This window comes from Mytilus galloprovincialis, chromosome 9 (assembly GCF_965363235.1).
Source record: "Mytilus galloprovincialis chromosome 9, xbMytGall1.hap1.1, whole genome shotgun sequence".
NCBI classification, from domain to species: domain Eukaryota; kingdom Metazoa; phylum Mollusca; class Bivalvia; order Mytilida; family Mytilidae; genus Mytilus; species Mytilus galloprovincialis.
This window is the reverse complement of record NC_134846.1, coordinates 29116706-29260884: the sequence shown is the minus strand read 5'-3', so window position 1 is coordinate 29260884 and position 144179 is coordinate 29116706. Positions and strand designations below refer to the sequence as shown.

The 144179-nt window shown below is 32.0% G+C and overlaps 2 protein-coding genes across 15 annotated transcripts; both read right to left on the bottom strand.

Annotated features, from left to right (window-relative positions):
• Positions 1-50086: 50086 nt before the first annotated feature.
• On the bottom strand, positions 50087-133628 carry LOC143044760 (rap guanine nucleotide exchange factor 6-like). 14 transcript variants are annotated; one of them, XM_076216901.1, is made up of 29 exons: positions 133570-133628; positions 126852-127127; positions 126282-126409; positions 122346-122429; positions 95824-95899; positions 84643-84777; positions 83553-83768; positions 81298-81396; positions 79972-80162; positions 78979-79204; positions 78346-78510; positions 77343-77450; positions 76344-76547; positions 75716-75824; positions 74715-74967; positions 74000-74222; positions 73113-73177; positions 72544-72651; positions 67601-67859; positions 66355-66582; positions 65624-65707; positions 64765-64911; positions 63805-64036; positions 63164-63262; positions 62728-62751; positions 60388-60558; positions 58275-58370; positions 55952-56140; positions 50087-54344 (listed from the first exon to the last, which is right to left on the bottom strand). In XM_076216901.1, exons 2-29 carry the CDS (start codon positions 126966-126968, stop codon positions 54310-54312), a joined length of 4071 nt encoding a protein of 1356 aa, XP_076073016.1. In that variant the 5' UTR covers positions 126969-127127; positions 133570-133628; the 3' UTR covers positions 50087-54309. The 14 variants fall into 14 exon arrangements, with proteins under 14 accessions (XP_076073016.1, XP_076073017.1, XP_076073012.1 ...); XM_076216902.1 differs by having other exon boundaries at positions 62728-62748; XM_076216897.1 differs by lacking the exon at positions 62728-62751 and adding an exon at positions 61850-62080 and having other exon boundaries at positions 133570-133620.
• A 7098-nt stretch (positions 133629-140726) lies between these two features.
• LOC143046524 (visual pigment-like receptor peropsin) lies at positions 140727-143934 on the bottom strand. Its single transcript, XM_076219680.1, has 4 exons — positions 143793-143934; positions 143078-143174; positions 142389-142599; positions 140727-141371 (listed from the first exon to the last, which is right to left on the bottom strand). Exons 1-4 carry the CDS (start codon positions 143932-143934, stop codon positions 141135-141137), a joined length of 687 nt encoding a protein of 228 aa, XP_076075795.1. The 3' UTR covers positions 140727-141134.
• Positions 143935-144179: the final 245 nt, after the last annotated feature.

The following is a 144179-nucleotide window of genomic DNA, read 5'->3' as shown; positions in this document are numbered from 1 at the left end:
TTGATTGGACTTCAATTTAATCAAAAACTATCTCGACCAAAATCTTTAACCTTGGAGCAGGACAGAAAGACGGACTGACAAACGAATGGACGAACAGACGAACGAACGAACGAACGAACGAACGAACGAACGTACGAACGGACGGACGGACGGACGGACAAACGAACGAACGGACAAATGGACGAACGAACAGACGAACGAACGGACGCACAGACCAGAAAACATTATGCCCATAAATGGGGCATATTTAAAAGAGCCAACTTATAAACAAGCTGTTGGGTATCACCGTAATATTTTAACTTTACTTAACTTTACTTAACTTTACTTAACTTACTTAACTTTACTTTACTTTACTTCTCTAACGCAAATTAAGTGTTTTCGCTCTTAACATATATTTTATTTTTGTGAAAGCATGCTGCTTGATATCGTGATAAGCTTGATCAATCCAGAACTATCCATTTGTGACAGCGTGTCCTTTTTTGTGATAGATACGAAAGCAGCAGTTAAAAGTATATCATAGTTTGGGGAAATATTTGAGTAGAGAACGTCCGAAATTGTAATTTTGAAAGCTAGACTTAATCGTTGTTTTTAAAAGAAGAACACAAAGGATAGATTTTAAAGTAATTTCGTTGTGATGATTTTTACTTTCAGTTTTTAAGTGAGAAAAATATTTGCTAAACGCGACCTTCAATAAGAAATATATTCAAATCCTGCTTTTATTCTTCATGCGTTTAAAATAAAAAAAAGATCTGCATTTCGTAACGTGAACTGCAGAAAAATAAATATGTTTTAAAATCTCCGTTTATTTTTCATCTTATTAAAAAGATCAAAAAGAAAAATTCTTTAAATAAAAACAACAATTCAGACTCTTTTTGAAATATATATGTGGCCCTTAAAAGAGCCCTTTTCACAGTCTGGCGACTGGTAATGGGAACTCTTCAGTGTTCCATGTGTTCTGCGTAATCGTCTTCGAAGGGTTCGTATTCTGCTTCTTCACCAAATAGCTTGTATCTCAGAGCTTCAACTTGCTTCTGTTTCTCTACTGTGTATTCGTAGTACATGTTTATAACGCCTTCTACTGTAACAATTTTCATGCGTAGTGGATATCGTAAGCACCTAAAGTTGGCATTGACGGCATTTTCATATCTGATCTTTAGGTCTTGAAGTTTATCATGGAGTAACAACATTTGCTGACAGGCTCTCTGAGTTCTACTCTCAGCTTCTTTCAGTTTGATGCAAAGATGTGGAGAATTCATTGTCTTTAGATTTTTTAGTCTTAGCTTATCGATTGTTTATTGAATGATTTCTGAATACAGAATGATGGCTCAATCGTTTTACACCTTCTTTTTATTTACATACATCGTGTGTCAAACGATGCTCATATTGATGTCAAGATGACACTTTAAAATCGTAAAGTTGTGATGCTCAAATGACACTTAGTGTGTTTTCTTTTCTCCACTTAACACTAATGTGTTAATTAATATATTAATTGATTAATGATGATATCACCCAAGCTCTAGAAGCTAGTGGACTGTCGTTTTATTTAGACCGTTCAACGACAGTTAATTAACTGCCTGATTTCAATGAAAGACTTCCGTATAGACTTTTATAGAGACAAAGAGTGTATAAAGTCAGCAAAGCCAATATACTTTATCAAACTTTAACTTGGCTTAACTTAACTTAACTTGAACTAAGTTGCATGGTTCATGTACCTAACACTACAGGGAGATAACTCTGTAAAATCAGCTAAACGTTTTAATTACGTTGTATTGTTTAAGGAAAAATTAAGCTTCTCAATATCAAAATTAGTGTTTCTATGTTCAGTGGACCGTGAAAATGGGGTAAAATATCTAATTTGGCATTAAAATTAGAAAGATCATATCATAGGGAACATATTCACTAAGTTTGAAGTTGATTGGACTTCAATTTAATCAAAAACTATCTCGACCAAAATCTTTAACCTTGGAGCAGGACAGAAAGACGGACTGACAAACGAATGGACGAACAGACGAACGAACGAACGAACGAACGAACGAACGAACGTACGAACGGACGGACGGACGGACGGACAAACGAACGAACGGACAAATGGACGAACGAACAGACGAACGAACGGACGCACAGACCAGAAAACATTATGCCCATAAATGGGGCATATTTAAAAGAGCCAACTTATAAACAAGCTGTTGGGTATCACCGTAATATTTTAACTTTACTTAACTTTACTTAACTTTACTTAACTTACTTAACTTTACTTTACTTTACTTCTCTAACGCAAATTAAGTGTTTTCGCTCTTAACATATATTTTATTTTTGTGAAAGCATGCTGCTTGATATCGTGATAAGCTTGATCAATCCAGAACTATCCATTTGTGACAGCGTGTCCTTTTTTGTGATAGATACGAAAGCAGCAGTTAAAAGTATATCATAGTTTGGGGAAATATTTGAGTAGAGAACGTCCGAAATTGTAATTTTGAAAGCTAGACTTAATCGTTGTTTTTAAAAGAAGAACACAAAGGATAGATTTTAAAGTAATTTCGTTGTGATGATTTTTACTTTCAGTTTTTAAGTGAGAAAAATATTTGCTAAACGCGACCTTCAATAAGAAATATATTCAAATCCTGCTTTTATTCTTCATGCGTTTAAAATAAAAAAAAGATCTGCATTTCGTAACGTGAACTGCAGAAAAATAAATATGTTTTAAAATCTCCGTTTATTTTTCATCTTATTAAAAAGATCAAAAAGAAAAATTCTTTAAATAAAAACAACAATTCAGACTCTTTTTGAAATATATATGTGGCCCTTAAAAGAGCCCTTTTCACAGTCTGGCGACTGGTAATGGGAACTCTTCAGTGTTCCATGTGTTCTGCGTAATCGTCTTCGAAGGGTTCGTATTCTGCTTCTTCACCAAATAGCTTGTATCTCAGAGCTTCAACTTGCTTCTGTTTCTCTACTGTGTATTCGTAGTACATGTTTATAACGCCTTCTACTGTAACAATTTTCATGCGTAGTGGATATCGTAAGCACCTAAAGTTGGCATTGACGGCATTTTCATATCTGATCTTTAGGTCTTGAAGTTTATCATGGAGTAACAACATTTGCTGACAGGCTCTCTGAGTTCTACTCTCAGCTTCTTTCAGTTTGATGCAAAGATGTGGAGAATTCATTGTCTTTAGATTTTTTAGTCTTAGCTTATCGATTGTTTATTGAATGATTTCTGAATACAGAATGATGGCTCAATCGTTTTACACCTTCTTTTTATTTACATACATCGTGTGTCAAACGATGCTCATATTGATGTCAAGATGACACTTTAAAATCGTAAAGTTGTGATGCTCAAATGACACTTAGTGTGTTTTCTTTTCTCCACTTAACACTAATGTGTTAATTAATATATTAATTGATTAATGATGATATCACCCAAGCTCTAGAAGCTAGTGGACTGTCGTTTTATTTAGACCGTTCAACGACAGTTAATTAACTGCCTGATTTCAATGAAAGACTTCCGTATAGACTTTTATAGAGACAAAGAGTGTATAAAGTCAGCAAAGCCAATATACTTTATCAAACTTTAACTTGGCTTAACTTAACTTAACTTGAACTAAGTTGCATGGTTCATGTACCTAACACTACAGGGAGATAACTCTGTAAAATCAGCTAAACGTTTTAATTACGTTGTATTGTTTAAGGAAAAATTAAGCTTCTCAATATCAAAATTAGTGTTTCTATGTTCAGTGGACCGTGAAAATGGGGTAAAATATCTAATTTGGCATTAAAATTAGAAAGATCATATCATAGGGAACATATTCACTAAGTTTGAAGTTGATTGGACTTCAATTTAATCAAAAACTATCTCGACCAAAATCTTTAACCTTGGAGCAGGACAGAAAGACGGACTGACAAACGAATGGACGAACAGACGAACGAACGAACGAACGAACGAACGAACGAACGTACGAACGGACGGACGGACGGACGGACAAACGAACGAACGGACAAATGGACGAACGAACAGACGAACGAACGGACGCACAGACCAGAAAACATTATGCCCATAAATGGGGCATATTTAAAAGAGCCAACTTATAAACAAGCTGTTGGGTATCACCGTAATATTTTAACTTTACTTAACTTTACTTAACTTTACTTAACTTACTTAACTTTACTTTACTTTACTTCTCTAACGCAAATTAAGTGTTTTCGCTCTTAACATATATTTTATTTTTGTGAAAGCATGCTGCTTGATATCGTGATAAGCTTGATCAATCCAGAACTATCCATTTGTGACAGCGTGTCCTTTTTTGTGATAGATACGAAAGCAGCAGTTAAAAGTATATCATAGTTTGGGGAAATATTTGAGTAGAGAACGTCCGAAATTGTAATTTTGAAAGCTAGACTTAATCGTTGTTTTTAAAAGAAGAACACAAAGGATAGATTTTAAAGTAATTTCGTTGTGATGATTTTTACTTTCAGTTTTTAAGTGAGAAAAATATTTGCTAAACGCGACCTTCAATAAGAAATATATTCAAATCCTGCTTTTATTCTTCATGCGTTTAAAATAAAAAAAAGATCTGCATTTCGTAACGTGAACTGCAGAAAAATAAATATGTTTTAAAATCTCCGTTTATTTTTCATCTTATTAAAAAGATCAAAAAGAAAAATTCTTTAAATAAAAACAACAATTCAGACTCTTTTTGAAATATATATGTGGCCCTTAAAAGAGCCCTTTTCACAGTCTGGCGACTGGTAATGGGAACTCTTCAGTGTTCCATGTGTTCTGCGTAATCGTCTTCGAAGGGTTCGTATTCTGCTTCTTCACCAAATAGCTTGTATCTCAGAGCTTCAACTTGCTTCTGTTTCTCTACTGTGTATTCGTAGTACATGTTTATAACGCCTTCTACTGTAACAATTTTCATGCGTAGTGGATATCGTAAGCACCTAAAGTTGGCATTGACGGCATTTTCATATCTGATCTTTAGGTCTTGAAGTTTATCATGGAGTAACAACATTTGCTGACAGGCTCTCTGAGTTCTACTCTCAGCTTCTTTCAGTTTGATGCAAAGATGTGGAGAATTCATTGTCTTTAGATTTTTTAGTCTTAGCTTATCGATTGTTTATTGAATGATTTCTGAATACAGAATGATGGCTCAATCGTTTTACACCTTCTTTTTATTTACATACATCGTGTGTCAAACGATGCTCATATTGATGTCAAGATGACACTTTAAAATCGTAAAGTTGTGATGCTCAAATGACACTTAGTGTGTTTTCTTTTCTCCACTTAACACTAATGTGTTAATTAATATATTAATTGATTAATGATGATATCACCCAAGCTCTAGAAGCTAGTGGACTGTCGTTTTATTTAGACCGTTCAACGACAGTTAATTAACTGCCTGATTTCAATGAAAGACTTCCGTATAGACTTTTATAGAGACAAAGAGTGTATAAAGTCAGCAAAGCCAATATACTTTATCAAACTTTAACTTGGCTTAACTTAACTTAACTTGAACTAAGTTGCATGGTTCATGTACCTAACACTACAGGGAGATAACTCTGTAAAATCAGCTAAACGTTTTAATTACGTTGTATTGTTTAAGGAAAAATTAAGCTTCTCAATATCAAAATTAGTGTTTCTATGTTCAGTGGACCGTGAAAATGGGGTAAAATATCTAATTTGGCATTAAAATTAGAAAGATCATATCATAGGGAACATATTCACTAAGTTTGAAGTTGATTGGACTTCAATTTAATCAAAAACTATCTCGACCAAAATCTTTAACCTTGGAGCAGGACAGAAAGACGGACTGACAAACGAATGGACGAACAGACGAACGAACGAACGAACGAACGAACGAACGAACGTACGAACGGACGGACGGACGGACGGACAAACGAACGAACGGACAAATGGACGAACGAACAGACGAACGAACGGACGCACAGACCAGAAAACATTATGCCCATAAATGGGGCATATTTAAAAGAGCCAACTTATAAACAAGCTGTTGGGTATCACCGTAATATTTTAACTTTACTTAACTTTACTTAACTTTACTTAACTTACTTAACTTTACTTTACTTTACTTCTCTAACGCAAATTAAGTGTTTTCGCTCTTAACATATATTTTATTTTTGTGAAAGCATGCTGCTTGATATCGTGATAAGCTTGATCAATCCAGAACTATCCATTTGTGACAGCGTGTCCTTTTTTGTGATAGATACGAAAGCAGCAGTTAAAAGTATATCATAGTTTGGGGAAATATTTGAGTAGAGAACGTCCGAAATTGTAATTTTGAAAGCTAGACTTAATCGTTGTTTTTAAAAGAAGAACACAAAGGATAGATTTTAAAGTAATTTCGTTGTGATGATTTTTACTTTCAGTTTTTAAGTGAGAAAAATATTTGCTAAACGCGACCTTCAATAAGAAATATATTCAAATCCTGCTTTTATTCTTCATGCGTTTAAAATAAAAAAAAGATCTGCATTTCGTAACGTGAACTGCAGAAAAATAAATATGTTTTAAAATCTCCGTTTATTTTTCATCTTATTAAAAAGATCAAAAAGAAAAATTCTTTAAATAAAAACAACAATTCAGACTCTTTTTGAAATATATATGTGGCCCTTAAAAGAGCCCTTTTCACAGTCTGGCGACTGGTAATGGGAACTCTTCAGTGTTCCATGTGTTCTGCGTAATCGTCTTCGAAGGGTTCGTATTCTGCTTCTTCACCAAATAGCTTGTATCTCAGAGCTTCAACTTGCTTCTGTTTCTCTACTGTGTATTCGTAGTACATGTTTATAACGCCTTCTACTGTAACAATTTTCATGCGTAGTGGATATCGTAAGCACCTAAAGTTGGCATTGACGGCATTTTCATATCTGATCTTTAGGTCTTGAAGTTTATCATGGAGTAACAACATTTGCTGACAGGCTCTCTGAGTTCTACTCTCAGCTTCTTTCAGTTTGATGCAAAGATGTGGAGAATTCATTGTCTTTAGATTTTTTAGTCTTAGCTTATCGATTGTTTATTGAATGATTTCTGAATACAGAATGATGGCTCAATCGTTTTACACCTTCTTTTTATTTACATACATCGTGTGTCAAACGATGCTCATATTGATGTCAAGATGACACTTTAAAATCGTAAAGTTGTGATGCTCAAATGACACTTAGTGTGTTTTCTTTTCTCCACTTAACACTAATGTGTTAATTAATATATTAATTGATTAATGATGATATCACCCAAGCTCTAGAAGCTAGTGGACTGTCGTTTTATTTAGACCGTTCAACGACAGTTAATTAACTGCCTGATTTCAATGAAAGACTTCCGTATAGACTTTTATAGAGACAAAGAGTGTATAAAGTCAGCAAAGCCAATATACTTTATCAAACTTTAACTTGGCTTAACTTAACTTAACTTGAACTAAGTTGCATGGTTCATGTACCTAACACTACAGGGAGATAACTCTGTAAAATCAGCTAAACGTTTTAATTACGTTGTATTGTTTAAGGAAAAATTAAGCTTCTCAATATCAAAATTAGTGTTTCTATGTTCAGTGGACCGTGAAAATGGGGTAAAATATCTAATTTGGCATTAAAATTAGAAAGATCATATCATAGGGAACATATTCACTAAGTTTGAAGTTGATTGGACTTCAATTTAATCAAAAACTATCTCGACCAAAATCTTTAACCTTGGAGCAGGACAGAAAGACGGACTGACAAACGAATGGACGAACAGACGAACGAACGAACGAACGAACGAACGAACGAACGTACGAACGGACGGACGGACGGACGGACAAACGAACGAACGGACAAATGGACGAACGAACAGACGAACGAACGGACGCACAGACCAGAAAACATTATGCCCATAAATGGGGCATATTTAAAAGAGCCAACTTATAAACAAGCTGTTGGGTATCACCGTAATATTTTAACTTTACTTAACTTTACTTAACTTTACTTAACTTACTTAACTTTACTTTACTTTACTTCTCTAACGCAAATTAAGTGTTTTCGCTCTTAACATATATTTTATTTTTGTGAAAGCATGCTGCTTGATATCGTGATAAGCTTGATCAATCCAGAACTATCCATTTGTGACAGCGTGTCCTTTTTTGTGATAGATACGAAAGCAGCAGTTAAAAGTATATCATAGTTTGGGGAAATATTTGAGTAGAGAACGTCCGAAATTGTAATTTTGAAAGCTAGACTTAATCGTTGTTTTTAAAAGAAGAACACAAAGGATAGATTTTAAAGTAATTTCGTTGTGATGATTTTTACTTTCAGTTTTTAAGTGAGAAAAATATTTGCTAAACGCGACCTTCAATAAGAAATATATTCAAATCCTGCTTTTATTCTTCATGCGTTTAAAATAAAAAAAAGATCTGCATTTCGTAACGTGAACTGCAGAAAAATAAATATGTTTTAAAATCTCCGTTTATTTTTCATCTTATTAAAAAGATCAAAAAGAAAAATTCTTTAAATAAAAACAACAATTCAGACTCTTTTTGAAATATATATGTGGCCCTTAAAAGAGCCCTTTTCACAGTCTGGCGACTGGTAATGGGAACTCTTCAGTGTTCCATGTGTTCTGCGTAATCGTCTTCGAAGGGTTCGTATTCTGCTTCTTCACCAAATAGCTTGTATCTCAGAGCTTCAACTTGCTTCTGTTTCTCTACTGTGTATTCGTAGTACATGTTTATAACGCCTTCTACTGTAACAATTTTCATGCGTAGTGGATATCGTAAGCACCTAAAGTTGGCATTGACGGCATTTTCATATCTGATCTTTAGGTCTTGAAGTTTATCATGGAGTAACAACATTTGCTGACAGGCTCTCTGAGTTCTACTCTCAGCTTCTTTCAGTTTGATGCAAAGATGTGGAGAATTCATTGTCTTTAGATTTTTTAGTCTTAGCTTATCGATTGTTTATTGAATGATTTCTGAATACAGAATGATGGCTCAATCGTTTTACACCTTCTTTTTATTTACATACATCGTGTGTCAAACGATGCTCATATTGATGTCAAGATGACACTTTAAAATCGTAAAGTTGTGATGCTCAAATGACACTTAGTGTGTTTTCTTTTCTCCACTTAACACTAATGTGTTAATTAATATATTAATTGATTAATGATGATATCACCCAAGCTCTAGAAGCTAGTGGACTGTCGTTTTATTTAGACCGTTCAACGACAGTTAATTAACTGCCTGATTTCAATGAAAGACTTCCGTATAGACTTTTATAGAGACAAAGAGTGTATAAAGTCAGCAAAGCCAATATACTTTATCAAACTTTAACTTGGCTTAACTTAACTTAACTTGAACTAAGTTGCATGGTTCATGTACCTAACACTACAGGGAGATAACTCTGTAAAATCAGCTAAACGTTTTAATTACGTTGTATTGTTTAAGGAAAAATTAAGCTTCTCAATATCAAAATTAGTGTTTCTATGTTCAGTGGACCGTGAAAATGGGGTAAAATATCTAATTTGGCATTAAAATTAGAAAGATCATATCATAGGGAACATATTCACTAAGTTTGAAGTTGATTGGACTTCAATTTAATCAAAAACTATCTCGACCAAAATCTTTAACCTTGGAGCAGGACAGAAAGACGGACTGACAAACGAATGGACGAACAGACGAACGAACGAACGAACGAACGAACGAACGAACGTACGAACGGACGGACGGACGGACGGACGGACGGACAAACGAACGAACGGACAAATGGACGAACGAACAGACGAACGAACGGACGCACAGACCAGAAAACATTATGCCCATAAATGGGGCATATTTAAAAGAGCCAACTTATAAACAAGCTGTTGGGTATCACCGTAATATTTTAACTTTACTTAACTTTACTTAACTTTACTTAACTTACTTAACTTTACTTTACTTTACTTCTCTAACGCAAATTAAGTGTTTTCGCTCTTAACATATATTTTATTTTTGTGAAAGCATGCTGCTTGATATCGTGATAAGCTTGATCAATCCAGAACTATCCATTTGTGACAGCGTGTCCTTTTTTGTGATAGATACGAAAGCAGCAGTTAAAAGTATATCATAGTTTGGGGAAATATTTGAGTAGAGAACGTCCGAAATTGTAATTTTGAAAGCTAGACTTAATCGTTGTTTTTAAAAGAAGAACACAAAGGATAGATTTTAAAGTAATTTCGTTGTGATGATTTTTACTTTCAGTTTTTAAGTGAGAAAAATATTTGCTAAACGCGACCTTCAATAAGAAATATATTCAAATCCTGCTTTTATTCTTCATGCGTTTAAAATAAAAAAAAGATCTGCATTTCGTAACGTGAACTGCAGAAAAATAAATATGTTTTAAAATCTCCGTTTATTTTTCATCTTATTAAAAAGATCAAAAAGAAAAATTCTTTAAATAAAAACAACAATTCAGACTCTTTTTGAAATATATATGTGGCCCTTAAAAGAGCCCTTTTCACAGTCTGGCGACTGGTAATGGGAACTCTTCAGTGTTCCATGTGTTCTGCGTAATCGTCTTCGAAGGGTTCGTATTCTGCTTCTTCACCAAATAGCTTGTATCTCAGAGCTTCAACTTGCTTCTGTTTCTCTACTGTGTATTCGTAGTACATGTTTATAACGCCTTCTACTGTAACAATTTTCATGCGTAGTGGATATCGTAAGCACCTAAAGTTGGCATTGACGGCATTTTCATATCTGATCTTTAGGTCTTGAAGTTTATCATGGAGTAACAACATTTGCTGACAGGCTCTCTGAGTTCTACTCTCAGCTTCTTTCAGTTTGATGCAAAGATGTGGAGAATTCATTGTCTTTAGATTTTTTAGTCTTAGCTTATCGATTGTTTATTGAATGATTTCTGAATACAGAATGATGGCTCAATCGTTTTACACCTTCTTTTTATTTACATACATCGTGTGTCAAACGATGCTCATATTGATGTCAAGATGACACTTTAAAATCGTAAAGTTGTGATGCTCAAATGACACTTAGTGTGTTTTCTTTTCTCCACTTAACACTAATGTGTTAATTAATATATTAATTGATTAATGATGATATCACCCAAGCTCTAGAAGCTAGTGGACTGTCGTTTTATTTAGACCGTTCAACGACAGTTAATTAACTGCCTGATTTCAATGAAAGACTTCCGTATAGACTTTTATAGAGACAAAGAGTGTATAAAGTCAGCAAAGCCAATATACTTTATCAAACTTTAACTTGGCTTAACTTAACTTAACTTGAACTAAGTTGCATGGTTCATGTACCTAACACTACAGGGAGATAACTCTGTAAAATCAGCTAAACGTTTTAATTACGTTGTATTGTTTAAGGAAAAATTAAGCTTCTCAATATCAAAATTAGTGTTTCTATGTTCAGTGGACCGTGAAAATGGGGTAAAATATCTAATTTGGCATTAAAATTAGAAAGATCATATCATAGGGAACATATTCACTAAGTTTGAAGTTGATTGGACTTCAATTTAATCAAAAACTATCTCGACCAAAATCTTTAACCTTGGAGCAGGACAGAAAGACGGACTGACAAACGAATGGACGAACAGACGAACGAACGAACGAACGAACGAACGAACGAACGAACGTACGAACGGACGGACGGACGGACGGACAAACGAACGAACGGACAAATGGACGAACGAACAGACGAACGAACGGACGCACAGACCAGAAAACATTATGCCCATAAATGGGGCATATTTAAAAGAGCCAACTTATAAACAAGCTGTTGGGTATCACCGTAATATTTTAACTTTACTTAACTTTACTTAACTTTACTTAACTTACTTAACTTTACTTTACTTTACTTCTCTAACGCAAATTAAGTGTTTTCGCTCTTAACATATATTTTATTTTTGTGAAAGCATGCTGCTTGATATCGTGATAAGCTTGATCAATCCAGAACTATCCATTTGTGACAGCGTGTCCTTTTTTGTGATAGATACGAAAGCAGCAGTTAAAAGTATATCATAGTTTGGGGAAATATTTGAGTAGAGAACGTCCGAAATTGTAATTTTGAAAGCTAGACTTAATCGTTGTTTTTAAAAGAAGAACACAAAGGATAGATTTTAAAGTAATTTCGTTGTGATGATTTTTACTTTCAGTTTTTAAGTGAGAAAAATATTTGCTAAACGCGACCTTCAATAAGAAATATATTCAAATCCTGCTTTTATTCTTCATGCGTTTAAAATAAAAAAAAGATCTGCATTTCGTAACGTGAACTGCAGAAAAATAAATATGTTTTAAAATCTCCGTTTATTTTTCATCTTATTAAAAAGATCAAAAAGAAAAATTCTTTAAATAAAAACAACAATTCAGACTCTTTTTGAAATATATATGTGGCCCTTAAAAGAGCCCTTTTCACAGTCTGGCGACTGGTAATGGGAACTCTTCAGTGTTCCATGTGTTCTGCGTAATCGTCTTCGAAGGGTTCGTATTCTGCTTCTTCACCAAATAGCTTGTATCTCAGAGCTTCAACTTGCTTCTGTTTCTCTACTGTGTATTCGTAGTACATGTTTATAACGCCTTCTACTGTAACAATTTTCATGCGTAGTGGATATCGTAAGCACCTAAAGTTGGCATTGACGGCATTTTCATATCTGATCTTTAGGTCTTGAAGTTTATCATGGAGTAACAACATTTGCTGACAGGCTCTCTGAGTTCTACTCTCAGCTTCTTTCAGTTTGATGCAAAGATGTGGAGAATTCATTGTCTTTAGATTTTTTAGTCTTAGCTTATCGATTGTTTATTGAATGATTTCTGAATACAGAATGATGGCTCAATCGTTTTACACCTTCTTTTTATTTACATACATCGTGTGTCAAACGATGCTCATATTGATGTCAAGATGACACTTTAAAATCGTAAAGTTGTGATGCTCAAATGACACTTAGTGTGTTTTCTTTTCTCCACTTAACACTAATGTGTTAATTAATATATTAATTGATTAATGATGATATCACCCAAGCTCTAGAAGCTAGTGGACTGTCGTTTTATTTAGACCGTTCAACGACAGTTAATTAACTGCCTGATTTCAATGAAAGACTTCCGTATAGACTTTTATAGAGACAAAGAGTGTATAAAGTCAGCAAAGCCAATATACTTTATCAAACTTTAACTTGGCTTAACTTAACTTAACTTGAACTAAGTTGCATGGTTCATGTACCTAACACTACAGGGAGATAACTCTGTAAAATCAGCTAAACGTTTTAATTACGTTGTATTGTTTAAGGAAAAATTAAGCTTCTCAATATCAAAATTAGTGTTTCTATGTTCAGTGGACCGTGAAAATGGGGTAAAATATCTAATTTGGCATTAAAATTAGAAAGATCATATCATAGGGAACATATTCACTAAGTTTGAAGTTGATTGGACTTCAATTTAATCAAAAACTATCTCGACCAAAATCTTTAACCTTGGAGCAGGACAGAAAGACGGACTGACAAACGAATGGACGAACAGACGAACGAACGAACGAACGAACGAACGAACGAACGTACGAACGGACGGACGGACGGACGGACAAACGAACGAACGGACAAATGGACGAACGAACAGACGAACGAACGGACGCACAGACCAGAAAACATTATGCCCATAAATGGGGCATATTTAAAAGAGCCAACTTATAAACAAGCTGTTGGGTATCACCGTAATATTTTAACTTTACTTAACTTTACTTAACTTTACTTAACTTACTTAACTTTACTTTACTTTACTTCTCTAACGCAAATTAAGTGTTTTCGCTCTTAACATATATTTTATTTTTGTGAAAGCATGCTGCTTGATATCGTGATAAGCTTGATCAATCCAGAACTATCCATTTGTGACAGCGTGTCCTTTTTTGTGATAGATACGAAAGCAGCAGTTAAAAGTATATCATAGTTTGGGGAAATATTTGAGTAGAGAACGTCCGAAATTGTAATTTTGAAAGCTAGACTTAATCGTTGTTTTTAAAAGAAGAACACAAAGGATAGATTTTAAAGTAATTTCGTTGTGATGATTTTTACTTTCAGTTTTTAAGTGAGAAAAATATTTGCTAAACGCGACCTTCAATAAGAAATATATTCAAATCCTGCTTTTATTCTTCATGCGTTTAAAATAAAAAAAAGATCTGCATTTCGTAACGTGAACTGCAGAAAAATAAATATGTTTTAAAATCTCCGTTTATTTTTCATCTTATTAAAAAGATCAAAAAGAAAAATTCTTTAAATAAAAACAACAATTCAGACTCTTTTTGAAATATATATGTGGCCCTTAAAAGAGCCCTTTTCACAGTCTGGCGACTGGTAATGGGAACTCTTCAGTGTTCCATGTGTTCTGCGTAATCGTCTTCGAAGGGTTCGTATTCTGCTTCTTCACCAAATAGCTTGTATCTCAGAGCTTCAACTTGCTTCTGTTTCTCTACTGTGTATTCGTAGTACATGTTTATAACGCCTTCTACTGTAACAATTTTCATGCGTAGTGGATATCGTAAGCACCTAAAGTTGGCATTGACGGAATTTTCATATCTGATCTTTAGGTCTTGAAGTTTATCATGGAGTAACAACATTTGCTGACAGGCTCTCTGAGTTCTACTCTCAGCTTCTTTCAGTTTGATGCAAAGATGTGGAGAATTCATTGTCTTTAGATTTTTTAGTCTTAGCTTATCGATTGTTTATTGAATGATTTCTGAATACAGAATGATGGCTCAATCGTTTTACACCTTCTTTTTATTTACATACATCGTGTGTCAAACGATGCTCATATTGATGTCAAGATGACACTTTAAAATCGTAAAGTTGTGATGCTCAAATGACACTTAGTGTGTTTTCTTTTCTCCACTTAACACTAATGTGTTAATTAATATATTAATTGATTAATGATGATATCACCCAAGCTCTAGAAGCTAGTGGACTGTCGTTTTATTTAGACCGTTCAACGACAGTTAATTAACTGCCTGATTTCAATGAAAGACTTCCGTATAGACTTTTATAGAGACAAAGAGTGTATAAAGTCAGCAAAGCCAATATACTTTATCAAACTTTAACTTGGCTTAACTTAACTTAACTTGAACTAAGTTGCATGGTTCATGTACCTAACACTACAGGGAGATAACTCTGTAAAATCAGCTAAACGTTTTAATTACGTTGTATTGTTTAAGGAAAAATTAAGCTTCTCAATATCAAAATTAGTGTTTCTATGTTCAGTGGACCGTGAAAATGGGGTAAAATATCTAATTTGGCATTAAAATTAGAAAGATCATATCATAGGGAACATATTCACTAAGTTTGAAGTTGATTGGACTTCAATTTAATCAAAAACTATCTCGACCAAAATCTTTAACCTTGGAGCAGGACAGAAAGACGGACTGACAAACGAATGGACGAACAGACGAACGAACGAACGAACGAACGAACGAACGAACGTACGAACGGACGGACGGACGGACGGACGGACAAACGAACGAACGGACAAATGGACGAACGAACAGACGAACGAACGGACGCACAGACCAGAAAACATTATGCCCATAAATGGGGCATATTTAAAAGAGCCAACTTATAAACAAGCTGTTGGGTATCACCGTAATATTTTAACTTTACTTAACTTTACTTAACTTTACTTAACTTACTTAACTTTACTTTACTTTACTTCTCTAACGCAAATTAAGTGTTTTCGCTCTTAACATATATTTTATTTTTGTGAAAGCATGCTGCTTGATATCGTGATAAGCTTGATCAATCCAGAACTATCCATTTGTGACAGCGTGTCCTTTTTTGTGATAGATACGAAAGCAGCAGTTAAAAGTATATCATAGTTTGGGGAAATATTTGAGTAGAGAACGTCCGAAATTGTAATTTTGAAAGCTAGACTTAATCGTTGTTTTTAAAAGAAGAACACAAAGGATAGATTTTAAAGTAATTTCGTTGTGATGATTTTTACTTTCAGTTTTTAAGTGAGAAAAATATTTGCTAAACGCGACCTTCAATAAGAAATATATTCAAATCCTGCTTTTATTCTTCATGCGTTTAAAATAAAAAAAAGATCTGCATTTCGTAACGTGAACTGCAGAAAAATAAATATGTTTTAAAATCTCCGTTTATTTTTCATCTTATTAAAAAGATCAAAAAGAAAAATTCTTTAAATAAAAACAACAATTCAGACTCTTTTTGAAATATATATGTGGCCCTTAAAAGAGCCCTTTTCACAGTCTGGCGACTGGTAATGGGAACTCTTCAGTGTTCCATGTGTTCTGCGTAATCGTCTTCGAAGGGTTCGTATTCTGCTTCTTCACCAAATAGCTTGTATCTCAGAGCTTCAACTTGCTTCTGTTTCTCTACTGTGTATTCGTAGTACATGTTTATAACGCCTTCTACTGTAACAATTTTCATGCGTAGTGGATATCGTAAGCACCTAAAGTTGGCATTGACGGCATTTTCATATCTGATCTTTAGGTCTTGAAGTTTATCATGGAGTAACAACATTTGCTGACAGGCTCTCTGAGTTCTACTCTCAGCTTCTTTCAGTTTGATGCAAAGATGTGGAGAATTCATTGTCTTTAGATTTTTTAGTCTTAGCTTATCGATTGTTTATTGAATGATTTCTGAATACAGAATGATGGCTCAATCGTTTTACACCTTCTTTTTATTTACATACATCGTGTGTCAAACGATGCTCATATTGATGTCAAGATGACACTTTAAAATCGTAAAGTTGTGATGCTCAAATGACACTTAGTGTGTTTTCTTTTCTCCACTTAACACTAATGTGTTAATTAATATATTAATTGATTAATGATGATATCACCCAAGCTCTAGAAGCTAGTGGACTGTCGTTTTATTTAGACCGTTCAACGACAGTTAATTAACTGCCTGATTTCAATGAAAGACTTCCGTATAGACTTTTATAGAGACAAAGAGTGTATAAAGTCAGCAAAGCCAATATACTTTATCAAACTTTAACTTGGCTTAACTTAACTTAACTTGAACTAAGTTGCATGGTTCATGTACCTAACACTACAGGGAGATAACTCTGTAAAATCAGCTAAACGTTTTAATTACGTTGTATTGTTTAAGGAAAAATTAAGCTTCTCAATATCAAAATTAGTGTTTCTATGTTCAGTGGACCGTGAAAATGGGGTAAAATATCTAATTTGGCATTAAAATTAGAAAGATCATATCATAGGGAACATATTCACTAAGTTTGAAGTTGATTGGACTTCAATTTAATCAAAAACTATCTCGACCAAAATCTTTAACCTTGGAGCAGGACAGAAAGACGGACTGACAAACGAATGGACGAACAGACGAACGAACGAACGAACGAACGAACGAACGAACGTACGAACGGACGGACGGACGGACGGACAAACGAACGAACGGACAAATGGACGAACGAACAGACGAACGAACGGACGCACAGACCAGAAAACATTATGCCCATAAATGGGGCATATTTAAAAGAGCCAACTTATAAACAAGCTGTTGGGTATCACCGTAATATTTTAACTTTACTTAACTTTACTTAACTTTACTTAACTTACTTAACTTTACTTTACTTTACTTCTCTAACGCAAATTAAGTGTTTTCGCTCTTAACATATATTTTATTTTTGTGAAAGCATGCTGCTTGATATCGTGATAAGCTTGATCAATCCAGAACTATCCATTTGTGACAGCGTGTCCTTTTTTGTGATAGATACGAAAGCAGCAGTTAAAAGTATATCATAGTTTGGGGAAATATTTGAGTAGAGAACGTCCGAAATTGTAATTTTGAAAGCTAGACTTAATCGTTGTTTTTAAAAGAAGAACACAAAGGATAGATTTTAAAGTAATTTCGTTGTGATGATTTTTACTTTCAGTTTTTAAGTGAGAAAAATATTTGCTAAACGCGACCTTCAATAAGAAATATATTCAAATCCTGCTTTTATTCTTCATGCGTTTAAAATAAAAAAAAGATCTGCATTTCGTAACGTGAACTGCAGAAAAATAAATATGTTTTAAAATCTCCGTTTATTTTTCATCTTATTAAAAAGATCAAAAAGAAAAATTCTTTAAATAAAAACAACAATTCAGACTCTTTTTGAAATATATATGTGGCCCTTAAAAGAGCCCTTTTCACAGTCTGGCGACTGGTAATGGGAACTCTTCAGTGTTCCATGTGTTCTGCGTAATCGTCTTCGAAGGGTTCGTATTCTGCTTCTTCACCAAATAGCTTGTATCTCAGAGCTTCAACTTGCTTCTGTTTCTCTACTGTGTATTCGTAGTACATGTTTATAACGCCTTCTACTGTAACAATTTTCATGCGTAGTGGATATCGTAAGCACCTAAAGTTGGCATTGACGGCATTTTCATATCTGATCTTTAGGTCTTGAAGTTTATCATGGAGTAACAACATTTGCTGACAGGCTCTCTGAGTTCTACTCTCAGCTTCTTTCAGTTTGATGCAAAGATGTGGAGAATTCATTGTCTTTAGATTTTTTAGTCTTAGCTTATCGATTGTTTATTGAATGATTTCTGAATACAGAATGATGGCTCAATCGTTTTACACCTTCTTTTTATTTACATACATCGTGTGTCAAACGATGCTCATATTGATGTCAAGATGACACTTTAAAATCGTAAAGTTGTGATGCTCAAATGACACTTAGTGTGTTTTCTTTTCTCCACTTAACACTAATGTGTTAATTAATATATTAATTGATTAATGATGATATCACCCAAGCTCTAGAAGCTAGTGGACTGTCGTTTTATTTAGACCGTTCAACGACAGTTAATTAACTGCCTGATTTCAATGAAAGACTTCCGTATAGACTTTTATAGAGACAAAGAGTGTATAAAGTCAGCAAAGCCAATATACTTTATCAAACTTTAACTTGGCTTAACTTAACTTAACTTGAACTAAGTTGCATGGTTCATGTACCTAACACTACAGGGAGATAACTCTGTAAAATCAGCTAAACGTTTTAATTACGTTGTATTGTTTAAGGAAAAATTAAGCTTCTCAATATCAAAATTAGTGTTTCTATGTTCAGTGGACCGTGAAAATGGGGTAAAATATCTAATTTGGCATTAAAATTAGAAAGATCATATCATAGGGAACATATTCACTAAGTTTGAAGTTGATTGGACTTCAATTTAATCAAAAACTATCTCGACCAAAATCTTTAACCTTGGAGCAGGACAGAAAGACGGACTGACAAACGAATGGACGAACAGACGAACGAACGAACGAACGAACGAACGAACGAACGTACGAACGGACGGACGGACGGACGGACAAACGAACGAACGGACAAATGGACGAACGAACAGACGAACGAACGGACGCACAGACCAGAAAACATTATGCCCATAAATGGGGCATATTTAAAAGAGCCAACTTATAAACAAGCTGTTGGGTATCACCGTAATATTTTAACTTTACTTAACTTTACTTAACTTTACTTAACTTACTTAACTTTACTTTACTTTACTTCTCTAACGCAAATTAAGTGTTTTCGCTCTTAACATATATTTTATTTTTGTGAAAGCATGCTGCTTGATATCGTGATAAGCTTGATCAATCCAGAACTATCCATTTGTGACAGCGTGTCCTTTTTTGTGATAGATACGAAAGCAGCAGTTAAAAGTATATCATAGTTTGGGGAAATATTTGAGTAGAGAACGTCCGAAATTGTAATTTTGAAAGCTAGACTTAATCGTTGTTTTTAAAAGAAGAACACAAAGGATAGATTTTAAAGTAATTTCGTTGTGATGATTTTTACTTTCAGTTTTTAAGTGAGAAAAATATTTGCTAAACGCGACCTTCAATAAGAAATATATTCAAATCCTGCTTTTATTCTTCATGCGTTTAAAATAAAAAAAAGATCTGCATTTCGTAACGTGAACTGCAGAAAAATAAATATGTTTTAAAATCTCCGTTTATTTTTCATCTTATTAAAAAGATCAAAAAGAAAAATTCTTTAAATAAAAACAACAATTCAGACTCTTTTTGAAATATATATGTGGCCCTTAAAAGAGCCCTTTTCACAGTCTGGCGACTGGTAATGGGAACTCTTCAGTGTTCCATGTGTTCTGCGTAATCGTCTTCGAAGGGTTCGTATTCTGCTTCTTCACCAAATAGCTTGTATCTCAGAGCTTCAACTTGCTTCTGTTTCTCTACTGTGTATTCGTAGTACATGTTTATAACGCCTTCTACTGTAACAATTTTCATGCGTAGTGGATATCGTAAGCACCTAAAGTTGGCATTGACGGCATTTTCATATCTGATCTTTAGGTCTTGAAGTTTATCATGGAGTAACAACATTTGCTGACAGGCTCTCTGAGTTCTACTCTCAGCTTCTTTCAGTTTGATGCAAAGATGTGGAGAATTCATTGTCTTTAGATTTTTTAGTCTTAGCTTATCGATTGTTTATTGAATGATTTCTGAATACAGAATGATGGCTCAATCGTTTTACACCTTCTTTTTATTTACATACATCGTGTGTCAAACGATGCTCATATTGATGTCAAGATGACACTTTAAAATCGTAAAGTTGTGATGCTCAAATGACACTTAGTGTGTTTTCTTTTCTCCACTTAACACTAATGTGTTAATTAATATATTAATTGATTAATGATGATATCACCCAAGCTCTAGAAGCTAGTGGACTGTCGTTTTATTTAGACCGTTCAACGACAGTTAATTAACTGCCTGATTTCAATGAAAGACTTCCGTATAGACTTTTATAGAGACAAAGAGTGTATAAAGTCAGCAAAGCCAATATACTTTATCAAACTTTAACTTGGCTTAACTTAACTTAACTTGAACTAAGTTGCATGGTTCATGTACCTAACACTACAGGGAGATAACTCTGTAAAATCAGCTAAACGTTTTAATTACGTTGTATTGTTTAAGGAAAAATTAAGCTTCTCAATATCAAAATTAGTGTTTCTATGTTCAGTGGACCGTGAAAATGGGGTAAAATATCTAATTTGGCATTAAAATTAGAAAGATCATATCATAGGGAACATATTCACTAAGTTTGAAGTTGATTGGACTTCAATTTAATCAAAAACTATCTCGACCAAAATCTTTAACCTTGGAGCAGGACAGAAAGACGGACTGACAAACGAATGGACGAACAGACGAACGAACGAACGAACGAACGAACGAACGAACGTACGAACGGACGGACGGACGGACGGACAAACGAACGAACGGACAAATGGACGAACGAACAGACGAACGAACGGACGCACAGACCAGAAAACATTATGCCCATAAATGGGGCATATTTAAAAGAGCCAACTTATAAACAAGCTGTTGGGTATCACCGTAATATTTTAACTTTACTTAACTTTACTTAACTTTACTTAACTTACTTAACTTTACTTTACTTTACTTCTCTAACGCAAATTAAGTGTTTTCGCTCTTAACATATATTTTATTTTTGTGAAAGCATGCTGCTTGATATCGTGATAAGCTTGATCAATCCAGAACTATCCATTTGTGACAGCGTGTCCTTTTTTGTGATAGATACGAAAGCAGCAGTTAAAAGTATATCATAGTTTGGGGAAATATTTGAGTAGAGAACGTCCGAAATTGTAATTTTGAAAGCTAGACTTAATCGTTGTTTTTAAAAGAAGAACACAAAGGATAGATTTTAAAGTAATTTCGTTGTGATGATTTTTACTTTCAGTTTTTAAGTGAGAAAAATATTTGCTAAACGCGACCTTCAATAAGAAATATATTCAAATCCTGCTTTTATTCTTCATGCGTTTAAAATAAAAAAAAGATCTGCATTTCGTAACGTGAACTGCAGAAAAATAAATATGTTTTAAAATCTCCGTTTATTTTTCATCTTATTAAAAAGATCAAAAAGAAAAATTCTTTAAATAAAAACAACAATTCAGACTCTTTTTGAAATATATATGTGGCCCTTAAAAGAGCCCTTTTCACAGTCTGGCGACTGGTAATGGGAACTCTTCAGTGTTCCATGTGTTCTGCGTAATCGTCTTCGAAGGGTTCGTATTCTGCTTCTTCACCAAATAGCTTGTATCTCAGAGCTTCAACTTGCTTCTGTTTCTCTACTGTGTATTCGTAGTACATGTTTATAACGCCTTCTACTGTAACAATTTTCATGCGTAGTGGATATCGTAAGCACCTAAAGTTGGCATTGACGGCATTTTCATATCTGATCTTTAGGTCTTGAAGTTTATCATGGAGTAACAACATTTGCTGACAGGCTCTCTGAGTTCTACTCTCAGCTTCTTTCAGTTTGATGCAAAGATGTGGAGAATTCATTGTCTTTAGATTTTTTAGTCTTAGCTTATCGATTGTTTATTGAATGATTTCTGAATACAGAATGATGGCTCAATCGTTTTACACCTTCTTTTTATTTACATACATCGTGTGTCAAACGATGCTCATATTGATGTCAAGATGACACTTTAAAATCGTAAAGTTGTGATGCTCAAATGACACTTAGTGTGTTTTCTTTTCTCCACTTAACACTAATGTGTTAATTAATATATTAATTGATTAATGATGATATCACCCAAGCTCTAGAAGCTAGTGGACTGTCGTTTTATTTAGACCGTTCAACGACAGTTAATTAACTGCCTGATTTCAATGAAAGACTTCCGTATAGACTTTTATAGAGACAAAGAGTGTATAAAGTCAGCAAAGCCAATATACTTTATCAAACTTTAACTTGGCTTAACTTAACTTAACTTGAACTAAGTTGCATGGTTCATGTACCTAACACTACAGGGAGATAACTCTGTAAAATCAGCTAAACGTTTTAATTACGTTGTATTGTTTAAGGAAAAATTAAGCTTCTCAATATCAAAATTAGTGTTTCTATGTTCAGTGGACCGTGAAAATGGGGTAAAATATCTAATTTGGCATTAAAATTAGAAAGATCATATCATAGGGAACATATTCACTAAGTTTGAAGTTGATTGGACTTCAATTTAATCAAAAACTATCTCGACCAAAATCTTTAACCTTGGAGCAGGACAGAAAGACGGACTGACAAACGAATGGACGAACAGACGAACGAACGAACGAACGAACGAACGAACGAACGTACGAACGGACGGACGGACGGACGGACAAACGAACGAACGGACAAATGGACGAACGAACAGACGAACGAACGGACGCACAGACCAGAAAACATTATGCCCATAAATGGGGCATATTTAAAAGAGCCAACTTATAAACAAGCTGTTGGGTATCACCGTAATATTTTAACTTTACTTAACTTTACTTAACTTTACTTAACTTACTTAACTTTACTTTACTTTACTTCTCTAACGCAAATTAAGTGTTTTCGCTCTTAACATATATTTTATTTTTGTGAAAGCATGCTGCTTGATATCGTGATAAGCTTGATCAATCCAGAACTATCCATTTGTGACAGCGTGTCCTTTTTTGTGATAGATACGAAAGCAGCAGTTAAAAGTATATCATAGTTTGGGGAAATATTTGAGTAGAGAACGTCCGAAATTGTAATTTTGAAAGCTAGACTTAATCGTTGTTTTTAAAAGAAGAACACAAAGGATAGATTTTAAAGTAATTTCGTTGTGATGATTTTTACTTTCAGTTTTTAAGTGAGAAAAATATTTGCTAAACGCGACCTTCAATAAGAAATATATTCAAATCCTGCTTTTATTCTTCATGCGTTTAAAATAAAAAAAAGATCTGCATTTCGTAACGTGAACTGCAGAAAAATAAATATGTTTTAAAATCTCCGTTTATTTTTCATCTTATTAAAAAGATCAAAAAGAAAAATTCTTTAAATAAAAACAACAATTCAGACTCTTTTTGAAATATATATGTGGCCCTTAAAAGAGCCCTTTTCACAGTCTGGCGACTGGTAATGGGAACTCTTCAGTGTTCCATGTGTTCTGCGTAATCGTCTTCGAAGGGTTCGTATTCTGCTTCTTCACCAAATAGCTTGTATCTCAGAGCTTCAACTTGCTTCTGTTTCTCTACTGTGTATTCGTAGTACATGTTTATAACGCCTTCTACTGTAACAATTTTCATGCGTAGTGGATATCGTAAGCACCTAAAGTTGGCATTGACGGCATTTTCATATCTGATCTTTAGGTCTTGAAGTTTATCATGGAGTAACAACATTTGCTGACAGGCTCTCTGAGTTCTACTCTCAGCTTCTTTCAGTTTGATGCAAAGATGTGGAGAATTCATTGTCTTTAGATTTTTTAGTCTTAGCTTATCGATTGTTTATTGAATGATTTCTGAATACAGAATGATGGCTCAATCGTTTTACACCTTCTTTTTATTTACATACATCGTGTGTCAAACGATGCTCATATTGATGTCAAGATGACACTTTAAAATCGTAAAGTTGTGATGCTCAAATGACACTTAGTGTGTTTTCTTTTCTCCACTTAACACTAATGTGTTAATTAATATATTAATTGATTAATGATGATATCACCCAAGCTCTAGAAGCTAGTGGACTGTCGTTTTATTTAGACCGTTCAACGACAGTTAATTAACTGCCTGATTTCAATGAAAGACTTCCGTATAGACTTTTATAGAGACAAAGAGTGTATAAAGTCAGCAAAGCCAATATACTTTATCAAACTTTAACTTGGCTTAACTTAACTTAACTTGAACTAAGTTGCATGGTTCATGTACCTAACACTACAGGGAGATAACTCTGTAAAATCAGCTAAACGTTTTAATTACGTTGTATTGTTTAAGGAAAAATTAAGCTTCTCAATATCAAAATTAGTGTTTCTATGTTCAGTGGACCGTGAAAATGGGGTAAAATATCTAATTTGGCATTAAAATTAGAAAGATCATATCATAGGGAACATATTCACTAAGTTTGAAGTTGATTGGACTTCAATTTAATCAAAAACTATCTCGACCAAAATCTTTAACCTTGGAGCAGGACAGAAAGACGGACTGACAAACGAATGGACGAACAGACGAACGAACGAACGAACGAACGAACGAACGAACGAACGTACGAACGGACGGACGGACGGACGGACAAACGAACGAACGGACAAATGGACGAACGAACAGACGAACGAACGGACGCACAGACCAGAAAACATTATGCCCATAAATGGGGCATATTTAAAAGAGCCAACTTATAAACAAGCTGTTGGGTATCACCGTAATATTTTAACTTTACTTAACTTTACTTAACTTTACTTAACTTACTTAACTTTACTTTACTTTACTTCTCTAACGCAAATTAAGTGTTTTCGCTCTTAACATATATTTTATTTTTGTGAAAGCATGCTGCTTGATATCGTGATAAGCTTGATCAATCCAGAACTATCCATTTGTGACAGCGTGTCCTTTTTTGTGATAGATACGAAAGCAGCAGTTAAAAGTATATCATAGTTTGGGGAAATATTTGAGTAGAGAACGTCCGAAATTGTAATTTTGAAAGCTAGACTTAATCGTTGTTTTTAAAAGAAGAACACAAAGGATAGATTTTAAAGTAATTTCGTTGTGATGATTTTTACTTTCAGTTTTTAAGTGAGAAAAATATTTGCTAAACGCGACCTTCAATAAGAAATATATTCAAATCCTGCTTTTATTCTTCATGCGTTTAAAATAAAAAAAAGATCTGCATTTCGTAACGTGAACTGCAGAAAAATAAATATGTTTTAAAATCTCCGTTTATTTTTCATCTTATTAAAAAGATCAAAAAGAAAAATTCTTTAAATAAAAACAACAATTCAGACTCTTTTTGAAATATATATGTGGCCCTTAAAAGAGCCCTTTTCACAGTCTGGCGACTGGTAATGGGAACTCTTCAGTGTTCCATGTGTTCTGCGTAATCGTCTTCGAAGGGTTCGTATTCTGCTTCTTCACCAAATAGCTTGTATCTCAGAGCTTCAACTTGCTTCTGTTTCTCTACTGTGTATTCGTAGTACATGTTTATAACGCCTTCTACTGTAACAATTTTCATGCGTAGTGGATATCGTAAGCACCTAAAGTTGGCATTGACGGCATTTTCATATCTGATCTTTAGGTCTTGAAGTTTATCATGGAGTAACAACATTTGCTGACAGGCTCTCTGAGTTCTACTCTCAGCTTCTTTCAGTTTGATGCAAAGATGTGGAGAATTCATTGTCTTTAGATTTTTTAGTCTTAGCTTATCGATTGTTTATTGAATGATTTCTGAATACAGAATGATGGCTCAATCGTTTTACACCTTCTTTTTATTTACATACATCGTGTGTCAAACGATGCTCATATTGATGTCAAGATGACACTTTAAAATCGTAAAGTTGTGATGCTCAAATGACACTTAGTGTGTTTTCTTTTCTCCACTTAACACTAATGTGTTAATTAATATATTAATTGATTAATGATGATATCACCCAAGCTCTAGAAGCTAGTGGACTGTCGTTTTATTTAGACCGTTCAACGACAGTTAATTAACTGCCTGATTTCAATGAAAGACTTCCGTATAGACTTTTATAGAGACAAAGAGTGTATAAAGTCAGCAAAGCCAATATACTTTATCAAACTTTAACTTGGCTTAACTTAACTTAACTTGAACTAAGTTGCATGGTTCATGTACCTAACACTACAGGGAGATAACTCTGTAAAATCAGCTAAACGTTTTAATTACGTTGTATTGTTTAAGGAAAAATTAAGCTTCTCAATATCAAAATTAGTGTTTCTATGTTCAGTGGACCGTGAAAATGGGGTAAAATATCTAATTTGGCATTAAAATTAGAAAGATCATATCATAGGGAACATATTCACTAAGTTTGAAGTTGATTGGACTTCAATTTAATCAAAAACTATCTCGACCAAAATCTTTAACCTTGGAGCAGGACAGAAAGACGGACTGACAAACGAATGGACGAACAGACGAACGAACGAACGAACGAACGAACGAACGAACGTACGAACGGACGGACGGACGGACGGACAAACGAACGAACGGACAAATGGACGAACGAACAGACGAACGAACGGACGCACAGACCAGAAAACATTATGCCCATAAATGGGGCATATTTAAAAGAGCCAACTTATAAACAAGCTGTTGGGTATCACCGTAATATTTTAACTTTACTTAACTTTACTTAACTTTACTTAACTTACTTAACTTTACTTTACTTTACTTCTCTAACGCAAATTAAGTGTTTTCGCTCTTAACATATATTTTATTTTTGTGAAAGCATGCTGCTTGATATCGTGATAAGCTTGATCAATCCAGAACTATCCATTTGTGACAGCGTGTCCTTTTTTGTGATAGATACGAAAGCAGCAGTTAAAAGTATATCATAGTTTGGGGAAATATTTGAGTAGAGAACGTCCGAAATTGTAATTTTGAAAGCTAGACTTAATCGTTGTTTTTAAAAGAAGAACACAAAGGATAGATTTTAAAGTAATTTCGTTGTGATGATTTTTACTTTCAGTTTTTAAGTGAGAAAAATATTTGCTAAACGCGACCTTCAATAAGAAATATATTCAAATCCTGCTTTTATTCTTCATGCGTTTAAAATAAAAAAAAGATCTGCATTTCGTAACGTGAACTGCAGAAAAATAAATATGTTTTAAAATCTCCGTTTATTTTTCATCTTATTAAAAAGATCAAAAAGAAAAATTCTTTAAATAAAAACAACAATTCAGACTCTTTTTGAAATATATATGTGGCCCTTAAAAGAGCCCTTTTCACAGTCTGGCGACTGGTAATGGGAACTCTTCAGTGTTCCATGTGTTCTGCGTAATCGTCTTCGAAGGGTTCGTATTCTGCTTCTTCACCAAATAGCTTGTATCTCAGAGCTTCAACTTGCTTCTGTTTCTCTACTGTGTATTCGTAGTACATGTTTATAACGCCTTCTACTGTAACAATTTTCATGCGTAGTGGATATCGTAAGCACCTAAAGTTGGCATTGACGGCATTTTCATATCTGATCTTTAGGTCTTGAAGTTTATCATGGAGTAACAACATTTGCTGACAGGCTCTCTGAGTTCTACTCTCAGCTTCTTTCAGTTTGATGCAAAGATGTGGAGAATTCATTGTCTTTAGATTTTTTAGTCTTAGCTTATCGATTGTTTATTGAATGATTTCTGAATACAGAATGATGGCTCAATCGTTTTACACCTTCTTTTTATTTACATACATCGTGTGTCAAACGATGCTCATATTGATGTCAAGATGACACTTTAAAATCGTAAAGTTGTGATGCTCAAATGACACTTAGTGTGTTTTCTTTTCTCCACTTAACACTAATGTGTTAATTAATATATTAATTGATTAATGATGATATCACCCAAGCTCTAGAAGCTAGTGGACTGTCGTTTTATTTAGACCGTTCAACGACAGTTAATTAACTGCCTGATTTCAATGAAAGACTTCCGTATAGACTTTTATAGAGACAAAGAGTGTATAAAGTCAGCAAAGCCAATATACTTTATCAAACTTTAACTTGGCTTAACTTAACTTAACTTGAACTAAGTTGCATGGTTCATGTACCTAACACTACAGGGAGATAACTCTGTAAAATCAGCTAAACGTTTTAATTACGTTGTATTGTTTAAGGAAAAATTAAGCTTCTCAATATCAAAATTAGTGTTTCTATGTTCAGTGGACCGTGAAAATGGGGTAAAATATCTAATTTGGCATTAAAATTAGAAAGATCATATCATAGGGAACATATTCACTAAGTTTGAAGTTGATTGGACTTCAATTTAATCAAAAACTATCTCGACCAAAATCTTTAACCTTGGAGCAGGACAGAAAGACGGACTGACAAACGAATGGACGAACAGACGAACGAACGAACGAACGAACGAACGAACGAACGTACGAACGGACGGACGGACGGACGGACAAACGAACGAACGGACAAATGGACGAACGAACAGACGAACGAACGGACGCACAGACCAGAAAACATTATGCCCATAAATGGGGCATATTTAAAAGAGCCAACTTATAAACAAGCTGTTGGGTATCACCGTAATATTTTAACTTTACTTAACTTTACTTAACTTTACTTAACTTACTTAACTTTACTTTACTTTACTTCACTAACGCAAATTAAGTGTTTTCGCTCTTAACATATATTTTATTTTTGTGAAAGCATGCTGCTTGATATCGTGATAAGCTTGATCAATCCAGAACTATCCATTTGTGACAGCGTGTCCTTTTTTGTGATAGATACGAAAGCAGCAGTTAAAAGTATATCATAGTTTGGGGAAATATTTGAGTAGAGAACGTCCGAAATTGTAATTTTGAAAGCTAGACTTAATCGTTGTTTTTAAAAGAAGAACACAAAGGATAGATTTTAAAGTAATTTCGTTGTGATGATTTTTACTTTCAGTTTTTAAGTGAGAAAAATATTTGCTAAACGCGACCTTCAATAAGAAATATATTCAAATCCTGCTTTTATTCTTCATGCGTTTAAAATAAAAAAAAGATCTGCATTTCGTAACGTGAACTGCAGAAAAATAAATATGTTTTAAAATCTCCGTTTATTTTTCATCTTATTAAAAAGATCAAAAAGAAAAATTCTTTAAATAAAAACAACAATTCAGACTCTTTTTGAAATATATATGTGGCCCTTAAAAGAGCCCTTTTCACAGTCTGGCGACTGGTAATGGGAACTCTTCAGTGTTCCATGTGTTCTGCGTAATCGTCTTCGAAGGGTTCGTATTCTGCTTCTTCACCAAATAGCTTGTATCTCAGAGCTTCAACTTGCTTCTGTTTCTCTACTGTGTATTCGTAGTACATGTTTATAACGCCTTCTACTGTAACAATTTTCATGCGTAGTGGATATCGTAAGCACCTAAAGTTGGCATTGACGGCATTTTCATATCTGATCTTTAGGTCTTGAAGTTTATCATGGAGTAACAACATTTGCTGACAGGCTCTCTGAGTTCTACTCTCAGCTTCTTTCAGTTTGATGCAAAGATGTGGAGAATTCATTGTCTTTAGATTTTTTAGTCTTAGCTTATCGATTGTTTATTGAATGATTTCTGAATACAGAATGATGGCTCAATCGTTTTACACCTTCTTTTTATTTACATACATCGTGTGTCAAACGATGCTCATATTGATGTCAAGATGACACTTTAAAATCGTAAAGTTGTGATGCTCAAATGACACTTAGTGTGTTTTCTTTTCTCCACTTAACACTAATGTGTTAATTAATATATTAATTGATTAATGATGATATCACCCAAGCTCTAGAAGCTAGTGGACTGTCGTTTTATTTAGACCGTTCAACGACAGTTAATTAACTGCCTGATTTCAATGAAAGACTTCCGTATAGACTTTTATAGAGACAAAGAGTGTATAAAGTCAGCAAAGCCAATATACTTTATCAAACTTTAACTTGGCTTAACTTAACTTAACTTGAACTAAGTTGCATGGTTCATGTACCTAACACTACAGGGAGATAACTCTGTAAAATCAGCTAAACGTTTTAATTACGTTGTATTGTTTAAGGAAAAATTAAGCTTCTCAATATCAAAATTAGTGTTTCTATGTTCAGTGGACCGTGAAAATGGGGTAAAATATCTAATTTGGCATTAAAATTAGAAAGATCATATCATAGGGAACATATTCACTAAGTTTGAAGTTGATTGGACTTCAATTTAATCAAAAACTATCTCGACCAAAATCTTTAACCTTGGAGCAGGACAGAAAGACGGACTGACAAACGAATGGACGAACAGACGAACGAACGAACGAACGAACGTACGAACGGACGGACGGACGGACGGACAAACGAACGAACGGACAAATGGACGAACGAACAGACGAACGAACGGACGCACAGACCAGAAAACATTATGCCCATAAATGGGGCATATTTAAAAGAGCCAACTTATAAACAAGCTGTTGGGTATCACCGTAATATTTTAACTTTACTTAACTTTACTTAACTTTACTTAACTTACTTAACTTTACTTTACTTTACTTCTCTAACGCAAATTAAGTGTTTTCGCTCTTAACATATATTTTATTTTTGTGAAAGCATGCTGCTTGATATCGTGATAAGCTTGATCAATCCAGAACTATCCATTTGTGACAGCGTGTCCTTTTTTGTGATAGATACGAAAGCAGCAGTTAAAAGTATATCATAGTTTGGGGAAATATTTGAGTAGAGAACGTCCGAAATTGTAATTTTGAAAGCTAGACTTAATCGTTGTTTTTAAAAGAAGAACACAAAGGATAGATTTTAAAGTAATTTCGTTGTGATGATTTTTACTTTCAGTTTTTAAGTGAGAAAAATATTTGCTAAACGCGACCTTCAATAAGAAATATATTCAAATCCTGCTTTTATTCTTCATGCGTTTAAAATAAAAAAAAGATCTGCATTTCGTAACGTGAACTGCAGAAAAATAAATATGTTTTAAAATCTCCGTTTATTTTTCATCTTATTAAAAAGATCAAAAAGAAAAATTCTTTAAATAAAAACAACAATTCAGACTCTTTTTGAAATATATATGTGGCCCTTAAAAGAGCCCTTTTCACAGTCTGGCGACTGGTAATGGGAACTCTTCAGTGTTCCATGTGTTCTGCGTAATCGTCTTCGAAGGGTTCGTATTCTGCTTCTTCACCAAATAGCTTGTATCTCAGAGCTTCAACTTGCTTCTGTTTCTCTACTGTGTATTCGTAGTACATGTTTATAACGCCTTCTACTGTAACAATTTTCATGCGTAGTGGATATCGTAAGCACCTAAAGTTGGCATTGACGGCATTTTCATATCTGATCTTTAGGTCTTGAAGTTTATCATGGAGTAACAACATTTGCTGACAGGCTCTCTGAGTTCTACTCTCAGCTTCTTTCAGTTTGATGCAAAGATGTGGAGAATTCATTGTCTTTAGATTTTTTAGTCTTAGCTTATCGATTGTTTATTGAATGATTTCTGAATACAGAATGATGGCTCAATCGTTTTACACCTTCTTTTTATTTACATACATCGTGTGTCAAACGATGCTCATATTGATGTCAAGATGACACTTTAAAATCGTAAAGTTGTGATGCTCAAATGACACTTAGTGTGTTTTCTTTTCTCCACTTAACACTAATGTGTTAATTAATATATTAATTGATTAATGATGATATCACCCAAGCTCTAGAAGCTAGTGGACTGTCGTTTTATTTAGACCGTTCAACGACAGTTAATTAACTGCCTGATTTCAATGAAAGACTTCCGTATAGACTTTTATAGAGACAAAGAGTGTATAAAGTCAGCAAAGCCAATATACTTTATCAAACTTTAACTTGGCTTAACTTAACTTAACTTGAACTAAGTTGCATGGTTCATGTACCTAACACTACAGGGAGATAACTCTGTAAAATCAGCTAAACGTTTTAATTACGTTGTATTGTTTAAGGAAAAATTAAGCTTCTCAATATCAAAATTAGTGTTTCTATGTTCAGTGGACCGTGAAAATGGGGTAAAATATCTAATTTGGCATTAAAATTAGAAAGATCATATCATAGGGAACATATTCACTAAGTTTGAAGTTGATTGGACTTCAATTTAATCAAAAACTATCTCGACCAAAATCTTTAACCTTGGAGCAGGACAGAAAGACGGACTGACAAACGAATGGACGAACAGACGAACGAACGAACGAACGAACGAACGAACGAACGTACGAACGGACGGACGGACGGACGGACAAACGAACGAACGGACAAATGGACGAACGAACAGACGAACGAACGGACGCACAGACCAGAAAACATTATGCCCATAAATGGGGCATATTTAAAAGAGCCAACTTATAAACAAGCTGTTGGGTATCACCGTAATATTTTAACTTTACTTAACTTTACTTAACTTTACTTAACTTACTTAACTTTACTTTACTTTACTTCACTAACGCAAATTAAGTGTTTTCGCTCTTAACATATATTTTATTTTTGTGAAAGCATGCTGCTTGATATCGTGATAAGCTTGATCAATCCAGAACTATCCATTTGTGACAGCGTGTCCTTTTTTGTGATAGATACGAAAGCAGCAGTTAAAAGTATATCATAGTTTGGGGAAATATTTGAGTAGAGAACGTCCGAAATTGTAATTTTGAAAGCTAGACTTAATCGTTGTTTTTAAAAGAAGAACACAAAGGATAGATTTTAAAGTAATTTCGTTGTGATGATTTTTACTTTCAGTTTTTAAGTGAGAAAAATATTTGCTAAACGCGACCTTCAATAAGAAATATATTCAAATCCTGCTTTTATTCTTCATGCGTTTAAAATAAAAAAAAGATCTGCATTTCGTAACGTGAACTGCAGAAAAATAAATATGTTTTAAAATCTCCGTTTATTTTTCATCTTATTAAAAAGATCAAAAAGAAAAATTCTTTAAATAAAAACAACAATTCAGACTCTTTTTGAAATATATATGTGGCCCTTAAAAGAGCCCTTTTCACAGTCTGGCGACTGGTAATGGGAACTCTTCAGTGTTCCATGTGTTCTGCGTAATCGTCTTCGAAGGGTTCGTATTCTGCTTCTTCACCAAATAGCTTGTATCTCAGAGCTTCAACTTGCTTCTGTTTCTCTACTGTGTATTCGTAGTACATGTTTATAACGCCTTCTACTGTAACAATTTTCATGCGTAGTGGATATCGTAAGCACCTAAAGTTGGCATTGACGGCATTTTCATATCTGATCTTTAGGTCTTGAAGTTTATCATGGAGTAACAACATTTGCTGACAGGCTCTCTGAGTTCTACTCTCAGCTTCTTTCAGTTTGATGCAAAGATGTGGAGAATTCATTGTCTTTAGATTTTTTAGTCTTAGCTTATCGATTGTTTATTGAATGATTTCTGAATACAGAATGATGGCTCAATCGTTTTACACCTTCTTTTTATTTACATACATCGTGTGTCAAACGATGCTCATATTGATGTCAAGATGACACTTTAAAATCGTAAAGTTGTGATGCTCAAATGACACTTAGTGTGTTTTCTTTTCTCCACTTAACACTAATGTGTTAATTAATATATTAATTGATTAATGATGATATCACCCAAGCTCTAGAAGCTAGTGGACTGTCGTTTTATTTAGACCGTTCAACGACAGTTAATTAACTGCCTGATTTCAATGAAAGACTTCCGTATAGACTTTTATAGAGACAAAGAGTGTATAAAGTCAGCAAAGCCAATATACTTTATCAAACTTTAACTTGGCTTAACTTAACTTAACTTGAACTAAGTTGCATGGTTCATGTACCTAACACTACAGGGAGATAACTCTGTAAAATCAGCTAAACGTTTTAATTACGTTGTATTGTTTAAGGAAAAATTAAGCTTCTCAATATCAAAATTAGTGTTTCTATGTTCAGTGGACCGTGAAAATGGGGTAAAATATCTAATTTGGCATTAAAATTAGAAAGATCATATCATAGGGAACATATTCACTAAGTTTGAAGTTGATTGGACTTCAATTTAATCAAAAACTATCTCGACCAAAATCTTTAACCTTGGAGCAGGACAGAAAGACGGACTGACAAACGAATGGACGAACAGACGAACGAACGAACGAACGAACGAACGAACGAACGTACGAACGGACGGACGGACGGACGGACAAACGAACGAACGGACAAATGGACGAACGAACAGACGAACGAACGGACGCACAGACCAGAAAACATTATGCCCATAAATGGGGCATATTTAAAAGAGCCAACTTATAAACAAGCTGTTGGGTATCACCGTAATATTTTAACTTTACTTAACTTTACTTAACTTTACTTAACTTACTTAACTTTACTTTACTTTACTTCACTAACGCAAATTAAGTGTTTTCGCTCTTAACATATATTTTATTTTTGTGAAAGCATGCTGCTTGATATCGTGATAAGCTTGATCAATCCAGAACTATCCATTTGTGACAGCGTGTCCTTTTTTGTGATAGATACGAAAGCAGCAGTTAAAAGTATATCATAGTTTGGGGAAATATTTGAGTAGAGAACGTCCGAAATTGTAATTTTGAAAGCTAGACTTAATCGTTGTTTTTAAAAGAAGAACACAAAGGATAGATTTTAAAGTAATTTCGTTGTGATGATTTTTACTTTCAGTTTTTAAGTGAGAAAAATATTTGCTAAACGCGACCTTCAATAAGAAATATATTCAAATCCTGCTTTTATTCTTCATGCGTTTAAAATAAAAAAAAGATCTGCATTTCGTAACGTGAACTGCAGAAAAATAAATATGTTTTAAAATCTCCGTTTATTTTTCATCTTATTAAAAAGATCAAAAAGAAAAATTCTTTAAATAAAAACAACAATTCAGACTCTTTTTGAAATATATATGTGGCCCTTAAAAGAGCCCTTTTCACAGTCTGGCGACTGGTAATGGGAACTCTTCAGTGTTCCATGTGTTCTGCGTAATCGTCTTCGAAGGGTTCGTATTCTGCTTCTTCACCAAATAGCTTGTATCTCAGAGCTTCAACTTGCTTCTGTTTCTCTACTGTGTATTCGTAGTACATGTTTATAACGCCTTCTACTGTAACAATTTTCATGCGTAGTGGATATCGTAAGCACCTAAAGTTGGCATTGACGGCATTTTCATATCTGATCTTTAGGTCTTGAAGTTTATCATGGAGTAACAACATTTGCTGACAGGCTCTCTGAGTTCTACTCTCAGCTTCTTTCAGTTTGATGCAAAGATGTGGAGAATTCATTGTCTTTAGATTTTTTAGTCTTAGCTTATCGATTGTTTATTGAATGATTTCTGAATACAGAATGATGGCTCAATCGTTTTACACCTTCTTTTTATTTACATACATCGTGTGTCAAACGATGCTCATATTGATGTCAAGATGACACTTTAAAATCGTAAAGTTGTGATGCTCAAATGACACTTAGTGTGTTTTCTTTTCTCCACTTAACACTAATGTGTTAATTAATATATTAATTGATTAATGATGATATCACCCAAGCTCTAGAAGCTAGTGGACTGTCGTTTTATTTAGACCGTTCAACGACAGTTAATTAACTGCCTGATTTCAATGAAAGACTTCCGTATAGACTTTTATAGAGACAAAGAGTGTATAAAGTCAGCAAAGCCAATATACTTTATCAAACTTTAACTTGGCTTAACTTAACTTAACTTGAACTAAGTTGCATGGTTCATGTACCTAACACTACAGGGAGATAACTCTGTAAAATCAGCTAAACGTTTTAATTACGTTGTATTGTTTAAGGAAAAATTAAGCTTCTCAATATCAAAATTAGTGTTTCTATGTTCAGTGGACCGTGAAAATGGGGTAAAATATCTAATTTGGCATTAAAATTAGAAAGATCATATCATAGGGAACATATTCACTAAGTTTGAAGTTGATTGGACTTCAATTTAATCAAAAACTATCTCGACCAAAATCTTTAACCTTGGAGCAGGACAGAAAGACGGACTGACAAACGAATGGACGAACAGACGAACGAACGAACGAACGAACGTACGAACGGACGGACGGACGGACGGACAAACGAACGAACGGACAAATGGACGAACGAACAGACGAACGAACGGACGCACAGACCAGAAAACATTATGCCCATAAATGGGGCATATTTAAAAGAGCCAACTTATAAACAAGCTGTTGGGTATCACCGTAATATTTTAACTTTACTTAACTTTACTTAACTTTACTTAACTTACTTAACTTTACTTTACTTTACTTCTCTAACGCAAATTAAGTGTTTTCGCTCTTAACATATATTTTATTTTTGTGAAAGCATGCTGCTTGATATCGTGATAAGCTTGATCAATCCAGAACTATCCATTTGTGACAGCGTGTCCTTTTTTGTGATAGATACGAAAGCAGCAGTTAAAAGTATATCATAGTTTGGGGAAATATTTGAGTAGAGAACGTCCGAAATTGTAATTTTGAAAGCTAGACTTAATCGTTGTTTTTAAAAGAAGAACACAAAGGATAGATTTTAAAGTAATTTCGTTGTGATGATTTTTACTTTCAGTTTTTAAGTGAGAAAAATATTTGCTAAACGCGACCTTCAATAAGAAATATATTCAAATCCTGCTTTTATTCTTCATGCGTTTAAAATAAAAAAAAGATCTGCATTTCGTAACGTGAACTGCAGAAAAATAAATATGTTTTAAAATCTCCGTTTATTTTTCATCTTATTAAAAAGATCAAAAAGAAAAATTCTTTAAATAAAAACAACAATTCAGACTCTTTTTGAAATATATATGTGGCCCTTAAAAGAGCCCTTTTCACAGTCTGGCGACTGGTAATGGGAACTCTTCAGTGTTCCATGTGTTCTGCGTAATCGTCTTCGAAGGGTTCGTATTCTGCTTCTTCACCAAATAGCTTGTATCTCAGAGCTTCAACTTGCTTCTGTTTCTCTACTGTGTATTCGTAGTACATGTTTATAACGCCTTCTACTGTAACAATTTTCATGCGTAGTGGATATCGTAAGCACCTAAAGTTGGCATTGACGGCATTTTCATATCTGATCTTTAGGTCTTGAAGTTTATCATGGAGTAACAACATTTGCTGACAGGCTCTCTGAGTTCTACTCTCAGCTTCTTTCAGTTTGATGCAAAGATGTGGAGAATTCATTGTCTTTAGATTTTTTAGTCTTAGCTTATCGATTGTTTATTGAATGATTTCTGAATACAGAATGATGGCTCAATCGTTTTACACCTTCTTTTTATTTACATACATCGTGTGTCAAACGATGCTCATATTGATGTCAAGATGACACTTTAAAATCGTAAAGTTGTGATGCTCAAATGACACTTAGTGTGTTTTCTTTTCTCCACTTAACACTAATGTGTTAATTAATATATTAATTGATTAATGATGATATCACCCAAGCTCTAGAAGCTAGTGGACTGTCGTTTTATTTAGACCGTTCAACGACAGTTAATTAACTGCCTGATTTCAATGAAAGACTTCCGTATAGACTTTTATAGAGACAAAGAGTGTATAAAGTCAGCAAAGCCAATATACTTTATCAAACTTTAACTTGGCTTAACTTAACTTAACTTGAACTAAGTTGCATGGTTCATGTACCTAACACTACAGGGAGATAACTCTGTAAAATCAGCTAAACGTTTTAATTACGTTGTATTGTTTAAGGAAAAATTAAGCTTCTCAATATCAAAATTAGTGTTTCTATGTTCAGTGGACCGTGAAAATGGGGTAAAATATCTAATTTGGCATTAAAATTAGAAAGATCATATCATAGGGAACATATTCACTAAGTTTGAAGTTGATTGGACTTCAATTTAATCAAAAACTATCTCGACCAAAATCTTTAACCTTGGAGCAGGACAGAAAGACGGACTGACAAACGAATGGACGAACAGACGAACGAACGAACGAACGAACGAACGAACGAACGTACGAACGGACGGACGGACGGACGGACAAACGAACGAACGGACAAATGGACGAACGAACAGACGAACGAACGGACGCACAGACCAGAAAACATTATGCCCATAAATGGGGCATATTTAAAAGAGCCAACTTATAAACAAGCTGTTGGGTATCACCGTAATATTTTAACTTTACTTAACTTTACTTAACTTTACTTAACTTACTTAACTTTACTTTACTTTACTTCACTAACGCAAATTAAGTGTTTTCGCTCTTAACATATATTTTATTTTTGTGAAAGCATGCTGCTTGATATCGTGATAAGCTTGATCAATCCAGAACTATCCATTTGTGACAGCGTGTCCTTTTTTGTGATAGATACGAAAGCAGCAGTTAAAAGTATATCATAGTTTGGGGAAATATTTGAGTAGAGAACGTCCGAAATTGTAATTTTGAAAGCTAGACTTAATCGTTGTTTTTAAAAGAAGAACACAAAGGATAGATTTTAAAGTAATTTCGTTGTGATGATTTTTACTTTCAGTTTTTAAGTGAGAAAAATATTTGCTAAACGCGACCTTCAATAAGAAATATATTCAAATCCTGCTTTTATTCTTCATGCGTTTAAAATAAAAAAAAGATCTGCATTTCGTAACGTGAACTGCAGAAAAATAAATATGTTTTAAAATCTCCGTTTATTTTTCATCTTATTAAAAAGATCAAAAAGAAAAATTCTTTAAATAAAAACAACAATTCAGACTCTTTTTGAAATATATATGTGGCCCTTAAAAGAGCCCTTTTCACAGTCTGGCGACTGGTAATGGGAACTCTTCAGTGTTCCATGTGTTCTGCGTAATCGTCTTCGAAGGGTTCGTATTCTGCTTCTTCACCAAATAGCTTGTATCTCAGAGCTTCAACTTGCTTCTGTTTCTCTACTGTGTATTCGTAGTACATGTTTATAACGCCTTCTACTGTAACAATTTTCATGCGTAGTGGATATCGTAAGCACCTAAAGTTGGCATTGACGGCATTTTCATATCTGATCTTTAGGTCTTGAAGTTTATCATGGAGTAACAACATTTGCTGACAGGCTCTCTGAGTTCTACTCTCAGCTTCTTTCAGTTTGATGCAAAGATGTGGAGAATTCATTGTCTTTAGATTTTTTAGTCTTAGCTTATCGATTGTTTATTGAATGATTTCTGAATACAGAATGATGGCTCAATCGTTTTACACCTTCTTTTTATTTACATACATCGTGTGTCAAACGATGCTCATATTGATGTCAAGATGACACTTTAAAATCGTAAAGTTGTGATGCTCAAATGACACTTAGTGTGTTTTCTTTTCTCCACTTAACACTAATGTGTTAATTAATATATTAATTGATTAATGATGATATCACCCAAGCTCTAGAAGCTAGTGGACTGTCGTTTTATTTAGACCGTTCAACGACAGTTAATTAACTGCCTGATTTCAATGAAAGACTTCCGTATAGACTTTTATAGAGACAAAGAGTGTATAAAGTCAGCAAAGCCAATATACTTTATCAAACTTTAACTTGGCTTAACTTAACTTAACTTGAACTAAGTTGCATGGTTCATGTACCTAACACTACAGGGAGATAACTCTGTAAAATCAGCTAAACGTTTTAATTACGTTGTATTGTTTAAGGAAAAATTAAGCTTCTCAATATCAAAATTAGTGTTTCTATGTTCAGTGGACCGTGAAAATGGGGTAAAATATCTAATTTGGCATTAAAATTAGAAAGATCATATCATAGGGAACATATTCACTAAGTTTGAAGTTGATTGGACTTCAATTTAATCAAAAACTATCTCGACCAAAATCTTTAACCTTGGAGCAGGACAGAAAGACGGACTGACAAACGAATGGACGAACAGACGAACGAACGAACGAACGAACGTACGAACGGACGGACGGACGGACGGACAAACGAACGAACGGACAAATGGACGAACGAACAGACGAACGAACGGACGCACAGACCAGAAAACATTATGCCCATAAATGGGGCATATTTAAAAGAGCCAACTTATAAACAAGCTGTTGGGTATCACCGTAATATTTTAACTTTACTTAACTTTACTTAACTTTACTTAACTTACTTAACTTTACTTTACTTTACTTCACTAACGCAAATTAAGTGTTTTCGCTCTTAACATATATTTTATTTTTGTGAAAGCATGCTGCTTGATATCGTGATAAGCTTGATCAATCCAGAACTATCCATTTGTGACAGCGTGTCCTTTTTTGTGATAGATACGAAAGCAGCAGTTAAAAGTATATCATAGTTTGGGGAAATATTTGAGTAGAGAACGTCCGAAATTGTAATTTTGAAAGCTAGACTTAATCGTTGTTTTTAAAAGAAGAACACAAAGGATAGATTTTAAAGTAATTTCGTTGTGATGATTTTTACTTTCAGTTTTTAAGTGAGAAAAATATTTGCTAAACGCGACCTTCAATAAGAAATATATTCAAATCCTGCTTTTATTCTTCATGCGTTTAAAATAAAAAAAAGATCTGCATTTCGTAACGTGAACTGCAGAAAAATAAATATGTTTTAAAATCTCCGTTTATTTTTCATCTTATTAAAAAGATCAAAAAGAAAAATTCTTTAAATAAAAACAACAATTCAGACTCTTTTTGAAATATATATGTGGCCCTTAAAAGAGCCCTTTTCACAGTCTGGCGACTGGTAATGGGAACTCTTCAGTGTTCCATGTGTTCTGCGTAATCGTCTTCGAAGGGTTCGTATTCTGCTTCTTCACCAAATAGCTTGTATCTCAGAGCTTCAACTTGCTTCTGTTTCTCTACTGTGTATTCGTAGTACATGTTTATAACGCCTTCTACTGTAACAATTTTCATGCGTAGTGGATATCGTAAGCACCTAAAGTTGGCATTGACGGCATTTTCATATCTGATCTTTAGGTCTTGAAGTTTATCATGGAGTAACAACATTTGCTGACAGGCTCTCTGAGTTCTACTCTCAGCTTCTTTCAGTTTGATGCAAAGATGTGGAGAATTCATTGTCTTTAGATTTTTTAGTCTTAGCTTATCGATTGTTTATTGAATGATTTCTGAATACAGAATGATGGCTCAATCGTTTTACACCTTCTTTTTATTTACATACATCGTGTGTCAAACGATGCTCATATTGATGTCAAGATGACACTTTAAAATCGTAAAGTTGTGATGCTCAAATGACACTTAGTGTGTTTTCTTTTCTCCACTTAACACTAATGTGTTAATTAATATATTAATTGATTAATGATGATATCACCCAAGCTCTAGAAGCTAGTGGACTGTCGTTTTATTTAGACCGTTCAACGACAGTTAATTAACTGCCTGATTTCAATGAAAGACTTCCGTATAGACTTTTATAGAGACAAAGAGTGTATAAAGTCAGCAAAGCCAATATACTTTATCAAACTTTAACTTGGCTTAACTTAACTTAACTTGAACTAAGTTGCATGGTTCATGTACCTAACACTACAGGGAGATAACTCTGTAAAATCAGCTAAACGTTTTAATTACGTTGTATTGTTTAAGGAAAAATTAAGCTTCTCAATATCAAAATTAGTGTTTCTATGTTCAGTGGACCGTGAAAATGGGGTAAAATATCTAATTTGGCATTAAAATTAGAAAGATCATATCATAGGGAACATATTCACTAAGTTTGAAGTTGATTGGACTTCAATTTAATCAAAAACTATCTCGACCAAAATCTTTAACCTTGGAGCAGGACAGAAAGACGGACTGACAAACGAATGGACGAACAGACGAACGAACGAACGAACGAACGAACGTACGAACGGACGGACGGACGGACGGACAAACGAACGAACGGACAAATGGACGAACGAACAGACGAACGAACGGACGCACAGACCAGAAAACATTATGCCCATAAATGGGGCATATTTAAAAGAGCCAACTTATAAACAAGCTGTTGGGTATCACCGTAATATTTTAACTTTACTTAACTTTACTTAACTTTACTTAACTTACTTAACTTTACTTTACTTTACTTCACTAACGCAAATTAAGTGTTTTCGCTCTTAACATATATTTTATTTTTGTGAAAGCATGCTGCTTGATATCGTGATAAGCTTGATCAATCCAGAACTATCCATTTGTGACAGCGTGTCCTTTTTTGTGATAGATACGAAAGCAGCAGTTAAAAGTATATCATAGTTTGGGGAAATATTTGAGTAGAGAACGTCCGAAATTGTAATTTTGAAAGCTAGACTTAATCGTTGTTTTTAAAAGAAGAACACAAAGGATAGATTTTAAAGTAATTTCGTTGTGATGATTTTTACTTTCAGTTTTTAAGTGAGAAAAATATTTGCTAAACGCGACCTTCAATAAGAAATATATTCAAATCCTGCTTTTATTCTTCATGCGTTTAAAATAAAAAAAAGATCTGCATTTCGTAACGTGAACTGCAGAAAAATAAATATGTTTTAAAATCTCCGTTTATTTTTCATCTTATTAAAAAGATCAAAAAGAAAAATTCTTTAAATAAAAACAACAATTCAGACTCTTTTTGAAATATATATGTGGCCCTTAAAAGAGCCCTTTTCACAGTCTGGCGACTGGTAATGGGAACTCTTCAGTGTTCCATGTGTTCTGCGTAATCGTCTTCGAAGGGTTCGTATTCTGCTTCTTCACCAAATAGCTTGTATCTCAGAGCTTCAACTTGCTTCTGTTTCTCTACTGTGTATTCGTAGTACATGTTTATAACGCCTTCTACTGTAACAATTTTCATGCGTAGTGGATATCGTAAGCACCTAAAGTTGGCATTGACGGCATTTTCATATCTGATCTTTAGGTCTTGAAGTTTATCATGGAGTAACAACATTTGCTGACAGGCTCTCTGAGTTCTACTCTCAGCTTCTTTCAGTTTGATGCAAAGATGTGGAGAATTCATTGTCTTTAGATTTTTTAGTCTTAGCTTATCGATTGTTTATTGAATGATTTCTGAATACAGAATGATGGCTCAATCGTTTTACACCTTCTTTTTATTTACATACATCGTGTGTCAAACGATGCTCATATTGATGTCAAGATGACACTTTAAAATCGTAAAGTTGTGATGCTCAAATGACACTTAGTGTGTTTTCTTTTCTCCACTTAACACTAATGTGTTAATTAATATATTAATTGATTAATGATGATATCACCCAAGCTCTAGAAGCTAGTGGACTGTCGTTTTATTTAGACCGTTCAACGACAGTTAATTAACTGCCTGATTTCAATGAAAGACTTCCGTATAGACTTTTATAGAGACAAAGAGTGTATAAAGTCAGCAAAGCCAATATACTTTATCAAACTTTAACTTGGCTTAACTTAACTTAACTTGAACTAAGTTGCATGGTTCATGTACCTAACACTACAGGGAGATAACTCTGTAAAATCAGCTAAACGTTTTAATTACGTTGTATTGTTTAAGGAAAAATTAAGCTTCTCAATATCAAAATTAGTGTTTCTATGTTCAGTGGACCGTGAAAATGGGGTAAAATATCTAATTTGGCATTAAAATTAGAAAGATCATATCATAGGGAACATATTCACTAAGTTTGAAGTTGATTGGACTTCAATTTAATCAAAAACTATCTCGACCAAAATCTTTAACCTTGGAGCAGGACAGAAAGACGGACTGACAAACGAATGGACGAACAGACGAACGAACGAACGAACGAACGAACGTACGAACGGACGGACGGACGGACGGACAAACGAACGAACGGACAAATGGACGAACGAACAGACGAACGAACGGACGCACAGACCAGAAAACATTATGCCCATAAATGGGGCATATTTAAAAGAGCCAACTTATAAACAAGCTGTTGGGTATCACCGTAATATTTTAACTTTACTTAACTTTACTTAACTTTACTTAACTTACTTAACTTTACTTTACTTTACTTCACTAACGCAAATTAAGTGTTTTCGCTCTTAACATATATTTTATTTTTGTGAAAGCATGCTGCTTGATATCGTGATAAGCTTGATCAATCCAGAACTATCCATTTGTGACAGCGTGTCCTTTTTTGTGATAGATACGAAAGCAGCAGTTAAAAGTATATCATAGTTTGGGGAAATATTTGAGTAGAGAACGTCCGAAATTGTAATTTTGAAAGCTAGACTTAATCGTTGTTTTTAAAAGAAGAACACAAAGGATAGATTTTAAAGTAATTTCGTTGTGATGAGTTTTACTTTCAGTTTTTAAGTGAGAAAAATATTTGCTAAACGCGACCTTCAATAAGAAATATATTCAAATCCTGCTTTTATTCTTCATGCGTTTAAAATAAAAAAAAGATCTGCATTTCGTAACGTGAACTGCAGAAAAATAAATATGTTTTAAAATCTCCGTTTATTTTTCATCTTATTAAAAAGATCAAAAGAAAAATTCTTTAAATAAAAACAACAATTCAGACTCTTTTTGAAATATATATGTGGCCCTTAAAAGAGCCCTTTTCACAGTCTGGCGACTGGTAATGGGAACTCTTCAGTGTTCCATGTGTTCTGCGTAATCGTCTTCGAAGGGTTCGTATTCTGCTTCTTCACCAAATAGCTTGTATCTCAGAGCTTCAACTTGCTTCTGTTTCTCTACTGTGTATTCGTAGTACATGTTTATAACGCCTTCTACTGTAACAATTTTCATGCGTAGTGGATATCGTAAGCACCTAAAGTTGGCATTGACGGCATTTTCATATCTGATCTTTAGGTCTTGAAGTTTATCATGGAGTAACAACATTTGCTGACAGGCTCTCTGAGTTCTACTCTCAGCTTCTTTCAGTTTGATGCAAAGATGTGGAGAATTCATTGTCTTTAGATTTTTTAGTCTTAGCTTATCGATTGTTTATTGAATGATTTCTGAATACAGAATGATGGCTCAATCGTTTTACACCTTCTTTTTATTTACATACATCGTGTGTCAAACGATGCTCATATTGATGTCAAGATGACACTTTAAAATCGTAAAGTTGTGATGCTCAAATGACACTTAGTGTGTTTTCTTTTCTCCACTTAACACTAATGTGTTAATTAATATATTAATTGATTAATGATGATATCACCCAAGCTCTAGAAGCTAGTGGACTGTCGTTTTATTTAGACCGTTCAACGACAGTTAATTAACTGCCTGATTTCAATGAAAGACTTCCGTATAGACTTTTATAGAGACAAAGAGTGTATAAAGTCAGCAAAGCCAATATACTTTATTAAACTTTAACTTGGCTTAACTTAACTTAACTTGAACTAAGGTACCTAATACTACAGGGAGATAACTATGTAAAATCAGCTAAACGTTTTAATTACGTTGTATTGTTTAAGGAAAAATTAAGCTTCTCAATATCAAAATTAGTGTTTTTATGTTCAGTGGACCGTGAAAATGGGGTAAAATATCTAATTCGGCATTAAAATTAGAAAGATCATATCATAGGGAACATATTTACTAAGTTTCAAATTGATTGGACTTCAATTTAATCAAAAACTATCTCGACCAAAAACTTTAACCCGGAGCGGGATAGAAAGACGGACTGACGAACGAATGAACGAACAGACGAACGAACGAACGAACGTACGTACGGACGGACGGACGGACGGACGGATGGACGAACGAACAGACGCACAGACCAGAAAGCAAATGGGACATATTTAAACGAGCCAACTTACAGTCAAGGTGTTGGGTACCACCGTAATATTTTGACTTGACTTGACTTGACTTGACTTGACTTGACTTGACTTGACTTGACTTGACTTGACTTGACTTGACTTGACTTGACTTGACTTGACTTGACTTGACTTGACTTGACTTGACTTGACTTGACTTGACTTGACTTGACTTGACTTGACTTGACTTGACTTGACTTGACTTGACTTGACTTGACTTGACTTGACTTGACTTGACTTGACTTGACTTGACTTGACTTGACTTGACCGTGATATGATTGCCAAAGAGACATCTCTCCGCGAGAGACAAATGAAACAGAAATCACTAACTATAGGTCACCAAACGGCCTTCAACAATGAGCAATATCCATTTGTGAAAGCGTGGTCTTTTTTGCGATGTATGCGAAAGCAGCAGGTAGAAAGAGATCATAGTTTTGGGAAATTATTTGAGTAGAGAACGTCCGAAATTTTAATTTTGAAAGCTTGACTTTATCGTTGTTTTTAAAAGAAGAAAACAAAGGATTGATAAGTAATTTCGTTGTGATGAATTTTCCTTTCATTTTTTAAGTGAAAAAAAAACAAGTTGCTAAACGCGACCTTCAGTAAGAATTACACTCAAATCCTGCTTTTATTCTTCGTGCGTTATAAAAGAAAGAAAGATTTGCAATTGCTAAAACGTGAACTGCAGAGAAAAAAAATATGTTTAAAGTTTTCCGTTAATTTATCCTCTAAATAAAAAGAACAGTACAAAATTCTTATTTTAATCTTGATATCATGACCAAAAAATTGAATTGCTGGACTTGATTTACAATGAAAAATATACGAAGAAACCGCTTAAACGAAAGTGATTGTATATAATGGAATACTTTATTTCATTTGCCTACGGGTTCTAATTGTATTTATTTAATTTATTTTTAAATAGAAAGCTTCGATGGTGATAACAACAATTCAGACTCTTTTTGAAATATGATTGTGGCTCTTAAAAGAGCCCTTTTAATAGTCTGACGACTTGTAATGGGAACTCTTCAGTGTTCCACGCGTTCTGCGTAATCTTATTCATAGAGTTCATATTCTGCTTCTTCACCAAATAGCTTGTATCTCATAGCTTCAACTTGCTTCTGTTTCTCTACTGTGTATTCGTAGTACATGTTTATAACGCCTTCTACTGTAACAATTTTCATACGTAGTGGATATCGCAAGCACCTAAAGTTGGCATTGACGGCATTTTCATATCTGATTTTTAGGTCTTGAAGTTTATCATGGAGTAACAACATTTGCTGACAGGCTCTCTGAGTTCTACTCTCAGCCTCTTTCAGTTTGATGTAAAGATGTGGAGAATTCATTTTCTTTAGACTCAGAATATCAATTGTTTATTGAATGATTTCTGAATACAGAATGATGACTCAATCGTTTTACACCTTCTTTTTATTTACATACATCGTGTGTCAAACGATGCTCATATTGATGTCAATATGACACTTAAAAATCGTAAAGTCGTGAGGTTCAAATGACACTTGATGTGTTTTCTTTTCTCCACTTAACACTAATGTGTACTGTTAATTAATATATTGTTTGATTAATCATGATATCACCCAAGCTCTAGAAGCTAGTGGACTGTCGTTTTATTTGGACCGTTCAACGACAGTTAATTAACTACCTGATTAGGATGAATGACTTTCGTCAAGAGCGGATAAGTCAGGAAAGCCAATACACTTTACTTTAGTTTTCATCATTTTACTTTACTTTAGAAAATCGTTCGATTAATTGCGATATCACACAAGCTCTAGAAACTAGTTATGTGCAGTTTAAAGACAGTTAATTAGCTTCTTGATTAGAAAGACTGAAAGATCATTTATACATTTGTACTTTTTAGTATATATATATATAAAAAAAAAAAAAAGAAGATGCGGTATGATTGTCAACGGGAAAACTCTCCACAAGATATGTATTTATTTGTTTCTTTTTCTTTACTTTACCTTGATTCGTTTAATTTTTACTTTATTGTGTCTTATCTAGCATTATACGAGCTTGAAACGTGAACTGTTTTACTCTAGTCATTCGATGGATACCTTATACTTACAGTAGCCTGTCCATGCTGACTAGAAGTTTGTTGGACTATATTGTCTTGCTGTAGAATTATAAATGGTAGGTGTCTGTTTTTACAGACTTTACATTTTTTTAAGTTTTTTTTACAAACCAGATATTTGGGGTCATATAATACCTCCTTATGACTTGCACTTAAAAAAATATGTAATACCTGGCGTCTCTACCATTAACAGATTGGCCTGAAAATTACTCCTACCTCCACTCGATTTTAGCTACTTTTCATAGTTTTCTTATTTTGAAGGCAAATTTTGAACTCCAAGAGAGAGCATTTAGGTTGTCATCTATTTATAACAAACATCTGGAAAGGGTTGAAATGGGGAATATGTCCATGTCCCCGCTTGCATATAAAGTTAAATAGGGACATAACTCAAGAACTGTAAAGTAACACTATCTGCATTTTTACTTGATCTGAGTTTTTTGGTACATGTTATAAGCATTTTGTATACGTTTGATTACATTTAATTGAGGCAAACTTTAGTTTAGAATGGAAACAATAAAATCATTAATTTTCCATTTGTAAAGGGACATAACCCTAGAACAGTAAAAGTTACGCCAGCAAAATTCGAACTTGAACTGTGTTTTGTGGTAATAAGCATTATGCATAAGTTTCATAACATTTAATTGAGCCAAACTTAAGTTGTAGAACAGAAACATAATTCAGCATTTTTGTTCCATTTGTAAAGGAGCATAAATCTAAAACGGTAAAAGTAATGTCATCAAAATTCAGATTTGATCTGTGATTTGTGTTAATTAGCATTGTGCATAAGTTTCATAACATCTGATTGATGAAACTAAAGTTAGAGAACAGAAATGAATATTTTAGCAATTTTTCCACTTGTTAAGGGGCATAACTCTAAAACAATAAAAGTAAGGCAACCAAAAAATTCGAATTTGAAATATGTTTTGTGGTAATCAGTATTAGGTATTATATGTTGGGGGCATAAAAAGTATGGAGGGTCAAAGGTTCTTTAAAAGAGTGGCTGAAGAAATCAGGACTACAGACAGGATGTGGTTGAAGGGGTTCAAGTCCAGTAACTATGGAACAGAAAAACAGAAAATAAAAAATAACTGAAAAGGAACTTTCGTTCATCAATTCCAACAATAATCTTATGCATGATATGCCTGTTTTTTTTTTTTTTGTTTTTTTTTTTTAAAGAATAAAGTTCAATTATTTCTCAATGCCATACAAGAAATTCATCAAAAACTAAAGGGTTGTTATTCTAATAGATATAAACCAGTCATCAAAGTTTCACGAAAACTGCTCAAAGCACTTGTGAGACATTGTCTGAAAACTGGAAAATCACCCCCTTTCTTATGAATATAATACTCCAAATTGGGTTGTCACATCTTAAATTATATTGGCGATAGACCTGGACCTGCAGATCATTGCTGGTCCGATACCGCAATTATTTCGTAGTGCATTTCTTTTGGAACATAAATGAAAATAAAAAAAATCCCACCTGCGCTTTCTTCAAGTGTGTTGTACTACTTTTGGGACAAATTATATCAAAATTATAGAAAACTTCATTGGCTCTAACTCAAAATATGGACAGGTTTATGTTTAGGGCGTCTTGAAATCTTTTGTCAGCTTCCAAAGTGCTAATTTCAACCTTTTTCAGCTGGACCAAATCACTACTTTCCTTTAAAATTCTGGACCCAAATTTTTTTACAGTGTAATTTTACCCCCCTACTTGCAATTTGAGCCATTAAACATGGAGAAATTAATTTGGAAGTGGTATAAAAATTAATGGCAAGTAACCCACTATCAACACTAGGGACTATATTCGTGAGCAACGAAAATCAAGGGACGACAATTGTGGTCTCGGACCTGCTGTGGGTTTGGTAAGCCAAACCAAGCCTAAACTATTTAACATCTAAAATCAAACATCTCACATCATTAAAAGATACATTTTGTCTAAAACTGAAACTGCAAAACTATAACATAAATGGTACTAGTTAAGTGTTTTATAATTTATTGACATATTATCATTTTCAACAATATTTACACAAAAATAAACAATGATGTGCCATAATTAATGAGCGTTTAATGACTAGACAATGTAATGAAAATTAGGCTTGTAACCATGGCAACTAAATTTGTAATAACATCAGTCTTGTAACCATGTCAAATTAGCAAGTAATGAAAATTTTGCTTGTAACCTTGGTAACTTAATATATAACAGCATCAGGCTTTTAACCATGTCAACTTTTTATGTAATCCCTTCAAAATTAAGCTTGTAACCATGGCAACTGTATAACATGTAATGTCGTAACCTTAAAAATCTTTGTGAAATCGAGGGGAAAAAGATCAAGGCCACCTAATTTCAATTTTATGTTTTGGAATACTGTACCTTGTTTGACAATACTTTTGCTTAAATATTTTTGAACTTGGCAAAATGTTCAACTTTATTTAAAAAAAATAACCCCCCAAAAAACTGGCAAGTTACATTGTTTGACATGATGGTGATAGAAGTTTTAAACGACCTTGACTGGCTGTACAGCTCTCACACTGTTTGACATGAAGCCTTCATTTACTGAATTCCATTGGTTTTCTATTTTCAAATATAACATGGTGTATGTTAAGTCTTAATGTAAGTACGAACTGTAAAACTTATACATTGCAAAACCTGAAATGATTCAGACCATTTCAATCTGTAAAATTGGTTAAACTTTAAAAAAAAAAAAAAATAACAATCATTCATTCCCTTACAGACTACCTTTACCAAAATCAAACTCCCCCTCCCCCTTATAAAAAATCCTTCAAATTTTTTAATAACTTTTATTATAAACTGCAAAATAATATGTAAACAAGACAAATTTCTATGTTTGTTTATACAAAAAAATGAGATTTGAACAATGATTAAATGAGGCATTTTGAAATGTTTAACAGACATGTCATGTTACTGCACCTATCCCATACATTATACAATATCCCCTACCCCCTTTTATTACCATACCTTAGCTATGCAAGTATCATCAAAACATTGTTACTGTATTTGAATCATAATTTGTAAACAGCAGAAAAAAACTTAATTCTCAGAGAATCATTCAAATAAAATTGTTTTGTTATAAAATTTTGGCCATACTGTTAATAATGCAATTTTTACATATATTTGATATTTTAAAGGATTTGGGAAAGTTGTAAAATTCCTAAATCTTTTTTAACACTATATTTCTTTTCCTATTCAAACAAGTTCAACAATATTTGTCTGTATTTGTTTCACTATCAAAGTCAAAGTAAAAAGTTTTTGTTTTGAAATAATTTCAATACTTACAATCTATACTAAGGGTTAGTTCTTAATATATAAATATTAAATTAATATATCTGAGGGGTTAATGGTATACAGGCATATATTTATATATAATTCAGTGTTCTCCCCAGGAGTTTTTAAAGTGCTGTTCTAAGCATGCACTATTAGATTATTTAACTTCTCTGTCACATCACATTTTATGACTTTGATGAAATGTTGTTTATTTTAAGGTGGTACCTAACACTACTACATAACTCTGTAAAATCAGCTTAACGTTTTAATCATGTTGTATTGTTAAGGAAATATTAAGCTTTCCAATGATCAAAATCAGTGTTTGTCAAACTGCTATATATCCAATGAAATTGTTCTGAGAAAGTGTGTTGTTTAAATTTTTGGAATTTTTATATTTTTGTCAAAGGGTCAAAGTAAATATTTTGTCAAATTTTTTTGAAAATTGAATGAACCAAATTAATTTTAGTCAAGTTGTTTGGTACCACCTGAAATATATCAAAAAGAATACTGCTTTTACAAACAATTTGAATAATAAAGTCAGTATAAGTTAAGAGTTTCATTAAATATAATGTTATAGGATTAAACACATTTTTTGTAGATGGTTTCTATGACAACAATGCACAAACAAACTGAAATCAGAGTCTCAAGTTTATGTATTTTTCATTTAACTCTTTCAAGTAGGATACTTAAAATAAATTTATATTTTCCTGGTAATAAAGGTTTGGTTAGGACCTCATTTTGACCTTATTTTTTATTAACTGGTCCCCTGAACAACTCAGCACAACGAGATCATGGACATCAGAAAACAGAAAGCAAACAGGTATGGTCAGGGAACCCAAAACTTAAAATAACGGATTCCTTTGCAAATACTGTAGCCCTGGAGATTGCAGCACATTCATGGCCTAGGGAGAACACAGTATTTACACATAAGGTCACACATATGTATTACTTCTGCTGCCTACCAACTACACATTATGTTAAATAGTCTTTATCTGGATTGTAACACACATTCAAAATTCATGACACAACACATTCTTTCAAAAAATATAATAAAAAAAATCTGTTCTGGATTACAGCTCTCTTTGACTTTTTCTCTTGATTAGTGTATTGTTTAATTTAATAATAATTGATGATAAAACTAAAGTCTAAGAGACAAGAATTTGGTCCTACCATTAAATGAAGATTTTATTTGTACCAAATGTTTAACCCTTTCCTCCATAATGATGTCTTTGATGCCACCCCCTTTACTCAATAAAGACGCCTTTTGACACCTGTGTAGTACCTCTGTTGAAACGCTTTGACTATTAAATGTCTGCATCAGACTTAATAAAATTTGTATTCAATTTGAAAAGGATATTCATAAATATATCTGACGTAAATTAATTTGATGAAATATTTGTTTTTCGCAATGCAATGATACTTTAAAGCATTTTTTTTTAAATCCTGTGCGAATCAAGTATGCAAAAAAAAAACATTCATTAAGGAAAGGGTTAAAAAAGTTCATATAGATCTCCTCACCCTTTTTCCGAGATATAATTTGTGTTTAAAAAGTGATATATTCATTAAAATTTCTGATTTTTACTTTGACATAAACAGTTGTCTAAAAATGAAAATAAAAGCACAAATTTATAAGACATCAAATACTGTAATCAGTATGACAGAATTGCTTTTGTGATTTGATCATAAATGTAATATAAAGTTATTTGGAGAGGGGGCCAAATCGTACCTTGTCTTTTGCTTGATTTTAGACCAGATTGTAATAATTAACTGAATTTAACTCTAACATATCCAACCTAATGGTAAATACAGAATAGGTTAAATGTTAACAATGTTAATTCAACATTTAAATGCAAACAGTAAAGTTTATTGATTTTATTGTCATAACATTAAATTCCTAGTCTACTGAATGAATGGAAATGTCAGGCAGCATCGAATGTCAATAGTTAACCCCCAATATATAGATCGTAATTTACCTCTAACATTTGCTGATGAATGAAATCATGAAATCCCAAATATATAAATTGTACAATAAATTATGTACTACTAAATGTCCTGATATTCATTTCTAAGTCAACCTTGTATGATACAGATAACATAAATATTGCTTCTTTTCCCGTAATTTTACAAATCAATAATTTTTCCCATTTAAAGCTCTTTCTTTACAAATAAGAAGTACTGTTTTTATTCATACTTATAGCGGTCTTACACACGCACTCACGTGTCTTACATGCACACTCATGTTTTACACACACATTCATATATCTTATACACACACACACACACACTCATAGATCTTACACACACTCCTATCAACTTTTTACCACACACAGACAAACAAATAACAAACACAAGGATCTCCATGTGTTGAGAAAAACAACACTGTGAACATAAATACAAGGGTTTTGTGTCTTTGGCATAAAATTACTAATTGGAAGCTCATAAAAAACATGATCTTGCAAACAAAAGTGAGAAGGGTTGATCTCACTGAGAGGGATCATTCTAACAAATACATGAGAGAATAACCAATAAAATCTCAATGTCACATGACACAGATCATGGCACTCTGTGTTTGTGTTGTCAATAGTAGCACTAAGGTTCAATGGTAAACAGCACAATGATTCTAAAACTCTATCTCCCATTTGCTAAGATACCTAATCAAAATATATTATACTCTAATCTCCACTGCTATTCATCATATAATAATTATTGTCACATTCAATTAACTCTCAGTTGAGATTTGTTTATTTTTCCTTGAGATTCACACATAATAATACTTGGATAACATCTTTATAGAGTTGCCTCCCCTTGATTATGGCCAATCAAGCTGACATCTCAGAGTTACGTCCCCTTGATGACAAGGAACCAAGCAGGACTATCACAGATTTAAATGAGGAATTGCACCATTAAAACAAATGTTCATACAGCTGATACTTGTTCTTCTTCATCTTGATCTGGAAAAAAAAGGAATAATATTTATCTCTTTTTTTTCTTTTTCATCATTGATTAGATTTTTACCTACATGAAGACTGTTTCTTAAATTCTTAAATACTTGTACATTGCCAAACCATGGCTCTCTGCAGTAATCTTCTACAAATCCAGTTTTCACCATTTTACATCAACCATACAGCTTTCACATCATTTCCAAACTCCTATTTCACATACAGCCTTATAACGTCTCTTTTAATTTTTCCAGATATTATTTAAAAGTTAGAAAAACAATAGCTTTTAAAGTAAAGATTTCTGTATTGGATTGTGTATAATATGCACCCAGTATAATACATACAGGTAAACAAATGATGAAAGTAAAAGATTGACCTCAAGATATTGAAATTCAAGAAAGTCACAGACAGAAGAGTGATGTAACTTCAGATGAAACTTCTTTTTTGTTTTGTTTTCTGTATTGCAAATATGAAGTTATAAATAAGGAAATGTAAAGTCTATCTTGAAAGAGTTTGCATGTAATATTTATATGTTTTTATTTTGAGATTTTACGAAATATGATTTTAATTTGTAACACTTTCAATGAAATCATGCAGGCCTTATGATATCATAAGATTTAGTCTAGTAATCAATCTTTTGTACAATGTCTATGTAACAGTATGACATAACAAGTGCTTTATGAACTTAAAATATGCCATTAGATTTATCATCTATAACATGAAGGTCTACTGCTAAAAACTTTGTAACAGTGTGCATGGCATCAACATTCGAAAAATAACAAACTGTATTCTATTATTAACTAATATAACTAACAACCCAGTCACCATCTCAATAGAAACAAAATTATGCAAACGGAAAGTTAATAAAATAATCAAGGTTAAAACAGGGAAAAACAAACTGATGATAAAATGTATTAACTCAGATCCTGATCTACTGCTGCTAGTATTTGATACGAAACATGTTAACAATTCTTCTACAATATTTCTCTTATATTCAATAAATTCCGTTTTTTTTTTTAAACCTGGAGACACCCCCAAAAAGTTATGTGCCTTACAAATAAACTGCGTAAAACAATTCAATTCATATTTCTTGAACTAGAAATCAGATCATTGTAAATCCTATCTAAAACAATGTCATTCAAGACCAAACTTTTCATTTACTATCAAAGTACCAGATGTTCCCACTCACTCAGCCAACAGTGATAAGGGTCCATAATTCAGTGAGGTAGCATTTTACTAATTTTTTTCTGATGATATATAATGGATGAAAATTAACAAGGTTTGGTGATTTTTGATATCAATGAGTATACAACGATACAGGATTTCTAGCTCTATACATGAGTGTATATACACAGCAGTATGGTCAGGATAGAGTCATGCTTTAGATCTACAAATGCATTTTCCTACAGTTTCCTTTCCATTCTCTAATAATAAATACCTATAAAAGATGTCCGACAATATTTTAGAATTTAGAAGTGTATATTTTTTGTTTTGATAAAATAATACAGAAACTTTTCACATAATAAGTGATACCCATTTAATTTCTATATTTCTGTAGTCGAAGTTACGTAAGACTTATTCCTTGTTTTCCTTGATGACATAAGCAACATAACACCTACCCTCTGGTGCTCGGCTGTATTTAGCTGACCCGTTGTAGTATCCCATGCCCCCATCATGCGATCGGGCCCGATCATTCTTGTACAATTGCTTCTTGCGGGCAAGCTGAGCCATTTGAGTTGCAGAATGGTAGTCAGGCAAAGGAGGTCGCCGTACATTAGTGTACGTTTGGTGTATATAGTTGCTATATGCTGTTGAGAAGGCAGAAAAGGGACAGGACTTAATAATAGCAAGTTAATAATCACCCAACATTCAAATATCTAGTATAAGTCTTGCACATATAGGTCATTCCATTCATTTACCATTTACATAGGTCTAATTATTCTAAATTTCCATTGTTTTGAATTGAAAGGAATTTCTACTAAAATTTTATTAAATGTTGAATATGTAATTCAGAATTTTGGTTTAAATGTATCAAAATACAGTTAATTTATTGCATAAATATTGTTAAATGAGGAATGACCTAAAAATGCAATCCATATCTTTTACAAAAATTTGATCTTTTATGGTAATAATGCAAGTCTTCTTTTCTTTTTTATTCAACAAAACAGCAAAACAATAGAATTCAGAAAAGAGACAGAAGAAAAATATTTCATACATCTACAGGCAAAAATAAAATGAAATATCAAAATAAAACAAAGTGAAATCAATGCATGACAAATTACATTCTAAATTTTTGTCTCAAATTTTTATTTCAAGGATTTACTATTTTAGACCAATATAATCTATTTACATACTACAGACACATTTATTTGAGTTAAATTTTTGTGGCTTTTATTCAAAAAAAATAATAGATATCAAGGGGATATGTTTTCCTAGTTTAAGTGATATTCTTTATTTGTTAATTTTTTGTTGGGACGTTTTTGTTGTTCAAATAAACCAAGTTAAACTCTACCAAAGAAAAACCCTTGAGTAGTCTTGAATAGAGACAAAAGATTCAGAATGTAATTTGATAAATGGTCAAGTTATATTGATTAGGTAGTGACAAACTAGCATTCGGGATTACCATGCAATGCATACATTCAACTAACATGTTCCCCATTCCATTCAGCTGGCAATTACCCATCCCACAATTCAATATAAATAACAGGAAGTCAAATATTTATCACTTCTTTTATAAATAATCTCTAAAAAAAGCTTTGTATTTACACTTCATGAAGTGAACATGATGTATAAATATTTAAATTACAGAGAATCTAATGTCAACAATTTATCTAATATTTGTGATTTCAAAATCCACATTTCAAATTTCACTACTTTGGCAAAGGTCAGGAGGATTTCTGTGCACTTTTTCTGAAACTTGTAAAATAAATCGCCAATCTTAAAAACAAATAATTATAAATTATGCAAAATAAATAAGTATCTAAGCTGAATTATAGGATGAAATAAACCTAAATATATTGAAAATAATGAGTGTATGAGTTATTGCCAGCGTGTGTTATTGCCATGCCAACATAATGAAAACCAAAACAGCTACATGCTATAGCACACTAAAATGAAAAGCTTCAAGTAGTCACTCATCTTTCTCTCAAATATTTTCTAATCAGAAATTCGTTCCTAAATTTGACTGCTTTAAATCTGTTAAAAATATAAAAGATGGACTAAGCAAAATTGCAATGTTTTAAAAAAAATATATACTGTTGCTACTGGCAGTCATGTTTCAATTAATGCCTTTTTAACCCACCTCATTTTTAGACAGATCTGTCCTGTTCTGAATGTTTGGAGTAGATTTTGAGCAACCAGAGTTGATTAAATGTTGTCTACCATGGTCTTTGTTATTTATTGTATAACAAGATCCTATCTCCTATACATTATGTTAAGTATGTCAAACCTGCTATAAAGATCAACTCCAGTCCTGAGGGTGACCTATATATACTGGTTTGACAGTAAATTGATTCAATTTTATGATGATCCCCATTAATAAAGATCTAAAAATAAAATCTACTCATTTACAATCACAGGAAGGATGATAAACTTATCACCTGCCGGTATAATTAACATACAGTATAAAACAGAAAAACAGATACATGTAACCATCACCCAAGTAGATTGTACTGTAATGTATGACCCTTTTATAACATGTACAGCAAATATTGCAATCCAACATTTTAGCAATTGGTTGATTTAGAATCTACTCCAAGCTCATTCAGGACAGTGATTAAAGATCTTTTACGTAATAACTAAATCTTCTTATCAATAAATATACAGAAGAAACAGAATGTTGTTGGTTTGAAACTTTTCATTTTATGAGCAAATTAATAATGATATGAACTGACACATGCCATCACAACAATGGTGGGTAAATGGATGAGAATGATTTCTCACCTGGCGAGTTTTGCATAACCACATGGTATGGCGGCAAGGGTGGCCGCACCTGTGGCTGTGCTACAGGTGGAGACTGTTGTTGAGATTGAGATGTCGCTGGAAGATACAACAATGTCGTACAATACAAGAGAAACACATACACAGGAGATAAACAACAATCTATACGCAGTCACTATATATATCATGGGTAAAGAAATACCTATAACCCAGAGTTCAATCTGTAAAAAACATAGGAGAGGATTTTCTTGAGCACAACACTAGTGAAACCTTCATCAACTTTCTACAGTCCAAAAAAATTTAAGACAAAATTTTGTAAGTCATAAATAGTACAATTTAATAATTACTTATTTTTGTTTATAAGAATACAGGTTCACTTTAGGTCAAGATTTGTATCTCCAAACAAAATTAGTAATTGAAAACAATTGTTGTTCCAGAATGAACAGAATGATAATTATTGTCAATGATGAAAATCTCACTAGTAATTGTCACATAGAAAGGTTAGAAATTCTTAATCGATGAGACTGATATCGGAGCTTAAGGGTATTAATTCAACTGTATCTCTGAACATCAGGATATTCTTAGAAGTTTGGACAGTGTTGCATCTCTTCTCGTTTTGCGCTGATAAATTTGATATCTGATGACATCTCATTATTATCTGTAACAACTGACCCAATGTATACCCCTCTCAATTCAAATCTCAACATTAATTTCTAAATTTCACAGATAAAAAGTTTTGTTTAAATTACACAAAAATCCTTTTAATAACTTGGATAAAATTGTTTAATTTTTATCTCCTTATTATTCAAGAGTAAGTGAAGTAATCAATGTTATCTAATTTGAGTTTGAATGAATCTATTTTATATTATGTTTCTAAGATTCCTACCAATATATGTGTGAAAACCACCAAAATGGTTCTTAGCTAATTATACCCAATAACATGTTGTAAAAGTATAGAAATAAAATATAGCCAAGTGCCTGAAAAAAGCAGCTACTAGCAAATTTTGGCAATGTTTGCAAATGCAAAAAGTATAGATGCAAAATAACCCTGAACCAAAGCAGTATCAACCTGCATAAATATATACAGCATCTGAGAATAACAGAAGCGGGTACAATACAAGTATGGGTCAATATACATACAAGGGATTTACACTACAGTTCCTTCGGATTGTCCATCCACCCGTCCACAGTGATAAGTTAATCTTATGTCCACTCAAGCTAACATCTTGTATTTTGTAAAATAGTTAAATTTAAATGCTTTTCTAATGATATCTATGAATTGAACTAATAATTTAAATAATCAATCCTGTCCAGTTCATAAGGTGGACAGTTGAACAAAGGTACAAGCATTGTCCATTCTCATCCCCATTATGGATGGGAAAATCCATCTGACCTGTAGTGTACTATATTTAATTAAATGAACAATTGTGACTAAGGGAGACAACCTAAATACTTTCTCAAATATATGTCAAAATGTTACATTTTGAAATATAATAATTTGAAAGTTTGTGTAATCAATTCTTTTTTCAATTGAACGAATCTCGCTCTACATTGTATAATTTTTCCTTTCAATTAAATCTGAAAAAATATTTTCATTAGGAAATTAACATTCCAAATTTATTGGCAAATGCTTAGATAACAACAATAAATCAACATTTCAAATATAAAAAAATCGAAAAAAATTTACTGGTATTCAAATCAAATTTTGAAATGACATTCCAAGGAAATATCTTTCACCACTGAATTCTTTTCACAATACTACATTGTACATGTTCATATCTTTTTCCATTTTCCGTTTCGTATCTCATGGTTTCAAAAACATATAAAAATTATTTTTATTCAGTAAAGTGTCAAGGCACATTTACCAATGATCTTTAATATCTGTTTCATCTGTGAACATTCTAAAATATATAAATCTCTTAATAAAAAGACTTATACATCAAGAGCATTAAGATTATTAGTCTTTATACAATATAATTTAAAACAGAGACACATAAAAAATATTGTGAAGAGGAAACATCAATGGTGGAAAAGTATATCCAATGAACGCACCCTTAAAACTTCCTGAAATTACAATAGATTACAATTTCCAATTGTTTCCGAGCTTGACACATACCTGTTTGAGGAGGATTAGCAAATCTGTGATGAGGAGATATAGTTCCTCCTGATCCTGCCGAATGTACACTTTGGGAGTCGTAACTGTTCCTCCCAGAATCACTCTCGTATGTGGGAGGGGCACTGTGGTTACTACCTGTCGGACTTGCAGATTCTGTTGAACCAAGGGAACCTACAAAAAGAATTCAGTACAATTCACTTAAAATAAAGCTTTATGTACAGGCAAAATTCTCATATACTGTATATTTTTTGTAGATACAATGTTAAATTTCTTTGACAAAGGAAATTTTTTATTTGGTCTCTTTTGGATAGTTGTTTCATAGGATACCATACCATGTTTCTTGATGTTATATTTAAATATATGGAAACATAAAAAGTAAATAAATGAGCTCCTCGAACAATTGCAAAATAAAAGGAACAGAACCTAAATATGTCGCAAAAAATCAGTTAAGTTCAACGATCTAGATTTAAATTGACTAATTGTAGGATTTGGTTACACAAAATAAGCAATATAGTTTGTAAAAGTTGCTGAAAAATGACTTAGATCCCAAGTCTTGAAAAATGATTAAACAAGAATGTGTCCCAAGTACACGGATGCCCCATCCGCACTATAATTTTCTATGTTCAATGGACCGTGAGAATGGGGGGGGAACCTCTAATTTGGCATTACAATTAGAAAGATCATATCAAAGGGAATATGTGTACTAAGTTTCAAGTTGATTGAACTTCAACTTCATAAAAAAAAATACCTCGACCAAAAATGTTAACCTGAAGCGGGACAGGTGGATGAACAGACCCGAAAACATAATGCTCATAAATGGGCCATAAAAATCCTCAGACAGTTACAAACTCGGTACGTGTGCTGTTTTTGGTCAATTTCGGTGAATAATGACTTAGTTCCCAAGTCTGGAAAATAGGGGTTGAAATCCTCACACAATTATTCTATAATAGCAGGTTCACAACTTTATTTTGTGTTCAATCTATCAGTGAAATTTCAAGGGTCTGGTTTGAAAACAGTAGGAGAAATCTCTTTATTTATAGAAATTCAGTTATGTTAACAAAAAAATAGGTAACCCTATCTTCTTATTGCTATGCTGAATGGCACCCATGATGGTGATAAAAAGACAATAAAATTCCAGTATAAAACACCAACACCTATTCTTTGATTCATAACATATACGCAAAAGAGATAAAACACTTATAAAATAATAAACATTCATTTTAAAGTGTATAAACAAAAAGTCACCCTAATAAACTTCTCCATGCAGAGAAATATTACAGTCATTCAAGCATAAACAAAACAGTCAAGAAATTCATGCTGTTAAAGAAATGGATAGAGGTTTGTTCCTGATTATTTTTATTAAAAAATGTAAATAATATCAAACTACACCACCTTACAGTTAGAATACTCTCCTAGTACGTAAAACAAACCCAACATATCCTGTAATTTTGTAAGTTCTTACCAGTCCGAACAGGTTTGTGTCGTGAGCTGATATGGCTCATAGATATCACAGATGAACTCTCAGGAGTAAGATGAACTGGTCGAATGTGTCTCGGAGAATGCTGCTGCCGTCGATTTGACATTGGACTAGTGAGATTGGTTGGGGGATGATGATGTGTATGCTTAGATGTGTGGGGTCGGACTTTATCAGACAAACCCATGAGTTTTCGTATGGCTTCGGGAGACTCAGCACCTAATTAAGCAAAAGTCACATGCAATATTAGTTATGAGGAAAAAAGGAAATCATTCAACAGCTCAGAAATTATTCTATGTATAGAAATTTAGTGATAACTTTGTTATTCTAAGGCCTTTTGTCTTTAGAAGGTTATAAGAAATATGATAATTTGAGCTGCATTTTTAAGTATACAGCTAGAAGTTCAAATATGCCTTATTCATGTAAGTAGGTATTAAGCCCCCATTTATTTTTTATCTTCAAAATGCCAACTATATATACCGCGATTTTCCAGTAAAACAAAATCATTTTTATAGAAAATTGATTAATCTGTAAACAGCTGATGGGCTCAGACAAATAAAGATATTTTTTAAATTGGAAATATTTTATTTTGATAAATTGAACGATTTCTAAGTTTGGGGAAACAAAAGAAGTAAATAAAAGATATATAAAAAAACAGCAATACAAAATGTTGTCATGACAGAAAAGAAGCTTTAATAACAGGCAAAGTAAACAGAAAGTGATAATTGATCAATTATCATGCTGAAGGTCAATATACAAAGAACATACATAATCAAATATATAAGCAATGTTTATCCCACATGAACATAGAGAGAAACCTTTCTTTTTATTGATTTGCAGAAGATATAACTATTAAAAAAAATTACCCTTTCTGTCACCTGCGGTTGCTGCTGTCAATATAGAAGTGTAATATTGACTTAAAAAGAAGTCCTTTTTTAAATTTTAAACATTAATACGTTGAAATTTCCGAAAAATATTGATTAATTAACAAATAGCAGCAATGCAACATAATTTTAAAAATATTAAAGAGTCTTCTAAATTGGCTGATTTCACGGTCTCAGACAATTTGCTTACTGTAAATTCAGAAATTGTTGCGTAAATTTATTATTGTGATTTTGTCAATTTTGCAAAATTGACAATTTCTGTTTAATTCATATACAAAATATCAAAATGCGAGTTTAAATAACTGCGATCTTAATCCTGTCACATTTTTCGCAATAACTTAAAATCTGAATTTACAGTACTGTTTACATCGTCTACATGACATTTTTTACTGTATTTTTTCAGATAAATTTGACTTACCAAATCTGGGACCACTTGGGACTATAACTTTCTTTTCTTCAGTTAAATTTGGTGTTGAAACACTGCTGCTTAATGAATGTAATGTGTGATCTTTCTTTACTGTAGAAGAAAAGAAAACTTTAGCAATGCAGATCCAGACTTACTCTTACACTTTTCTATTAAAGTGATCTAGTTTGCAATTCTGAATATTTTTATTAATACATTTTCACTCTAATAAGTCAAATTTGGATTTACTTCCTAAGGAAATCAAGTGTTTTCAAATGTTTCATTAAAAGGTGCATCAAACAAAAAAAATTGTCTAGCAGAAAAACTTTGGAGTTATTTGTAAGAGTCCTACCAAATCAGGGTTATCTTCTCTAATTTTATATACTTGGACTCAAATCTTATTAGATATTTTTCTATATCCCTGTTTACAATGTCATTGAACTGGCACCAAATATTGTCTTTTGTAGATTTTATGAAGTTATGAATTGGTTCCTTTGTTACTAGGTTTTTTGTGTGTTAGGTTTTGTTTCAATAAGTCAGAACTATAATGGTCATTCACTGAACTTTTAACGGATGATTAGAAATTCCAAATTTGACAAAACTAAAGTATTACCCAGAATGCAGTTCATTCTGAAATGGTAAATTATCTCCCTTACCAGGAACTTCACACTGATGAGACATTTCCATTAGTTTTTCTTCATTGTCTATCACTTTTAGATTACATAAATATGACTTCACACGTCGTTTCATCTCGTTTTCCTCATACATCTTTTTTGCATTAGGTAACGTAGAACCACGCCGTGCCCTCATTCTCTTCATAGTGGCTAAACCAGAGACCCAGGTACTTTCATCATGGCTGGGTGTTCCCAGGAACATTGTACTTACATCCTGGTGGAAAACAAAACAGGCATAAAATATTTTACTGATAAATACATTAATCAGATCAGGTTCTATCTATATGTTTATAACCTAAATGTTCATTATTTTTCGTTTGTATTTCTATACGCTTGAATATTCTGAATAATTAAAACAAAATACATATTTGCTTTATCTAAAGATTATTATATATCAATTCTTTCAGGTACATATTAAGTACATAATCATATTTTTTTTTTTTTAGTTTAAACATATTTATTTATAGTGGATTGGGAAACAAGTTTTGCAACTTATATTAATTCTTTTCCACTTTGCGGGTGCGAATGCTGCCTTGTAGCGGCATTAGCCTGCTCTTTTTCGAAATCTACAAGGGTGTCTTTAATGTGTAAGAGATATGGCTCTCTCTTAACACGGGTCAGCCATTTATCGTCCCCTTCTGACGGACTATCATCGTTTCCTCAAGACCATACTCGCAAATGGTGTCAAGGGAGAGCCGAAAATTCAGTCCCTGAAATTTTCATCACAGATGGGAATCGAACCAGGAACCTTTGTGTTAGTAGTCTGATGCACTAACCACTACACCACGGCTCTCATACTACATTTTTTTTTTTCACAAGCTAATCTAACATCGACATCATATGTTTTCTGGTGGACATTTGTCTCATTAGTAAATATACCACATCTTCTAATTTTCACAAACTGTAATTAGTAATCATTAAAAAGAACTAAGTTAAACTTACATATTTTGCGGAGGCCATGTTGCATATATGTCTTGTTTCTCTTGCTATTAAACGGAACTTTTCAAAGTTGACTAAACCATCTACATAGGAATCATTTCCTAGATGTATAAATGTCAAATCTTTCTTTGCAATGGGGAAAAAAGGCAGCTGAAATATATAAAGAAGGAAAGTTTATTGGAAGTAATGTTTCTGAATAGGTTGCTGTGCAAGTTATTGGGCATTTTTTCACTCTAGTTCAATGAAACATTCATGAATATGTGCAGTCAGTACTTGTAAAATTTGTTTTTGATCAACTGATTGGCCAATGCAGACATGGAATGTGGATTTGCAATTACTTTATAACACATCAATAAAGTTATGGCCATCTTTTTTTCTTGTTAATTTTCATAATACTTTTCCGAGAAAAAAAAATATTGTTCATCAGGGTCAAATTTATTTGAAGCCATGGTTCATGACATTTTCCCCAAAAAAGTTTTTCACAAACAAGTTAACCAACAGCCACACAGACAGATAGAACTATCTCAGTACAGCATTAGCTTATAAGAAATTAACTTAATTTTAATGTATATGTCATTGTAACATTATTAATTTTTTCTACATTATGAGGCATTAAGTCTCCAATGCTCTCCTATACTGTTGATGGTGACACAGTCACTGGAAAACTAATTACTCATTTTAGGAGACATTTCTTGCAGTATATAGTAACTGATTTCTGCTGCTTTTCTTTTTAACCATAAGACATATATTTTACTTACTGTGACAATTTTCTGCACTATTAGCCTGAAGTCTCATTAATATATACCTCTCCTTTTATTCATATTAAGAAGAGTTAATGCATGATTCAAAACATGTGACTTACCATTGGAGGTTGAACATTTTCATGATTCATGAGATTCCTGTATTTAGACATGTTCCGGGAGGGATCCATTAAGTCTCGCAAATCCTGCAAACACATATACTTAAAATAAAGTCAAATTTCAAATATCAAACTAAATTCATTTTTTGTAAATGTCAAAAGGACCATTCAACTAACAACATACCAAATCAATATCTTTTTTAGGTAGCTCTGAAGTTGTTTTTTTTCCCTGAAACATAGCTGCAAAACCGTAGCTCTTAGGTCCTGATATTTTTTTTTTTACTATTTGCAGACCATGGTTCCGCAGCTACCTGAACATAATTAGATGTTTTATAAGAAAGTTTCTGCTTTTAACTAGAATATTTGTGTCACAGGTCCAAATTTAATTCAAAATAATGAGTTTTATCAACAAAGTCACTTCTGATTATAAAACTCAAAAGCACTTAATACAAACACCATACTTACTATACTTCTATACAGACACATGTTGGTGAGGTGTGAGTGGAGATTTTTTTCCATGAAAATTAGTACCCACAAAAATAAAGAATAGAATTCTAATATGCAGGTTTTGAATATATTCACTAGTAACCTTCTGATAACAAACTAGGATATAACTAAACACAAACACAAACCAACAGGTAGATAATCTGCCTGTCCTCTTGGAATCAGTCAGGCAATATCCAACATCATTATTACCCAAACTTCAATCCTAATATTCATAACATCATACTTACGTTGTACGTTTTGGCATATTTATTTGGCACTTTTTCCCAGGTATTGCGTAGCCTGTCCACACAGTTATGACTTAATCCACTTATGATAGCAAACATAGAATTAAAGTTTTTACAGTCTTTACAATGACGAGCCATTTTAATAAAATGTTTGATGAGTTTCATTCTCTTGACTAGATTCAGTTCTCCACAGACTTCCGATATCACCCAGAACATCTCTCGGTTCACCAACTGAAATAAACAATATTGAGGTTATAATTACATTCAACATTAAACTTTCTAAGACATAATTTGCCAGATTTTATGATTTGTTAATTCTAATTTTGGCACTAATACTTCCAATTGATGCTTGTGTCAGGAAAAATGTCACGAAGAATATATCTTAATGGAGAGTTGTCTCATTGGCACTCACACCACATCTTCTTATTTCTATTTATGTCACAATGTCTTATAACACATCTTTGCCCAAGTGACCCCAATATCTTGGGCAGTTCATTCATAAAATTAAAATTGGAATCTTGTGAAATGTCAATGTCATTGACAACTATATTGTCTTAAAAAACATTTAAGTATTTTTCATTATTAGGGAATTCCAACTTTCAAATTTAAAATTTCGAGGCCAAACTTTCAAATTTAATTGCTTATCTCAGATTCTTGAATCATCTGTTCTAAAAAATAACCTAGGACTTTTATACAAAGAAACGTACCCAAATCTGGATATCTTTAAAAAAAAAAAAAAGAAAAAAAAAAAAGAGTATTTTTTAGTGGAATAAAATATGCTCTATCTACATGCAAATGCAGCCCAAATAAAAGGTTTGTACTCATAATTCTCAATGATTGCGATTTCAAAGGTATGATACCTGTATTTATATGTATTTTGTTTTGATTTTTTTATAGGTCATAATTCTTCATATCCTGCTTCTTTTTTTTTTAAATAGAAAATGATCTCTAGTAATTGAGGCCCGTTAGCAAAACCTACTTTTTTCAGTCAGGAGAAAGAGACTATATTATGTCATGAGCCTTTATCATTGAAATTGCCTGGAAAAGCAGTGCTAAACAGATTATCAATGGTCTTTCAAGGATGTTTCTCAGCTACATATCACATCAGGGCTGTGGCCCACTCTTTCTTTTGAAAAACAACTGATAATCTATAATTCTACAAGCATTACCTCCCTTTTCATATTTCCCAATCAAATTTGGAAGAAACCTTAAATTTGATATAATATATAAACAAAATTTTGCTTTGTACCTCTGAAAACTTATTCAAACTTGGGGTTCCATATCTTGCATTGAGCTTGAACAGGTCATCTATATACTCTGTTGGTTCTATATCTTTGAATACTTTGAAATCTTCTAAGGTCAGCTGGGATGCCACTTCTGTTGTGTTGAGCTGTAGTAGACTTATCTGTGCCTCTCTGATCAGTTCTGACCGCAGCTCGTCTGGTACCAGTGTCTCCGTGTTCAAATTATTCTTTAAGTAATACCTGAGTACACATGGAACAGTGCGCCTGGGTGAGTGATCAGAAACAAAAACACAATATTAACCCCTGGAAACTCCATGCCTGGCACACACACACCCACACAAACAGACAGACATTTAAATGCGTTGTTAAAACATGATGATGTGTTAGATGAATTGTATATGATATATCAGAACTGTTCATAAGAAGTATTCCATAATTTAAAAGGTTTGAACATTTACTCAATTTGTTTTAATTTCTTTGCTTTTCATAATGGGTTGGGAAACAAAAATTATAATAACAATTTTTGTGAATTTTAAGTTTTATATTTTTTAAATGATTTGACAGAATTCATATGACAATAATTACATGTATCAGTTTAAAAGGAAAGAAATTATCATAAGAAAGAAAACCAACTTTCAAACTTAGTTCTGATATCACTTTCATATACAATTAGATAAAGACCTTTGACCTAAGGAAATATTAAAAAGTTAATTTGATATAAAATTAATCTGATCTTTACCTCTTACAATATTTGGTATGTTTTAAAACAATTATCTGAAAATTCATTTGCAAACAAAATATTTCATCATTTTGAAAACATCCACCGTATCTTTATTATTGAAAATAATATAACAACAATTTGAAAGAATAGTATACAAATCTTCTTACTAAAAGTTTTCCTTAAGTATTTCTTTCCTGAGAAAACTAGTCATTTAAAGTGGCTTTTAATATAAAAAAATAACAACAGACAATCACTTTAGAATTTTTCTCACAAATTTACAAAAGTGTGAAAAAGTTTCAAAATTTCTAGAAAATTCCTACTTATTTAATTAGTCAATTATAAATTAAAAATAATTTTATCTATGATTAAAAAGTTTCGAACTTCAAGTGATGTTTTCCGTTGAAGGAAGTTTAACAATGGAAGGCAGAGATTTATACTTTAAACCAGGTCACCTATTCTCAATTGTCTTCTACCTAATTGTGGGATATCAATAATAAAATGACAAAAAAACACCTTGCCTTTTTTTTTTCTCATAAAATTAAATACCAGCAATGAAATTTTCTTGGAAAAGCTATCCGGCATGAATCATTTTGCTTTTATAAGGTTACAAACCAATGATTCAGGTGCACTTTTTTCAATATGCAGCAAAGTTGTTACAAATACTTTAGCCACAAGTGTGTTGAATTTACTTTTCTTATAAACATCTTATTAAAAATGCAGCAGTTGGTAGCTTATAATTTAAACCACATGTTGGTTGAATTATCTCTCTTAACAATTGAAAGCTAATAGTTAAGTAATTGACTATGACAACACAACTGGTGGTCTTACTGCTTACAAATATTAATTACAATCTCCTCTTGTTTGTTAAATTTGAGATTTAAAAACTAAAATTAAAATTTATCATAAAGCATAAACTATGTCAAGCAATCTATTCGAAATTGACATGAAAAACTGATTACGAAATGTTTGCTTTGTGCCATTTATAAATATTTATTTTCATGTGTCAGTTTTAGTGATTGAGAAAACAGAGTAGCTAAAATTATCCATCAATATTTGGCAAAAAAGTGTCTATCAATATTTAACAAAAAAGTGTCCATCAATATTTCCAGAAGTTCAAATCTATACATATGTTTAGATATAATAATGAAATATTTCAAATGAAAGTTTCTAATTATGTTTCAGAAGATTTAATTAAAATAAGGTAAAGGAGTAGGTCCAGTAAGACCCCTTTTCGGCCCCAAAATATAGCAGTTTTACAAAATTGTTAAAATGTATACTTTTAGTTATTTATTACACAGTAGAATGCTTCTGCTACATAAATATGGGCTGTTTTTGACAATACAATGCACATATATCGGCTACTTGCACCATTAAGTCATGCCAAATTACTAAAATCTTCACAATTCTAGCATTTTAGTTAAATTTTAGACGGTTTTCGTGTAAAACGAAAGTGGCCGCATTCCTGTTCATCCTTTATATTGAAATGCAAGTTGTATTTTATGATAATACATAACATATATAAAGGTTGAGGATGAACACGGATGCGGCCCCTTTCATTTTTGACAAAAACCATCTGAAAAGTGACATTTTTCGGCATATTTGGTAGATTTTTCATATTTGAGCTTGAATCGGATCGTTTTTAATTACTAAATCAATTCAAATCTTTCACATAAACTAATTGATTCAAATGAAATAGACACTTAAGTGTTTAAAAAGTGGTCAAAATCTTTCGTCAGATGAACCTGAAATTTGGGGCCAAAATCGGTCCTTACCGGACCTACTCCTTTGATATCCTTCTACAGTGACTGGTCTTAATATTAAAGATTTTCTATTCTTTAAAAAACATCAGTATTGCATTAGGTATAGAAGACATATGGAATTTTGTTCACCTCCTAAAGTTTTATTTCTAGATTAAATTCTTAAACAAAAAAAATTAAAAATGTTTCCTACACTTATTTGTTTATTTAAAGTAGGGATTAATATAGAATCTATTATCATGCCCTTATTAAAATTAGTGCAAATGGTTAAAGTATGATCATCTTTGGACAAATGCCCGATTTAAACTGGTACAGAAATGTGTCTGAACATGTGACGAACCTTGTACGATAACCATGAATACAAAACTTCCGTGATGTTTCCACAGGAAATCTCTACTTAGTGCAAACCAAAATACACTTACTAAATATGTTTAACTTTGTTACATGTTAGTAATTTACTCATCAAGCAGATTAATATATATTTTTGTTATATGCAGGAAGTTTATGCACATGCATCAAAGATATTAATAAACAAAATAGTTAGTCACACCAATATATCATTCATTAATATAATATGCAGATATATAAAAGCTATGCATTGTATACAGCCCTTAAAACAAAGAACAGAATGTCTAAAGATCTAAAAATATCCAAAAAATCAAAACTTAAAACTTTTAAAGCTTTCTAAACTAGAGCTCACAGAGACCTGCAACTTCATTCCTAAATACTTTTACTTATCTAATTAAACAAACATGGCTACATCTTATGATAAACTGGTTTAAACTATTTTTCAGTTTGACTGACCTAAGTCTGTAATGGATTTTGTTATATTCGACTGTTGATATTTAGTGGCAGTGGACAAATTCAAATCTGATGATTAAATACAATTATGGAACATACCATCAGAATTAAAAGTTTTCTTTACAAAAAAATCAAAAAAAGTTGCATTGCTTAACCAACACCAAAATGTGCAACATTAAATTTCCAAATTCACTCAGTATTTCATGTATTTCACAGAAAAAAAGAAAGAAACCAAAACAAGTAATGTAGAAATGTCTGAATAATGAACGATGAAAAAATGTGCATGCTGTGAAACCTTTCAACCCAAATAAGCACAAACTCAGGCCGAGTTCCAGGAGTATACCTTAATTTTACAGCACCTGCTTGTAACTCAATATACATATGTTAATAATATGGGAGAATCGAGTTTATTGTTTCAATTGGAAAAGTCGTTACACTATATCAAGACCATATTTCACAGAGAATAGCTGTGGACTTACTACTAAAACTTTTAAACCTAAATTTACTTAGTAAAATTTTTGTTGTTATTTACTTTTAAATGATGTTGAAAGTCCCTAATTCTGTGATTTAATGTCCAAAAAAATATGAACAAAGGAAGAGGTTTGGTTTATGTCAATGAGACAGCAACCCAATGACATAAAACAATCAAGAAGTGTTCATATTTTATTCATTTAGTTCAAATATAGACTATAACTTTATTCTCACTTTTTCTGAAATTATATTCAACAGATTAAAGAACTAATAGTATGTAACATTAACTGGGAAATATGTTGAAATTTCGAGTCCAATATGTGTAACAGACTTCTCCGAAACTAACTCTCAACCCCCATATCAGTATTTAATTGAAAAAGTGCATAATTTATCTTAAAGGTGCTGTATCCATTTATATATAAACTGTGGCATGCAATTAATTTAAATATTGGAAATAATTGTTGAAAACTTTAAAAATATTTAAAACATTCAAACAAATTTAACTATTCACCTATATAAAAAAACTTTTCTTATATAAATATTGAGGTATCTAAACTACTTAAAGTGTGTAATGCTTTGTGGACTGTTTTTTTGTCAGTTTGCCTTTTTTGTTTTTTACCATGGTGTTGTTTGTCCTTTGTTTTAAGGTTTGGGACTGCTCTCTATGTATCATTCCAAATTCATTGCTTACATGGACATTAATCAGGAACATTCTATCTCTGAAGTCTAAGATTTTGCAGTAAGGAAAATTTGTGAACGACTTATAATATGCCAAGAAATGTGATTCTATAGAAGCTAAATATATAGTTGCTATCTAACTGCACATGGCTTTGAAGAAATATTGACTCATTTCTGAGGAAGTAAAAGATGAGTATATATGACGAGAAAATATGTTTTTTTGGCTGAAGATATATTCCGCAAACAGAAAAGCAAGGATGTTCTCATCTATTGAAACTCAATACAATGTTGATATTCTAGCTATTTCATATTATCTAATTTTTTTAATATTTATAATTTGCTAGCATTTTTCTAGTTCAAACATAATTTAACATTCATAAACAGGAGAACATCCCTGTTCAAGGTCTACATAGAGATTTCTATATAAAATGGAGAGATATAGGAAATCCCTTCTACCAAGACTTTCAGCTGAGAGGATAAGCTACATAGTACATCATGTCTATTTTAGGCCTTGCCTTACCTGCCATTTAGATTCTGACGATCAGGTAAATTACACATTTGCTCAGGTAAACGCTTCTGTTTAATCAGACTCTCATTTTCTACAGTTACTTCACATAGAGAAAAGTTACTGAAATTAAAAATCATTTATAATTATAAATTATAAAATATACATAAGAACAATTTGCTTATTTGTTTTGATAACGTCTTTTTCATTAGGTGTCTAGTGGTTAATTGTGTTATTGTCAATAATGCCCTATCAATTTCTATATTTATAATATAAAATAAGTAAAAAATATCTGAGAGACCTGCCTCATTTAATTTGAAATCTATCCTTTTGCACAATATCTTGAGAGTAAAATAGATACACACAATTGTATTTGACAAACATTTTGATTATTGCTTATAAACTGTATTTATCGAGAAACAAAATATTGGTATTTGTACATATAAATATAAATACATATAAACATTCTAAACAAGAAGACTTTCTAGCTGGGAATTTGATTAAATTTGATTAAAATCCTTAAATCAGAATGTATGCCTTGATATTAAACGTGATTACTGAGTTGTATGACTATATAATACTACCTGCTAGGATCTGTAACACCAAATTCTTGTAAAGCTAACATTACCACTTCTTTTGATGTAACATCCTAAAAACAAAAATACAGAGTTTAATCTAACTACTGTAATCAGTCATGCATAGCACTTGTGTATAATATGCACCCCTTTTTATCCCCCAAAACTGACTTTTTACAATTTCAATTTGTGTTAGTAATATGCACCCCCTTTTCATCCCTCTAAACTGACTCTTTACAATTTCAGTTTGTGTGTGCAATATGCACCCCCATTTCATCCCTCTAAACTGACTCTTTACAATTTCAATTTGTGTGTGTAATATGCACCCATTTTTCATCCCTCTAAACTGACTCTTTACAATTTTAATTTTTGTGTGTAATATGCACCCCCTTTTCATCCCTCTAAACTGACTCTTTACAATTTTAATTTATGTGTGTTATATGCACCCCTTTTCATCTCCCAAAATTGTGAATATTTGATATTTCAATTCGAAACTTACTAAGCACTGAACAAAAATGATAATATATTCACAGTACAATACTATCTGATATTGAGAATTTAGAAACTCACTATTTGTTTGCCTTTAATAAAACCATTCACCATCTAATCCTTGTTCAACCCATATAAAAATCTGAATATATATGATGGGCACCTGCTTCTCATTAAACATTTTGAAGAAGACGTTACTTAGTTGAAAAACTTGTGTCTAATCCATTTGTCATTTTTGAAGAACATATATTTAAACTAACTATTAAACATCAAACTGTGCCCTCTGAATACCTTCTGATAAAATATATCAATGGATTTCTGTCTAATTTGCATAGTATCTCATGTATGGTCTTGACATTAAGATTAGCCTAGCACTCAACAGAATACAAATAAATTTTATTTCATACCTTATGTATAGGTAAATATTTGAAAGACTGATCGGCCCTAAAAACTTTGACCACATGGTCAGGGTAGTCTGGTTTTGGATCCTCCACACTAAGTAACGACAAATCAGGATTACTGGCACTTAGATGATTAGGCATCTGAACGGTCAATGATGATGATGAGCTTTTGGATGTATTGTGAATTGATGCAGAGTATAAACTCTCGTCAGATTTGTTCATGTTTTCACTGTTAAAATAAAATAAGAATAAATTAGAATATAAAACATAACTAAAACAAATCATAACACTATATAAGTTCTTAAGTCTTATAATTTGCATTAGAAAAATGGTTTCCCATAGGAGTTTATTAGCTACAGTTTTTATAACAACTTTTTCAGCTTTTTTCTTACTATTTTAAAGTTTCTTCCTCAGTAGCCATTTTTGCTCCTGCATCTATAATTGCTTACTAGTTTATTCATCTTTTCTTGTTTCTAATCATATGATGTTTTGACAATATATTTTACCCACGGCAACATTGCTGCATCTTCAAACTAAAATAATTGTCTTTCTTGCACCATTTTAATGGAACTTTTTTAAAGCTGTGTTCTCATGCTTAAAATCTGTTTCATTGATTCTCAAGATAAAGTTGTATTAGAAGCTATCATAATTTCTGAATGTTCACGTTAAACTTTCATATATTGACTTAATATTAAAATTTTTAAAATAAGGTCATGCTTACAATTCCATATTTGAAGTACTGGCATTCCTTGGAAAGAAACCTCCAATTTTCTTAATAAACGCTTTCTTTCCAACTGTTTTGAACCAAGATTTATCCTTTTTATCAAAACTTTTATCTTTTATAGATGATTTAATGAATGGAGACATATTATCTAAATCAGGGGCAGATAATCGTTTTGTGAATGATGAAGTACTCTGTGTAGATTGTCTATTTTGTTTATTTTGTTCTGTCACTTCTATCATTTCCTTAAAATCTGAAAAAAAGGAAGAATAATCATACATGTAATAAGTAAGTATAAAGGAAGAATAATCATACATGTAATAAGTAAGTATAGAGGAAGAATAATCATACATGTAATAAGTAAGTATAGAGGACGAATGTATTTATATAGATTCTATAGATATAGATCATTACATGAGATACAATAATCCTCTACTCAGGATAAATTTAAAAGAAATTATGCTTGTTCAAGTATAAATCTTTTACACTATTAATTTTTAGTGCCCTTTTTAGCTTGCTGTTTGGTGTGGGTCAAAACTCGGTTGTTGAAGGCCATATTTTGAACTATAATGGATATAGGAAGATGTGGTGTGAGTGCCAATGAGACAACTCTCCATCCAAATAACAATATATAAAAGTAAACCATTATAGGTCAATGTACGGCCTTCAACACAGAGCCATGACTCACACCGAACAACAAGCTATAAAGGGCCACAAAATTATTAGTGTAAAACCTTTCAAACGGGAAAACCAACGGTCTAAAAATGTTTACTTTTACAAATTGGGACCCTGATAGATTGTTGTCTCATTGGCACTCATACAACATCTTCTTATTTCAATAACATACTTCGCTCTAGTCAAAAGGTCAGTAGCCACACTAATTCAAAATTTACAATCAAAATTATTTGAAGTCTTACAAGACAGGATAAGAATGGGCAAAGACCTAACAAAATTATAATGCAATAATTGTTTTAATATACAACACCATTAGGTATACATACCTGGTAAATTAGATTTGATAGCCATTGACAAATGTGTGGTCCCTCGTAACAATTCTAATGCTCGATTGTGCGTAATATGCTGAAAATTCTGACCATTCACTTCCATTATCTACAAATACGATAACATATATTTAAAAGATGTTGCTACAGAAAAGCATTCAATGTAATGTTTTTCTGAGTAATGATTACAATTCATATTTTCAAAACTATCCTAAAGTTTTAACTACAATCATGTCCCTTTTCCCAATTGTGACCTAAGCAATTCAACTTATTACCCGGTTTGTACAACACAGCAGGTTCCATATGTGGAGTAGAAGCACCTGAGGACACCACCAGTTGTTTGTGGGGGTTTATGTTGATCAATCTTTATTTTTCTATGTTGTGTTTGTGTACTCCTGTTTGTCTGTTGGTTTTTTTTCTTCTTTTTAGCCATGGTGTTGTCAGTTATGTTTTTTACTTTTGTGTTTGAATGTCATTCTGGTTTCTTTCTCCTCTCCTTTTGTGTTTGAATGTCATTCTGGTTTCTTTCTCCTCTCCTTTTGTGTTTGAATGTCATTCTGGTTTCTTTCTCCGCTCCTTATGAAGCAATCCTGAATAAAACTACAACATTTGAAGACTTTAAACTCACCTGGTCACCCCTTTTGAGGCCTGCCTCATAAGCTTTGGATGCCTTTTCAACTTTAGAAATGAATATACCACATCCTCGTTCTAAACCTCCCAGGACAGAAAAATGCAGCACCTCTTCTCGTGTAGCACGAGTTAATGTGACACTTCTTGTCCTAGCTTTAGCACCACAGGCAATATTCAGTAACCTGAGTTGACCTGTCATTCCCTGTAAATAAAACATCACACTTATAAGTCAATATTTGTAGCTAAAATTTCTAAGTTGAGGAAACAAGACAATAAACATATTCTTATAAACATGTACTTTTTTGTAATGTTAATTGTTGTACTGTTGGCTATGTAGAACTGTTAGTATAATGCTGTGTGTGCTTTTTATAGTCTTCATTTCTATAACAAACTTGTCTTAAACTTTTGAAATGTGTCCACCTAATCAAGTATTTATCCTTGTCAGGGCAAATAAAATGTAGGAATCATGACTGTTTATGAACATGGTGTCTAATTACAAAGTTGATTGAATTCTATTTTTTTTCTAGTTCCATTGCATGCTATAACTGACACGTTTTGGGATATATAATTCCAAGACTCAAGACTGATTGATAAATTGTTGTTTGCAAAATGTCTAGTTGCAATAAGTTATGAATATTTGGAATCTTTACAAATCTACAAGTAGCCACAAGTTATACCATACAAAGATGATGATGCAAGTCATGTATCTTTAGTTCATACTTTATCTTGCTTAAATCATGTGAAAATTTGCCATTTTGGCCAAATTTGTCAATAATAACTTGTTAACATCACAAATGACATTATAAGTCATGAAAGTGATCAAGAATAATATATTATTCCTTGGATTTTGTAGCTCTGAATCTTTGCCAGACTTTGGTCTCCAGGATCACCTTAGAGACATAAGTTGTCGAATTATACATCTGGTGCTGTGATTTTGTGTCTTTTTTTTTTTATTGTAAACTATTGCTTCATTTGATAACAAATTGTGTAAAAGTACCTGAGTTTCAAGCATGGCTTCAAAGCTCTCTAGAAATTCACTCAAAATAGAATCTGTTTCAAAGTCAATAAAATGATTGTTGACCCACAGTAACACAACCCTTGTGACCTGAAATAAAAATGTATTGAAATTAATATTAGAAGGCATTAAAAGCTAAGATGGTAAAATGTTACAATTCCTGTAAGAGAATACAAGAATAATTTACTTTTTTAGCTTATTGCTGATTTTATGTATTTTTCCTTAAATCTAATTTTGTGATAATTTTTATTATCGCTATTTTGTGCGTTTTTCCTTTGATCTTTTTTTGTGATAATTTTCATATCATGCTACTTGCTTGAGATGGAAATTATCGCTAGAAACTAAGGAGCCATGTGGCATTGCTAATGAAATAGACATGAAATTGACAACATCATCATAGGTAAAATAGCGATAAACAGATTATCATTGGTCATCTCAACTCGATTGCTAGTCTCACTTTCGCCGTAACCGGCTCAAGCGAGAAATCAATTTCATTGAGATAACCAACGATAATCTATAAATATCATGCTACACATGCTTGAGATAGAAAATAATTCCTGAAAACTAAGGGTGCACAAGTTGTCGAGGTATACATCAATGACCTCATATGCAAAAATGTTAAACGGATTATCAACACACTTTTAAATTCCCATGTTTCTCTGCCGCGTCTCATCTCTTGGAGTTCGAAGTGAAATGTATAATTTAAATCATATTTAAAAAGCAAAAAAATCAGCCTTCATAACTAATGGCAAAATAAGAGCTTCAAATACAGGTCTGAACATCTAAAATTGGTTTCACAAAAATAATTACAACTAAGATTGATCGTAAGTCATGAATTATTCAGTATACTTAGGATCAATCTTAGTCTCAAGTTTTTTGGTAAAACCAACTCCTGAACATTATGTTGCAGACAGAAGAATGAATTTGTATCTAAAAATAAGAAATTTCGAAATTTCTAGAGTTACTTCCGTCCAAAACTACTTACCTTATTTCGTAATGTTGTTTGGTTGAACCATGTTTGAAGTCTGTAAGCTAATTCCATGGGACTTTTGAGAAATATTCTGTAACACAGTAGGAAGTCTTCTACAAACGTAGGATCAACAGCTGAATGTTCCTGTACCAGATGGTTCATCAAGTGATCCGGTGACGCCTAAAATCATATAATTTATAAAAGATTGCCAATTATTCTATGATAAATAATTCATACATAGTCAAGTAAAAAAAAAACCAACAAATTATTGGTAAGTTTAGAAAATTCAGACAACCAGGATGATATTTAGACTGCCATTTAGAAAAAGAGGTTTGTTGGATAGTGTTTTGAAATTTTCCTAGCAAAAGTCCACCTATGGACCCCTTAATGATGTAAAATTGATATCAAACTGTTGTTGTAATAAAGTTTAGTATTAACTTAATCATCATACATAATTTGTCAGGAATCAAATTTATGTTCCTAACAATTGACAAAGAAAAACATTGCTTTTCTTCACAATTTGTTTCCAACATCTCACACCATTAGCTGATTATCATATATTTGTTCCCTGTCAAATGTTGAGATTTTATGTCAATTCTATTGTGATAACCAAATTATCTGTACAATAACAAATATTTTACAACTTACCCTAATTATAATCTGTCCTCGTCGGTTACCTCCGTCAAACACTCTGTGTTCTGTAACCATTACAACCTCCCCGTCTTCCACATGTCGTTTTGTGTTTTCTTTGCCCTGGTTCATGATTTCATAATAATCTTGTTGAGCAATGCTGAGAAACTGGCAATCATCAACAATGGTCCTCATGACCCCTTCGTGGAATATTTTATCCAAGGTTGGGTTTGTAATACCAAAGCTGCAATAGCAACACACACCTTCCTTTAGATTTATATAATGAAATCTTCAACATATTATGGTTCTTTCGCTCAAATTCATAAATTACGACATTTAGAACAGTCTGAATTTTTTTCCCCTAAGTCTCAAACTTCAAAATTCTCAAGTCATGGATCTTTCACATAAATTTTCAAGGATGAAATATACTTATGAATCTTGATCTTTTACACTTCACAGTTTATAAGTTTTAAATTTCAACTTCAATTCAGTTCTAAAAGTTTTAATAAAAGTTTGCATTTAGTCCAATAAGATTTTAAAGAACACATATACACATACAATTTTATTCTGGTGCAATGACCTTTCAAATAATTTTTAACCACAATCAACTAAAAAAATAAGGAAATCGGAAAATAAAACAATTTATCCACTAACTAGGAAAACATCCTATATTATTGACCTTGCAAAGGAACTTGAATATAAGTGACATAAATCCTTATTTTGTTCAGTTGGCTAGATCAAATGATTTAATACGAATGATTCTGAAGTCTAAAAATGATATTTGTAATTAGTGACACAACTGTTTTCTTGGGATTCTTTTCTTCGAATTAGCTATTAATTTTTTTAAACGTAAGTTTAAGTAAAATAAAGAAATAAACAGACTTTAAGTTGGCCTATAATTGCTTAAATACCACTTCATTTTACTCAGGGGGATAGCTATTTAATTGGCAATCTTCCATCTCCTCATTTCAACATCATCATAGCCATAAATATAATTTCATCAGAACTCACCTGTCCCCCATGTACAAGAATTCTGCAGACCCATCTTCTTTAAGGATTTCTACTTGACCATTAAGTATGACTGACCAGGAGTCCAGCTCCTCTTTGTCCTTCATCACAATGGTACCTTTATGTTCAATGACGGCTAGCATCATTACAGCACACAGTGCTCGTCTAGTTGGTAAGGTCATGTTGGCAAAAGCCTGTAAAAGAAAAATGTAAATTCATTATTGTTTTAAAATGTTTCTCCACATCTTCCTTTAATGCAGGAAATACTTTTGATATTCTAAATAATAATCATCTTATCAAATGAAAAACAATATAACTGCCTTTTAACAAAGAGCTATTGCTTTCATGTATATAAAATAAGTTTCATGACTTATTAAATAACATACACCAATAACAAGATCCTTTATTCAACTTCTATATAAAAAGCTTTTTTTCATTTATCAAATAAACTTTCACCATGCTTGGGGTATAGTTATATAATTATAAGTATGGTACTTTTGATAATTTTTATCTTTATAACCTATCACATATTATATAAATGCTCTTGTCCAAAGTAAGGACTAAAAATTTCAAATGACTCTAGATCTAGTCTCATGGTAAAATATAGCTTGATGTATGGTCTATACACTCTTGTTCAACACTGAGACCCTATGTCACCTGTTATATGTCTTTTTACCATATATGTGGTTGGATGGACAGATAGAGACAGAATAATGTCCACCTTAAAATGACAGACATGTTAATCATTGGAGGACATATATATGTGCCAAATTTTGAATGGACCCTACATATTCTTGAATATTGCCTCTACATGACATCAGAGTTGCAAATTATATCAGCCTATAAACTAAAGGACTGCAATTTTCCTGATGGACCCCCTAAACTGATGAAAGTAACAATATAAAATGTTTAGATTACTGCAACTATTGTCAGGAATATGACAGTTGTAGTCCATTCGTTTGATGTGTTGAGCTTTTGATTTTGCCATTTGATTAGGGACTTTCTGTTTTGAATTTTCCATGGAGTTTATAGTATTTTTGTGATTTTACTTTCGTCTGTACTTCTCTGTTTGTTTTCATAATTACTAAGTTTTTCCTCAATATATCTATATATACATCCCTTTGTCTATTTTAGCACCATTCCACTGGACTAAAGCCAAACTTACTTCACAAGCTTACTAATAACTAGTTATCAACTTGTGAAGTAAATCTAATTTCTAAGATGTAATTTTCTTATCATCATTGTTCTATTTATAAAAAGGTAGCTTTTATGAATAGGTTGGTAAAATCATTCTTTTGTAACATCCATATTTTTTTCTTTAAATCTTACTCTAAAATGTTGTATAAAGTCTAGTAGTATTTCTATATCATCATCAGATCTGTCTTGTGGGTGCTTCTGTAAACATTCTTGTACTGTGTCTCTCTGTGACTGAAAAAACATTAAAAATATTACAACTGTGAACACAAGAGACATGTCTTGACTGCTTTGAAGCAAATCAAACACACCATTTTGATAAATCAGCACATTACTTAGTACTTATAGAAGAAGGGATATACAAACCCAAATACTGAAACTCACAATAATTAAATAAATGTTAAACTCATCCAATCTCCTTAACTTCTCATTATACAATGTAATTGCTTTCAAATTAGTAGCGTATGATTAAAGGAAGGCATCAAAATGATTTTTAAGAGACATTCAGATAATACAATAGCATTTGAAATGATGATGGTCTTTCAATTAGTTTATTTATACAAGTGCACCTAATTACGTAACATTGCATAGATGTAAAAATTCAATAAAACTTGAAGAGTGACAAAAAAGTTGCACTGTGGGTAATAATAAATATATATTTTTTGTAACTTAAAAGTCTGTGAAGTCATATACATTTGTACCCTAGCTATTCCTTGGGTACAGTAGTATAAATATAACTAGTTACCCTAGACACCCCTGGGGTACAGAAATATCAATAGAACAAGTAAAAAATAATGCTGCTATAACTTTAGAGCCCAAGGATAGATCAGAATTGTAGATAAACTTTTATCATGCCCCCTGGGACCTCTGCTTTCATGCAGAAAAACAGATCTAAGACAGACATTACTAAACAGTTAATTATGATATGAGTGCAATGTATGCATATTACATAATATATCATTTCATATACACATACATTCTCTTATCGTTATCATGTTATCTGCAGAGAATTCTAAGTGCTGCCTCAACCACAATATTTGATGTCAGATGTTTTGGTACTTTCTACTTTTCAGTTATAGGACAAACATGTTTTATTTGGATCATGAGTAAAATATGTCTTTAGTTCATGTTCTCAAATATTTGTCATTTGGGGAAACTGATGTTGATTGGTGATCTCTGTTCAAGTTGATAAACATTTTCTAGAAATGGACTATTTAGAGCTTGACATATATATTGTAAAGACACCAGTCTACTGTTGAAGACCTTATGTTGAATACTACATGTCACATTTGATATCGATGGCAGATGTTTTTATAATTCCTTCATTAGCTTTTTAGCACAAACCCTTATAACTAAAAGTATATCAGTTGACTTTAATGTAGCACAAATTAAGAGCTAGCATGGAAAGAATGGTCAATCACAGTTAACTGATTTCATTATGATTCAATTTATGATATTTGTAGTTTTAGTTTAAACTTATATATGCCATGTATGTACAGCAGGTTTAAGGACTGTACCGTAGTTACTTTTTTATTTTTAATACCAGATTATTACAGGAAAGTTTCTACAGAAGATATAACTCTGCTATAATAAACCAGTATTAAATTGATTTTCTGCATGTTTAATAACAGATTGCCACATGTAACATTCAATAAAACAGACACGATTAATAGTTTCATCTGCCAATTTGCTTTATCATCAATTTAGGAAGCAGCTTTCTACTGGCACAAATATTGGAATAAAAACATATTTTTTTACAGTCAACTTTAAACAGGTCATCTATAAGTATGTTATATGGCACAATGAAAACAAACTGTAATGTACTAATTCAAGTACAAGTCAGATGTAAATCTTTGTTATAATAGGGGAGACACATACAGTGCACAACTTTCAAAAACAATGAAACACTTTATACACATATCAGTTTTTTATGAACTATTATTCACTGATAAAATGAAGACTAGAAATAAGGACACAAGACCACATGTCATATGTCAAACAGACATATACTCTTTAAACCAATTTAAAGACAGAATGTTATTATGCAGAGTTACTGAAGAACATCATTCGGAAACTTAACCGGACCACTGGAGGGAGGAAATTAGGTCAATGACATATACTCATTGTTATTAATCAACAAATCTTTAGATGTGCAAATGATGGTAAATTTTTTATTTATATCCTATTTTAACTTTTAAACTGGCAATGAACTGGACCTAATAATTTCATAATTGAAACTTCTTATTTATGTTATTATTGGTAGTACTGGTAATTGATTTTGAACTTTTCATTTCCATTGTTATAAGGTTAATTCTAAGTAAACCACATTCAGGCTAAGATCATATCAGCTTTTCAACATTACATGTAAAACAATCCTCGAGAAAACCTACCCCTGTGGATTCAGCATATCCTTCTTCATCATCAGAATCCACCATACTCTCAGGTAATCCACTAATATCCATATCCACATTTTCCTGGTCATCGATGGATGACTGCATCATATCAGAGCCTGAATAAGCACTAGATGTATCACTTGCTCGCGAACATCTTTTCATATATTGTTCATTTCGTAAATACTGGTCACGCAATCCATAATCGGCAGATAACTGTAAACAAAAACAAAAATATGCCGTAGGGAGTAAAAACAATTGATTTGTATGTCAAACATGTAATATAACACAGAAATATGATTTTAGTTTATGACTGAATCATATTCAAGCTAAAGATTAATTTTGATTTTGACTTCAAGTGTGCCATGACTGTTTAAGGCAAACATTGAATTAGTAGGTTCAAAGGTTAACTTGAGATATACTGATTCATTTATGACAATTGTTGGAACACTGATACATGCCCATTCTGTTTTATTCTTTATGGGATTGGAGACAAAAGCCATATATGGGATATGTGATATCAAGTAAAATTTGTGTGATAAGTTGCAGAGTTCTCCTCCAAGGCCTTACATAAATATGATACAATGGTACTATCTAAATAGATATTATAATTTAATGTTTTATAAATGTAGTGGTGTTATAGTAAGAGCGGCAGTGCCAAACAGCGTCTTGTTCCATATGTTGTTATTTGAAAATACTGGGAAAAACAATGAGGTGCATTCAGTGACGTCTGTAATAATAAACCTCAATGAATACAATTTTATTACCAGTTTAAATTAGAAGTGCCAATGGGAAAATTATGTTTTTCTGATCTGTGTGTTCCATATAAGGTAATTTTTTGATTTATGGTAGTTTACCTTGGCAATGTGGTTGGACTAATTTAAAACTTAGTAAATATCTTCATTATGACGTGAATTTTTCAAAATCTATGTTTCATCATGGTTTTGACCAATATTTTGTTGTTCACTGAACATGGAAATTTGAAAATGATGAAGGTGTGTGGTGACCACTGGAAATATTTTCTTGTTTTCTTTTTTGGTTAAATAAAACCAGAAATCACTTTTAATGATGACCTTTTGATAAAACCAACCTGTTCAACAACACTATCAGAATTCATTCTACGTATAGGCCTGGTCCCTTCCTGGTGGTCAAATTCTATAACACGATCATTACATGATTGCCGTGAATGACCACTTTTCATAACCTGAACATCAGGATAGTCAATCTGAAGAAAAAAATATATAAAAATTAAATAAATGAAAAGTACAAAACATAGATCTTTATCAATTAATTATACAAGCATTCACAACAATATGTATAAAACTTTTCTATTGCTTAGGGCTGACTGTTTCCATACAAATCCTTGTTTAAATAATAATTTTCAATAACAATCCGAAAGTACACATTCACTGGCAAAAGTTGATTGTTTGTTGAGCTATATATTTATACCATTTCCTATGACCAGTATTATTCATGGTTTTAACAAGAGTATTTTGGGTAAACAATCCATCGTCAGAATTTTGATCATGTCATAGAAGTTAGAGCAGAACTTGCAATTGTGTACATGACCATAACTATTACTGATGAAACAGGTTTGCTTGTTTCATGATCCAAAATAAACCGACCATGATAGATCCAACAGCTAGTTTTATTCTTTGAACAAATCAAAAATTGTCAAGTATTGTGGATTCATTATAATTGACTGGATATACATATTTTTGTGGGTTTCATGGGTATAGGATAATAGCTAATTCAAATCTTTAAAGTAGTATAAATATCTTCTATAGGTTTGAATACATGCTTTGGTGAAACCATCAAGTTTCCATGAAAGACTGATTGTTCCTGATAACACGAATATTGGTACACATGAAAAATAAATGAATTCACATTTAATGATGAAATCACATGCAACAAAACGAAGCTCTTACATTCAAATGATCCATTACAGTACTCAACAAATCCATTGCTGTGATTCCTTATTAAAATTCACTTTTTGTGTCTAAAAATTGAGGTCATTTAAAAAAATCCTAAAATATCACATTCCTATAAAACAACCAATATTCAATAAGAAAAGACAACTATTACACAGAGTGTCCAACACGAAACTCTCCCAACATCCTATTCTTTCTTTTGCTTTCAATACATTAAACTAATTACAAATGCGCAATTATGCAAATGGCTAATAATCCTTCAGCTTTAACATCCTGACTTCCTGATTAGGAAGATAAAAGTTTATTTTCATCTTGCTTATTTCTGTATATAAGGTCATACGGTCAAATAAGCCAACTACTGGCATCTACATTCATAACGAAGGTGAATATCTTCGTGGACTTAAAATGGAATCAATAAATCTTATATTTATGAATATTATCTTAATGGATATCAGCACCTTTTATGATCAAGTTATTTCACATTTCAATAACTGATGGGATGTAAATAACATTTGCAATATCACATTTTTTAAGACCAGTTTAAAATTCAAAAGGAGGGACAGTTATATACCATAACAGAATAGAGTGTTAAAGAGACGACAAACTGACAAAAGAGCAGAAAAACAACTCAAATTTTAGAAAGAAAAAAAACTGACTCCAGCATGGACAAAAAGAAAACAAAGTCCACATAAGATTACAGAGAATTATTTCAAAAACTGCTAATGAGCATGGGTGCACCTGAATAGTCAGCAGCTGATAAAAAGTCATTGGGCTAAAACAATTGATATGTGTGTCAAATATGTAATCTAGCACAGAATTATGATTTTAGTTTATGACTGAATCATATTCAAGCTAAAGATTTAATTGTGATTTTGACTTCAAGTGCTCCATGACTGTTTAAGGCAAACATTGAATTATGGGGTTCAAAGGTTTACTTAATATTTACTGATTCATTTACATCAACTTATGGAACACTGATACATGTCCTTTCTATATACACTATTAAACCCCAATGTACTATATTGGGGGGTAGGGTTGCAAATGAAATAACCTGAACAATCTTCTGTTTCATTATTAATTTGTATTCTGTAATTTAAGATTGACACTAAAATTTTTACTAATTTATTCCCTTATCATTGAAATTCATTTTAAAAGAAACAGACATTGCTAATTGGATGTGACTGCACAAAAGCAAGTTTTAGCATATTTACATTAGTCCCAATGCCCAATGCAGAAATTTATGTACCTAGGGATATTTGTACAAATCTAAGTACCTTTTGGTTATATAACATTTTTAAATAGTTACATAAGGTTATGGCAAAGGTTTTCCTAAGATGTTAGGTTTGAAAAAAAGCACAAACTCATTGTATTTTGACAACTTCTTTAGAATGTGCTAACATTGGAGTCTAAAATGTCCTCTTATCAAGAGATTTATTTACCTCACATTTAAACCTTTTGAAAACAATAAATTTAAGAACCAAATTTTGACCTTTTTGATATTTCTTGATAAAGTATAAACTCAAGGCCATATTTTGCTTAAACTGATTACCTTGTTCTTTTTTTTTTTTGTATATTAAAATGGTTGACTGCAGGTTGTTTTATTTATTGGCCTGTCTTAGCTCATCTAGCTTCAGAATATTATTTATACCTTATAACTTAACCTTGTTATAAATGCAGTACAATGTATTGGTATATATGTCTCATATTCTGTCACCTTCACAGTCCATAAAAAAATCAGGAAAAAAGTCAAAACCCCAAAATAAGTAAAACTGTCATTTTCCGATGCTTACCGTTTGTCTAACACTTGTTTCAATGAAAATTTTATCCACAATTATCACTCAAAAATATGAATTAAAATAGATCCATTTTGAATTGTCCAAAAAACGTTAACTTTCCTTTGTATTTTCCACACAAATCATGATCCCTGGACACCCTGGACACATGATATTTGTAATAATTTTGTTATTACAACCCTAAATATAAAATCAATCAATTTTATCACTCAGTCATCCTTCCTCTATTCTGACAGAATTGATGATGAATCAATAATACTATTTCAAACCCAATACACAAACATAAACAGAATATTCACAGTAAATGACAACATCTATCTATCTGCATAAAAGGTCAAAATATTAATCCCGTCTGATATTCCATTCCATCCAGCAAATGTCCGGTAAACAGGTCAAAATTAATTACCATTTACAATTTCTTTTCTAGGAACAAATCAATTGTTAAGATCCAAACATCATAAGTGGACACAGATCTATTTAGAAACATGCTTACTTCATTTGAACTTGGCTTTTCGAGAGATAAAAATGTCTCCAGCCCATATATGAAAATTTGAATAAAAAAAAATTTAGCAAGTTAAGTAACACAATTATGTAAAAAAAAAATCAAAAAAAAAATCTTGACAATATTCACACCTTTGGTATAAAGTAAAATCACAAAAATACTGAACTTAGAGGAAAATCATTTTGGAAAGTCCAAATTCACATGGCAAAATCAAAAATCAAAACGTATCAAAAACGAATGGGCAAGAACTGTCATATTCCTGACTTGGTACAGGCATTTTCAAATGTAGAAAATGGTGGATTAAACCTGGTTCTATAGCGCTAACCCTCTCACTTGAATGACAGTCTCGTCTCATGGTATTACATAGTACAGTTTTGGGAATGGTTAACAATATGATGAATGGAGGTCAGTTTATTGAGGACATTTATTACACCAATGATGTCATGAGGGTCTTAAAAATGGATGGAATAAAAAACATATGTCCTATGCAACTAAATATCAACTTGCATAAATTTGTGATTTAAACAAGACAGTTTTAATTTAAACAAGAATGTGTCAATAGTACTATCATTTTCTATGTTCATTGGACTGTGAAATTGGGGTCAAAACTTTAATTTGGAATTATAATTAGAAAGATCATATCATCTAAGTTTCAAGTTGATGTAACTTTAACTTCATCAAAAACTACCTTGACCAAAAACTTTAACCTGAATTTATTTGCTATGTTCAGTGGACCATGAAATTGGGGTCAAAACTTTAATTTGGCATTAAAATTAGAAAGATCATATCATGGGGAACATGTGTACTAAGTTTCAAGTTGATTGGACTTCAACTTCTTCAAAAACTACCTTGACCAAAAACTTTAACCGGACGGAGGCACAGACCAGAAAACATAATGCCCCTCTACTATCGTAGGTGGGGCATAAAAATAATTCAATAATCTACAAAGTGTGTGGACAAATTTTAAGACAAGGTTAAGATAAAATCAATCACTTATTGACAGATTTTTTCCTATAAATATCTTTATTTGTTACTAGTGCTTATTGCTTCAACCTGCTTATCAGTTCTAGTGAAAGGTCATTCACAAGCAATTTTCTAGTCTGAGCTACTGATAATAATTACACAATATCTCCATTTTCAGGATTACATAAATCCATCATAACCAGAAATGTAAAATAATAGACTGACATCAACAACTATAAGTACAAGAATAACCATTGTCATAAGGATGTTAACTTCTGTAGACAGATTCCGCTATGTTTTCTGGTAATAAACTTGGCTCATTAGTTGTTACTTCTGTACTCTAAGTTAGAGAAATACAGAGAAACTTCTTGCAATGCCTGTACACACAAGTTGTTTCTGTGGCCACTTCCTCAGATATTCTCAAGACAAAATTAGTACTAGTAAGACAGCCAAAACAAAAAAAAGTTTTAAGCCATTTAAACCATATCTGTCTAAATAAAATAGTCAAGATCAACTACCAGTAATGTCAACCCTGCCATGTGTTTTTTGCCAATGCAGTTTTAGTACTATTACATAATCTTATTAACTAAAAGCAGAAATTGACTCTAGAGTATCCAAAGTACCTACAGCTGTATCAGCTTTGGAGTACTTTCATTATAAGTGCATTGAATTGCAAGAAAGTTCTACAATAATGAGACTATCATGACCAAACTATTCTAACGAAAGTGATAAAAATATGATAACAGTCACCAATGCTTGTTTAATTTAGATCTCTTGTAAATTACATTGGTGGCAGTGAACTTCAATGATAAGATGAAAAGAAAACAATTTGATATGATTCCAATTAATTACCAAAAGGTGAAACCATCTATTTTTTTTACACCTATTTGCTTTCTTTGGTGAGCATAAAAATAAATTTCCAAGTTTTTGCTTGCTTTCAAACATTTAGAACTTAATTTGTTTTCCCTTAACAATCTATGATATCTCTAAGGATAAGGTTAGATCATGATGTCAAATGATCACCAAATATTATTAAGAGGATGAGACAACACAATGTGAGTTAATATTACAAGTGATATTAATTAAAAATTTCAGATAGAGTAACATTGAACACCTTGAGTTAACATTACAAGTGATATTAATTAAAAATTTCAGATAGAGTAACATTGAACACCTTGAGTTAACATGACAATTGATATTAATTAAAAATTTCAGATAGAGTAACATTGAACACTTAGAACAGTCTCTTGACATTTTGATAATTTTGGATACATGTATTATAAACAATATGATAATGTTAAAAAAATATTCACCAAGTCTAATTTCTTCTAAAAATAAAGAATGAATCTGATGGGACTGTCCTTATATTACAAGGAACACAGAACTTTTCTATGTCTTCCATAGTTTGGCTATGGAAACTACCAATGACACGAGATGAACATTTTTTTATTCTCAGTTTCACCTGATATTTTCTTCTTCAGGAAAGAAAATACGAGATAGGGGGAGCATCGAGACAATATAAACTTCAACCTTTTTTTCCCTGAAAAACATGAACTATTATAAACTCCTCTTTACCAGGAAGAGATATCAAATTCCCTTCCAAAGTTCATGTCCACATTTTGACATTTAGAAACAGAAAACTAACCTGAGAATTCCGTAGTATTTTCTCCCAATGGATGACAAACTTACATTGGAATTGTAGTATATTTACTCCTACATCGTTAATTAAAACAAAATTTTATATCTCACTGACATTCCCAAGTGTCTGAGAAAAAAATCCATAATTCTCTATATTATCATGATAAACTGACAAACACAATATTACTGTCTTTTTAAATTCTGATATTCCATAGAAAACACTTTACTTTTTGCATTTTTCTGTTTGAATCTGTCTGGTTGCCATGCCAAAACAAAGATTCCTAAACACTTATTCATATCACCTCAATGAATTGAACATATGTCTGTGAAAGTTACGACTTAAAACCTATGTCAATTTCTGCAACACACATTTACAGGAAAATACATACGACCTTGCTTTTGCACCATGTTAATGCTCTACTAATTAAATGAATCATTAATAATTTTCTATATTTAGCTTCCAGGTCATTGAAGAGAAATAACCATCCAGTCAGATCAATACAAACAGCAACACTGCTGAGTACCTCAAAAAGAAAAGAATTTAATCTTGAAAATCTATTGCAAAACAGCTTAGTAACAGATTCTAATTTCAACTTGAATAGTTCATTTAAATTTTACCTGCAGCTCATGTGATTTCAATTTTTGTTCCATTTAAAAAATAAATAAATTTTGCAGACCACATCTTTATTTTACAGATTAAATGGGAATTCTGAGGATAAACATCAACTCTGGTAGATATAATCCCATCGCCCATCACACCACATTTCCTCATTTTTTTTTTATGTAGGAAAAATTGACACTTTAAAATCAATATTTTTTGTATTGTGGCTATCAAGGATTGGCAGATTTGTTGTTTCTCCTGTATGTAAGTTAAATAAAAAAAAATTACAAGTACATCAGGGAGTACACCAAACTTTACTACATCCTCTCTCCACCTCTTCCTTTTCCTATTACTTATTTATCAAATATTTTCACTAGTAATTTCATATAAAAATTTCCCTGGGACAAGACTTGGATTTTATGTTACAACAGTTTAATACATGTACTATACATTTATTGCTGTTTATCTGCTTTTTTCATATTTGTTTTAATTCTCCCGGGAATTCTTCCATTTTCAACAGCATTTAATGTAATTACTGAGCCTGCAAACTAACCTTAACTCTACATTATAACCTAAATACATTACGGTAGAAAAAGAGAAGAATTTTGAGAAACCAGAGTAAGAAGACAGACAAACTTAACACCACTACCATACACACACACAACAATAAAATATACACACAAATCTAAAGAATAACAACAATGCACCACACCAAAATCTTTGCATGAACATGTTAGCAGATTACTGGGGTATAAAAGTTCAGCAAGTAGTAGTCAGTGACAGAGTGTCGTACCATAGCAGATTGTCAACATACCAAATTCAAATAAAAAAAAGAAGATGTGTTTCTCACACAAAAAAAAACATATCTGTAAAAAAAAGGGGCATAAACCTATGACACAAGGACACATTCCATCACAAGCAAAAAACCCATAACAAGTAGTACATGTGAATTTTATAAACCTTAAGCATGACCAAAGTTGAACAATTAAAATGGAGTTTTCAGAACAGAAGATAAACAAGACTATATGTCCTTCTGAATGCATTCATCAAAGTTTTGGTTCTAATCCATTTGTTTGTACTCAAGACAACAGGTTTAAAAGTCTAGAAGAAAGATTTTTGTTTGTTTCGCTGCATATCAAAGACAGAAATATCATAATGTTTATCAAGGAATTCAGAATTATCCTCTCAAATTGTTTTTATTATGAAAGCTTTCATGCTACTGAAACAGAAATACAAATTAATGGGGATCTAAACGAAGACTTCTGTAACCAGATACACCATCATAAAGCATTTGATGGCTGAAATGTCCATTTAACAGAGGATGTTATGTCCATTTATCAGTATATATGTTTTAGCATGTGTTTTGGATGACCTTCTGAACTCCTATGATCTCCCTACTATATGACTATAATGAAGACAAGTGGTAATAAATCTTTTATCCTGCATTGAATTGCCCGGCCAAAAAAACACAAACCTAAAACAGATCACTATTGGGATTGGACAAGGGGGAAAATGGTTTACTTGGCTACTAGAGAATGCTTTGAACAATTGCAAAAGACAGTCCCTCTGTTTTAAAAATTTGCTGAACAAGTTCAATTTAACATTAATACCTAGGGATGTCAATCTTAGATTTTGCATCTTTGCTGGGATTTTCCAGTAAACACAAAGTGGGCAAATTTCCTTTAAAAATAAGTGTACCTTTCCAATCAATATCTTTACGAAATTAGAAATTTATTTGAGTAGGTTGTCCTAAGTAGGTGGATATGAACATGTCCACCAGTAGTGGATGTACAGTGAAATCTGAAATTAAATTTTGAGCAGGTTACCCTAAATGGACAGTAGAAATGACAATGTCCACCAGTGCAGTGTATGTACAGTGAAATCTGAAATAAAATTTTGAGCAGGTTACCCTAAATGGACAGGTGGACATGACAGAGCAACTAAGATCACCACCAGTTTTTGGTAGGGTTTGTGTCGCTTAGTCTTTTGTTTTCTATGTTGTTACTTGTGTACTATTATTTGTCAGTTTGTCTTTTTCATTTTTAGCCATGGTGTTGTTCAGTTTATTTTCGATTTACGAGTTTGACTGTCCCTCAGGTATCTTTCGCCCCTCTTCTAATAGCTTTTTATAACATTTATATAAGTTTCAAGGATTAAGAAAGCAAGTGATGCTGTACACATTTAAGCCAAAAGGGATTCTTATAAATTCTTAATGTTTATAACAAAACAAATGCATAGCTATATGTCTTGCTGCCTAGGGGTGCATACAAATTTAGATGAGACGGCCAGCATACTCCTTTTGAATTTTGTAAAAAATAACAAAATGCTCAGGAATGAAAAAAAAAATTTGTGAGGTTCACTATTATCCAACAACAAATTAAAAGTTACAATTATGCAGGTTTTGAATGGATAGGTCACAAATAATTTCTTAAAGTAAATCCCTTCGTTGCAGTCTTGAATCATATATAAGAGTTTCCATATTTAAAAATGTTTAACAATTTTGTGACAATTTGCCAAAATTGAACCTCTATATGCATGTCTATTTCAAAATAGAACATAAAACTTCCTTGTTGCACTTGCATCATATCAATTTCGTAGATGCAAACCTGCTGAACTGATTTTCTAAAAAAACCATTCCAAAATAACATGACTGATTGCATTAAATACACGTGCAAAAGACCTTCCCTTGATAATGAGAAAATTCAACATTTTCCTCAAAGCTAGAATTGTTCATTTAAATATCAATTACTAATTAGTATAATATAGTACTCAAATTAAATCTTTACCTGTTGCTTGTTTAACTATTCCTCCAAAATAAATCGAATCACAAAAAATTCTCTTTCTTGGCACAAAAATTGTACAAATTCCAATTCTAAGTACAAGATTAAAATCTCACTCACTTTCAGAGGTAGTCAATTTCATTTATAATTCAAAGAATGATAAATTTTTCGAAATTTTAAACACTAATTACTAATAAAATTTCCCTGTGTGTATATTGTGTCAAATGACTATAAGTATCCTTGTTGTCTTAAAAAGGATATGACAGAATTATGAGTAGGCTGTAGCAGGAAAGAGACACTAAATAACACAGAGAGTGTACATGTGTATTTATAAAACAAAAAATGTCACATTACATTCTCAGTTAGATTCTTTCATTCAAATATTTTAGTGTTCTAAGAACTGAATACAGAGTTTCTTTTCTTTAAAAATTAAGTTTAAGCTAAGAGGTAATACTACTATCAATTGACAATGTGAAGTTTTTAGAAAAACTAGAAGTGACTTTAAATTACCACTTAATTGCCTTATAAATAAATCCTTTCTACAGTAATTGACATGATCTTTAGAATAGTTATAGTTAGGATTATATTGACATCACTTCCATGTTAATCTTACTGTGGTTCAATGTCATGTAGGTGTAGTAAGACACTGGTGTTACTCATTGCATCTCCATCTTTGACAAAATCATCTCAGCCAGACTATATTGGAGGAGGAAGTCAAAATACATAGAAAGAACCACAAACTTTGACAAGAAGACTGACAATATGAGCTTCATCTTTAAAAAGTTGTTGAATCTTAAATATGAAATTGTCAATCTCTTATTTCTTGAAAATAAGTCGTGTGAACTTTATTGTCTAAACTGAATTTTGAAAGTACATTCTACATTTAACTTTCTAAAAAGATGTAAAGTAAGAAACCTGGACTTTTACAAATTTTAAGTGTGTATCAACATGAAACACAGCTCAAATTCAGCTTAAAATAAAAAACAATCGGGGAGTCATTCAATTACAATGACATTTTCCTGCTTGATATTAAACCTGTATTACCAATACACTAACAATTTAATCAAGGATTGACCTAATAATCATATCTACTTGATGAAACTCTTTTTTTTAATCCTTAATCGTGTCACCCAGTCAACCACAATAAATATTTTACATTGTTATGTCAATCCTCAGGACTAATTTCAAACTAAGAGTGCATGCACACACTAACTAAATCATCCCTTATGCTTAATTAAAAATTGACAATTCCAGTCTTCGTCCTCAACCAAAAGCCCACTAGCACAAGCTTGTAAAAATGCTGTCAGGGCTGTTGAAATCATATCTACAAGCCAATATATAGTACAACTAATATTTTTGTAAAATTCAGCTTAGCACTGTTGGTTTAAAAGTTAATTAAGAAGACTACAATGATCATTGAACCTTGAAATTAGGTGGTGACAACTAATAAACCATGGAAGTGGACTTTTTAAGTCTGATTAAAGATGGATCTTTTCCATTTACATTAGACTAAAGATCAGTCTTTTATACAAGTGTAAATAGGGTCTCAGTTGCAGGATAGTCCAGAGCCAGGTTGACTGGTTGCTGAGACTTTTAACAAAGAATTAGGTTACTCTGTCACCGAATGACCTGACACACATATACATACCATATATAGAAATACAACGTAGTATGCAGCTAAATTTAGTGATGATAGCATGCAATTATCATGATTATAAATGCCTCTGTCAATGAACACTCAGAACAGAATGCAAAATTAATAAATGCAATATCAGGAATTATTACTGTAACAGTTAATGTCTCCTGAGTCTTTTTGCAATACTGTGGATTCAGTTATTTTTGTGGATTGAGTACAACTTGCATTTTTATGGATATTTAATTTCATGTTTTTTGACACAAACTGCATAAACTACTTAACAAAATTTTTAATTCATTGAACATTTAAATTTGTGGTTCTCCTGTACCAACAAAATCCACAAAAATTGGTATCCAACGAATATTAATGAATCCACAGTAATAAAAACATGGAAATGATTTACAATCATTCAGACATTAGTACTTACAACAATCATCTCTGAAGGTTCCAGCAGCAGACATTCACTATTTCTTCTTGTACAGCCGGGTGTTCTTTTACCAAAACTGGAAATATAAAAAAAATAATTATTTGCACGTCTTCAAAATAACCCAATTGAGTGCTTAATTTCCATAATCCCAATAATGTGTACTATTATTGTATTGTTTTTAATTTTAGTTTCTTGTGTACAATTTGGAGTTTAGTATGGCATTCATTATCACTGAACTAGTATATATATTTGTTTAGGGGCCAGCTGAAGGACGCTTCTGGGTGCTGGAATTTCTCACTGCATTGAAGACCTGTTGGTGACCTTCTGCTGTTGTCTGCTCTATGGTCGGGTTGTTGTCTCTTTGACACATTCCCCATTTCCATTCTCAATTTTACTAAAAGTCATGACAATCAATAACAGAAAAAAACTCAATATTGAAAGACATATAAATGTTGAAGACCTTTTAAAACTTTTTGATGATTTCAGCAATATAATGCTTATATATATATGTGTGAGCTATGGATACGCACACACATTTTAAGTCTTGTAACACTTAGATTTTGATATGAGAAACTTAATTTATTCAAAGTTGTAAGGATCAAAAAGAAGTGATTTTATATGGATTTTTTATTGTTTGAATCTCATATTCTTATCTTAATCTAAAATTGATATGCTTCTAATTAGGTGTATATCACTGTTGCACATAAGAACATACTTTTCTACAATATCCCTGAAATTAGAGGATAGACAATTTATCAAATAACACAACTGTTACAGATATTGCATTGCTCTTTCAAAGAATCAGACCCACAGAATACAATAAATGCAGACGTTTCATAATTCAAGGTTTAGTAAAAAAATAACATCATAACAGATACAATTTATACTTGCTTTTGAAGTTTTTATAATGTTTTCTGAGTGTTTTCACAACCTTCACAAGAGGAAAATAACTATTATGATACTTAGAACTCAAATTGAAGTTTCCGGCAATTATTATACAACATGAGCAAAGTGTTAATTACTTCATGATCATTTTTATCAATATCATTAGCATTTCAAATTTTCAATGTGTGATATGTTAAACAGGGATGCTTAATTATCTATTTTTAGAATTGAATGCATGTCAAGTTAACTTGTATCGTCAGGGTTTACTATGACACTTACAATTACTTCAAGAGTTGTTGAGGAAACACAGTGAGCAGCTTTAAATCTAGCCAATGAAAACCATAGTTTCACTCTACTGATAGACCCTTCTAGAAGATGCATAGTGCCTTATGGATTTGGAAAAACCTTTCAAGAATTTACTAACTTCACAAAATGTAGAGAAAATCTCTGATGACTCATTAAATTTTCTCAGTCTTTTTGAGTATTCCAAGAAATATAAAGTAATTTAGACCAAACGCCTTCATGATCAGTGAAAAATTTAATTCGGTACTTTCCTTCAAGGTCTTAAATTAGAAAGACAAGAAATAATAAATTATATAATATTACATACTGATGTCATATATATTCAGAAGTATGTCAAAATACCAGTTCAATTACGCCAGAGAGAGGATGCCAGATTAAATATTAAAACAACCAATGCTTATAAACAAAATATGACGTGAATACCTTAGGTCTCTTGAGTTTAAATCCGTGATTTTCTCTGACAAATTTCTACTTTGACGCAGAGTCTGAGACAACCATAGATTCCTATCATTACGAATATCATTTGTCACATGATCTCTATATACAGCCTCCCTACAATCAATCAAATCATTATCCCTCCACAAATTACTTCTGTTGTTGTTGTCATTAGCCGAATCAGTTAAAGCGCTTCCAGTTAGATAGACCAACATGCTTTACAAACTCAGTAAATCAGACGACAGAATCACTTTTCCCAATTTTACAGTAAAATGGATTTTCTTCACACTTCTATATAAATTCTGTCAATAACTTAATTCTTGACAATTATAAAGACATTTTCAAAGACAGTCAATTCCAATTTCAAAGAATATACATTTCACTCTTTCATTATGATGTACCAATAGAGACATGTCTCTACTTTTCACATTATAACATATATATCACCATCAAAAATCACATGACTGTTGACAAATTCAAATTTGAAAAACAAGCATCATCCAACAAAATGCAGTTGATAAGCGCTAGCCCTCTCATTAAGATACTGTTTAAACAAGTTAGCAATGATGACGCAATTCAATTATCCAACGAATTACACCAGGTACCAATAGCGCAATGGAAAAAATATATATGTGATAACTTATTAAACACTGATTACAATTCTGATAATGATTGCATGGAATAATTAACTTATAATTCTGTCCCACACTGTGTCAATTCCAACAACATTCTGTTGCTTAGACAAAGTCCAGCTTGTAGTGATCTTAAATTATTTTAATTTGTCCATTTTACTCCATTTAAAGTCCTTTATGACATGATTATACACAAGAAATTAACATTTACAGCATATTAAAGGTTCAAACTTTATCAATAAGTCCTGATAAACAAAGAGGAAATATGTAAATATAAGGCTTGTTATTGTCCTATTAAAATCATAAGTCCTAACTTGCAATATCTCACAACCACACACAAACATAGCCCAAGCAAAAGTTTGTATACACAAATAAACATGACTTGTAATGACAATCTGTCATGTCATTTGACCACCAACATGTCAGTTGATATGTCAACAGTTCAGCATGTATTTTCTTGGTCACCCAGGAACAGTTGTCATGACTAAGATCCATGTGAAAACAAATAAACAAATTAAGAAGAATGTGTCAATGGGACACAGATGCCACTGCTAGTAAATATGCTGGAGTTTTATAGACATTTTCTTTTCTTTTCATTCAGCAAGGAATCACAATGATCTATGTTTCTGTATGTAATGTCATTAGAGATCCTAGGGGGTTTGATACTCTAATTGTATGATAACAAACAGTAATGGGGTAACGGGTTAACTCGAGAAAGGTGAAAGTGATGCTAGCCAAATTTGAACCCGATTTGTGTTTGGTGGTAATTTATATAAAGCAAGGTGTACATTAGTTTCAAAACCTTTGGTTGAGCCAACTTAAAAGTTAGAGAACATTAACCAATATGAGGACATGATGACAGATATACATACAAACAAATGGACAAGGGTTAACCATATCTCCAAAGACGCTTGGTGGATAAAATAACAAGCAATAATTCAAATACCATTGAGTTATATATCATACATTGTATATAAAGAATCATTTTTTTTCACTGTCCTCTATCTTTTCACCACAAATACAAAGGCTGGTGAGTAACATCTATTAATATATAGGTAAGACCTGAAAGTGGTCAACTTGTTGTTTTTCACTTTTCCTGTCATGCTGACTAGGTTATCTTATAAAAATTCAACTTTAAATCTCCCTTATTCATAAATAGGATGTATAAAATGGCCATCTGTCACTGCATGTGAAATAAAACTCAATTTAAGAATCTTTGAACCTTACTACAAATTTGTAATTAAAGAATAATTACTGTTTTATTTGTTTTACAATGTATCAGTCATGTAAGTGATGGAATATATATTCTATCATACAAAAAAATTTGCATTTGAAAAATACTCATCTAATTGAATTACCATCAAAAAGGTGCAACATCTTATTCAACTGAGGAGGAAAAGTCACTGCAATTCTGAATGCTTTTTGGATTCGGGTATTCTTTTTTATTTGTAAGATATTCATTTCTACAGCTTGCTGGAAACACTGCCAAAAAGTAAAGGCAAAAAAATGGTATTGACACTGACAGCCTCATTGTTGAAGGCTGTACAGTGCACCTTTTACATCCCTGTGCTTTAATTTTGTTTCTGGTGGATACCACATTGGCTCAACATTGGCAATAGTACCAAATCTCTTTATTCTTAAACTGATCCCATATATGGCAGTTTAATCAAAAGAGGTATCACTACCTCCTTACAAGAAAATTGGTTGACAAGTACATGTATATGGTTTGTGTTGTTCTAAAAGATGCACTTTCAAACAACTTTTCACTAGAAGTTCATAAGTAAGCTTCTCTCTCATTAATAATTCTGTCAATATTTTACACCTGTCTACTGTAAAATTTCTTCCCTACTTATCTTTAAAGCATATTGAAACCATCAAAGACAAAACATGCAAGTGTTGAAACAAGTGGCTGTTTTACAAATATTTTTACTACTTTCTGCTTTGACTGAACTTTTGACACCTCACAAGGACAAATCAATTTCTCTCCCATTTATCAAGTTAAGATCTGGTATGTTCTACAAAGAACAATGTTAATTAATAGTCAAATGAACCATTAAGGTGAGTTTCTGTTGTTACTACAAGTTCAAGGACCAATTAATCCACAGTCATAACAAATCAATTTCAAAATAGTGGATTTGTGCTTGTTATTGTAAGGATTCAAACCATAAGGTTAGTGGCTGAACTTATTAAGCAAATCACTGTTTTGTCATTCAAACAAATAAAATGTTTGTGACAGATTTCAAATAAACATCATTCGATATATATATATATATATATATATATATATATATATATACGATTCGCTCGTGTATGTAACAACATATTAAATTTTAGCGAGAGAAATTTATGTATAACGGAAAAATTATTACACCAGGGTTTTCGATATCACAAATTAGTCAAAGCATTTACTAAATTTTATCATCGGTATAAGGAAATAATTCGTATATTAACTCAACATGCAGACATCTTATACGTTCAGGTATTTCACATCCAATCTTTTATGGTACTATTCTTTACAAAGCACAAAAATGTCAGTATTCACCTCAAAAGCTTACAAAACCTTTAAACAGACTTATTAAGAAGGGATATAGCTACGACACTGTTGTCAGGTCATTAAAGATTGTATATTTTGGCTTTAATATTGTTTCACTTAAAGGGTCTTTGCATCGGGACTAAACACATTTATTTAAAAAACAGTTGTTGGCATGACACAGTTATGTTTTTCTCATATATTTTATGAAAGTATAATACTAAACCCCTAACGGGAGAGATTGTGCCTGATATTCATATGATGAAGACATACATGTAATCTTTTAATCAGTTTAATTGAGGTCTGGAGCTAGCATGTCAGTTAACTGCTAGTAGTCTGTTGTTATTTATGTATTATTGTTATTTTATTTATTTTCTTTGGTTAAATCTTCTGACATCATACTCGGAATTCACTTGAACTGAATTTTAATGTGTGTATTGTTATGCATTTACTTTTCTACATTGGCTAGAGGTATAGGGGGAGATCTGGCCTTTTTTAGTCTTGTATGATTTTTAATTTTAGTTTCTTGTGTATAATTCGGAGATTAGTATGACGTCCATTATCACTGTACTAGTATACATATTTTTTAAGGGTGGCCAGCTGAAGGACACCTACGGGTGCAGGAGTTTCTCGCTACATTGAAGACCCATTGGTGGCCTTCGGCTGTTGTCTGCTCTATGGTCGGTTTGTTGTCGCTTTGACACATTCCCCATTTCCTTTCTCAATTTTATTTTATCATGAATTATATTAATGCAAGCTTAAGGTCGATGAAGATGTGATATTTTTTGTAAGTTTCAAGAGTCACATCTTTCAAAGCTACTTTATACTGTCAAAATAAAAATAAGAAGATGTGGTACATGTATGATTGACAATGAGACAACTCAACCAATTCCATCAATATTTGTTACTATCCAGTGTGCAAGCATCACAAGTCATGTTAAGCTGAAGTACCTTAAAAAGAGTTATGTAATGTATATCAGTGCCAACCAACATGATCAATATGTCTGGTGTGACTGCTGAAGGCTTTATTGTCATACCCAAGATAAAGAGGTTTTCTAGTACCAATTCAACCCTTATCATTTCTAGTTTCACAAAGATATATAAGTATCCTTTTATTCTATCTACAACATTTGTTTTATTGTTCAAAATGTGATATTTCAGTGGCAAATATTACAGTGGTGACATAATTCATCTTTAGGCGACATCTTCCAATTGTGTAGGTATACCAGTGCGTTATAAGTGGCGCCAACATGAAAATAATACTTTTTTCAATATCCCTGGATTAATTACATAAATACAGATGATAATTTGCTAAAAAGAAGCAAGTATCCAAAGACAGCTGAAATGTCATTCCTATTTATATGAGACAAAAGCTGCAGGATTCAGGAAGAAAATTTCATAATCTGAGCTTGGTTAACCATTCTGATATTTTTCTGGGCTTCCTACATACCAATAAAAAATGTCAAAATCTTAAATTCTCTTGTTAATTAAAGAAAAATAAGTTTATCCTTCTATAAAGTTATATATATTTATCAGATGAAAAGATTTTTTTTCATTCAGCAAACGAAGAATCATAAAAAATCTCAATTTATCCATAGATTTTATTTTATTCTAAGTAATAAATACAAATACAATGATATGACAAAGTCAATTTGTAATAAAAATAAAATAATAGTTAAAATTCTTTTATTTTACAACCAATTCTTATCTTTATTTAGCATTATTGGGGTTTTTGCATGTCAATGTTTCCATATGCTAAACTTTTATGTTCATCATTATCCTTTCATTTTTCAGTTTAATTTTTATTACAAAAAACATTTGTCTGATCACAGATTTATTAAATGTTTTGATATAAGGAAACCTGATTTGAGGTTCATCATAGAGTCTAAGATTAATTTCTCAAATGTAAAATACCCAAAGGATAGAAAAAATATCTTGGTTTTGATCATTGTTGAAAACTGTACAGTGACCTATAGTTGTAAACTTAAATGTCATTTGGTCTCCTGTGGTGAGTTGTCTCATTGGCAGTCTACCACATGTTCTTATATTCATGTCTACCTCTGAAAACCTGAGTTTAAGCTTTGTTGCTTATTGTTTTTGAACAATTTTGATCAATTTGACTTTGAAGTAGACTGCTTTTATCACCAATGATTACAACAGACGCATAATTTACTGGTATCACAGTCTAGATATCAAGATTTTATTCTTATTTTTGATTAGGCAATGATGAATATTGCTTATCTTTTATACATCAAGATTTAAATAGTTATACTTGAAAATGCAGATGTTACAATCATCCTTTTAATAAATATTACATTTAAAAAAACTTGGAATTTATTGATCTTCTTAACAAGAGTGCACACGCTGAAATGTCTCGCCTTCTATACTAATCATTGATATTATGTAGATAGTCCTAAGTATAAAGCTTTATTACAACTGTCTCATTAACTTAACATTAACCAAGATAACTAAACAAAGAACGATGAACCATGAAAATGAGGTCAAGGTCAGATGAACCATGCCAGGCAGACATGTACAGCTAACAATGCTTCTATACAACATATATAGTTGACCTATTACTTATAGTTTAAGAAAAATAGACCAAAACACAAAAACTTAACACTGTGCAATGAACCGTGAAAATGAGGTCAGGGTCAAAAGAAACCTGCGCTACTGACATAAAGATCATAAAATATTTCCATACACCAAATATAGTTGACCTATGGCATATAGTATTAGATAAAAAGACCAAAACTCAAAAACTTAACTTTGACCACTGAACCATGAAAATGAGGTCAAGGTCACATGACATCTGCCCGCTAGACATGTACACCTTACAATCATTCCATACAACAAATATAGTAGACCTATTGCATATAGTATGAAAAAAAACAGACCAAAACACAAAAATTTAACTATAACCACTGAACCATGAAAATGAGGTCAAGGTCCCATGACATCTGCCCGCTAGATATGTACACCTTACAATCATTCCATATAACAAATATAGTAGACCTATTGCATATAGTACGAAAAAAACAGACCAAAACACAAAAATTTAACTATAACCACTGAACCATGAAAATGAGGTCAAGGTCAGATGACACCTGCCAGTTGGACATGTACACCTTACAGTCCTTCCATACACCGAATATACTAGCCCTATTGCTTATAGTATCTGAGATATGGACTTGACCACCAAAACTTAACCTTGTTCACTGATCCATGAAATGAGGTCGAGGTCAAGTGAAAACTGTCTGACAGACATGAGGACCTTGCAAGGTACGCACATATCAAATATAGTTATCCTATTACTTATAATAAGAGAGAATTCAACATTACAAAAAATTTGAACTTTTTTTTCAAGTGGTCACTGAACCATGAAAATGAGGTCAAGGACATTGGACATGTGACTGACGGAAACTTCGTAACATGAGGCATCTATATACAAAGTATGAAGCATCCAGGTCTTCCACCTTCTAAAATATAAAGCTTTTAAGAAGTTAGCTAACACCGCCGCCGCCGCCGCCGTAGCCGCCGGATCACTATCCCTATGTCGAGCTTTCTGCAACAAAAGTTGCAGGCTCGACAAAAATTAACTTTAATGACACATCAGATATTAAATTATTCAAGAAAAGAATTGTAACTATTATGATAGAATTTCAGCATGTATGATATGGTGTAGAACAATGCAATTTATACTATATGCAGACAAGGAGTATGATCTTACTATACAAATCCTTGATGCAGATAAAAAAAAAGCTCCAAGATTGGTTGTATGGTTACAGCAATAAAAAATGTCTTTTTTGGTATAAACCTTTATTAGGATTACCTTTGAAAATATTTTGCTGAAAGATCCATTAAATTTTAGATCCTAGGCTCAGACTTAAAAGGTATCCAAGTTTTATCTTGGCCTTTAATGCAATGAAAACATTAAGTCAAGTAAACCTTTTCAATATGTAGCAAAACAGATATTTATACTAGGTTCTCATAAATAATTTTCTGTGATTTATTAATTGTTTCAATGATCTGATTGTCTGGTTTAACTCTGGCATGATATCAAGGGAACTGAACCAAATATAAAACTTAGTTTGTTTTTGAATTTGAAGGATTCCACACTTGTACCAAGCAACTTCTAATTAAGGTTCTTGCCAACAAACAAAAATCTCAGTACCTGTTTCAAAAATATGAGTTCTAAGCATGACCAATGATTACTATACTACATGTAGATCACTGATAAGTTCATATACAAATGTAAACAAACCAGTCCATTTGCTAGTCCAACTTTAAATACTTGATCCTCTATAAGATATTTAATTACGTGTACCCCTAATAACTTCCTGCTAATCTAAGAAGCATGTTAATTTGTAACACATGTAATAGATTAAATTAATGGGTGACTAAGAGAATTATCATAAAAGCCTAATACTTATTATATCACTTACATTTGTAAATCAGTTGTAAAACACAGATAATCATTTGTAAAATCGCTAAACACACATGTCATATAATTGTGGATTAATGGCCTTTGCAGTGTTAGACCTATGAGGCCAAATAAAAATATATGTGTGGTTCCAGTAACCCTACCGTCCCTCAACTTTTTCGACTTAAAAATAGATTTATTTGTCATTTTTCATTAAGCACTGTTAAAGTCAGAATGTTGCTCCCATAGACTTGATGTAATAAAAAAAAACATAAAATAAAAAAAAAACCCTATCTACCTACCCTAACTTTTTTTCAGATGTAACTAGAACCACACATACTTTTTTATTTGGCCTGAGTTTGAATATCCCTTTGGTATTTTTGCCTCTCTTTTACTGATATGAATATTAACTTAAATTGGGTATTTATTGATGAGACAAAAACCCAAGTAGAAACACATGACATGAAGAAGTTAACATGTGTATAAAAAAACATATGTTTAGTTGTGTCCACATATAAATAAAATTAATCTTGTTGATTAAATCAATAAAATAAATTGCCTTTCATTTGCATACAAACACATTTTTGGGGGGGATTTTTGATTGGTAAACTTGCATTTCAATAATAATTGAGCCATGATTCAAGTATTTCAAGTATATTCATATGGGAGCATCTTATTGTACATATGGTCACAATAAAGCAGCTATGCCATTTTCTGAAATAGACCTGAGCAGACTTTTCAACTAAATTGAATTTCATGATAATTTCTATACACAGATTTTACAGAGGGCTCAACTTTTTATAATTTGCAGCCAACTTGATAAAGTTAATATGAATGAGGTATAAGCCAATAGGCATATTCTAAAAGCCTCTGTTACAAATCCAAAGTATCATTTTCTTTACATGCAAGAGGAATTAAACCAATCAGTTCTTACATTTTGGTAAGTGACACATTGACCTTAACAAGTACCCCTACACAGATTTGTCTTGCATTTTGTCACATTTGAATGCTTATCTGGCAGTACTTAGTAATTTTGGCATTTTGCATAATGTCAGATTTTACATGACAGTTTTCATATCAGATGAATTATCAGGTCTGATATCATATTATGATATTATTAAGCTTTATTTTTCATAAGGTAAAACATCTGGAACTTTAAGACTTTCCACATAAAATGCAGTTATTATCAGCCTTAATATTGGCAAGACAAGTCTGGCTGTGTGCACTAGTCTGTTTTTCTATGTTATGCAAAAAGTCACGACAGACAGTTACATCCAACAAAGAATCAATTTAGAATGAAGAGCTGCAAATTAACTTCATCAAACTATGCCACGAAAATCAAACCATCAACATTTATCAATATTAGATAAGTCTAAATCAGTGCCAATGGAACACAGCCAAACCTAGATCTCCATCTACTAAGTATAAACTCAGTGATACTCCTCAAGATAATGCCATCTGTTTCAATATCAATGATCAGCAATGAATCATAATTTTTGTTAATCCAAAATGGATTAATTGATACTGTTAAAAATCCCTCTTGTTAGTTATTTTTCAAAGAGCTGGTGAATTTGGGTGTTCCTGACACTCTGATATATCTCTCTGTATCATTCCATGAGTGATACATAAATGTCTAATTTGTTATATCATTGTCCAATATTAACCCAGCTACATCATGATTTATACAAAATTAACTGGTCACTAGCTACTGTGATTTTTAACTGTAAATCTTAACATGTAAGGTGTTTTTTTCTAAAAAAAAATATCTCTATGATACAATGGGCCTGGAAAAACTTTCAAAATTCCATGTGCAATTCATTTCAGATCATTTGTTTTTCTTCTTAGGCTATTAAAAATCAATTAAGAATGAAGCATCAATGTACTAGAAAAGCAAATTTTTTCTTCTTATCAATCAGATGTATTGTTCGAGATCTGATCTACAGAAAATGTCAGTTTTTGGTATTAAAGTTTTATGTGAATATCTTTTCCAAACATTTCGATAACTAAGTGATAAACTAATAACCATGAGTACCTAAATGAAGATAGACAAATATGTTAAAAACTATATGTCTATGTCAAACAAATTCTCATGAGATTTGCAAGTATTGATATTTATTTCTTTGCAAACTTCAGACAAAGTTATAACTGATGTGACTCGAAATGAAGATCCAATAAAAACAAATAATTCATTTGGTCATCCAAAGAATGGTCCAGAATAAAAATGAAACATTTACAACCAATCATTGACATTATATTTGGATTTTTTTATACATTGCACAACTAAACTCCCCCCTATGCTGAGTAAATCTGTTAACACAAAACATATATTTTACCATATATCACTATATCAGCATTCTTAGTATATTGGTCAGTGGGTCTCTCTCACAAGATTTTATTTCTATTTCAAGACTTGCAATGTAACACTTAATTAAACAGCACAACACTTAACCTACAGACATTTCAGCTTTAATCATTTTTAACTGTATAAATATGTCACATAGAAAATAATTTGGGGACATTATTATCAGATAACTTCTATGTAACACTTAAAACAAACTTGTAGGAAAAAATCATAAAGTAGCAATCCCCAGGCAATTTTAGGCTAAACTCTTTATCATTTTTTCTATACAAGTCAGAGATAAGAATTCATTTCTTTAAAAAGCATGTGTCATCAAGGCTAGCCATGTATGTATTCAAGTTTCTTCAAAATCAAACGTTTTTCGGCAAAGTCTGCAGTTATTGCAGCTATAAAAATATAGTAATTCTTATACATTAGATAAAGCAGAAGGTTTTTTTCTGCAGTAAATGATAAAAAAAAAAAGCAATTCTGGTCTTGGACATATAATTGTGATGTAAAATTTACAAATTGAGTTCTTGAATCCAATTACCAAATTTATTTAGGATACAAGAAAGCCTATATTATTCCAGCCTTAATAGAATACTAAGTGTCCCCACTCTTCCCCCCTCCTCTTAAAACTGAAAGACTTCCCCATTACAAGTAATTACCTTATAAACTCAACTTCCTGGATCATATTTGCCATTTAGTTTTTAAAGAAATAAATCCATGGTATGAAAAAAATTCAATTTACACTACACAACATTTCTTGCACTTTCATTCCCATTTAATGAAGAAAACAGAATTTCATGTGAATAGTAAGAACTAATCCTTTTTCACCACATTTACAGAAGATGGCACAAATGATATTACATCACTTCAACACTTCTCTATCTCTTCATGACAAGACATATGTATATCATTTTTTATTTGCTGCAGAATCGTAACTGCACCTTTGCATCAATGAAAAAAATACATCTACATGAACTTTGTGCTAAATGCCCTGTTTTAAGCTTTGTGGTATAAGTGGCAGCACTTCCTAATTGCATCCAAGATCCTGTGCCCTGTATCAACTTTCTACTTGAAAGTTTTCTAACATAATGATCTGTACTCAAGCTGTGATATTGGTTCTGAATCTTTAGATTCTTGAACTTTTATCAAATAATTTGGTGATAACTCCACAAATTCTTTTGCATCAAAAATTGATTACGATTTCATTCAGATGTTTCATTTTCAGTCATATTCTAATATTTTCTCACACACCAAGAAATCAATTTATAAAATTACAATCAAAGAAATAAGTTTCTTCACTTTTCACAGCAATTCCATCCAAACGCTAAATTGGAATTATATTTGTTAGTTTCAAGAGTGAAAAAAGTAGTTTCCGTAAAAAATCTAACAGTTAATTTACATGGCGTGTCATCACTAACGAAAAATCTGATTTCAACAAAACAAATCAAATAAAAAATATAAAATCCAATTTGTTCCAGTATTCCAAGTTCAAACTAATGTTACTATCTTGTCCAAATGAGAAATGTTTGAAAAGTACACAAATGTAAATAAACGATCGGGTGTGAAATTAAGTTAATTAAGCACATTCCTTCCTCTTTCTATCTTCACTCCATAACAAAGATATTTTTATTTTAACAGCTCACATAAATCTCAATGATTCACAAATATACAAAGTCCATTGTCTGGGTATCACCTCTTAAAGATCAAATATTGACTTATGAATCAGCCTTAAGAGGTTAAGAGATAACAGCTACTAATCACTTAGTAAGCTAATTAATATTCCTTTTATCAAAGATAATCGCTATGGTCATCTGATCTCATATCTATCGTAAAAAATCTGACATCTGGACATACTGGTGGGTAATTGTTTGATAATATACAATGCATGTTGTTTTTACAATATATTGTCAATTAACCAGCAATTTTATAAAGCCAGGACAATAAAAAATGTATAATTGGTTCTTTGCCATTAACAACTTAAAGAGTTACAAGATTTAGTCACAATTAAAAGACATTAAATCCATTTTTAATAATTTTTCTTCCTTTTAAATTTTACATTTTTTACTTCCAGTAGTAATTTTTTGTGACTTTCGTATTATTATTTGTTTTATACACTATAAAATGATGCATTTTATAACAAAGACAACAATACAACTGGCCTTTATAAACCTAGTGTTTTTGCCAGATGACACAGCCCATTGTTTTACATGTGCATTGTACCATGGGAATTATAAAAGGATTACATTTTATTATCATTTCCATGTTTACACAGGAATGTCACAATCAATTCATCAAAACATATACAAAAGTTTTTTTTATACTATTTCCCAGAGGTAAAAAAGTTTAAAAATTAAATACCTTTTTAGATTTATAGATAGTTTATATATAGAATATAATATATATACATGTATATGCATTAGTTTTATTTATTAGAGAGTACACTGACAAGATAATAATCAAACATTATTTTCATCGAAATCGAAAGGTTGATTTTTTTTAAGATTAAAATGTTTTAATAGAAAAAAAATCTTTTTCCAATAAGCTTCCCCCCTTATATTTCAATTGTTTATAATTAATATCCCATTATAGTAATTCCCCATGCTATACAGAATACATCCCAATTATAACACAATATAAACATGTCTCTATCAGTTTGCTGTGCTGATAGCTTCTACTACTATTGATATTGACAACTTCATGATAAAAGTACCCAAGTCATGATTTCCAATATGATTCTAGAACTTTGAAATGAAAAACAAATCTTGCAAGCTTCCATTAAAAGGCAAATAATAGTTAAAAAAGATTTTTCCTTCAAGTATCAAATTGTAATTATATATGGTTGATGGAATAAAGGTTCTATAGCTGTTTTCCATGAAAGTGCATATCGTCACAAGGGACATCTGGTTAAATCAATGGAATATTGGAAATTTTTATAAACCATCTTATCAGATTTTACTACAACACTCAAGAATCAAATTACAGCCTTCCTTATCAAAATATTCTAGCAGTATCATTTGTTCACTTGATAAGCATCCTTAATTTGCATGAAATATTTGCCACTGGATGTTAAGCAACCAACAATCAATCATTTGGTCAACTAATTAAGAAATGAAGTCTTGTTATGTTTAATTTTGTAAAAATTTCAATTGCCAAATCATTTGATGAAATTTTACTTTTGGTGACTTTTGGGTACCTTATAACGTTCTTCTTCAAAGTTCAAATTTATGTCAGGAAAAACTTTATACATAAATGACAGCACGCCAACAACAGAAATACAAAAAAAAAACATCTGGGGTTCATATGTTCTTATTTCTCTGCAGAAACAATATGCCTACCTTGTAGTTATTTTGTCAAACATATTTCCAAGCAGTGAGACTTGACAACCCAGCAAAATGCTAATCTGACTGATGAAAGTATATAAACAGGCCCTTAAAGAAACACTATACTATGGGTTAATATAATTCTAAATAATTTGATACAAAGCAGTTTTTATATACATGGTTTATGATCGAGACACAATTTTTAGTTGTCCCTTTATCTTTTAATGATAAATACATAAGGACACATATACCAGTACATGATAAAGGTCTAACAATCTTAAATTTCTGTAAATTTAGTGAAATCTACTTAATATATGGAGATAGTAGTATTTATTTACATTTCAATCTCAGATTTCGGACTTTAAAATAAATTGTTTCAATATGATCGTATGTAAATATTTATGTGTAACACTATCTCCTAGACCTTCCAATTATGTTGACTACCTATATCTGATACAATGTCTGCCATAAAATAGCTTGATATACTGATAATGACAATATTTTTTTGTATGACCTAATTTAAGGACAAGTGTATGCCACCAGAAAATATATATGATTTCCAGTAATTATCAGTTGAAATGGATAGCCTTAAAAAAATTGTTACATATATATTTCTCAGTAAATAAACTTTTAACAAAAATTAATATGCACCTCTAATCAAGGTCTCTCACTAAATGAATATAAATCTGAATAAACTGTTGACACATAAATATTCCCTGCCTTTAGTGGTTCCCCTTTATCCATGTTAACTGACATAATCACATGCTTGAACAAATTGTTTATGCCACACTGCCACTGACCAAAAAAAAACCAAAGTGTAAGCTCTGCTTATATATATTCTACTTTTGTAAAGATACTTTGATCATTGGCAGATCCAACGAGGGGGTTCAGGGGGTTGGAACCCCCCCTTTTTTTTTGGAGATCAATGCATTTGAATGGGAGCATATAGTTGGAACCCCCCCCCCCCCCCTTTTTACTCTGGCGTGGGCACCCCCCTTTTTAAAATGGCTGGATCCGCCCCTGCTGATTGCTTGGTAAATGCACCCTTTCCACAAATTAAGAATAACACTTTTTTTAGTGGAATCAATACTGGAGTACTCAGTTAAAATACTCGGATAATAATATCAATGTATCAAAAGTTTTAAAGTGTAAAAGTTACTTTGTTATTGTCTCTTTTTATACCCCCAACTAATGTAAGTAATTATATAGAACACAATACAATGTACAAAGACAATTTTAAATATATCAACAAACAAATTAAAGGTAATACAACCAACAAACTGTTACTTACAGTATAAAATTTGTCAGATTCCTACAAAATGTCTAAAGGGATTAATCTCATGCTTAGCTGCTCATCACAAATAGATTTAATTCACTTCTTATTCAAGAAGTCAATTTTGTAGACTTCATCAGATGAGAGTCAATTTAGAATTTAAGGGGGCTCGCGGGTCTAAATCATTTTTTTTTAGGATTTCTCTATATTTTTTCATAAATGAACTTTATCATATATTTTATAGAAAAATGAAATAAAAATATGGGGTCACCGTTCATTTAAGTTTACAATCTGCCTCCGAAAGAACACAGACGATGCCCCTGCCAGCATATAACTTTATAAAGGGACATAACTTTAGAACTGTAAAAGAGAAGCTGCCAAAAATTGAACTTAAACTGAGTTTAGAGGTAATAAGCATTATATACACATTTCATTAACTTTATTATTTAGTTAAGACAAACTTAAGTTAAGAGAACAGAAACTAAAAAATTCTTCAATTTTTCCACTTGTAAAGGGGCATAACCCTAGAATGGTAATCAAAGTGCTTGCAATCACTGAATGGTAAAGATTGCTTTAATTTATCAGTTGATAGTAAAGTGAGTATTGCATTGTATATTGTATATAGGATTGACTTAAGTTGATTCAACTATTATTCTGGACAAAGAAAGATAACTCCAATTTTCAAAGAAGATTTCATAAAGTTTTGTTTTAGGTGATTCAACAACCATTCTGGACAAAGAAAGATAACTCCAATTTATTGTCTTGAAACTACAAAAATGCTTGTTTTTGGCTGCTTTTTTGCCCTTTATTCCTAGACTGTTTGCCCCATAATCCTTAAAATATATCCCAACCTTCTACTTATGGTATTAAACATTGTGGTACAATTTCAGAACAATTGAAATACTTATAAACAACTTATTGTCCTGACACTAGATAAATGCTTGTTTTGGGCCCCTTTGGGCCCTTTATTCCTAAACCTTAGGGACCATAACCCCCAAAATCAATCCCAAGCTTCCTTTTGTGGTTATAAATATTGTATTAAAATTTTATTGATTTCTATTTTCTTATACTAAAGTAATTATCCAGAAATCATCCGTCTTCAGACGACACTGACGATGACGATGTGATACCAATATATACGACCGCAAAATTTTTTTTTTATAATTATTTAGTTTATGCAAAGCTTATTTGAAAACAATAATAAAAAAAATATAGGTCACCGATGAGTTAAAATAGATATTTCAATTTCAATGCCCAAAAATGGCATTTTTACACCAAAGGGAGATAATTTGGAGCTTTTTCAATGATAAAAACATTTTAAAAGTCATCTGGGGCCAAACCGTTCGATTTTTTTGGTTGATTTTTGTACCATATCATAAATTAATAACTAATAGTGTAATAAATAAAATTTGTAATGAAAAATCAAATGTTTAATTTTTTGCCGAAATTTTTGTACCTGTGAGCCTCCTTAAGCAATATAAGTTCATATATTGCTCAGGGGAAAACTTCAAAAACAAACTTAAGTTAGAGAACAGAAACCAACTTTGGGACGTACTTACATACAGACAAACAAAGGTTTAAACTTAATCCTTAGCCAAGTCAGGGGCATAAAAATTCTGAGTATCCAACAGGATAAACTTGCACTCACATACTCGTAGATTTGCATTTTTATACTACATACCTTTGTTTATGTCTGGAATCATTATCCATCCATTCGAAATCAAAACATATAATTGAAGCTTATAAAACACTTATTTTCCAAGTCTTTAAACAATGCAAAGATGTTTTTTTAATCAAGGCAGCAACAAGACAGTATCCAGATCACATATTTGTTTATGAAATGTATACCTGTAATTAATTTCCAGTGACCTAAAGGCCTACTCTGCCATCTGTTTCCCCATCCATAAAGGACATAAAAATATATACATATCTTCAAATGATTGATTAGAGTAGGATATAGTCAATATTTACTTTTCACTTTTATAACACAAATGTAGGTATGTTTGTACTGTACAGGTGGGAACACTTTAAATCAATAAAATTCCATTTAAATAATATACCCTCATGCACAATTTCATTAAATTAAAACCCTTAATGCACATTTGATGAATAAACAAGCAATTTCTTGTTAAACGAATATGCTTCACTGAACAAAATCAGTATGCAGCTTTAAATATACATTTTTTGTACTTGTTTACTAATTTAAATGTACAACCCCCTTTCTGAAAGAGTTTAGACTAGTACTTCTGTCAATAACTGTATTGAAGATAAATTGCTTTATAACAGTTTGGGTCACACCTGGGACTAAGTTATGTTTACCTTAAGGTCATATACTTGTTGAGTTTCACAAGAGACTTCTTGAAAACAAAATCAAGATCTCCATAAACCATGAATTTCCCCATTTCAAATTTTATAGACCTTTTTGAAATTAAACATTCAGTTTTTTTTTATAGGATCTTGTGTTTAACCATGCAGGTGTTACCATGTAAATTTAACCCCTGCCTGAATAAAGGCAATAAGACTTATTGAACCTTTTAAAAGGTCATATACTTGTGGAGTTTCATATATAAAGACTCATGTCATGACCCCCTGATTTCAGGATATCATGGTTGGTACAATTGAAAAGGTTCCACAGGTCATTATTGTACATGTACACAAACCTTGCAAGTAAGGCTTAATGAATGTCATGTCCTGCCCCCCACACATCCCCCATTTTATGATATCATGGTAAGATGAAGCATTTGGACTGGTTCCACAGGTCAATGTACATGTACACAAACCTTTAGGGTAAGACTTATTGAATCTTATGGCATGACCCCCTGATTTTAGGATATCCTGGTAAGATGCAGGATTTGGACATGTTCCACAGATCATTGCACTATGTACAGTTTGTAAACAAACCTTGAGGGTAAGGCTTATTACAAGGTACATGTTACTAGGTGTGAAATACACTGAGTCATAAAGGACTAAATATGTAATCATCCTTTGTACAGTTTGATCAAAGGTGGGTGTAATATATTAAAAATAATTCTTTTATTTATGGATCTTCATGTCCTACTCCTAAAAACATATATGAAAATAAATAAATTCGGTGTATTTACTGTCTTCTGATTGGTTAAAATTATTAGTTTTATTTTCAATGTTGTCAATTTTTATGGCGACACGCCCACTCTGACGTTGTATATTCATACGCCAACTTGTGTATACGTTGTTATTGTTTTAATATAATTAATATAAAGAGTTCTTTGAGCCTTATTTTTGATAGAAATTTATTTATAATGAATGGCAATAATTTATTTTGATTTTATTGAACCATAAAACTAATTTTTGACTCCACATTTTACAATAATCAGTGTTCTCCCCAGGCCGTTTTAGCGCCGCGATTTTCAGCGCTATTTCAATTTCCCGCTGTCCTATTGCACTGACCGCGTCGCTATCCCGTTCAACCGCGTCGCTATATTTTTTTCGTATTTTTTAAAATTTCCCGCTTATTTTTCTTTTCGGATCACGTGATTGACTGGTTAACGATTTTTGAAAGAATTATTTCCGTTGTATTAAAGTAACTCCGCGGGACCAGTCTAATAAATTTTACAAAATGGCGTCGTTGAGAGATCAAAATAAACAAAGATTTCAACATTGACATCTATTTAATGAATATATAGAGGCATATATGAATGAAATGAGAAGAAATAAATTGACCGCATTTCCCAACGACATTCACAAACTTGTTTAACGAACTTTGAACAAACAGATTTTAACAACGATCAAATTGGCTTCAATGAGCTAGTCTTTGAAGTATTAATTATCACCCAATCGAACTAATACCTGTTTAATCAGCAATTCTACAGTAATGAATTTTACCCTTTGAAAACAATTAAGAGGATATGATTAGAAAAACAAACCCCAAGCTGATACTAGACTTGAGAAATTCACTTTCTCGATGTCCAGCTTGGGTGAAGCCAAGTTAAACGTCGTAAGGTTAACAGAACACTGCTACATTTTTCGCTTTATAAAGATGCCGAAACGTATGAAAGGAATGGACAGTGCTAACAGAGACATATAATACATGTCTCGGGTGCTGAAAAGTTCATTTCTAAATTATATAAGGGAAGTTTTACCCCCTTCTCTGACAACGTTGTCTCGACCATTTTTTGAACCATCTACGATTATATCATTACTTTTTTTGCGTTTACAACCGAACTGTCGAACCTGTATTGCTTGAAAGAAGCACCCCTGTTATCAAGGGATTCATTAGAAGCCCGTATTTTACGATTACTTGACTCTTTTTCAAATGGATAAGGGAATAAAACAAAACGAAAATTTTGTATAAATATATATAAAATATCGATATTTGTCAACCAATCATCAATATATCTTAATTAAATATTGCTTTAAATTTAATGTAAACAGAGGATGGCTTGGATAAGGAATAGTATTTAATGCTAAAAAAAAGACACAGGTGTAAACAGGAAGTTATGTCAGCCAGTAAGGGAGATAATTTGGGAGGGAAAGACCTAAAAGAAGTATTGTCAAATCTTGACAAACTTATCTGGTAGCATGTATTCAAATGTTTATAAAATTATCAAACAAAACCTTTAAAGGTGGTAGTTGTTTCAATTGGCATACATAATGTATTTGATTGTTAATTCACCTTTGAAATAAAAAAATCTCTTTAAAATATTTTTAAAGGATTTCTTTCATATTCATAATTGGAATATTTTAGCCTTTTTTTAAGCAAGTCTTTGATAAGATTTGAATATTATTAAAAGGGCAATTTCATTTCTTCCTTTGAAATACTATACTCATTTTTATTGAAAAGTTGTACTTTGCTAGAAATGTTAATAAAAGTAAATGTAAAAAATACCAATCTTGTCATTGAAAACTTTCTCACAGAAGCTGACAATGACTTTATTGTTGGTCCTACATGTTCTGCAACATCACCTGTTAGTGATAAGAAATCTTCACATCTAGGCAGTCTGGTATAGACCCACCATGGAAAAGACTTCTCCTTGGGTTTTATAGACAGATGATATGAGGATTATATGTATTTACAATGGAGACAAAAAGACTTTTCTTCTATCATGTCTATATCCAGACAATAACATTAGCAAACAAAGAAGTAACTTCCATGAGCATGATGAGGACATCATTACAAGAGAAAACATCAATAGCATTATATAAGAAAAACACATAACAAATCAATTACAAACCAACCGCGCGCCGCGACAAAGTTACTGAGAATTGTCGAAAATCACGCGCTTACCACAGCGCTATCCAAAAATCCTGGGGAGAACATAATAATATAATTAATATAAAGAGTTCTTTGAGCCTTATTTTTGATAGAAATTTATTTATAATGAATGGCAATAATTTATTTTGATTTTATTGAACCATAAAACTAATTTTTGACTCTTCACATTTTACATAATCCGCTTCGCGGATTATTCAATGTGAAGAGTCAAAAATTAGTTTTATGGTTCAATAAATTCAAAATAAATAATAGCCATTCATTAAATATTTTTATAAACAACTTTATATTATATAATACCATTATATTTGAGAGCCAACCTTGTAACTTCAATTTCCATAAAGTCCACCTTCAATGAAGACTGCAGAAGGTCAGTTAAATAATTGATTGATGTTTAATGTCCCTTTCAGTACTCATGGCAGTCAGTTTTTAATGGTCAGAGAGCTGAGTTCCAAAAAAAATACCACATCATTATGCAAGAAAGTGGAAATACTAGTCAAAAGCACCTTTCCATGAACAGGGTTCTGACTTAACATCTTCAACTATTTTGACCACTGTACCATTGTCCCCTTGTAAATAGTTTAAGATTTATTTACAGATGTAAGAAAATAGTATAAATATGAAGTCAGTAAAACAGGGTTATCTCTAGTTTACATAAGGTCACTTCAAGTCAAATGTAGTTCATACCAACATAAAAGACTGGAGGGCTTTTTATCATATTCAAATGTCTACCGGTAGTTCGAATTCTGATCAATCATTTATTTAAAAGATCTAGGGGTAGTAAATATTAATAAAAACTAGACTGTCAATAAATTAAACCAAAACTGCATCACAAAGTCCTAAAATTTAAGCAAAATAAAAACCACTCTTTCTCCAACTCACAACGAATCATAACAAAAAGGTCAAAATCAAGGACATGATACAATAATCCAAAGATGTTTATGTGTTTGTAAAAAATCATTATAGTACAAAATGTAAAACAATTTTATATAAATATGATCCAAAGGGTATAAAACTGGAAAATTTTTTAAAAGTTTAATTTCAGGAATGTGTTAGTATACATACTTACTATTTAATTTCACACATAGAAATGTCTTCTTCATAATCCAAAGCAATGTGTTTCACTAGTTGTACATACTTTACACAAAATCAGCACATTTAAAGAAAGCTCTTGTAAAATGCATTCCAGAATTAATGAAAAATCTTGTGAACCATGCATTCATCATTATAGACACCACAAGAGAGAGGTCTAGTAAAGGGGAAGACTTTCAATCTGACTGACAAACATGACAAATCTTGACTACCTTTTTGTACCCCGAGGAAATATATATATATTTTTAATATTTAATTCAATTAAATTGTCATTTATACTAGCCCTTTGGTAATTTATTCAACCTTCTCAATTACCTGATATCTACACAAACACACATACCAGACTTAAACTTGTTTAAAGTAAAATACTTGAAAATGATTTTGACATTTAAATGATGATAAAAGTTTTTACTATCTTTTATCAAATCTTTTTATTGTGTGACTTATACAATATAGAACCTGGACTCCAAAACATAAAGTTTACAAAAGTTAATATATATTTGCAGATCAGCAAACAATGATGTTGGGTAAAAATACAGATTTAAAAAAAATCTTAAGTCAATAGGCAGTCTTAAAATATGAGGGTCAGTCTGGTTTAGTCATATTTTTCTTTTTAAAAAAAGTCCAAAGAAATGAAGTTTCATCACCCTCTCTTTTTTCTGTATCTACCCACTGATAGTGATAATTCATAATACATGTAACTGTAAGTGATATATATCAAGATATTAAGTGTCTAGAAACTCTCAACAAAGAATTTTAATGTGATATTTTTATTATCTGCTGGTAATTTTGATAGCCAATTAAAATCTAATTTTTGTCTGACTTTTTTCTATGCTTTCAATTAGAAGACATGTGAATGAGTTTATAAAGCAATTAAATGAAATAATGTACAATATCACAAAAATTTGTAAGGGTTCCACGGAACCCGGTGTCTCGCCTACTTTTGCTGTAAATCGCAAGCTCAACAAAAGTGAGGAAAAAAATCAATAAAAATATTCCTCTTGATACTATCTTTTGATTGTAAGAAGCTTCTGTCCAAGTTTGGTAAAAATCCAGGATAGTTTTTGAATCTAATAAATGTTTTAAAAACTTTAACTGCAGACTGTATGAAATGTTAACTGAAAGAAAATCTAAGTCCATTTATAAGTAAAATACGGAAAAAATGGATTTATATTTTTACAAAATTTACTTCTGGATACTATCTTATGATCATAAACAAGCTTCTGTCCAAGTTTGGTACAAACCAAGGATAGTTTAAGAAAGTTATTAAGATTTTAAAAACTTAAACCACAGAGTGAATGGAATGTTTCCCGCAGAAAAACTAAGTCCATTTAAAAGTAAAATACGGAAAAAATGGATTTATTTTTTTACAAAATTTACTTCTGGATACTATCTTATGATCGTAAACAAGCTTCTGTCTAAGTTTGGTACAAACCCTGGATAGTTTAAGAAAGTTATTAAGATTTTAAAAACTTTAACCACAGAGTGAATATAATGCTTCCCCGCAGAAAAACTAAGTCCATTTATAAGTAAAATACGGAAAAAATAGAATTTTATTTTTACAAAATTTACTTCTGGATACTATCTTATGATCATAAACAAGCTTCTTTCCAAGCGTGGTAGAAATCCAGTATAGTTTAAGAAAGTTATTAAAGTTTCAAAAACTTTAACCACAGAGTGAATATTTGTGGACAACGCCGGAATGTAGGATCGCTTAGTCTCGCTTTTTCGACTAAAGTCGAAGGCTCGACAATGAATGTCATTTCAGGCCTATTGGAGCTTGCTATGCAGTATGAGAATTGTTGACTGTTCAAGACTGTACAGCTACCTACAGTGGCTAACGTACAGCTACCTACAGTGGCTAACGTACAGCTACCTACAGTGGCTTACCTACAGCTACCTACAGTGGCTAACGTACAGCTACCTACAGTGGCTAATGTACAGCTACCTACAGTGGCTAACGTATAGGTCATTAGTTCTTCTAATACCACATCTTAAGCTTCTTATTCTTATTTTGCTAGCTTACAAATTTCTGCAATTATTTCCCATATGAATGTAAACAAAGGAAATTCCATTAACCTGTAAAATCTACAGCTGAACAAAATGGTCTGGGTAATCACCTGTCAAACTTGTCATTAAAATCAATCATAGGACTATATATCATGTCATTAATTACACAGGAATATTGTCAATATAATCCAACATTATTTTATCAATAACTAACTGGACAAGACATCACAACTAGTAATTGATAATCAGACCATAGCAAACATTTAGGATCCTCAAAAACAATCAGAAATATATAATTGATTTGTAACAAAATCCTGCATTTAGCCATTTTTTATATCTATGCTACCTAAAATGTTCAAAGAAAGTTTTGCAACACTTCCATTGAGATCATTTAGAGCCCAAACATTGAGGGTTGATCATATCTTTGTAGAAAATACTGAAAAGTTAGGTTGCTTGACATTTTTAGAAGCACATTTTAGTCATACCTTTTTCAAAATTATATATTAATAAAAAAAATATAAGTTGCCTTTATATTACATCTTGCTCATATTTTTTATACGACCAATGACCAATATAAGACTGTCCGTGCTTTCAAAGTAAACAAAATTAAAGAAGTAATATGAAAATATAAAGTACAATTCAAATTACATAACTTTGACTTAAGACATCAATTTTGGCATTGAAAACACATTCCATTATAAACATCATCTAAAGCCAAAGATAGATAATCAATCATCAGAGATAATCGTGACATAGCATCTCTTTTTTACAATATAAAAGGACAATATCATCAATAGGAAAAGAAAAGCTATTGGCATTACGTAATAAATCTGATAGAAGGCGGTCAATCAAAAAGAAAATCTACAAAATACACCAATCTGTGTTTTTTTTTTTTATCATATGAGCTTCGTCAATTGATCAAAGGAATATGAAATGTACATGAAAATGCATGAATTTAAAAGTCGTTCATAGAGATGAATTTGCAGGTTTTCATTGGTTCATTTTTATAGATTTACAAAAACAACAAAAAAAGATAAGAATTAAGATACACTTGCAAATTTCAGTCAGAAGTAAATGCAAAACTAATATAAGCTGCAATATCATACTAAAATGTTTGTGTTGTTTATGCAGGCTAATCCCCTCTAACAATAAACAACATAAAACACCAATAACTTAATAACACAGAACACCTGTCAATAAAAAACAATGATTCTGTTTGTACAATGTATGTATCTATCAGGAAGCACCTGCTTTCTTCATCAGTGATAATATTAATAACCCCAGAGTACAAGAAATACACACAAAGAACAAGGAAGATCTAATATAACATGACTAGTATTGTTATCTTCTGTCACTCAGAATTAATGTGATCAAAGGGAGATAACTATATAAGCTTTTACAGTGCAAAAGGACTTTATCCTTATAACAATAAGTTAAATTGATGTAATCAAAGGGAGGTAAATTCTGTAAACCAAGTGCACCAGGACTATTCCTTATGGTTGAATTTCTATCCTTAAAAAATCTGATAGCTTATATTTTCAGACTACTGATACTATGTATAAACCAATTTAATTTCTCCACTCACCTAATATTTTTATACTCTGAAATTCTATTTGTAATATGCTTCAGAAATCTTATAATTCTAATAAGTCAGGTAAATACGTAAATACTGGTCCATCATCTGTTGCCACTCCAGAATGTTCTGAGATCACAACTTGCTATATTTAAGTGTGGTGATCATTGCCCCTTAAATTTGAATGATTTCCAAAAAGGGAGATTTAAATTTTTTAAGGTAAAGGAGTAAATCTTGCACCTAAACTTGCTGTTTCCGAAGCTGAGTACCAGTTATATAAATTTGAGAAAAAATTTTAAAAAAATGTAATTTTGGAGGACATCAATTCAGTTCTAATCATTCATTTCCTGTATATTTGTATTTCAATTTAGACTTTATATAAATTTATGATAGACAATGCAGTCAATTATCATCTACATTTTTTCATTGTTTTTGTTGTAAATAACCTTACCTGCTGACAGGAAGAAACATGGACCCTTCAATAAATACAGATCCAGACAGCAAGATGTACCAACATGTACTTAATTCTCCTTGGCTGAAAAACAAAAACACAACTATGGGGTAATAACAATATTTTTTGAAGTACGAATTTCATCCCCCCAAAAAACTGTTTGTTACATCACTTTATTCCATGAACACTTTTACCTTAGAAATTCACAAAGTTTAACCTTGAACTTGAATATATAAGACATGTATCAATGGTGTTTGAATTTCAAATGGTAAATATACATCATATACATGCGTATCAGGAAAGGAACACAGCTCTCCTCTGCCATTATAGTCTTGCCTTATGTACAGTTCTATAGGAAAATTAATGCCCTGGTACTTTTAAATTCAAGATAATCATTTGACTTAATGCTGCATGCTTAGTGGAGAAGCAGTAAATACCAAATTTCAAGTTTTGGGTGTGCCACTGTGTCTAACATACAGGGGTTCTTAATTTTAACCGATGCCTCCCAGCTGACTAAAGCAACTACACTACTACAACAAGATCAAAGGACATGATTGGAACAGAATATGTATTACAGATCAAAAAATTAATTTGTTCTTCCTTCTGTCTGAAATAAACCGGGTTAAATATTATTAACTTTTTCAGATTTTTTTTATCATGTTTATCAAAAACATACAATAAGCATTTTTTATTAGAAATAAAAGTAATTTTGTAGATAATTTAAAGGATAAGATTACAAATATTATTTTACTTGCCTGTTTAAAGCCTAGAGTCTATGAACAAAATACAAACATGCATACCAGGAGGTGCTTCACAAATTTACCCACTTACATGACTTATGAGACTTAATTTATCAATGAATTCATATGTTGACCAAATTTCATACGTCTGTAAATATATTGCTGATTTAATTCAAAGGGATTATGTACAATGTAAATCACATAATACCAATACTTTTTATATTTAATCTTGTTTCATTCCCCTGTATATCTTATTTTAAATAACTGGATTAGAGAATAATCTTTAATCACAAATATTTTAATCTGCTGTGGTGAAACCACAAAGAAAATTGAAATGCATTCTTTGGTCAACAGGGCTTTCCATTGAAATTGAAGTAGAAGGCTCAATTAATATTATAGGCGGCTGTAACATGCGTTCGGCGAAGCCGGACGCCCACCAAGCTGTAAGCTTGGTGCCTTACGGCAGGGGGTCTGGGGGCCGCTCAAGGCCCCCAGAAGCTCTGGCATAAAAGTTCTGGCATAAATAGAGCAAAATCCTGCATTCTCACAATCTCCTGGCACCTAATTTTATCTTTCAAATGACCATTTTTTATGTATGAAATTAAAGAAACTCTGAAAGAAAAAAAAAATCTCAAAGAAATTTCATTTTTTTTATGTTATAGTTTTTATTTTCATTACCTTATGCTTAAAATTCATTTACTTTTAAAGGAGATTTATTTATATAATAATCCGGTTTGTTAAAAATCTTGATTGATTTATTTTGCACAACTACGTGCATTTGTAAACAAATGACCCCCCTTTTCTCTCTAAAGACTGTTACGCGTATTTAAATCATACAATTATTTCTTGACAGAAAATTGATATATCCTCTTATTTTCTCTTTTTTTTTGTAAACTGTTCAATAAGTCGGATACATAAATCATTTGGAAATGTTATTTAATTTTGGTCGAGTCGACAATATTCTACTTTCGTTTTTGACCTTGATTCTCTGAACACCACGTGGGCTTTGAAAAATGAACTTCAAAAGATACTGTTTTACAGATTCTGAACAATTTTATCTACTACACTTTCTTTAATTTGACTGATATTATTCCATAACATAAGATTGTCATCCTATCTCATTGTCTTCACGTTTTAAAAGCCAAAAAAAGCCAACGAGTTAATGACCATCGGAACGTCTCTATTGTTATCCTTCAATGACCACCGGAACGTCTCTCTTGTTATCTTTGAAAAGAAACGATGCATTCTGACTTTAAATAGACAACCAATCAGTGACCTGAATTCATGTGAACTATATTTAGCCCAAGGTAAACACTGACTTTTCATCATTGTTTATCGTGACCGCGACTTTGCGACAATACGTTTCTCGGCTGCCTGTAAACTTTTGAAAATAGATATTTTTTTTCTTTTTGAATTTATATTTTTGTCAGTGAAGTAGCTGGCACTTGAAGCCACGGTAAACGGCGGATTTCCGCCGGCTACCGGCTTCAATGGAAAGCCCTGGGTCAATATCCCAGCTGACCAACTGCCTAAGATCAAATTTCTAAATGATCATTTTTGGAAACATTCCCGAAAAAAAAAACAAATTCCCATGTACGGTGCCAATTTCAAAGATTTAAACTGAAGGATTCATCCTTTTGGAATTTTACGTCATTGAATAGATTTCAGACTCTTTCCACCAGTGCATGACTTAATTCTTAGCTGGAGTACTAGTGTTCTAATGGACATGTTATTTAGGAAATTTTATATTGGTAAATGGATTCATGCTTAACAGTTGTAAGTACATTTTTTTAAAGGAATCTTCAATATTGCACTATTTCAAATTTGTCATTCTTTAAAGGTTTTCTGACAATTACTTTTGATTCAAACTTGTAAACAAATAATGAGCCAAAACTTCTAAATATCTTTTATTTTTATATTATAATAAAACACCAATAAATATCCATTGGACACCATGCCATGCTTGCACCAGCTGTCCCTGTAAACCAAAAGGGATTTGAGATATGATGAGATATCCCCAAAAAACTATATGGTCTATGCCTGTGTAAACAACCACATATACCAAATCAGAATTAACACTTTTCTGAATGCAGTGTTCAAAAGTTTATATCCAAAGAACCATAAAACTAAAACATGCAAGATTACAATCTAGCAGTTTTCGTCCCCTTCTCCATTAAATATCACTAGAACACAACCGCGAAATCGCCGGCATTCAGAGCGTGGTTGAAAGTATGTAAAGTGTTTTAGGATGCATTTTTGTAAAATATTTAATGACTGTAGAATTTAAGGAACGGTATCAAAAGTCATAGGTACTTGGGGACAGGACAATTGTTTTTTTACCCCTCCTCCTTTTTTTTCTCTCCAAATTCTCATTTTTTTTTTCTATTAATTTCAATATGAACATACATTTAGTATAATATGAACAATTTATTGCTCTAAATAAAGTGTGTTTGCTTTTGACTATCAATCTCAGTTTACTAATCGATCCATGGCGGTCATTGATATATTATATAGACCCTCTCTATTTGATAAACTCTGTGACCGCCATGGATAGTAAACCCTGAAACATAGCAGATAGCAAATTTGCCAAATACACTATTCATAGTATATGTGATTATGTTCATAGTATACAGAAAAACGCATACCGGAAGTCTAGTCTAACTTAAAATTATGTCCAATGACCGAAACAATATCTGAACGCCTTTTTTTCATTTTTTCCCCAATCTGAATAATCATAAGAATGGATGACAAATGTGACTATGCAGTATGCATGGTACCTATAGGACACAGAGGCATGATGATTAATTTATTGCGGAAAGAAGAGAAGTAACACACAAAATGAGGTCTTCTCGCTTAATAGTATAGATGACTGAAATAAATGGGGAATGTGTACATGAGACACAGATGATGCCCCACTTGCATATCATATAAAGTTATAAAGAGACATAACTGAAGAGCGGTAAAAGTGACACTACCCATATGTATACATTATCTGAGTGTTGTGGTAATAAGCATTGTGTATAAGTTTCATAACATTTGATGGAGGCAAACTTAAGTTAGAGAACAGAAACCAACTTTAAGACGTACAGGACATATGCACAGACAGACAAGGGTAAAATGTATGCACCCACTGTTATGGAGGGGGCATAAAAACTACAGCAATGTTTTTAATAACTCTACATATACAAAGACTTACCAGTACAATATATCATTGGCATCATGATATTCATATCTTACAGTTCGACATAATGCACGTAATGCTGGCTCTCTGAGAGAGGATAAAGCTTCCATGCCATGAAGATGAGAAAATATAACATCAAGATCCTACAGAAGAAAAATAAATACATAAATAATTGTACTACGACCTACTACCTATGTTACCATTTTAAAAAAAAAAAACTTTTAATTTAAAATCTGTCAATATATAAACTACAAGTATTTGAAATAACAGGGCTACAGAAACAAAGATGAGGCAATCACAGCTAGTCAAACTCTTAGTCTCTTTAGAAATCATATCTCTAAAATGTCTCCCCACCAAAAAAACGGTCTCCTCAGTAGAAAGATGTATGTTACAATACTACTATTTTCACACTATTGCATGGGTAAAATAATTTGATATGCATGTAATTGTATGCTAGTTTCAACTTTTTTAGTGATTTTTGTAAAAAAGTTCAAGTCTTAAAACATGCAATCTCATTAACATAAAAAAAATTCTGAAACCTATGACTGTGTCACTGTAAGAAACAATTTCTCATATACAATTTACCTTTTCTGATCTTTCTTGTGGAAACTTCTGAAGAGAAACGATAAACTGCCGGTCTCCATGACTACCATGTTTGACCCTGTCACCATGGGAACTATGTCTTTGAAGATTAGGATACATATGTTCCAGTGATAGTTAATATTAAACTCATAGGAAAATTAATTAGATGGTGCCAGTAAATAAATATAAAGTTATAATAATCATCTCTTTAAAATGTATTCAGGAATCTGTGTGGCTATAAAAATATGTTTCACATACTTTATTTCTTCTTTAAAATGCCTGAAAATGAAAAAAAAGAAATAAGCATTTGTTATAAGCATATATATACTGCTATATGTACATTGTGTATTAACTGTCAAGAATTATAAGATCATGGGTTCCGCTTTTTAGGAGGGGATTTAAATTGTGGCAATCAAAATTCAATAAAAAGAATTCAGCAAAAGAAATATAAATGTTCAACTTTGCCTGTCTTGTTTATATTTTTTTCTGATTTCTCTGACTATTTTGTGATCCAACAATTTTGTGATGATACCTAGAACTACAAGAACACATGTAGTCACTCACAGTTTTAATAGAAAATCAATAATCAATGATTGCATCGTACAGCCAACAACAAAAATAGACTCATCTGATAAAATAGGTGTTGCATGTTTTGTTTGATAATATTGTGTGGGTAATACATGTAGCATCACATGCATATGTCACTGAAAGCATTTTTTGACAGCTTTAATGGAAGTTACTTCTATGGAGTGGGTACTTTCAATCTTTTCAGTAATGTATGTGTTCAACAGCAAGAAAAATCTGACTTTAATCTTTATACTTAATACAGAAAGTATCTGATAAACTTATAACCAGGTGCTCTGCAGGGCGCAGCTTTATACAACCACAGAAGTCAAACCCTGACATTTGGGGCAAGTATGGACGCAACATTCAAGCTTGATACAGCTCTGAATTTGGATTGTGATTAAATAATTGACACAACATAGGTTTCTGACACAGAATGAATGTGATCTAAGAACTTATACATTTGTACTTAAAAACTGTTAAATTGGACATTTACCTATTATGGTCCAATATATACAAAATCAAAATACATGGTTAGATTCAGCATATTGATCAAAGAACTCCAATAATTAATTTTTGAAGAAATCTAATAAAGTTCAATTTTGAACCCTTTAGACATCAATGCTGACCAAATTGATAACTGGGCCCAAATATCAAAAATCTAAATACATATGGTTAAATTCAGCATATCAAAGAACCCCATATATTCAATTTTTGTTGACATCAAAAAAGTTTTATTTTTTACCTCGATTTGGACTAACTTGAAAACTGCGCTCAAAGTCAAAAATTTAAGTACATGTACATGTTAAGATTCAGCATATCAAAGAACCCTAAGAATTCAATTTTTGTTAAAATCAAACTAAATTTAATTTTGGTCCTGAATGTAGACCAATTTGAAAACAGGACCAAATATTTTAAGATTCTAAATACACGGTTAGTTTCGGCATATCAAGGAACCCTAATATTTCAATTTTTGATGAAATTAAACAAAGTTTATTTTTGGACCCTTTTGGCCCCTAATTCCTAAACTGTTGGGACCAAAACTTGGAAAATCAATCCAAACCTTCCATTTGTGGTTAATAACCTTGTTGTTAAATGTCATAGATTTCTATTCACTTATAAGGCCAAAAAAAAATATATGTCTGTTTCCTGTTTCCCGACCGACCCTGACTCAAACCCCCCGACCCTAGATCTTTTTATTCAAATCCGGAAAAAAATCGTTTCCGGTCCGATCCAGATCTGTATTTTACTATGCCCAAACAATCAAAATGGCTGCTCCCAGCACAAATGTGCTACAATTAAGGTTTAAAAAATGTCAGCACTGGGAGGATTATTCAATTAAAGCTTCTTTAAAGGGATTAAATCATTTTGGGGTACAGGACCCTAACCAAACATGACATTTAACCGACTGCAAATCTGACAGGGAGTGCAAAAAAAAAAAAAAAAAAAAAAAAAAAAAAAAAATACAGACCTACCGACCCTGATTTATTTGCCTTGGAAGCAGGAAACAGACATATATTTTTTTTTGGCCTAATCATGATAATACAGTTGTTGTGTAAAAACCAAGAAAAATGCTTATTTGGGCCCTTTTTAGCTTTTAAGCCCCTAATTCCTAAACTATTCAATATAAAACTCCTAAAATCAATCCATACCTTCCTTTTGTGGTAATAAACCTTGTGTTAAAATTTCATAGATTTCTATTAACCTATACGAAAGTTATTGTGCGAAAACCAAGAAAAATGCTTATTTGGGCCCCTAATTCCTTAAATGTTCAGACCAAAATTCCAAAAATCAATCCTAACCTTCCTATTGTGGTCATTATTCTTGTGTTTAAATTTCATAGATTTCTATATACTTATACTTAAGCTATTGTGCAAAAACCAGGAAAAATACTTATTTGGGCCTTTTTTAGCCTCTAACTCCTAAAATATTGGGACCACAACCCCCAAAATCAATCCCAACCTTCATTTATTGCTATTAAACCTTCTGTGTTAAAAATTTATAGAGATACATTAACTAAAATTGAAGTAAATGTCGGGAAACTAAATGTGTCTTCGGACGACGACGACGCAGACATCCTACCATTATACGACGCAAACAATTTTTTGAGGCCGTATTAAAATGAATAAGTCCTCTCAAAAGTCAAATATGATGACTTCATTATTTGTATTGCAATTTCACAGCATCTTATCAAGCTTATTAAAAACAAGTGATGTTTGTTATTATTGAGTGTTTATTTATAACAAGAATTTTTTAAAAATAAGATTTATATGTAGAATATTATTTGATTATTAAACTTTAGATCTATGTAACACGTCTTCTGAAGTGTTTTGTGTATCAGCTCATAGACATAATTTTGTCATGTTCTCACAACATCATGAAGGTTTTTATAATCATTTACTCTTTTTAGAATTAAAATTTAAATTATAAGTACAAATGTATAATGACTTTAATGTTTATACATAGACAGAAAATATATTGAAGTTATAATTGAAAAGGCCCCTTTACTGTTAGCTCAGTGATATTGGATAGGGGGCAGATTTTCAAAATTGGAGGTAAAAATGATGTGAAAAATTCTGGAAAACATCATTAAAGTCATAAGAAACGAGTGACCGGTGAAAAATAATGTTCTTCCAATTCTTGAACCAATGCATACAAACATCATAAAATTAGTCTTCTGTGCACGAATTCATCATTTTTTTCGAAATTCGTATAAATTTCGTATAATGGTCAAGTTTTTTTCAATCGGTCAGTGTTGTTGTGAAAATATGGCAGGTAATTAAAGTTCGTGTTTTGAAGCCGAAGTTTAACAATTGTCACCTGTTTGTCAACAATCAACAAAAAAGCATGGAAATTGAGCACGTGTTCAAAATGTAAATTCAGATAATACTTTATTTTAAGGACATCCATGCGTATTGCGATCACCGGATTTTTACGAGATGGGTCACACTGAGGTCACTTTGCATACGGAAAATATGTCGGGGGAATTGCTTCCTGAAGGAAGCAATGAAAATAAAGTAAACTTCTTCTAAATATGATATTAAAGAATTTTCTTCAGAAAAAAGTATATGTACATAAGTTTTATAATAAAAACTATCCATGGCGTTATAAAAAAACATATGCATTATTTTTTTTAATTTGAGGTTTCTTATGACTTTAAAACAGAGCAGTTGTTTAAATACATGTACATTGTACATGCATAAAATTTTCCAAAACTTTCAGTTATTTCCACCCCTTTCAAAAAAATCTGCCTCCTATTCAATATGGCCTAATTAACCGTGAAGTGGCCTTTTGGACAACATTGCTGAAATTTTTTGTTTAAAAGGAGGAAATTTAAATAAAAAATATGTTATGTCATGTTGCAAAAATAAATTTAAGTGATGGAAAAGATTTCAAATGGCTTTTAAATTGGTCTTTATAATTTTTTTTTCATTTTTTCATTTAAAATCTTCATTGCAATTATTCCTACCAAGCTGACTACTTTTAAGTTACATGTACTTAACACAAAATACATAACAATAGCTTTCTTAATTATATGAGGCAGGCATTACCTGTAAATGGGGACGAAGTCTGTATGAATTATTTTCTTGTAACTAAAATATTTGTTAAAAAAAAGGGACGGAAATATCGTAACATTTCCGATTTTGGTTCTGTTGTTAGGGATTTTAGTTGTGACGTTATTTAAGTTATGACGTCATATGCAATGTAAACAAAGAAACGGTATCATCAGGTAACGCTTTTTCATATCAAGGAATTTTTAAAAATGAAATTGGTATTGCGTTCCTCTTATTTTATGCTAGACTGATAAATATATATGGCCGAGAAAAAAAAGATCGATGTTTCCGGTAACCCGACCGACCCTGTTTTTTAGCCCCCGACCCTAACTTTTTTATTGGATCTTCAAAAAAAAAAAAAAAAAATTGTATCAACCGACCCCGTTTTTGACACAGGCTTCTGATAGATGACATAATATTTTTTCTCTCTTGCTTCTACTTGCATAGAAAGCCAGTAAAACATTTTATTAATGTCAAAAGGTATTCCAAATAGGTTAAAATCCAAGAAATTTGCACAGCAGGTGCTTCAAAAACATTGCAAATGGCACACTTCCGGTTTTTGAAACTAATTACGGATCCGGACTTGGAAAAACCATGATAATTTTCCGGATTTCATTTACGATGTCAAAAAAAAAAAAAAAAAAAAAAAAAAAAGAATTCCGATCTACCGACCCTATTTTTCAAAATGATGTTACCGGAAACACATATCTTTTTTTTTTAGGCCTATTTTACTCAAAGTTTCATACAAACGAGACCGGAAAAAGGAAGTACATTGTAGATTTCTACCCAAATGCAGGAATTCAAAACATGACATAAAAAAAATTGAACGATTTTGAGTTCATTAGTACAATGAAAATTTCGGGAAAATTTTCCCGATTTTTTTTTATATTATTTGGTTTATTGATTTTTCTACTGTTATTAGGGACTTTGTCCCCATATCAATTAACAGTAATCTTCAATAAATCATTAATCACAAAAATAATATTTAATTTAACATGTTAAGAAAATTTACCAATTCAATTCATTAAATTATATATACATTTATTTTAATATATCTATTAATTCAACGGGTATTTGAATGGCCATTAATAGGGTGAAATAAAACCCAAGTAGCAAACATGTGGGACAGGAATGCATAGGCGTGGGATGTGTTTTTGGAGTCAACAGACCAGTTACCCATTTTTTAGTATAATATTTTTAAGAGGATCTTTCCCAACCCATTTCATACTGCCTGATTACTGCAAATCCCTCTCTTTATAACCTTAAGAAAATACCATTCATAGCAGGACTTATTAAGCACTTTAATTCATTTCAGGGGTGTGGAAATGCTATGCCCGACTCGCCCGACTCGTAAATTTGAACAAACGGACAAGTAATTATTTTTGTCTTGGTTGCCCGTGGACAAGTAAAAAAATATACAACATGTACAAGACAAAGTTCAAATCCAACAACAACATAAAATTAATTTCAAAACGTATAAAGATGTTTAATTTATGTAAAAGAAACCAATCTTCAGCAAGTAAAAACATCAATGTTCATGACGATAAATATTACATGATACTGGAAATAGATCAATTACCAAAATAAATAAAAATAAGTATGCGAACCAGAGTCGCGTAACATTGCATTGGCTTTGTCCATTGACCCTGGATCGTCGATTAAGTTTTATCCATCATTTACCGGTTGTGTCATTTCTTTAAATTTTCTATCGAGATTCAGATTGACAAATACTTAATAAAAAGCTGGGCAAGCAAGACAAAAAGAATCATGAGTCGAGTAGAAAACCTTAAATGCAAACGGAGGACACAAGAGTATTTAAAAAAAAAAAGAAACGGAAGCGAGAATCACTGTCCTCAAATTTAGTATATTATGTACCTACTGGCTACAATTTTTATTCCAAAACTGCTGCAAAATTGTCCTTTACATGTCATTTCATTGGTTGGTTTGCTGTTAGGTTTCTGTCCCACTGATGTTAACCCATTTCCTACTTTCCTAATTTTTTACACATATAAACAAATGGATTTCATTCGTTTGTGATGCACAATAGTGCTAAGTAAGACTGATATATTAGCTAACAAGAAATACTTCAATATTATTGGGATCATCAGGGCAAGTAAATTTTTTTCTGGACAAGTAAAATTTTTAGTTTTACTTGCCCAGGGACAAGTGCTCACAACAAACATTTCCACACCCCTGCATTTCAAAACATACCTTCACTTTCAGGTAGAAAATGTTTTACTTTTGTATGTTAAAACACCTGTGTAGTGAATTTTGACATATATTTTAGTATTGAGTGATATATTGTTCTACTGTGTTACAAATAACGTAGTTGATTGTACAACTTTAAATGATGTTATGTATCCTAATTTTGAATAGATAGATAAAATACCAAGTTGCTTTATTCACTTCCACTGGTTATGAAAAGGTGAAAAGCGATGATTCATGTGCAATTTTAGGGATTGACCCTGCAGTATCTTTAAATTTAGCATTAACAAAATGTGTGCTTTCATTTATATAATGGATTTTTCTCTATAATGCACTGTTTGTAATTCCTTTTCAGCTAAACAATGGACAACACCCTAAATCTGATTAACTTTTTCTACCTGGCAAAACAATCGCCATATTGAAACGATGTTTACACTGAAAACGAGGCTAATTCCGGTTCTTTCCTCTTATTTATATTTCTTCATAGAAGGAGCACCTCACCGAATACGCTGAATTTGGAAATATAACAAAAGTACTGAAGTTATGTACCGTTTGGATTACCAGCAAATTCTGATGGGTCGTCGCAAGCACTTGTGTCATCTATATACCTGCAAGCTAGGCTATTTTAAAAGACTTTGCTACTGCTGTAGTCAGAATGTTGAAGAAAGTCAACTTGATTAGTTTGTTTTTGATTTTTTTTTATTTGATATAATTTTGTTTTGTTAGCTTATCGAAATGTTCATTTTCCATATAAAATTTGTTTGTTTTTCAATAGTGTTTATACAAAATAGTTTTTATATTTTTAGATCAGAAAAAATGCCACACATTACAACTCACTAAGTATGAAGTCCTTCAATGTATTAGCACTCGAGAACAGTATGATGAAAAGATTTAAGTTCATATTAAGTCATTCTGTTGAGTAGAATATGAGAAATATTAAGGAAAATATATGTGTTCTTCGAACGGATAGACAAGGTAAATGCAATATGATATGAGGTAAATAATAAAAAAAAAAAGACAAGTCAAATATCAGGCTGCTACTGCATTTTCTTTTGGTATATTACAGGTGTGGACACAGATCAGTGTGGATAGTAACAGTGTTTTATGACATAGAGAGTTCTCTGGTTTTCCCCAATAGGTTTCTATGTTGAACTGTTGTGTAAAGTGACAGCCAACCCGTACCAAACACTACAAATAGCAATGTCTTTTATTTAATATGTAGTTTTAATGTTCAAGACTGTTATGAATGAGACACCAATTAAAATCAGTGCCAACCGTGCATAGATTTTATTTAGATAAAAATTGCTTGGACAACATATTATGACTGCTTCGTGCATATAATATGTACATTCCTGTAAATCAAATTTTGTGCATGTCAATCTTGCCATTCGGGAATTTGCTTACAACATTTGGAATAACTTCTATTTGAATACATTAACATTTTTGACAATTATCCTTTAAGGGAACACATCTAGCTGATTAGGCTCCAACGCTGCAGCAATTTACGTAATGAAGCAAAAGATTGCAAGTATTGCCAGATGATTCCGATAAAATATGTTCCACAATTTTTATTTCGGATAGCAGGAAAAGCTAAGAATAAGATGAGGATCACATAAGGTGCATTTCTGAATGATGTAATTTTAATATGCGAGATGGCACCCGAGAACCTGCAGGCATGTAGTATTTGTTTGGTTATATTTGTGTTTCTTTGAGGTGTTAATTTCTGAGTTGGGTTTGTCTACATAAACTGTATTAAAAAAAATCAGGATCTTCCAACTATCATAAAATTTTTTTTCAAATATCCGTTATCGGAAGTGTTTCTATGAAGCTACATTATGTTTTTTTAAGTAACAACAGTATACGAGATATCAAGGAATTGTATATTTAAAAGGAATGGAAACGGGCCGACTTCAGAAAAAAATATTATGATGCATCTCTTGCTTTGACTGGGTGTTAATTACACCCCATCGCTCTAACTGGCTCATTACTTATCTGGTAGAAGTTATCGAACGTGGTCATTTAATCTGACACTAGTTATCTAACTTGACAATGATATTTTTTTCTTCTTAGGCATGTTTCTGTAATAAAAAATAATGACTAAAACATCATTCTAAGGGGCATTCTGTTTCAATTTGCTTGGCGTAAAATAAATCATATTATTGTTTTTTTAGAAGATAATTCGAAATACACATTCTATTGTAGAGTAACGGTACTTACATTGTGTAGTACGAACGTGGTAAAGTAGCTAAGTGATTAATCATGAAACGAAAAATAAATTAATCCAAGAAAAAAAATATAACAATACAACCACATGCAAAGTTAGTAATAAAAAACTTCTTATTAAATTTTTTTTTAATCGTGATATTTCATGAAGGTATGTCACAATCAGATGATATCGGACATTTTACGAGTGTTAAAAAGTTTTCATGCAAAATAAAGGACATTTTAAAAATGTAACTAAATGACTGTTAAAGAAAGAAGTTAATAAATTATTATGAAGGAAGGAAAATGTAAACAACTGCAGTATATTATCTAGATAAAAGAACTCAGATTACAGGTGTTATAATAAACAACGGCATGCAGGATGTTCCAATTTGCAGGTATAATATATCATGTATCAATGATAAGCTAATTTGTCTCTGGTCTTACATACTTTTAAGATGTTAAAAATTAATAATGTCGAGCTCACCTGTTAATTAATGCTAAATAATGAAGAGATGCAATAAATTTTCTAATTAGAAACAGTTAAAACTTTCCCACATTCGCATTTTATTTATTTTAACACCAAAGGAATACTTTTGCGGCCTGTAGACTACTGCTCTGGGAGAAAAAAAGAAAACAGTTTTGCTGTTTCGTATGGTAATTTGCGGCAACGCTTTATAATGGCAAACTGCATTCTAAACAACGATTTAGTATCTAAAGCAGCATTTGACCAAAAAAAAATGCATATCATCGTACATGGTATATAAAAAGGCACAATAAATCCCAATCGTGTGTCTTCTATATATTTCTTGTCTGTTATTTCAAACAAAATGGCGTCAATGTGAACTATAAACATGGGATTTTGAAAAATCATAGCTAATTCGTTTTTATCACCATTTTCATAAAACCAACACTATGCGATAGAAAAAAGACTAAGCTTTTAAATTATATGTCAATGTCACATCTATTTCAAGTAGTTATTTAACTTATACCAAAATACAAAGTGTCGATGTATTTGTTGACGCACAACTTCAAATTTTCAACATGTTTCGAAATAAAATCATATATATTGTACCAATTACATTTAGCATTCGTAATTTAGACCAAACTGTAGACAAATATTCCTTCTTTAAAATAATATCTCATTTTCTCACTTTTTTCTTTCTACTTTCCAATATAATAAAGAAATCGTAGTGCACTCCCAGATTGATAGACATATTTTGACAGAATATTGAAACTCAAAACTGAAATTTCGAAAAATCGTAGAAAATTCTTAAAAGTTACAACAAACTTCAAAAAGAGCCTAAGCGATAGAATAAGGTTTCAGCTTCATAATGATATCAACTGTTTTGTTTTGCACTTCGCAGTTTTCAAGTTTTTAGAAAAAAATCAAAACACAGTATTTTTGGTTTTGTAATCCGGATGAAACTCCCTCAATTTTCAAGACCGAGGTCTATTCTAATGAGAATTTACTCAATACAAGATTACAAACGTATGTTTGATGAGGCATTAAAATGATACCTAAGGCCTTACTTTTTGCTAGGAATAAAAGTTTATTCTTGATTTCGGGTTTCTCTCTCATTTATATCGTCTCAAGCAAGATGACCCCGTGAATTAAAAGACCGATTTATATGACAGGAAATGGAACTCCGTCATGATTTTTTATATTATTCATCATACTTCCGCCTGAGCCAGACATGGTTTATAGCTCTGCGGGTGCGCTGTTGGTATCCCGATTGATCTCGAGTCGCGTTTCCATTCCTTTTAAATATACAATTCCTTGGAGATATGAAAGATACCAATTCAATACAATTGATAGTAACTCCTACAAACTGATGAAAACTCTTCTAGATATGATCAGGACTGACGGTCAAAGGATTAAAAAATATATACTTTATTAACATTACCAATTGCTTGCTTATAAGATTCAGTATAGAGGAGCATAACTCAAAAACGGACGGTAAAAGTGACACTACCCAATATTGTGGTTAGTCTCTGTTTTGTAGATATACTCATTGCTTATAAGTTTCATAACATACGTTTGATGCAAACGAATGTTAGAGAAAGGAGACAATAAATTCAGCAATTTTTCCATTTATAAAGGGGCATAACTCTAGAATGGTAAAAAAAGACCCTACCCGAATTCAAACTGTATCTGTGTTTAGTATTAATAAGCATTGTGTGTAAGTTCATAACATGTTCATACCCAATTTTGGCACATAAGGACGGATAATGGTAAATTTGAAAACTCTTCCTTTACGACCGGTTGGGGGAGGGGAGGGGAGTGGCATAAAAAAGAATATCACAATTAAAAAATATCTTCCCTTGCGAGAGCTCTGTTTTTTAATTTTTCATCAATACGATTTTTAACGTTTAAAATTTTAGATGAAGGTATTTCAAAAATATTATATACATTTTAAGTTTTATCTTTTTAGTTCAATCGCATTGTTTTTATACATTTCTAAAAAAGAATATAAGACTTATAAATTAAAATTTGAAAGGGCATTGTCCAACAAGATTTGTTGGAAAATAACCTTTAGAATTTTAATGTAAAAGCCGGGTATTCATTAATCTTATTTTTTTTCGTTAAAATGCGTTGAAATAAACAAAATCAGTTATTTTTATATGGCGGGATATGTGGGGGATTATTTTTTTCATTTCGAAAAGTAATAAACGATATAATTGGTTAAAATTCAATTTTGATACATTAACAACAGGCACTTGTCTCAGACCCCCCCCCCCCCCTAATATACCTTGATATAAATTTCATGTTTTTGTTGTATTTGAATTATTATTTTCATCAAAAAAGTATTTTGTAACATGTCCAGGAATGACGCCAGAAAAAGATACAAGATCTTAATTTTACGTTATGCCCGTGCACATTCACTCTCTTTTTTTATATATATATACATGTATACATACATCATTAACAGAGGTGTGCTAGCTACCTTTATGATATTATTTAACAATGTTGTAAAAAGGTATAATATCTTAAAAGTAATATTTGCCTAGAAATTGGACTGAAATTATGCCATAAAAATGTTCATAGAAGAAATGTTTCGCGCTCTATAAATATCAATGTTATTTTCAAAGACAAATTGCCAGAGTTTTCTATGTGTTCTACCAAAAGAATAGTATTCATTAATTGCTAGCAAGTTATCCTGATTGCTATAAAAAGTGGACGGAAGACACGTTTTTGAAATTGAAGAGAATGATCTTTGTAAAACGTGGAAAAATGTCGATTTTTACAGGAAACCATCTATATTAATGGATATAGATTTTCAAATAGCACATCATTGTATTTTCTCTAACTCTAAACTTATGGCTATGAAACTTATTAATTACAATTTTATTATTTGAAAATAAATGTGAAAAGGTCGTGGAACATATCACTCATTCATTTTTATTATATTCTGAGCGAGTAGAATTTCATGTTTCTGCAAAAAAAGTTGTTAGTTATATTTGATAACGTTAACTCTGACAAATTAATAATGTAGTGCGATAAGAGGTATTCATGTTTGGTTTAATTGAATCTTTCAAAGTAAAGGTGTAAACGTAAATTTAGTCAATTTCATGTTATCGAAAGCGAGATATTCAAAGTTATCTTCAAGAGAAGGAATTTACTTAGAAATTAAAATAGTAATGTTGATCTTATTGGACTTTAAATACACTTAAAAAGATGATTGATTGAATGTTGGAGTTTTAACGCCACTTTTAAGCGCAACCTTTGGGCTATTTCATGGTGGTCAGTTTTTATGGGTGGAGGAAGCCGCAATGCCAGTAGAAAACCACCGATCTTCGATAGAAAAACTGACAATCCTAGACAGCCAACTAAGATTGGAGTCGAGTGCACTCGCATGATCGGGGTTCGAACTCACAACGTCAGTATTGACTGGCTAGTGATTACTCTAGTAGAACGACTTAGACCACTTGACCACCGAACCCCCCAACACTTTAACAAAAAAAAACGTGTGCTTCTCAAACGTAAACCGTTTTAAAAGAGTTATGACTTATATGAAGAAGACCGACTGAGATCGACATTACATTAGAGTTACGGATCAGACTCACCATCACGATATTTGTCATATGTCTCGACTCACTAGGGGCTAGTTTCGAGGTTTTAGATCTTTGGGATGTATCGATACCAATATATAGTCGTCTGATCGGTTATTTTACCAATTGTGACATTTTGACAAAGTGTGAAATCGTATGGCAGACGTTGTAAGCATAGCAGAAGACGCCCAACTGCCAACACATCCAGTCTCGCTCCTTTTAGATTGGAAGCTTTTAGAATTCATGAGATTCCACCAGCTTTTTGTTTGTTACTTTGAATTGTCTCTTCCTCATCGATTTACCATATTTAAGCATTGGTCAAATTACTGTTACCTTGATTTATTACAAATAGTGACAACAAAAACACAAAAAAAAAAAAAAATAAGTCACTGAAGCCAGGGCTGGACTATGGTTGATGCTGCTTCATAATGCCAAACTATCGCTTTTCTGTTTATTACTTTTTATAAATTAGGTTGTCGGGTTTCCATCGCATTCTTAAATTAATGCACAAGTTATGTTATAGTATCATTTTTTGTATTGCTTTATTTATTTAATGAATGGCTATTATTTATTTTGAATTTATTGAACCATAAAATTAATTTTTGACTCTTCACATTGAATAATCCGCGAAGCGTATTATGTAAAAAGTGAAGAGTCAAAAATTAATTTTATGGGTCAATAAATTCAAAATAAATTATTGCCATTCATTATAAATAAATTTCTATCAAAAATAAGACTCAAAGAACTTTTTATATTATTTATATTAACAATAACAACGTACGTACACAACACACATGTTGGCGTATGAATACACAACGTCAGAGTGGGCGTGTCGCCATAAAAATTGACAACATTGAAAATAAAACTAATACTTTTAACCAATCAGAAGACAGTAAATACACCAAATTTATTTATTGGTTTATCTAACTCTGAATTGGTCATTATAAGTCTATATCACTCAGTACACTATGTGTACACGATGAAACCTGCTCCCAGTAGAAAATATAAATGTTTTATTGTGATTGTGTGCAGTAAATGTTATACCCCGTTAAAAATGAATAATTGCTATCTGTTTATGTTTGTTCTATTGTAGTTGGAAATGTGTATGTATCCTGTATTGCTTTTCCTTCCATGACCATTGAGTGCATGTTATATGTTTTATATAAGCTTTGGATTTCAAATATTTTGGCCACGAGCATCACTGAAGAGACATGTATTGTCGAAATGCGTATCTGGTGCAAGAAAATTGGTACCGTTAATTTTATTATAGATTCTTAGTTTTATATAGAAAAAAACTCTCTGCTCTAAAATATTTTATTTCTTTTTCATCTAGAGCTTCATCTACCAATTAGCACTTAAATTGTCTTTCTTTGACGAGTACAAAACAGTACGTCAATACACATTGTTCCTTCAAAGCCACAGTTACAATTATGCATGCTATACATTTACACGATAATATATAATTCGTTGCAAAACAATAAAGTCATTGAACAAATCAGACAACTTAATATAAGGTTCCAAAACGAGCAAATGTAGTTTAACTAAAATATAATTTGGCTGATAAGGTTTTGTTCCTTAAGGATAATATCAACTTCTTTACAGCCTCTTTGTAAATTTTGAATTGACAACAAAATACAAAGTTAGAACTAGGAATTTTGATCTTGCGACCATAAATTGACCGTATTGGAACCTCATAACATTTCAGTCATTATTTCTCTTTCTTTGCGGGTTCATCTAAGTATCCACCAAGCACGCCGTCTCTGATCTTCTCACTTGACAGCAAGTAGCCAATAGGGTAAAGAGCAGTACATCCTTTGGCGAATAATGGTGGAAGTGACGCAGCCAAACTAGATACTTTAGTGGAATCAGTTATCATTGACCAGCACATAAACATTCCATACGGACCCCATCCAATTATTACGAAGACAAGAAATCCAATGCAAATCTGAAACAAAACAACAAAAACATTCAGCCTATTTTGATATCTGATAACTATTTAATTTAGAACATTATGTTATTCATGGAGAACATTAGTTTCCGACTATTAATTCAAACTGAGGGTAATATTCCTCGTTTACAGTGATTATATATTTGAATAAACCATGTATATCACATCAAATGTTTATAAAGTTTGGGATACTACCGGGGATATCTACTGACGCATTTGTGTGTGTGTGTGGTGTTTTAGGCCCGAGTTCATTAGTTATGTCTCGGGTTTATATATCCTTGGACGTGATGGTACTGAAACAGCTCATTACACAAAAGTTTCTGTCATCGGAAATGATCGAAAAAGAAAAAGAAAAATCGTAGTGGCTTGAAGGAAACACATACTGATGTATTAACGGTACATATTAAAACAATTTCTATGATAATCCTACATTTTTGTTAGATCTATTATAACATTTAAAAGTTCTGTTGGTGTCCTCGTCTAGATGACAAAAGTAATTTTTAATCCAATTCTGATTCTCTACAAATGTCCTGGATGTGGCTAATAGATTAGAAAAAAGGTAAATGGATTGTTTATCAGTAAAACAACACTGTTATTGGGTTATTGTAGGTCTTGATTCTGGAAAAAAATTTTGAAATCAAATTAGGGGTCTCCAACGATGTTCTTTGAGTTCAAAATTTGTTTGTCGCAGATCAGCGAGAAACCTGTCGTTTGCCTGCTTATTTATTGCAACACAGATATAAATATTGTATCCACACAACGTATAATTGTTGGTATTTTTTTCAATAGTTTTATCGTCCTAAAACACCAATCTGAAATACCAAAGTAGCAATGGATCCAGTTTACTGTAGCTTTGTGGTATAACATTTATTTCAATATCTACAAGTAAGGTAACATATCAGTGTGGATAGTATGTTTCGATGTTTGACAGGGTTTTCTGAAGAAAAAAAATTCTCTGGTTATTTCTATATATATATAATTTCAATACATGAACCTGATAAATTGAATACATACCCAACGTAACTGATGATGGCTCAGCCATTCATACTCCTGTCCACGGGTAACAACGATTGGCTTCTCTTGCTTGGTTCCAGATATACAGACTGCTGCGACAACATACCAGAACAGACTTCCAAGACAAATACACAAGCCATAGGTCAAGTGACTGGTATCTTTTTGTAGCCAGTTTAGTCTGCATGCTACTCCAGATGCTTCAGGGGCATAACTGTAAAAAAATATCTGAAAATTTGATGGAAAAATCGAGTAATTTTAAAAGTCTTTAAAAATAATATTGCCGTTTACACTTTAACGAAAATAAACTTCATTTTTGATTTAAAAAACAGTAATCTCCAGGATTGGTTGTTCTCAATTAATGATAAAAAGTCCGAATTTGCCTTATATGGTTCTATAATCACATTCTTGTTAATTTAGATATCATATGTAGCCTCTCCGTGTTCGTTTAAAAGCTGCCTTAGTCCGACAATCATTATATATGTGGGCGTTGGTGATACAAGCATATCCGTACGAGCAGATTAAGACCCATGAAAACGATGTTTTTCGTTGCGTTTAAATTGAAACAATAGTATGAAGTTTCATCATATCTTAATTTAATTGAAATAATCCAATTCTATAACTGATACACGCATTTCTTTAATTAAAAAACCGTATACATGCATAGCATATTGTATACATATTAAACTTACGAACTCCATCCAAATAACGGGAAGAGAGCCCATAGTAGTGATGTAATCCAGACAACGAGGGCCATCATCCACCATGTCATTGTTGAAGACGAATCGTCTGCAGAGAAAAAAATAATAAATACTATGGATTCATTTATTTTTGTGGAGACGGCAATTTTCGTGGCTCGAGGAAAACTTGCATATTCGGTGGATATATAATTTCGTGGTTTTGGAAAATCTGCATTCCTTCCTTTAGAAAATATGTAATTCGTTGAACAATTATATTCGTGGTTCCCCTGTACCCACGAAATCCACGAAAATTGGTATCCAACAAACATGAATGAATCCATAGTACGAGAATGTTGTTGCTTGACCCCCAAACACATTTCAAATAAAAATTGCCCCTTAGTTAGGAGTCTGTAATGCAGTGGTTGTAGTTTGTTACTGTATAGCGTGTATTTTTTCGTTTATTGTTATGCACATAAATCAGAACGGTAGTTTTCTTGTTTGGATTTTTTTCTGAATCACTTCGGGGCCTTTTGTAGATTGTTTTTTGCGATCCGGGTTTTGTTCATTGTTGAAGGCCGTACGATGGCCTTTAAATGCATGTTTATTTTATGTTTCACGTCATTTGGTCACTAGTGGAGAATTGTTTCATTGACGATCACACCGCATCTTCTTGGTTTGTTTTATTGTCCAACAAGTAATGATATACCGTATTCATAAATATACTTACAAAATTCTGTGTAACGCACAGAACAGTATTTCTCGATACAAAGGGCGATAACAAATCCCAACGCAGCATACCCAGCCGTGTAGGACTCCACTCCATACGCCTGACATCCAAACGTTTCAAATAGCCATCTAAAATGTAACATATGGATAATTTGCTTGTATAATGAATATTTTTCTCTGATTTCAGAAGGGGAAACATATACTTTTTTATACAGATAAGTCTATAGGTTAATGCAACACTACTGATATATAATATTGTATACAAAACACGTGTCTTTCAAATCAGTATTATTTATCATTTTCGTACAATATTTCTTTTATTACTATCGGTGCTCAAATCTTTAGACTTGTTTGATTTTTCCTATATGCGTATAATACAGCATGTCCG

What these genes read in the sequence shown, in the direction of transcription:
- LOC143044760 (XM_076216897.1), bottom strand. Translation starts at nt 126,968, where the DNA reads ATGTATCCTAATCTTCAAAGACATAGTTCCCATGGTGACAGGGTCAAA. An exon ending in TTCTTGTACATGGGGGACAG is followed by an intron (nt 79,205 to 79,971) that starts GTGAGTTCTGAT and finishes TTGCTATTGCAG; the next exon opens with CTTTGGTATTACAAACCCAA. An exon ending in CGTCAGAATCTAAATGGCAG is followed by an intron (nt 67,860 to 72,543) that starts GTAAGGCAAGGC and finishes TCACTCACCCAG; the next exon opens with GCGCACTGTTCCATGTGTAC.
- LOC143046524 (XM_076219680.1), bottom strand. Translation starts at nt 143,934, where the DNA reads ATGTTACATTTTAGATGGCTATTTGAAACGTTTGGATGTCAGGCGTAT. An exon ending in TGTGCGTTACACAGAATTTT is followed by an intron (nt 143,175 to 143,792) that starts GTAAGTATATTT and finishes TTTTCTCTGCAG; the next exon opens with ACGATTCGTCTTCAACAATG. An exon ending in CCGTTATTTGGATGGAGTTC is followed by an intron (nt 142,600 to 143,077) that starts GTAAGTTTAATA and finishes ATTTTTTTACAG; the next exon opens with TTATGCCCCTGAAGCATCTG.